This window comes from Mus caroli, unplaced genomic scaffold, assembly GCF_978045245.1.
Source record: "Mus caroli unplaced genomic scaffold, Mus_caroli_1 scaffold_2, whole genome shotgun sequence".
Classification (NCBI taxonomy): domain Eukaryota; kingdom Metazoa; phylum Chordata; class Mammalia; order Rodentia; family Muridae; genus Mus; species Mus caroli.
In genome coordinates this window covers 45332-167227 of record NW_028227257.1, presented here as the reverse complement: position 1 = coordinate 167227, position 121896 = coordinate 45332, and the positions used below count along the sequence as shown (strand labels likewise).

Here is a 121896-nt window from a genome sequence, read left to right as displayed (position 1 = left end):
CATGTACAGGGGAGATTCACTTTGCCCCCTTGCTCCTTGCCATCTGATGCAGACAGGAGAGCTGCCCCCTCCCCCCAACTCCTGGGTCATGAGAGCAGATGAGTTGACCCAGCTAGTGGGTGGGTGCCACCACACCCAGTTTTATGAGATGTTGGGAATGAAATCTAAGTGTGTATGGTTGTCAGGCCAGTACTTTACCAATTGAGCTCCACACAGTAGAGCTGGCCCTGATGGAGGAGGCAAGGGTGAGACAGCCCAAGGGCACGAGAGCAGGTTAGCTCAGGACTTTGAATTGGTCCACCCCCAAATCTACATTCTCTGTGAACTGTTGGGGCACGTGAAAGGGTTGGTCCTGCTGATCCAAAGCTGTAGGACCTCCATGACACAGGGCAACAACAAGACAACTGGGAGGAGACCTGGTGAGGATCCAATATTGATAGTGTCACAGAAGCCAGAGACTGGAAACCAGACTAGTGACTCATTGTGATGAGCATGCACAAGTGAAGATGTATGAACAGAGAGGTATACTGTGGGACACACTGTGACACATTATAGCTTCCACAATGAGATGCTTCCTAGGCTTGTTTTGTATATCTTTTGTTTGTTTCTGTGTTTTTTATTTTGTGGAGAAGAGAAGGTTGTAAGGGCAGAGGGTGGATATGAAGGGATGGAGAGATGATGGGACTGGGGTGAATGATGTAAAATTCACAAAGAATCAATAAAAAATTGGGGGGGGGGAAGAATCACCCCCATAGGCTCATATATTTGAATGCTTAGTCATCAGGAGTGGCCTCAAATGCACTATGTAGTTGAGTATAAACTTGAACTTCTGATTCTTTGGCTTCTACATCCCTAGTTCTTTGATTACAAGTGTGTGCCACCACACCCAGTTTTATGAGATGTTGGGAATGAAATCTAAGTGTGTGTGGTTGTCAGGCCAGTACTTTACCAACTGAGCTCCATTTCAGCCTATCTCCTGACATGGAGTTGATTGCTGTTTCCCTTGTACCTTAGCCCTGCCAAGGTATCAGACTTCAGGGGTTGTTCAGGTACTTCCCTGCTCCATGCATTCATTTGTCTTGACTTCTATTGGATTCGCTCTTTGCTAACAAGCAGACTTAGCCAGCCCAGCTTGCCATGGCAACCGCCCACAGCTTGCTCTCTGTCCGGCTGCCTGGCTGCTTTATCTCTGAGGCCATCTGTTCTGGCAACACAATTCCAAAGCCACTTAAACAGAGCCTAGAGCAGGGCATCCCTAAGCTCACATGAGTGTGCACGCACAAGCACATGCACATAGAAGCAGCATGACCCCTGCAGGGTGGAAGGTAATGTCAGTGGGGATCCCAGCAGCTGCTCACTTTTCTTGCTGTTCTTGAGAGATTTCTGACAAGTCCTTATGAACGGTGTACGTTTACATATCAGTCTGCTTCAAAGCTTCACCCCACTTTTCTCTGTCCATGAGTCTACTGAGTTTTGACCTTTGTCCTGGGTCTTTTTCCACCCTTCCTTTCTTGGTCCATGTTATCTGTTTATCCATCACCCTTGCAGCAGTGGCTATGAATATGGTCTTTGTCTCTGTTCACCTCCCGACTTTCCAGTGTTGTCAGTTGCTCTTTGCTTTTTATTCTCTTTATGTCCTGATAAAGACGGCCTTAAAGGGCAGCTTCTGGAACAAGGGATCAAGGGGCTGTCCCTTATGTTCCATAGTTTGATTTTGAGCATATCTGTCTCATCCTCCCCAGGCTCAGTATGGCTAGTAGTTGGGGACTTAAGGGCACTGTGTCTGGCTTCCTTGGATCTGCTCATACCCTGGGTGGAGTCTCCTTAGCTTATGCCTAGACTTTGCTATGAGCCCAAGTGAACTGTTCACTGAATGTGTTTTCCCTTCTAGCCACACAGCCTTCTCTCTCTCTCTCTCTCTCTCTCTCTCTCTCTCTCTCTCTCTCTCTCTCTCTCTCTCTCCTGTGGGTTTAGTTAATACTCATCCCTTCTCCTAGGAGAATTTGGATAAGCACAGTATCCTAGGCTAGCAGGCTCCTCATTCACTTGGGTGCTTGAAATAAGTGAGCTGAACTGGGCATCTTGTTGAATTGCCTTTCCCTGCAAGTCACTCTGAGGTCAATTATACCCTATTCTAGCTTGGTGCATAGGAGATAGACAGGAACGCGGTCTCTCTCTGGAACTGATTCCAATCCTACCTGAGGTCTGATTTAGATAGATTCATGCTACAAGGAAATGCTTCATCCCTGATGTGGCATCAAGGATAGCTCTCTTTCCATCCCTCCCAATAGTGCTTCCTTAGGCCTAGGCTGCTATAAAATCTGCTGTTAGGACCCTGAGTTTGGGTTTCTTGGGAGCTTGAGTCTCTACTGAGTGACTTCTGCTCTGCAGACCAATTTGCTTAGAGGCCTGGCTGGCAGCTTGACCTTCCTTGCCTCTGCCAATCCTGTAGGGTGGGTAGGGGTATGGGGAACAGGGAGGGAGTGGGGAGCAAAGGTAAAATGGGGGAACAGTGGGGAACAGGAGCAGTTGATGGTTAGAGGAAACTGGAGCAGAAGTGAGTGTAAGAGAAGTGGGGAAAGGCAGCTACAGGTGCCGTGGTGGACAGTCAGGTCTCCCCTTTCTGTCTGTTCCTAGCCATGGTTGTAGATCTCCTTAGATGAAGTGACCTTGGACAGGTTATCAATGCATAGGGGGCTGCTAAGTTATGGAATCTTGAAGTGTGAGGGGGGAGAGACAGTGGCTGTTTTCAGTGAAGCAGTGCTAACATGTTCTGGGTGGGTAGGTTTCCCCAGGTTCTATTCTGCCCGTGTCAGAGCAGCAGGCTAGCTGACTTGTGGATGGAGTCCTGGCTCTGGAATCCTGAGATCTTAGGCAGATCAAGCCAAGACTTAGACATGACAGACATCTTGGCTCCTATGCTCTGGTTTTGTAGAGGATCTGGGAGCCCTAAAGTTCTGGATCATGTCAAAGGGTCAGGGCAGAGAGACTCTGGAATGTGTGCTAGGGGTACCTTTTAAGAGATTCTTAGAATACTTTTAGAACTTAGGATAGGCTAGCAGAGACATTGTGTGGTACTGCATGCTGGTAATGTCATTACAGGTAATGTCAGAGATCTCCCTTTTGGCCACAGTTGCAGTTCCAACTTATGGTTGAGAATCCAGGGAAGGCAGATGTTGTAGCTAGCCAGACCCCAGAATAAAGCTGGGTTAACAGCTGCTGTCAACAACCAGAACTGTGCTTTAAACATAGGGCTGTGACCTGGGTAAATAAACACTCCTAAACTCTCTTGGGTACACACCCTGTCCAGTGGTCTCTGACATGGTGTTGGCAAGTACTGCTTGCCTTCAGTACCTAGCTGCTGGGGGCTCCTAAGTCAGCCAACTTGCAGCGTTGGGATTGATCTGTCTTGATAATTCAAAACATGCCCAAGTTTTAAGTCTAGGATCTATTCAAAGGAAGCAGCACTCCAGAAGTGTCTCCTTGATTTCTACTAATGTCCTTCAGGGTGGGTAGGTGTTCCAGTCAGATGGAACAAGTGAGACTTGATAATGCAGGCATGGGGGGTCATGATGCAGAAGGGGCTGCTAGGTTATGGAATCTTGAAGTGGGAAGGGGGGAAGAAACAGTGGCTGTTTTCAGTGAAGCAGTGCTAACATGTTCTGGCCCTGTGTAGTGTTCCTGGATCTTCATTTGACTTACAAGGAAACTGAGTTACATAGACATTGACAACCTGTCCAAGGTCACATCATCTAAGGAGATCTACAACCATTTTCTTCCTTCCTTCCTTCCTTCCTTCCTTCCTTCCTTCCTTCCTTCCTTTCTTTCTTTCTTTCTTTCTTCTTTCTTTTAATATTTGTGCTAGACCCACTGTTCTTGATTCCGAGAAAACCTTTTTATTTCAAAGAGATTTGTTTACTTTCTCTAAACAAATTTGCCCATATAATTTAGATATAATTAACTGCTGATTACTTAGGCTTATACATAACTCTCCTTGACTATCTAACAACCCATGAAAACAATTTTTATTACAAGTGTTTTTAATAAGAAATGACCAAAGCCAGGTTTTTTTTTCCAGAATCACAATGAAGAACAAATGGAAAATTTTTGGGTATTTAACCTACACTAGTTTGAGCCTCCACATATAATGCACCCAAGTTTACATTTTTAAACAGCTCTTCCACATACACTCCATATTCTCAATCTTGGTTCCAAATTTTATCTTCCTTCCCAATTATGTCAATTCCATTGTTAAACAGAAAAAAGTAGCTTTCCCATTGTGTTATTTATTTATTTATTTATTTTTCTTTTTTTAAAATTAGGTATTTTCCTCATTTACATTTCCAATGCTATCCCAAAAGTCCTCCATACCCCCCCCCCACTCCCCTACCCACTCACTCCCACTTCTTGGCCCTGGCGTTCCCCTGTACTGAGGCATATAAAGTTTGCACGACCAATGGGCCTCTCTTGCCACTGATGGCTGACTAGGCCATCTTCTGATACATATGCAGCTAGAGACACGAGCTCGGGGGGTACTGGTTCTTTTCCCACTTCTTATTGCTACCCATTTTATCTCAGTTCTCAATTTTCTCTCTCTCGCTTGCCCTACTCCCTTGTATCCCAATTTCTCACATGCCCACATGGCTCCCAATGCTTATGTCTCCTCTTGCCTCACATACCCATTCCCTCAGATTCCTTCCTTCTCCCTCTACTCACCATGTCCCCCATTTCTTCCCAGGTTCTGATTTTCTCCCTGCCCTCTCTTTGTATTCTCTCCTGATCCCACCTCTCTTTTTCTCCTTCCGGTCACTTCAACCAGTTTCAGAACTTGTCACTCACTCTGTTCTCTGAGTGACACAACTTGCCTTTGTTTACAGTCCTACCTCTACTCTAGACTCATATGTGTAGCCTTTGCCTAGGTTGTCATCATCTCTCTGTGACTAATAGGTACCCAGACATTCATAAAGAGCCATAGATTTCTGTCCTGTTCAATTCATGACACCACCCAGAAACCCTATGATCCCAGGTGACTTTCTCTTAACTTTAGTGCCCTAGATCCCTTGATAGCCTGGTCCATCCCCTAGAGCATATGCCAACTTGAGTGGGATCATTGCCTCCTGCCTCCCTGGGCCACTCCTGATTGTCCACTGCTTGCTCGTTTTTCTACATTTTGGATGTGGGCATTGCTAGAGGTCCCAGGTATGAGGAGCATGCTCGCTCTGCATATGCCTCTTACAGAGCTCTGAACAGTCCTCTTGCCTCACCCTTATTATAGACACTACTTCTGAATGGAAGTGACCAGATTGGGTTTAGTCATAAGCTGGGAGAGAAGAGCTTAGGGCTATCATCCTGGTGTCTACCTGGATAGTTGCTTTCTCAGTACTGGGGAGCCTGTTGTGTCCAAGTTGATTATTCAAAAGGGCCTCAGTGGGCTATCCTGTACATAGGGTAATGTAGAGGACTCATCCCTGAAAAAGCCTGTTCTCCCTCCCACTTGCTGACTTGTTCCCACCAGGCTGCAGGCTTGATCTAGTGTGACAACCCAGTTCTAGCCACATCTCCTCCTTCACTGTTCAACTATAGTATAGGGAGGGGCTATCGCTGCCTCTCCTACTCCCCTGCTTTGGCCTGCAGGCGGGGCCCATTGTTTGGGCCTGAGGCCCATTGTGTGGGGAAGGGAGCCTCATTGGCAGGCAGCCGGCATCAATTTGTGATTATGTGCTCTCTGTTTTGATTGGCTGGTTGTGGTCTGTGCTCCCAGGGTCCTGGGACACAGAAGTTTGTGCAGCAACTTTTTCCAGCATGAAGTGACTTGCATCCAGGCTCCAGAGAAGAGGTTCATCCATCTTGCCAGGATGACGCTCTGCGGGAGCTTCCTGGGTGCGTACCATCCCCAGTCCCTTGCACCCCTCCCCAGGCTGTTCATAGTTCTCCCTGTCAGTGCTCAGTGTTCTTTTCTGGGCTGAAAAAGTGATAGACATATACTCCTCTTTGAATGCCAGCCAGAGACCCTGGGGACATCTTGGGTCCCTTTCGGCAGAGGTGCTGACAGCCCAGAACCCTGTGAAAGCCTCACAGCTTACCCATGGTTGGAAGTTGGGTGGATGGTGGGTAGTGAGCCTGCTTGTATCTTTGTTTCTGTTTAGGACTGCTGGCTGGCCATCTGAGGGAGCAGCCCCTGATTCAGGAGGCTGGGAAAGTGGAGGTAGACTGTGGCTTCTCATGCCTTCTTTGTGAGAATGGGAACATCTATACTGGTCTTCTTGTGTCTTCTTCTGCTAGGTACATCCTAATCACACTCACAGTTGCAGGGCATGAGTGTGCATGTGTGTGAGGGAGTCTCATAAACTCGTTGCCAAATGTTTGCGAGTGTGAGACAAGCACACAAAGTCAGCCTGGAGTGTGGGTAAAGTGGCTCCTGGTTTTGTTTGCTCCATCTGCCAGGGCCTGCCTGGGGCAGCGCCCCCCAGCCCTCAGCTGTTCTATACAATATTAATGCTGACCATCTCGGCTGCGCACACAACGCCCTAATTGTCGCCGGCAGCATTAAGGCAGGCGCCCATCTGCGGGAAGCTTTCAGAAGGAAACAAGAAAACCTCACCCCCAGCTGGTCACTGGAGAAGGTGGTGCCAATTACAGATGCAGAAAGTTTAGAACAAAATTACTTGAAAGAGTTTTTATGAAGCAAATGAACTGACACTTGGAATGTCTGTGTGCGGATTTGCACAAGTAATTACACCTTATTTGAAATGATCCTACCAGTTAAGCAACAATTAAGTCTGCTCTCCCAGCGCACACAAAGCACTTTCCGAGTGAGCCGACAGCAGTCATAGTTTAGCTTTTCAAATCCCTCCATTTCCTCCCCTGAAAAGTCTGTGGACCCACCAACCCAACAGAAATTGTTTACCTGTAGATCTTCTCAAACTTAAAAAGGCACGTGCAACCTGCCTTCATATTTTATGAAATAAAGCTTAAAGGAACAGCGTGCTATTGAAAAAAATGTTTTATGAGTCTTAAAAATTCTGACAAAATTTTATCTTATATAAGGAAAAAAAGTTTTAGATTATACCTTGCTGTTGTCACAAGCAGGAGCTGTTTGAGTTGGTAGTACACTTTTGGAATTGCTTTGCCTTGCTAGGCGAACTGGCAACTGAGGACCTGGTGCATACGACAGGCTTTGGCGAGTAGAGAACAAAGGCCAGCTCCGTGGGGGTGGGGGTGTGGGGGTGTGGAGTGAAGGGAGCGCTGTCCAGAGTGCTGATCAGTCTGCGGCACGCCTCCACTCTCAGCTCCTTTCAGGGTCGAAGGGAGGTGATCAAACCCCAGAGTTGGCTGGAAATTCTCCACTCTGCTTCTTTTCTGGCACCCCCCGCTTTGTTCTCCAATACCGTCAGACAAAGATCTTGAATCTTTACTCCTCAAACCAGCTTGAAAACTCTCTACATCTTTAACTTACCAGATAGGTTGCCAGTCCTGGGCTCTCCCTGGCTACTGATTTGAGATTTCCTTGCATATTCAAAGTACAGCCCCAGGCAGAATTTGGAGCATATTCTAGTCCACTGAGCTAAAACTCTCAAAGAAGCTTGTGGCTGCTTGAAGGGATAGGAAATGCTGACAGACTGAGGTTTGTGCAAAAACACTTTCCATTCCCTCAGAAAATAATGATGCCCCACAACGATTTTTTTTTTTTTTTGTAGCACATATTGGCTTCTCCCTTTTGTCTTCTCTGTTTTGTGTTATTTCTTAAGTTTGATTATCACGAATCTGAATTAAATGGCTTTCCTGGAGTCTTCAATACTGCTGGGTAGTAAGGTTAATTCAACACAGGCTCTCCCTTCTATCCCACCTTCTCCTTATAACAATGGCACACAGTGCCACCCCGAGCCTGCATTCTGCCGATAAGGCTTTAATAGAATTTCTGAATGCTAAAGGTTTGGGATGTAAAATATCCAGCTCTGACAGCTTGTTCAGAGGAGATAGAGGTGGATTTTCAGGAGTGCTCTCAGCCGAATGTGTCCTTTTATGCTAATGGATAGGAGTTCATGAAAGAATAGGAAAATGGTGGGCAATCATTGTAGGACTCTCAAATGTTCTCCCTGGGCTAATTAATATTTCATCTTGTTTGACCACTGCAGGCTTACATTTGTTTCATTTTTGCTTGATCTAAATAAATGCCCCGTATGAATTTTGTATTTTACTTGTATGTGTAAGAAATATCATACTTAACTTCTGTTTCAGAACAAAGCTCCTTGTTTTATGTATAGTATATAGAGGATGAAGTACGTGTTAGAAATAATTGTTCATGAAGGAGAGGCTTCTGCTTACATTCCACAAGGTCCTTACAACCTGTTCTCCTTGCAAAAGCTAGCATACTTGCTCTATCTTATCCAGACTTCTGGCGGCCCAAGCCTGTCTATGAAAATCAAGCAGGACATGGTATTTCTGCACAACTTGCCAGGAAACAGTATTTGTTTTCTATTAAAACCTGAAAGGACCTCTGTGTTGTGCTGTGCATGCTTTGTTTTCTAGATGTGGCAGTAGTGTCTTCTCAGGATCATAATTTGGCTTTCATTTTTGTGTTTTCTGGTGCAATTTCCAGTTCTGATTTGTCAGTGTGAGGATGAGTTTGGGGTGACAAACGAATCCGGGGTTCTCCTGAGGTTGTTCCTGTTCTCTATAAACTGAGAGGAACTGAGAATTGGCAGATTAGGAGGTTGGCAGGCAGGCTATATCTCCAGGGCATGTGTCCCACAGACTTTCCTTCTTGGTGTTTTGGTGGTCGCTCCTTGCAGACAGTGAATTTATGTTTCTAGGGTTAGGATAGCAGTGCTTAGAGATTTTTAAAGTGTTTTTGTTTGTTTGTTTGTTTGTTTGTTTGTTTTGGGGAGAACTTTAGTATCAAAACATTAAAACAAAAAGGGAAAGTGTGACATTAAAAAACATCTTTTCTGCTCTGTTCCTTGTGAATATACTCTACTGTTTCAATCTTTGACCTTAGGTATCATTTCTGAAAAAAAAAAAAATCCACCCTAATTCCTGGTACTTCCATATGAAGATGAACCCATATAACACTTTTAGTTCATTTGAGAAATAAATTCTGAAATCCATTTTTTATGATGGGAGGTTGTATTCCTAACCACCAATAAATATTGTAAAGCACTTTCGCCAGAGCCATGCTAACCCAGGGCATCTGTCATTCCGGTCGCTGCTATTAGGAATTATTGGACTGAACCACTTGCAGAAAAAGAAGAGGGGAGTGAGCATGGTTGACATAATGCTTCTTGCTCTTTTGTGTGTTTTACATTTGATAAAACCCAATCATGCTGTATATTGATTATAGATATATTTAGGCAGATTTGGGCACATTTGTTGGTGAGGCTCAGAATAGTAAACAGGAAAGCTATTGGTTTGGAGCACCTCTCACCTTCAACTTGGCAGATCCATCTTTCTGATGTTATACTGTAAATTTATTTCACCTCAGAGAGTAAACAGATATATTGGAGCCCCAAGGGTTCATGGGTAGCGTATTTACAAAGGAGCCTCCTCCGCCAGCCCGTGCCACCGCTGCTAATGAGAGCGGTCATTAAGTAAATGAGACATCGCCTTTAGCTGGCTTAGGAGTTCGCACACTGAGGGGAGAAGATATTTAATTGAAACCCACACACAGGCTTCCCCACACGTGACTGCGGTGAGGGAGGCAGCTGCCTTCCCCTCCCCCGTCCTCCCCCCACCCCCCCCATGTAAATTTCATGATTGCTTTCCGTGATGTCATTTTGAAAGAGGACAGACAATAGCTGTGGGGAAAGGTAAGTCAATGTTATGTTCTTTTGCTGACAAAGGCAGATACCCAGGGCTTAGCTTTTCCCCTTGGACAGAGGGGAGGGCTAGAGCAGAGAGGATTTCTAAGAAAGCTCTCTTTGCAGAAAAAGCAGGTTGAGGGATGTCTTTTTAAATTGTTCTGAAGGACAAGGCTTTCTTCTCCCTGTCTGCCTGGGCTGTGTGTTCCTCCTCTTTCTCTGCCCTTCCTGCATTTCTGAGATTCTCATGGGCATGTTGTGTGTCTAATAGAAAAGGCATAAGGGGAGGAGGACACTGTGGATCAAGACAAGAAACTTTATCTGTATTTCTGGAAAAGCAGCACAGATGTGCCTGGCGATGGGACACAGAAGATCTGTGTCCAGGAAGGATGCTGACCCCATATGCAGGTCTATCTGAAGCAGAGACTTGGAGCTTGGCTGTTTCTTGTGGGACACACACTCCAGGTACCCAGAAGAGATGATCCTGGGAGCATTTTGTCTTCTTGTCACATACTTTCAAACTTCAGGTGCAACACCCAGGGAGCATGTGTCTGTGGGATCCAGAGGTAGCATTTGCTGTTACTGTTCTCAGTTCCTCCTGTGTGTGTTTGTGTAGTTGGGATGTGCAGTTGTTTGTAGTGACAGTGTAACTGGGTTTTCACGTTTAAAACTAGGAAGTCAGTTTGAGCTTTGAACACAGAGATGCCATTGCATACACATGTGCTCTGGAGGACTTGGCTCTGTTCATGAGATTTATATTCTTTATGAATCAGGATAATAATCAAGTATAGGGAAGTTTGTGTGTGAGTGCTGTAGCTACTCATTGCCTGCTCCTTTCAGACGTGGATGCTTTCTTGTTTCAATATAATCTTTGAATCAGTGGACATCATTGGCTGGTAAAGTTGGTTGTTTAATTTCTTAAATAAAGCTTCTGAGAAATGGCTTGAAGATTATATGTGTCTGGTCAGACTGTGTAGCTGTAAAATAGTAAACAACAACAACAACAACAATAATAATAAACAATGACTATGACTATTAAATTGTTCTCTTTTTTTTTGAGGGGGAGAGAATGCATTTGGTTCCACTGGCTTTAAAAAGAATCTTAGTCCTGAGGGTATCTTTGAGGCTAGTGGCCAAGTGAACAAAAATAGGAATGTGTTAAGGCAAACTTAGGAGGGGAGCATCTAATTGGCACTGAAGGGCTGTGCTAGTTTCTCTGAGGTGGCAACAGTGTGGGGTGTTGGGTCCTTACCTGACAAGCTGTGTGTGTGTGTGTGGCTCCCTTCAGCCTCAGGCTCTTTGCCACTACAGCCTCTTCCCATTGGCTCTTGGCTGTAATTTTTACCTCAGTCCATATGGCTATGTTAACTAACAAATAAAGAGTGGAAAACAAAGATTATGTACCTAGTAGTATGCTGTTGTCAACTGAGGCATGGCCTTACCCCTCCCAAATTGTGTTCCTTGTGCAGAAGAGGGCATTTGAGTCAGTTTACTTTCATAAAGAAAGAAGCAGGGCTGGAGAGATGGCTCCGCCGTTAAAGGCTAGGCTCACAACCAAAAATATAAGAAAAAAGCAGCTTCATGGAATCTTTTGTAGAAAGGCTATCTGATTCCCAGGTACTTTGGTGGTGCTAGACTTCAAGGAATTTGTTGATCCACAGTGCTGAGCAAAATTAGTGTTCAAGAGTTCAAGGATCTGTAAGTGTTTTTATCCCAAATCAACCTGCTCTCCATGCTCTTTAGAGTACAGAGCCCAGGACTAATCCTGAGAATTCTTCTAGCTTCTGTCCGAACAGCAACTGAGGGTATTGCCTGAAGACCTCTGGGTAACCCCCAGATGTGTAGATTCTGTATTCTTGTCTTAAACTCTCAGGGGCTGTATGACGAAAGCCCGCTCTGAGAAGACCTTCCTCGCTTTTGGAATTCTGTTCTGTACTAATATTGCGGCAGTTTCTGCTTACATTCTTGTGAGTGTTCAGAGATGGCAGGGTGTACTGGTATGAAGGTGCAGGCTTGACTGCAGTGGGCTACCATGTTGGTCATAGGGCTGACAAGGTGCTGCCTGGACCTCTCACTTCCCTTGATTAGTCCTCCTTTAGTCCTGGTTATCAAATGTGCAGATGATGATAATGGGTGATATTGTATGCGAGCATGTAACATGGAGTAAAGGCCAAAGCCAGGCCCATAGAAAGACTGGCTCAGAACTCAGCAGGCCACCTTCTGGCATAGCCAGACTTAGCAGTGGCTGGATTATTTGGAATGCTGGTGTGCATGACCCAGCCCTGGATGAACACAATCGAAAGGAGCCTACAGACTGACAAAGTGCCAGGAACCTATTAGGCCTCCAATAGCTGCTAACTGAAGCAAGCAGATTGTTAGGGATTGAACCCTTCTTAGATAAACTAATGTAAAAGGCACCTCTGCTTTGGAAAAATAGGTTCTTTAGGATGAAGCAATCCTACTACCCGGGATGGAGGTAAAAGTAGGTTCAGGAGCAGTCAGAATACCTTCGTCAGCATTGGACCCAGAGTGGCATGGGAGAGGGAGTTGAGAAGTGTCAGAGATGGCTGCTTCTGGTGGCCCTGGCTCATAGGTACTCTGAACAGTGGTAATAACTTGAATATTTTGTGCTCCACTATCCTAACCCTAGAAAACCAGGGCAAAGCCACTGTTTGTTGGCCTTTCTCTGTGGATTCCTGAGCAAATCCTTTTTTCTTCCCTTCTTGTCTTAGGACTGCCTGTCTGCGTTTCCTGTACACTTAAAATTGAGTAATCAAAAGTTCATTGGTTATAGATGTAATTTTAATTGAATTTTGTGGTCTGAGTTTATAGGGAAGTTTGAGGGGGAAGACTGAGCTCAGTGGAAGAGCAAGTGCCTAGCAAACACAATGTCCTGAGTTAGGTGCCCAGCTATGAGATTGAAGGGATAGGGGTGTGGCTCAATTGTCAGGATGCTTGCCTAGCATGTATGTGTGAAGGACTGGGTTTGATCCTTAGTACTGCATAAACTGGAGATGATGGCATACACCTGTAATCCCAGCAGTTGGGAACCAAAGACAGGAAGGTCAGAAGTTCATGGCCATCCTTGGCTATGTAGTAAACTTGAGCATAGAATATATGAAACACTGTTTCAGAAGAGGAAAAAGAAAAAAGAAAGATGCTGACTTTATTTGAAAGGAATAGAGTAGCTGCTATTGCTGTGCCCCATGGACTTTCTGCTTTTTGAAGACACTACAGACTGTCCACTGCTCAGATGAGAGCAGGTTCTAGGGTTCCAAGGAGAAGGTACTGTCACTTCAAGTTCTTGCATATTTTGTTTTCTCCACATATATTAAGATTTCCTAAATGCCACTTAAAAACAAAAATGAAACCATGTAAGAGGTGTTTTCATTTGAATTAAATTAAACTGTCTGATTTCAGGCTTCTGCCAAGCTAGTGTTTTTAGAAGCTACACAATACAGTTTTAACTCACCTCTCCTCTTGGCAAATGCCTTTAGGAGTAAGTGTGCTTTTCTTGTAAGGCCAACTTCATTTATTGCTTCATCCTTTTTTTTCATTTTTAAAAATTCAGTGCTACTTTAAAAAGAAATAATGACTATAACTCAGAAAATGTTTTATTATTCTTTCTTTCTCTTTCTTTCTTTCTTTCTTTCTTTCTTTCTTTCTTTCTTTCTTTCTTTCTTTCTTTCTTTCGTTTTTTTGTTTTTTGTTTTTTTCGAGACAGGGTTTCTCTGTAATGCCCTGGCTGTCCTGGAACTCACTCTGTAGACCAGACTGGCCTTGAACTTGGAAATCTGCCTGTCTCTGCCTCCCAAGTGCTGGGATTAAAGGCATGCGCCACCACTGCCCGGCTTATTATTTTTTAAATGCTGTTTTATGTATATGGATTTTTGCCTACTTGTATGTTTTTGTACCACATGCATGTCTAGCCTGTAGAGGCCAGAAGAGGCATTAGATCATTTAGTTCTGGACTACAGACAGTTGTGAGCTGCATATGGGTCCTGGGAATAGAACCCTGGTCCTCTGGAAGATCAGCAAGTACTCAACTGCTTGGACTTTCTCTCCAGCTCCTTATTTTTGGCTTTGTAAGACATGGTCTCTCTTTGTGGCCTGCTATAGCTGTCCTGGGAATTGCTATGTAGAACAGGCTAGTCTTGAATTCACAGAGATATGTCTACCTTTGCCTCCTGAGTGCTGGGATTAAAAGCAAGCACCACTATGCCTGGCTCCAAAAGACATTTTAGTCTGCTCAATGAGAATATCTGCTTGGCTCTAAATTAGTCCCACTTTTAGAAAGAGAATAGTTTGTCAGATACAGCATTGGGCTCTTGTGGCATCCCTGATCTTCTGAGAGTCTCTGCCCAATATCTTGCTTCATCTTCAGGAGTATGGTTTTGTGTATAGGCAATGGTGATCTGGGTTTCAGTTTGTATAGATATTTCCAGGTAGAATTTTTGAGAGCTGTGACTTAGTACAGGGGCTATGATTTTAGGACCTGTAGACACATTGTTAACCCATCACACTGGATATCCTTCTCTTTTGTCAGTCAATCACTCAAGAAACAAGGCTTCTGGACATTAGGACATATTTGTATTTTCTCCAAAACTTTCTGTTCACTTTTGTAATGAGCACTGTGTATCAAGTCTGGAAAATTAATGCCTACTTTTCCACAGTGCTAAGCCTTACAATCTACACTGGGCTGTTGGTGAGTAGAAAGGTCACTTTAGAGCATGGTGGTGAGTTTGCAAGCAGCTGCCTAGGCTTGTGCTTCCTTAGCCAAATTTAGATTTGAGCAAGGGTCTTAGAATTACAGGAATTTTGATGGAAGGAGGAAAATGGGGCTATTTTAAAAACTATCACCTCTTGGTTCTTCAAGGCAAGAGAGAGAAGAGGCCTGCTCTTTTCTGAGCTAGATTGCTTGACCCAGAGAGTTTCTGGTATTGGTGGATAAGAGTACCAGTCTTGATATAGCTGCCTATTTAGTCTTAGTGCTAGGCTGTCAGAATAATTCCCAGACTACCATGTGTAGTTCTGAACTCAACCTGCCTCTTCTGTTCTGAAGAGAATGGGGCCTGTGCTTGGCCTCAGGGTTCACATAGCAAATCATTTTGGTGCCTAGTCTCAAAAGGTGTTTTGGTGATGACTCAGTGAAGCCAGATATCAGCCTTGTTATCTTGTCACCTGCTTTCCTAACCTAACCTTCAGGGAAAGCTGCAAGGGGATGGTAGGCATTATTTCCCTGGGGCTGTCCGTAGCCTGTGGCTTGGCCTGATCAAAGTGTCAATCAGGAATGGGTTCTACAGTGCCTCTGAACAGGTTGATGATGCTTGTTTCTTCCTCTTAGCTTCTTCTTTGGCCCTTCCTAAGTGGTTTTTGGGAGTCACTTCTTTCTAGAATCTCTACCTTCACTCTTCTGAGTGGGTTTTTCATGGTGACTACTGAAGCTCCAAGAGCATCTTGAGTTCTATTCAGCCCAGTGCAGGCCAGGGATGAGTGTAGAGCACTACTTGTGACTGAATTGGGTCAGAGTGGTCCTACTAGTGTGTAGGCACTTTATTGGGGCTGAGACCTGGCCACATGGCAGTGCCACTATCACAGCCACTGCTGGGTAGAAGCAGTGTGACACTGACTACTGGGGACACTGCTGCCTGGGTTGGACATCTTTCTCTGTTGGCAGCCTCCAATGACAGGCCGCCTGAAGAGCCAGTCCTGTGATTTGGTTTGAAAAGTCATTATTACTGCAGAGCAGTTTAGCTGTTGTTTTTGCAGCATTGGTAAGGTTAAAAGAAATAATGATAATAATATAAGAAAGACTCAGTCATAGTAACTGCCTGCAACATGCTATTTGCATTTTTAAGGAAACATTTCTTTGAGACAGCCTGGGTGAAAGGTCACTATTTGCATATAAATGAAAAAGAAAGTGTGTGATGTTGGAAGTTACATCTGTATTATTTTCTCAGCAGTGAGCTGCTGTTGGAGAGATTAGGGGACATGGCTTGCATTTGGCTTTTATTGAATAGAGAAAGTACTAGCAGAGGCTGATTTAGAAGCAAAATAATGAGAAATGTGCAAAGCTATAGAATTCCCGACTCCCCTACCCCCACCTCCCTTCTCTTCTCTCATTTTCACCTAAACTCAGCAAAAGCAGGTCCGTCTGCTCCACTCAGCAAGTATTCTACTCTTTGGATTTCAGCTTTATTAAACCAGGAAAGAAGAAGAACAAAATTTGCCCCTGGTCTCCCTTGTAGTCCTGTTTGTTTCCTGCTAAAAGCTATTTTGTCCCTGGACCTGTCCACTCCTATCCACCAAGGGTAGGGACAAAAATGTCTACTGCAACTGTACTCTTCCGGGGTTGGAAGGGTTTGGGAGGAAGGTGGTGCAGTTTTAGAGCTTCAAGGACTCCAAGCAAGGAGAGCAAAAAGGCAAGGGTTCAAACCAAAGAGTTCTGTGTGGGTGGAGGCAGCCATGCAACTTCCATGAAAGCTTCAGTTTCTATCTTCCTCTTATACTTTTAGGCTTCCAGACTTTCTGGTCTGGGGGTGATTTCTGGCTTTTTTGTAGGCCAGAAGCAGAGTTCCAAGCAGCAATTAAACAAAAAACAAACAAACAAACAAAAAAACCAGAGGAGTTGGGACAGTGCGGAAGATTAGTGATCTGGAGGCCAATGTATTGGGGGCAAAGAGGGGCCTTAAGAGGTTGTGCCTGAGACTCCCTTCCTATCCCACTTTAATCTTGTCTCTTCCCAGAGAACTCTACTGATAAATTATTTTTCTTATCCATGTAAATTAAACTTTTGTTTGTTTTTGAAATAATTTAAAACCTGACGAAGTGTTTCAAGTATAGAACAAAACCACTTCTTCTGAACCTCTTTAAAATATGCTGCTAGTGATCTTGGCAGACATACCTTGCGGTCAAGAGCCTTCTTTCCTTTGCTAGCTTAATTTTCAGATCCTCGGGGGGTGTGCTGGATCCTGGTGTCTAACGTTGGTCAGTTTGAAATAGGAATGATTTCCATGTTACATCTGACTTTCATAATGGCGAGCCATTTGAAGAGAGAGCACTGGAAGAATGCCCTTCAATTTGTGTTTGTTTGTGGTTGAACTTGAGTTACATAGGAACATCCCTCTCTTTGCCTGACTCCAGTGTTCCTTGTCTAACATGCCAACTTTACACTCATTCAGGTGGGCCATTCCAGTGTGTCCCCAATGTTACTCTTTTCCTTCTGCAATTAATTAGTACTTAGAAGACACTGTGGAGGAATCCTTTCCCCTTAGACTCTCAGTTTGTTAATTTTTTTTTGTTGTTTTTAAAGATTTATTTATATATTTTATGCATATGTGTTTTATCTGCATGTATATCTGCATCAGATCCTCTGGGACTACAGTTATAGACATTTGTGAACCACCATGTGAGTGTTGGAAATTGAACTCAAGACCTCTGGAATTGCAGATAGTGCTCTTAACCACTAGTCCACCTCATCAGCCCCCTCTCCAGATCCCATGTTTATTCATTTTAAGGATATCTGTAAAGTCTCATGGTGTAGTATTTTGACTAATGAGTTATTAGCCTTCCTCTGATGTACAGATCATTCCTGATTGGCCAGAGCACGCTCCTTACTTCCCCACCATTTCTCCTCTTCTTGCTTCTTGCTCTATACCCAGAGAATTGTGCTGGAGAATAGAGGCCAGCCTGTGGCCCCATTACTGGGTTCATCTTAGTAACCCATGGTAAAATGTTAGAGTAAGGTTATTGTCCTTAAGGTCTTGTCCTCCTAGGACCCCCAGTAGTGGTTCCCACAGTCTAAAATGAGCCGTGGCTAGCTTTGTGGCCTTTACACTATTATTTTACTTAATTTTTCCTTCTTGCCTTTCTCAGCTTTGTCTTAAATCTGAACAGTAACAAGGAAAGAAGAAGAAGGATTGAGATAAAACATAGGAAGTATTTATCCTTTAGAATAGATTAGGATATTTTTAGACTAGACTAGGTATAAACTTATACTTAACTCCAGGGCTCAGCTGCACATCCATGTTCTACAGAGCAATTTAAGAATGGCTTGGGAGGCTAACTCTCCAAGCAGGGGACTGCATAAGCAGGTGCAGGGATGCTGTTGTGTGGCTGGTTGATCACCAGGCATGATTGTGCAACCTTCTGCTCAGATGCAGATTAACTACTGATGTGCCCTGACACTGCTCTGGCATAAGTAGAAGAGCATCTGTAACTATCTAGGTCATAGGACTTCCTGGCTCGCAGAAGCAGCTGTCTCCCTTGGCTCATGTTGACTGCATGGAGTTACAAAGGTCCCTGGGCAAGGAACAGGATAGACAGGCTTCACCTGCTCTCTGTGGCCTATCCCACAGCACTTCTATGGAATCATCTTTTCTTTTTAACCCTAGTTCAGCATTCCCTGGGTTATTATTGTCTAAGTTGAATCTGGACCCAGTGTTCCCAACCTGGGATAAAAAAAACAAAGGTGGCATGTTAAGAATTTGGCACTGCACAACCTAGAGGTAACCCACAAATTGTTGGCATGCCTTCAAGACCTGGAACTCAAACACCTATGGGAGGAAGTTTATCTCTTCTGGGTAGTCCCTATTGTCAAAATGTTATTTTTAAAAAATATTTATTTATTTTTATTTTATGTGTATACTTGTGTGCATGTGCCCCATGCATATGCCTGGTGCTTGTAGAGGCCAGAGGAGGATTTTGGATCCACCTGGACCAAGAGTTATGAATGACATAAGCTGCCATGTGGGCACTGGGAAGTAAACCTGGGTCCTTTGCAAGAGCAGCAGGTAATCTTAACCATTGAACTATCTCTCTAGCACCCAGAATATTATTTTTTTGACGTAAACATCCACTTGATAATTCTCTTGAAGTAAATCTAGAATCTTTTCATTAAGTAGCCTCATACTGAAAATTGAATCCTTACCTTATCTTTCAGTTCACTGTGTGAGATGCTGGCATGGGTTCCTTTAAAATCTTTTATTCTTAAGGTTCTGGAGCACATAAGACCCTGCAAAGTGTGTCTTCTTCTCTAACCAGGTAAAAAGCCAGTATTTATGTGCCTGTCTCCTGTTGATATAAGAGATATAGTGTCTCCTTCAACAAGACTAAAACTCTTAATCCTAATCCTTTCAAACAGTGCCACACCTTTGATACTAAGCATTCAAGTATGAGTCTATGGTAGCTATTCTTATTCAAACCACCACAAATATCTAGGAATCAAATTGTTAGGTTAGATGGTAACTATATTTTACATCTTGAGAATTGGGGTTGGAGAGATGGCTCAGTGATGGCACTATTACTTTTGCAAAGGACTTGGGTTAGGTTTCCAGAACCCATACAGTACCTCACAACCATCCGTAACTCAGGTTCTAGGGGATCTGATGCTGTACTCTGAAATCTGCGGGCACCAGGCATGCACACAGTGCACAGACACACAAGCAGGCAAAGCACTCATACACATAAAACAAAACCTAGATCTAAAAAAGAAAACCGAAAACTTGAGAATTCCAAGAATAGTTTTCTAAGTGACTGCTATTTTACATTTCCATCAACAGTAATGAAGAAGATTCTGGTTCCTACGGATTGGAACTCATACTTGTTTGGTTTTGAATTTGTTATAACCATCTTAGTGAGAGTTTAAGTGATATCCTTGCAGTTGATTTGCATTTAACTCATGACTAGATGTTGAGGTCTTTTCATATGTATATTATCCATTTATACATTGTCTTTAGAGAAATATCTTTTCAAGTTCGTTGATTTTTTTAAGTGGTTCATTATCTTATTAAAGAGTTATCAGAGTTTTTTATTCTCAGCACAAATCCTTTATCAAATATGTGATTTGCAAGCATGTAGGAGAATTTTATTGATGGTATTATTTGAAGACAAATGTTTTCAACTCTGATGAAAGCTGTCTTAGGGTTTTTATTGTGATAAAACACCATGGCCTAAAGGAGCTTGGGAAGAAAAGAGTTTGTTTTATCTTTCAATTCTCAGGTTCATACCACCACTGAGAGAAGTCAGGGCAGAAACACAAAGTAGGAACCTGGAGGCAAGAAATGAAACAGAGGTCATGAAAGAGTGCTGCTTACTGGCTTGTTCCCCATGGCTTGCTTCGTCTGTTTTCTTATATACCCCAGGACCACGTGCCCAGAGGGTAGCACCATCCACAATGGATTTGGCCCTCTCATATCAATGACTAATTAAGAAAATGCTCCATAAGCTTGCCATAAGCTTCTTTCTGTTTGTTTTTGTTTTTGTTTTTGTTTTTGTTTTTTTGAGACAGAGTTTCTCTGGGTAGCCCTGACTGTCCTGGAACTCTTGATGTAGACCAGGCTGGCTTTAAACTCAGAGATCCACCTGCCTCTGCCTCCTGGGTGCTAGGATCAAAGGTGTGCACCAATACTACCTGGTACTTACAGGCCAATCTTAGGGAGGCATCTTCTTAATTGTGGTTCCCTCCTCTCAGATAACTCTAGCTTATGTCAAGTTGACAAAAACTAACCAGGAAAAAGTCATATATGTATATATACATATGTATATGTATATATATATATATTTAAAAACATTGATTTAATTTTATATGTATGGATGTTTTATTTGCATGTGTTTGTCCAGCTGATGCATGTAGTGCTTGCAGAAACCAGAAGAAGACATTGGATTCTCAGGAACTGAAGTTACAGATGATTGTTAGCTGCCATGTGGATACTGGGAGTGGAAGCCTTTGTAAGAACAGCAAGTGATCTTAACCAATGAGTCCATGAGTCCTCTCTCCAGACCTATATTATTTTGTTATTGTTGTTTTAAGACTTGGTTTTTCTATATAGCCCAGGATGGTCTTGAACATGTAATCCTCCTGCCTCAGCCTTCATAGTGTTGGAATAAGCATGTGTCACCATGCATAGTTTAGTTTTATGTCTAGTACTTTTGGTGTTCTATACAAGAAATAAACCATTGCTTGATCCAAAGTCAAGAGCATTTTCTTTTAGGGTTTCTAAAAATTTTAGTTTTATAGGTACGTCTGTGATGTATTGTGAGTTGCATTTTTTTTAACTGTTTGAGGTCTATCTTCTTTCTATTAGATTCTAGTTGTTTCAGTACATTTATTAAAATGATTATTCTTCCCACTAAGTCATTCGAGCATCATTGTTGAATGTCAGTCTCATTTATCTACTTGGTCATCCTGTGAGGATACTATATTATCTTGGTAACTCTAGTGCTATGGTAAGTTTTGAAACAGGGAAGCATGAGTCCTTCAACTTTGTCTTTAAATTTTTTGTTTTAAATAAAAAAAAACTTTTCCCCACAGAATCTTGTAACTGTGGATCTGGGATCGCTGTGGAACAAACACAGAGAAGGGCTCTAGGTCTCTAACAGAGATTACAATGAACACTCTATCCTAGCTATAGGTGATGTTTCTGCGCAGCATGTTCTCCAGTATGGAGGCTGTTCACATAGAGAAATAGGATTCAGATGAACTTATTAGACACTTGAGAATCTGCAAATAGTCTTGTTTGACCAAAACCTCTTTGTTAGTCAACTTCTGGTGGTAAAGGTGGTGATAGTGACACAATCAACACTGTTTTCAAGCATCACTAAGGGCTCTTTCAAATGTTTCTTAATCTCCAAGTAGTTATTCTCACTTTGTGTACAAAGGTGTTAAGAATTAGAGGGAAAGGTGATCATAGAGTCAGGTCATCATGAACTATGGACCACTTGGTGATACCACTGTGAATCTGTGGAAAGCATAGCTTCTGGTCTCCACACTCCTGGGTAGGGCTCTCCTCAGATTAGTTAGTCCTTTATGCTGTTGGACTTAGTATGTGATCAGGACTATGGATTTTATAGAGTCTAGACAGTAGACTAAAGGTATAGCATGTAGAGTCCATAGGGCAGGACCTGGCCATATGTACGTCCCAGTGTAAAATAAAGGGATCATATGAGAACCCCATACTGCTGACTCCTTTTAGTGATTCTTATTGTTGCAAGAAACTTGTGGACAAAGGAAGAAAAATTGTGTCATGCTGCTTTCAGGATCTTTTATACAAAGTTTTGACACAGGTGTCAGCACTTTGCTGAACTCTGATCTGTGTCGACAGGTTGTGAGGAAAAGTCCGTGTTTTGCTTTTGTTCTGAAGTGCTTCATTGGCTTTGTTACTAATGTTAGATAAGAGCCCCACTTTAGGGAGTAGATGAGTTTAAGGTCTTGGTATTTTGCTGTGCAGATGTGGTATCTCAGGTTGACTTAAAACATTAGTTCTTGGGCTAAAGGTGGTGGAGAATCCCAAAGGGCTGATTTCCAAAATCTTAGGAATGGTGAGGCAGTAGAAGTGCCATATATTGCTTATCTCTCATCCCACATAACACTAGAGGTTCCTTTTCAGATACATATGCATGACAAGCTAAGGAGCAGAAGAGACCTACAGGAGATGCCTTAGGGCAGGTAGCTTCTGGGACACCTTTCATAATTTAGACTAAGTCCTTCAGTTGTCATTGAGCTATGCTCCAGTCACCTCACATGTTTGTGTATGACCCTATAACAAATAATTCTGATTGAGCCTCATGAACCAGTCAGTGCACAGGCTTCTATAGCATGTTCTCTGGAACAGACATTCAGAATCAGAACCCTGAGCCTTTCAGGGTCCAGTTTTCTCCCAGTTCCTTAATGGTACAGTGGAGACACATGATAACCCTTATATGCCTGTTCCCATAAAGAGCACCTAATGGCTGGCACAATTCTTGACTGTTCACTTATGACACCTTCCAAGTATGTATTCTTCCCAATGGTTTCTTCTGCATGGATCCCATTCTTAGACATCTTGTTGGTGGTGGCAGTTGCCTAGTGGTTCTTTTGGTACATAAGCTCTAGGTTACAGTTCCTGCTATAAGACTCAAGGATGGAGATAGATAGATAGATAGATAGATAGATAGATAGATAGATAGAGACAGACAGACAGACATAGAGATGATATATATATTATATATAGAGAGATATAGATTATATAGATATATCTGTGGGAAAGCATACTTGATACCTGCTCAATAATGATGACCATTAACTTCCCTCTATAGATGAGACCCAGAGACCTTGAATTGTGAGAAAAGTCCTACACCTCACCCCTTTATGGTCAAATGAAGCTGATCCTCAGCATTTCCATATAGGGAACTCACAGTTCAAAGAGAAGCAAGCTTCCTCTTTTAGGAATTTTCTGTGGTTTAGGATGTGCCCCAGTCTTACAGGACCCCGTTCCTTTGGAGACTTTGTAGCTTTGGCAGCTATGTTTAATTTATTCTTTGTCTTGGCTCATGAAGGGACTATGAGCCCTTTAAGGGGATGGAGATATTTTCAAGGAACAAGAGGATGGTCATGATATAGGGTGACTGGGGCCAGGAGTGGTAGAATTCTGGATAAAAACAGTTTTGGGAATGCATCCCACTAAAAATATAGGGTAATGGTGGGGAAGATAATATTTATGATAATGTGTACTCAATCTACCTTCTCCTAGGAGAAGAAAGCAGAATGTAGAAATATTCATTTCCTGTTTTTATTGTTGGTAACTAATGACCTTCCTTTGAAACTGCAGCATAGAAAGCAGGTTGTCATGGAGACAGGGAATGACGTTCAGGGAATAGGTACACAATGAATTTCTTTGTCGTGTCCAGCTGATATATTCAGCCTCTGCTTAGATGTGTGAATTTATGTGAATTATGAGAATTAAATATTAACTGTAGGCATTGCCCTGGAGAGAAGTAAAAACCAGGAGGAGAAAATATACTGAAAACAAGTAATGAGTGCTAGTGGGGTGAAGGGCTCCTTGTGAGAGGCCATGTTATCAGAGATGATCAGGCCCACTGGATGGGCTTCACTTTCCTCAGTCAGTGGGTGCTTGAGAAGTTGAAAACATAACATACATTTAACAAAAGCAAATGGACCTGAGTTGCACATTCTTTTGGGATAATAAAAAATGTAGTTATGATTGAGTTACTCATTCATTGGCCAGTTAGTTTTCAAAATCCCTCAGTACCATCTTTGCTTCCAAGGTGGGCCTCATATGATCCATACTAGTGCCCTGAATGGAACAGGGTGTCTACCCAGTGACACATGTGCAAAATAGCCACCAGAGGTGAGGCCATGGTGTAGGCCCTCTGCTTCTAAAGAGTAAGGGTCTCTCCTCTCCCTCTCCCTCTCCCTCCCCCTCTCCCCCTCCCCCTTTCCCTCTCCCTCCCCCTCCCCTTCCTCCTCCTCCTCCTCCTCTTCCTCCTCCTCCTCCTTCTTCTTCTTCCTCTCTCTCTCTCTCTCTCTCTCTCTCTCTCTCTCTCTCTCTCTCCTGGAACACCCATGAGCAGTGAATTTGTCTTTCAGATAGATTCCAGAGATTGTGCTGTGCTACATTTAAAAGTGTCCTGCATTTTTTTTTCCTTTCTCTTCATGGGTCTGCCTAGCTGATATTTGTCAGAGTTCCCTTTTCTGAACTTCTATTCTTTTAAATCCTCAGAAAATGAGTTCCGGGGCAAACTTCTGACCCAGAGGTGGACACAGGAAGACAAGACTAGTAGCTGCAGAACTGAGAGACATTTCCTGTGTAGATACAACAAGGTAAGGGCTTGGCCATGGGTCCTTCACAGATGAGATGGGGACCAAGATCACCTAGCCATTTTTTTAGTTAGAGAAAGAAGGATGAATAGATAAAACTCCATGTGATAGAGGTGACACAGGATCCTTACTTCCCACGGATACTCTTGGGGATGATCTTGGGGATAGTGCCTATCTATGATCCTGGTTTTGGTCACTAACCCTTTAATTCTACAACTTCCTACTGACTTACTCTGTCTGAGACCCACTCTCCAGAGCAGATAACATTAGAGCTGGGAGTCAAAATAGAAAGAAGCATGGGGCATCATACTTGGAGGCCAGATGCCAACCTCTTTAAAAATGTTTTAGATTCACTTATTTTATGTCTATGAATATTTTGCCTGCATGTATGCTTGTGCATGATGTGAGGGGTCAGAAGAGGGCATTAGGTTCCCTGGAACTGGAATTACAGATGGTTGTGAGCCACTGAGTGCTAGAAACTGAACCTGGGTTCTCTGAAAGAGCAATAAGTTCTGTTAACCACTGAACCATCTCTCTGGTGTCCAGATGTCAACTTATTATCTGAGATGCTGAAGCTTTGTATTCAGTGTCTCAGTCAACACCTAGGCATGGCATCCAGGATAAGGGACAGCCTAAATATAGATAGAAAAGACCATGAGTTTAAGGCAGAATGACACCTCAGGGTACTTGCATTTTACTATTAGAATATACTATTTCTCCTTCATGTCTGGTGATAGAAATGTATAATTAACAGGTCTATTATGGTCACTTTGCTAAGTACTCAGACTCATTTTGATTCTTTATCAGTGTGCTGAGTATGATTAGCACAGTGTCCTATGATAAAATATTATTTATTTCTATTACTGAATTTTTGACCTCTCTCACTTCACTGTACCCAAGCCCAGAGGATTCCCCAAGAGACATGGGTGTTAGATCATATGACCATGAAATTGGCTCTAAGCAAAATAGTTTCTGTAGTTGCTTGGTACCCTGTCAAAGTGAAGTAGGAAGACTCTGGTTTCTCCACAGCCCAGGCACAACATGCTCAGAAGGTTTGAGCTTGCCATGAGCTACATGTGACTGTTCAGAATGCAGGTGCTGGTAATGAGCCTGTGGCTGACACTTGGGCCCTATTAGCAGCACTAAGGCTTTATAACTGTGTCATCTGTAAGCCAATCTGTTTTACTTTGGACAGATCTCTGTGAGCTCAAGGCCAGCCAGGTGGAACTACATAGTGAGTTCCAAGATAGCTATTACATGGTGGCATTTAAAAAGAAAGAAAGAAACAAAGAACTAAGATAAAGAATAGGCCAGCAGAGGAGGGAAGACGTGAATGGACTGATGGGTCAGAACTGAGGGGTAGCATAGGTGATCTCCTTTGACAGAGACTAAGAGAAATAGCATAGGTTAGTGACCTAAGATGGCATGTGGGTAAGAGGAGCCAACAGGAAGGACCATGGAAGTGGCCCACATAATAAGATCAGTGATGTGCTTGCCTTCTGAACTCACCACAGCTCAGGTAGCTGGATAGCTTAGGACCATGTGGGGTGGTTAGAGAAGGCCTATGTTGGTATGTTAGGGGAAACCATGTGCTAGTATGTTAGGCACAGATGGTGAACCTTGAATGCCTTCTGAATAAAACCTTTGGTCCCAAGGCATACACTACTCAGTGGACAATTAGTTATGGAACAAGGATCTCTGGTAAGGACAATTAAACAGAAGTAACTTCAGGGATGGAGGTGACTCTCTTTTTTAGCTGTCTGACTTGATGTTGTTGGATCAACAACCTGGAGAGATACAAACCAGTGACCCTTGAGAGATACAAACTAGGTACCTATTTATAACTAGGTACACTTGTAATCCCAGAACTTGGAAGGATAAAGTAGGAGGGACAATATAAGTCCTTGGGCTATATAGCAAGACCATGTCTCAAAGAAGAAACAAAGAAAGAAATTCCCTTTATGAAGTTTGAAACAGATATAACTGCTTTACCAGGTAGCCTAATTGGTTATAATTTTTATTTAGGGGTTGGAGTGAGCCAAGATCTCATGTTTAGAATTGTCAAAGACACCCCCATCCTGAGTCATTTTCTGAATAATGTCTCATGGGTAGTGACATTTCTATATCACAGGAAGTGGCAGGTCTACTTACTTGTAAGTAGATTGCATAATTGGTGGAAGAACAGTGAGGGTAATGTCAGACATGTATTAGGATATACCCCAAAGGGGAACAGAACTACCATTGCAAAGACCCAGGAAGTACTATGATGACTCCTAGCGGGATATAGGGGCACGGGCACATGGTTTATAGGAAGTAGAATGTACTTCTAGGAGAACTTTTGCATCCTTCTGTGCCTATGAGCTTACATACAAAAGGAAGGGAAAGCATTAATGGTAATCAGAAAATGGAATAGAGACTCTGATAGTCCTGATTGTAGTTTTTATGGAGGAGAAAGTAAGTCTGGTGCTTGAAAGTTGCTCATGAATCCTAAGTGGAGTGCTCCTTTCCCCAACACAGTGGTAGATTTAGACTTGGGTCTGCACAGGTTAATACTACTGTCAGAACACAAGACAGTTTGTAACCCTTTTGGCTGCCACAAGGAGAGCCCCCCCAAAAGATAAACCATTGTATTTATTTTTTTCTCTCAATGGAGTGAATAAGATACTGCCAAGTGAAGCAGGGCAACGGATGACCAATTTCTGCTACATTTTTACCCCATAGCTACTTCAGCTTTTTCCTGTGGGCAGGGAAGACATCCTCCCCCAGGTCTCCAGAGAAAGTGTGTACAAAAACCTTAGTCTTCTGTTAGAACATGGTAATCTACATGATCCTATGGCTTTAAAAACTGTCCTAAATCTATTCTAATATTTTAGCTTTTCTGGTTATTAGAGCACATTTTTCCACCATGAGATACTGTCTCACTAGGTAGCCTTGGATGGCCTGGAACTTGCTATGTAGACTAGACTAGCTTTGAATTCACAAAGATCAGTCTGCTTCTGCCTGTTTTTAATCCTGCTGAGATTAAAGGCATGTGTCATCACTCCTAGCTAGAGTACATTTTAAGTAAAATAAAACACCAAAGTATCTCCTTCCAATCCAGGGCTAGAATGAATGGCCCATGGTATCAAGAGGCCCAGAATTTCCAACCAAGACTCTGCAGCTATCTGCTCAGCTCCCTCTGATTTATCCCTCCTCCACCAGCACCAGCTTCTAAGATAGTTTTGACTGCCCCACATACTCACTCATTCTTTTCTCCATCTGCTGTGTTTTGCTTGATGTGTCCTGAATAGCTCTCTGCAAGAGGCAGCAGTGAATGACCTCACATTTGTGAAGGTGGGAGCTCTCCTCAGCACAAGATGGGGACCTTTCAGGAAATGAACTGGTTAGGAACAAATAAAGAGATGTGGTCAGAGGAATGGCAGAGGTCTGACCATTGAGTTTGATTTGTCTATCCAAAGGTACTCTTGGCTCCTGGGGATAACTCACCTCAATGCTGAGGTGTCTCTTGTGGATACTCTTAGGTATTCACTTGTCAGATCACTGTTCCTATCCCTAGTCAGGGTCTCAGGGTCTCAGGGATCTGAGGTTCTTTATCTTTGTGTTCACTCCTGAACAGCTTCATTGCCTTTCTAGAATGATGTGAAAAACTCCCAAGGCCATGTCACCTCCATTTGGGGTCAAGTTTCAGCACAGATTCTGCCCTTGGATAATCCTTGGATATCAGGCAAGAAGTGGGTAGGAAGCCTGTCCATCCTGGAGGGTGTGGGCAATTGGCTTCAGATGTCAAAGTAAAGCTCAACAAGAACCAACTGACTTAGGGAATGCCTGGGCCTCTAAAAAACAAAACTCATGATTATTATTTCCTCTCCCTGCCCCTTCTTCTTTTTTAAGCCTGTGTGGCTTAGAAATTGCTATATAGACCAGGTTGACCTTGAACTCACAGAGTTCTGCTTGCCTCTCCCTTGCCAGTGCTGGGATTAAAGGTGTGTGCCACCATGCCTGCATCGTTTCTTTTTAAAGACCAGCTATTTGTTGTTTTGGCTGTGTTGAGTTTCTGAGTTTATTTCTCAGACAACCAAAACAGAGCCAAAGTAATCTTCAGGTTTTGAGGCTTCTTGCTGCATTTGATATTTTGGTTCTTGACTTTGTAAAGGTTCGACACAGGGAGCTCAGTTTGGCAAATGAGTATGAAAAGGGGCTATACTAATTGTGTTTAAAAAGCCTGAATGACAGGTCTTGCTTTTTCTAAAGCAATGCAGAACAGTTCGAGGCAAAAAACAAAACAAAATGAAATGAAAACAAAAACAAAAATAAACAAACACCCTCCAGTGAGACTGCTTTTAAGATAGTACCAAGGAATCAAGTTTAGTGACTGGATGGAGACACAGTTCTCTCAGGCTAATGTAATAGCTATGGCTGAATACAGTGTTTGTATTTGGAAATTATTTTCTCCAATTTTCCTATACAAGGTAAAACTTGATAAAATGTCAGAACTAAAGTTGTGCTCTATCAGCAGTATGACATTGATGTTAGAGAAACAGCAGATGTTCCTGGGAAAGATCCCCGACCTCACAGTGGAGCAAGATTATTTGTTTGAACAAAGAGACCCTTTCACCCTCAAGGCAAGAGGCGATTGAGTTATTGTGCAAAAACAGTTCCTGTTTGTGCTTGGAAGAAATAAAAGGGTTGTTTAAAAAACAAAAACAAAACAAAAAACAAACAAACAAAACAAATTAACGGAAAATTGAGAAGCACCTCGTTGCCTTTGCAGTTGTACCATAGGCAGGGACCATTGATGTATGGAGCAGGCAGAAAGTCTTAGGATCTGCTGCCAGGCCAATTAGTCAGTGAGTCTGGGCAGTGTTAGGCACAGTGCTTCCCTGAGCATGATGGCCTAATGGTTATACTACTTATAGGTAAGAGGTCTATAGATGCCTTCTGCAGTACTTTGTAAAAGAAAGCATGTGAATTTCTCACACATTTTTTGCCAGATGCCTCTACAGCAGCTACCACTGTCAATTTCAAAAGTGAGAGGAGAATCACCCCTTGGCATTGACTTCACAAGTCATCCAGATCCTATGAACACATTCTCATCATACTAAAGAGCCTGGCTTCTCTCCCACAAGTTCAGGAGTTTCCTTCTTAAATCAAAGCTATGCAAACTGAAGAGAACTTCTTGTACATTGAACACTTGATGCAAGTAAATCGGAAAGAGAAGGTGCTCAGGACAATGAATGCCACAGCTGTTAGCTTCATCAATGGGAGCTCACAGTTTGCAAGCAATGCCCATTACACATCCCTGTAACCCTCTCTATTCTCTGCCCTTTGAATAATTTATCCACAGGAAATCCAAATTGCCAAGGCATACTTTAATCTAGCAGAATGCCTGCCAATTTCCTTGGGAAAACTGACACAAAAAGCTATAGATTACATTTCAGCTGAACACAGGCATGGGGCAATCAGATGTATTGTGTGCCCTGCCTCAGAAGGCGTTGTGCACTGGCTCAGTGCAATCGACGTTTGAAGGCTCATAGATGTAATGACGTCCCTTTGACACCTGCTCCTCTCTTTACTTTAAATGTGAGCCATTGGTCCACGGGGAGCCTCTGCCTTAAAAATAGAAATTATAGTAATTGTCTCTGTTCTATGAGAGGGCTATAATAAACACATGACTTATGGCATTATGCTCCATACCCTGGAGCTGACAGGTTGCATAAATTACCCCATTTTTTATTTTTCCTCTTTAACAAATTATATAGATCACTGTATGCTATACTGCTTCATGGGACAGTTCATGTGTGAATTTCATCTGCCAACTGAGGAATTAATTCTGTTTTCTTTTTTCCTACTTGGTGAGGTAGAGGGTTGAATCTTGCCAGTCTCTTCCTTCTGCAGCATATCCCATTCTCTTACTTCCTCCTTTCCAAACCACTCACAGAGCTCTGTTGTCCTGGTAGAATCCATGGTCTGGGAGAGATGTTGGTTTGCCTCCTATCTCTTCTGACTGTGGGGGCAGGTAGTAAGTCTTAACTAGCCAGTCTTCTGCTTGGGTGTACACCTGCCCCTCTCAGTCCTGTTATCTGTGAGAAGATTGTTTCCCACATCACAGAGTTTGCCAACATTTTATCTGTTCCTTCAGATTTGCCATGGTGACACAAGATGAGGATTCACCTGGGGACCCTCATCCTCAGATGTGCCCTATCTGTGGCTGTCACCTTCATAGTAGCTCTTCTGTGGTTTTCTCAAAGTACCATGTTGTGGGCAGCAGCCCTATGGAGGCTTCTCTAGGTGAGTCAAGATTCTAATACACTTGACAGGCCAGAGGCCAGAGGACACCTCAGTGTTACTCAAGCAACCAATTTTTACCCACATGACACTAGTATATTAGGAACATTAAAACATGTGTAGAGTAGGAAGACAATGTTCATGGGAGATAGGCCCTGGACTATGTTAAGTGGACCCAGTTTCATCTCCACCAGTTGAATCAATAGTCAGCAATATGCCCTGTACCTCAGTACCTGCCTGATAAGGTAAGCAGTGGGTGTCACTCTTTGTGCCAGGAGCCCCTTTTATTATGGAATATCTATGCTCGTGAGGCTTTGTGGGCAGATAGGAAACTGGAACAGTATGGGTGGAGCACTGTGAGACACTAGGAGGTGTGAATAAGATATCATTAAGCCTGGTGGTCTCTCCCCAGCAGAACCCCAACATTCTCCCAACTTGCTTCTTTTGGTCCCATTCTTGTTGTTCACAGATAATCTTCCTGCCATAGCAAAACTTCAGTCAGAAAATGACCCAGTGCTTCCGATGGTTTATGACACAGCAGGTGCTTGCCTTGGGTGGTTCTTAACATTGTGCTTGTTTTACTTTGCAGATGAGCTCAGAAAGTGATGACAAGCGAACCCGCACACGGTCCAAGACCCTCCGAGGTCAGTGCCAATGCAGTCTGGCCTGGTCCCCATCCTTGGCAGCTGCCCTCTCTAAACTGTTGGTGTAATTAAATGCTCAGCTTCCTGGTAGCCTTTGGCCTATACTAGGCATCTGGGACTTTAGGGCTCCTCGACTGTTCCTTGATGCAGTATTTAAGGGTTTCCTGAAGCCCTTTTCAGCTCATACAGATTTGCTTCAGGCTGTATGAGTGTGGGGACAAGTACAGTTCCACAGAGTGGGAGAGCAGAGTTCAGTCAGGAACCTGCTTAATTTAGAAAGGAAGGGTCCCTGGCCTTTGGCCACCACTAACCTTTGGCCAGTGGCCCCTTTCTTTCCAGAGATTATTGTTGTTGCTCTTGGACATTTGAAGGCTGTTAGGTAGACTTGATAATGGGTGGAAGGGAGAGGATAGGCCCTTTTCACTTTATTAATACTGAAGCTTACCTACTTGGTCATCCCCTCACCCAACCCCAACTCTCTCACTTGGAGCTTCCAGTTGGATATCACAGAGTATTCAAAAGTTTTGAATATGTAAGCGCTGCCTATTCTGGTTGGACTCCTGCATATCTTGTAGTTAGTGCCCATCATTGTGACCAGGCACATCTTTGCTGGTTCTAGTTTTTGTGCAACTTAATCTGGTAGGTAATATATCCTGCCAAAAGCTGACATCTATCTGCAATTACAGAGAGATAACACCCCGAGCCTGAGGGTAGAGAGATTATCAGGTTTTCTCTGAAAATCTGGGGTGTGTGTGTATGTCTGGTGTAGGGATCCCAGACCAAGCACCTTGTTAAGAGGGCAGCTTTCTCTACTGACCTCGGGGGAAGTTCTTATAGGTCAGCAAAGGGTGGGCATCTTGTCCTTGTGAAAGTGTCAGTTATTTTATTAGGTTTATACTTTTAGGGAAATATTCTTCTGAAAGTCTAAGTCCTATGTATGTGTATTTCTATTTTTCCCTATATCTTACCCAGGACCCCCAGAGACCACAGGTGCAGATCTCAGGTAAGAAAGTATGCCTATTTGCATGAGCACGGTTCTCCACCTTCTTGCCCATAATGTAATTTTTATAAAATTTCCCACAAACTCTTGTTGTCTCTGAGGAAACAGCTTTTCTCTGTGACATATCTTGCTGTCTATATCCAACTATGCTCTTTCTCAGCTCAAAATTGGCCCTACCATAGATCACCCTCGAACTGTTCTTCACTAGCATTTGCACTGTCACCATGGTCCCCCAAACCACAACAAGTTGCTTTTGGTGATTTTTGCATACAATGGTGTCTACGTGTTTGCCGTCCACCGTGCCATGTGGGGATGATCTATAGTATGCATGGCTCACACTGGTTGACTACACATAGGCTGTGGTGGGAGCATTTTTATTTTTTGAAACAGAGTCTCATTGTGTTTTCCTGAATGGCCTAGAGCTTGTTATGTAGACCACGATGGCCCAAAACTCCCAGCAATCTTCCTGTCTCTGCTTCCCAAGTGCTGTGACTAAATGTGTGTGACAACATCTCTCTCTCTCTCTCTTTCTCTCTCTCTCTCTCTCTCTCTCTCTCTCTCTCTTTTGGTTTTTCGAGACAGGGTTTCTCTGTATAGCTCTGGCTGTCTTGGAACTCACTTTGTAGACCAGGCTGGCCTCGAACTCAGAAATCCACCTGCCTCTGCCTCCCGAGTGCTGGGATTAAAGGCGTGCGCCACCACGCCCGGCTGACACCATCTCTTGATATGGGATCATTTATATGTCACCAGCACATGTTCTTTACCTCTTCAAGGGTCTGTTTACCAGGACAGCATAGCTCTGATCTGAGAAGCAGATAAGACCTCTATCTGGGTGGGGCTCACACTGTGGTGTGCCAGAATAGAGACTGTGACTTTTATTTATTTTTTTTTTTGGTGATAGGGTTTCTCTGTGTAGCCCTGGCTATCCTGAGACTCACTCTGTAGACCAGGCTCTGCCTTCCAAGGGCTGGGATTAAAGACGTGCGCCACCATGCCCGGCCTAAGACTGTTACTTACAAAGGGCTTGCTGTTATGGTTTGGGAGAAGAATATTATGTATGTGTAAATCATGATATTAGATAAACTCATTTGAATGCAGCCCTGTTTGTGGGACTCTTCATGGATGATGGATTCAGAATTCCTCACCTTGCAGTACCCTTGGCTCTGGGCTACCCCATAACTTAGGCAAAGCTCTTAAAATGACATTTGTTATCCGGGAGGCTGAAGATTGGTTGTTACAAGATTATCTGAGGAGCTTGGATTGGAATAAGCAAGACTCAGTGAGGCCTCTTTGACATCTTTAAAATTTCCTGTGTCCTGAATTTAACCCTAGCTCTTAGGAGAAATAGATTTCATAGTTTTCCTTCAGCATCCTTGAAGGAACTGATATACACTACAGTTTGTATTTTTATGAAGTTCAACATCCATTACAGGACCCCAGAGAGGTTTTGCTGAGGCAGGAGTTGGAGGAGGGCTGGGATCAATATCTTAGAGACACATCAGTGGGCTTGTTAGGGTTGCCCTAAATGTACCCTTTTCTTAAATGTATTCCTTTCTTCATCTGGGGTCCTTCCTCTGTGAGTCATAGCCAGCTCCTGTCAGAGGACAGGTGAGTAAAAGATTCCTATCACCCACATTGGGGAAGGGAGTCAGTCCCTTTAAAGGGGGAGTGGTTAGGTCATGATGCTCTAGCCTGGGATTTGGACTCTTCCCAAAATTAGGTTCTTAGATGAGGGTCCTGTGACTTGTCTTTGGACCCTCAGAGCCGCCAAAGTACCTATTGAGAGGTGCCCATCAGTCAGTCCTCAGCTCTTTACCTGTTCCATTTGCTTGTGTCTCTGATCCTGGCTTCAGTTACATGAGATCCAAGACCAGATCAAGGGATTCAAAGACTTTGCTTTTGATTGCTGATAAGCATACCCAAACACCTATGTCTGCCTATGAACTCCTATAATTGCCTAAGAGCATACATGAACACCTATGACTTTATGAGCATACATGGGCACCAAGTGTTAGAGGAAGGGTCACTTTGGCTTTGCTTTTCTCCTATTTTTAGAGAAGACTCAGGAGGCTTGAAGGCCTTGCCAATCATTCACTTATGCCCAACTGTAGGGCATTAGCAGATGATAGTGCACATGAATTTCCAGCGTGCTCTAAGTACTCATATATGCTCATGAGATTCTCACTTGTTCTTTTTGTTTTTGTTTTGTTTCTTGAGACAGGGTTTCTTTTTGTAGCTCTTACTGTCCTGGGACTCACTCTGTAGACCAGGCTGGCTTGGAACTTGTAGAGATCCACCTGCCTCTGCTTCTCGAGTGCTAAGACTACAGGTATGCACCACCATGCTCTGCTTCTCATGTGTTCTTATAAGTGGGCACTGATGTCAGTTATACTCCTAAATGCTTGGTGTGCTCACAGATTACCCTGGAGGCTCAAGACTGATGTCTGATCTCATTACAGTATCTGAAGCTCTGGCTGGATCTCATGTCACTCTGCTTGATGTTTCCTGTTTCTGTGTCTAAGGAGTTTCAGTTTCTGTCCAGATGGCCTTGGCAGCTTTATTTACTCAGGCTCAGAGCTGGGTGGGAAGGTACAGGCCCACCTGGCTGGGGACATTTTCTGTACTTTTCTGAGTTGGGTATCACACTTACTTGGAACAAATGACATGGGGACAGCGCCAGTGCCCCACAGGCCTCCACAGCAGCTGTTGTCTAATTGCCTGATTAAGTGATTAGTTGACTAACTGGGACCTCAGCTTCAAATTCCAGTAACAATGAACTGTTTGTAAAAAGTCTCAAAGCTAGTTCTTGAGAGAGTGAAAGCAAATTTGAGTACAGATTTTACAATAGGCTGTCCGTGGTTAGAAATAATTCTCCATCTGAAAAAGAAATCTGATAAAATACCTTTCTGCTTTTTCCTCCTGGAAACTATCAGGGGTATCTGAACAAAGGTGGAGTGGTCCTTTCTTAGGTCCCAAAGAGCCGCTCCCTACCTGCCTCCCTTTGCAGACTTTGAGAAGATGTGCCAAATTTTAGGAGAAAAATAGGAACTCTGGTCCACATCAGCAATTCTGTTAGGAGTGGGTTCTTTGTCTCTACTTTCAGACAGGTTTGGTTCCCCCACAAGGGGCTGAAATCTAATAGGCTCTCTCACGCGGCCTCACAGATCATCTTGCTTGTCTACAGTACCATAAATTAGTAGCAGCTTCTTGCATCCACAGAACTCTGAACCGTGATGGACCCTTCACTCTCATACTGCATAGGTGCCCCTATAGCTGTTCTAATCTGAGTAATCCTATGAGCCTCTTGGCTGGGCCGAGTGGTCAGTGTTAGTGCTTGTGTTTGGAAGTTTTTACCGGTTTGGTAATGTGGATGGCTGAAGGTGAGGAACTTCGGAGGGTCTCACTTTCATCTTCTTGTACTTTCCATCTTGGAATGGGGCAGGGGTTGACCTTCTCAGTGCATCCAACCAGTTTTGTACCAGGCAGGATGGGAATCTCTCAGCACATTGCCTCCGCTGGCTTTCTTTTCTCTGTGGAAGCAGAGAACAACACCAGGCTCTGGGTACTAGAACAGGGTCTCTCCTACAAGCTGTGGTTTTGGCTTGGTCTGCACAGACTCCTTCCATACTTGGTAGAAAGGTAGGACATACTATAGCCCTGGAGGCTGAAGCATCACAGTACGAGTGATGAACATGAAGAAATTCAAACTCTGTGCTCTGGACTTGGGTCAGACAGGCCATGAGACCCCCTTAGAGACAGTACTTGCATCTCAAGCCCCCTGAAATCTGGTGGAATGTCTGCTGTGGAAAAATGAACCTACCCAGTAAATGCCTTAACCTTGTACAGATCTCCAATTAAACACATTCATAAAGTTGTAACTAGCTATTCATTTGTTTAAATGGGCTGGATTATTTCATGACTTTTTAGCAAACTGACAGAGTCCATCTTAAGATGAACCATTTGGAGACCCTCTTTTGCTCTTTAGGGTGTGACCCAGGTTCTGATGCCTAAGGTGTTCTCTCCTGCTTTTTCCTCCAGTTGTCCTACCCCAGGATGTACTGGTTCAGGACATGTGCGGGGCAAGTACTCCAGACATCGAAGGTATGAGGCCTGCCAATACTCTTAAAGACTCCCAGGAAGGAGGTTTGGGGTTCTCTTCTCAGATATGTTTTCTTTTATGGATTAAAACCTTTCTGTTTGACTATGACTGCTGAGGCCAAGCCGACCTAACCCTTCTAAGGCCTAGTGTCTTCCCACTGGTCTGTGTTCCTGTGGTGCCTGGTGCCTTCACTAAGGTGAGCCTGGCCATGAATGTGCCACAAGAGGTGGTAGATTACATGTTCTTGGCACCTTTGCTTTTCCAGAAGGACTATTTTGGGTCTTAGGTATATTTGTATGGCATAGCTTTTTAAAACAATTTTTAAATTTAATTAATTAATTTATTTATTTTGGTATGGTATAGCTTTAAGTAGACCTCGTACATATGAGAGCTACAACTATCAGCATAGTCATTCCCTGTGGTCAGTTAGGTTTTCCAGGGGATTGTAGTGTCCCATTCTTGGGTGGGTATAGGTGTGGAGATCTGAGGGAGGAGAAGAAAAGGGCCAGTAAGGGAGGAAGTAGGCTGAGATAAGCTTGGGGTAATATGGGATGGTGGTTTGGTCTAAGGAGCCACTTAGAGAGTAGCAATCTAGGCCAGTGGGGCCTGAATCCTCATTCTATATGTAGACTTGGCTCACTGTAATGCAATTTAAAATACAATCAGAAATTTTTAGATGTATGTAATTAGATGTTAGCACTTGAAGCTTACATCTGAGAATGGCTACAGAAGGAGAGACTCTTAGAATGGCCTCCTGGGTTTCTCAGGGAACTGGCCTGGCTCTTGGCACCATCTATCTTCCCTTTCAGCTTACAGAGTTGCCCTCTGGCCAAGAAGAGAAAACTGGAGGATGCTGAGACTGAGCACCTGGTATCCAAGAGGAAGTCACACCCTCTGAGGCTGGCTCTGGATGAGGGTTACCGCATGGACAGTGATGGCAGTGAGGATGCTGAAGTGAAGGACGCCTCTGTTTCAGATGAATCAGAAGGACCCCTGGAGGAGGCTGAGGCTGAGATGTCAGGACAGGAGGAGATTCATCACCCACAGACAGCTGAAGGTACTATTTTGCTCTTTCTCCTTTGAATAAAGGCTGCTTAGTGTAGCCCTGGAGAATTGCAGCCTGTGAGGGGGATGGGGGAGCTCGGTTCAGTGCAGAAAGCTGTCTTGAGAACAAGGAATGTCTTGTCCTGACATGTGCAGCTTCCTGGAAAAGGGGTCTGCCCAGGATTGGGGGGGGGGTTACTATAGTGTGTGTGAATGGATCTGGACATGCATCTTGCACTCACTCCCATGCACTCTCAAAAGTTTGATTCTGAGTCAAGGCTCCATGTGTGTGAGAAATAAAGACAAATAATGCCTGTTGTGCCTCTGTCCGTGGGACGCTCTTAGACAGAGCCCATGAGAGTTGACTGGGCTGGATCTACTTTGTTCTCAGACACCAAGGGCAGGTACTGATGAAATACCTCACTTCAGGATGAATCAGGACTCTGAAGGTGGGCTGCTCATAGAAGCCAAGAGAGGAAAGAAGGCATTTGAGAGTCTGCTGACTTCCCAACTTTCTGGGATCAGCTGACTTTAAATGGTTGAGGTAGAGTTTTACCATATTTTTGAAGCAATCTATGTTGAGCCCTCACTGATTTCTTTCTTGGGACTAAAGGGAATACATGGTCCATGGAATAAAGCAAGTTTGTGTTCTATGTAGAAAAAAATCTACGACTTACCTGCCTCTTGGGATATTATATGGTAGGGCTAGCTCCTACTGTTGCTAAGAACACTAGTTCATGAGTTCTACAGGATGAGCATGTAGTAAGATCTGTTACTATGTTTAGAAGTTTTAAATTTGTGTTCTGTCAAAATATAAGTGATTTTCAATTATAAAATGACTTTTCATCTGATTTTTTTCTTTAAGTTCCATTGTATAAAATGCAGATCTATCTGCTTTGAGAAAATAAATGATGGAATAGGAATAAGAACTGGAAAATATCAAAGTAATCTAGCTAAAATTGATTCCTTCTTGGTTTTTTAATCTAGGCAGAAGGCTGATGGGATGGCTTACACTTCATTTCCATGTTTTCTAGGCTACAGTGCTGAGAGTGGGCAGGTGGGGATAGATGGAGGGTTGGCTACTGTTGGGAGCAGAGACCTGGAAACATTCCTCCATGCTCTCTTCAAGGCCCCATGGTGTTTCTTGTTTTATGCAGGAAAAAGCCTCATCAAGCCCCATTTTGGCTCCAACCCCACAAGCAGCCCTTCTGGCTTCTCCAAGAGCAGCTACAGTAGCTACCAGGGGATCATTGCAACTTCCCTCCTAAATCTGGGCCAAATTGCTGAAGAGACCCTTGTGAAGGAGGATTCAGTCTCAGTAGCTAAGTTGGGCCCCACTGTTGTTCATCAGCTTCAGGATGAGGCTGCAATGGGGGTCAACAGTGACGAAGGTGAAAAGGACCTCTTTATACAGCCAGAAGATGTGGAGGAGGTCATTGAAGTCACAAGTGAACGTTCCCAGGAGCCATGCCCCCAGTCTCTGAAGGATATGGTTAGTGAAGAGTCAAGTAAGCAGAAAGGAGTCCTAGGTCATGAGGAGGAGGGCGAGGAGGAGGAAGAAGAGGAAGAAGAGGAAGAGGAGGAGGGAGAGGAAGGAGAAGAGGAAGAGGAAGAAGAGGAGGAGGAAGAGGAAGAGGAGGAAGATGAAGATGAAGAGGAGGAGGAGGAGGAGGAAGCAGCTCCAAATGTTATCTTTGGGGAAGACACCTCCCATACCTCTGTCCAGAAGGTGTCTCCTGAGTTCCGAGGCCCAGAGCTATCCAGTCCTAAACCTGAGTACTCAGTCATCGTGGAGGTTCGCTCTGATGATGACAAGGATGAGGATTCACACTCCCAGAAGTCAGCAGTCACAGATGAATCAGAAATGTATGACATGATGACCCGTGGGAATTTAGGCCTTCTGGAACAGGCCATTGCCCTGAAGGCTGAGCAGGTGCGAGCGGTCTGTGAGTCTGGCTGTCCACCTGCTGAGCAGGGCCATCTGGGCCCAGGAGAGCCAGGGAAAATGGCAAAGCCCCTGGACGTGGTGAGGAAGAGCTGCTACAGCAAAGGTAGGCTAAAGTGGCCTGCTCTGATCACCCATTAGTAGGGACATCAGCTCTACTGAGAGTGCAGATAAAGGCTGGGGAGAAACATAGCTCATAGCTTATAACCCCTTATAGACTGGAATGGGAAGAAAACTGAAAAGCACTTGAGGATAATAATCTCAGAACTTGGGTCAAAAATTGAGGACATGGACTCATACTGTTTTATGTATTGTGATCTGTAGAGACACATGGAGCTGAGATATGTGAGAGGAGGCTAGGTAGGGGAGAGGAAGGAAAGCAGGAGGGCAGATAACTCAGTTACTATGCCACTTGGTCATAATCCTGTCACCCTGGCCTAAACCTGTAGCAGAGATTGTCCAGTGACAGAGCCTGACATTTGATGACTTCAACCCTTGAAAACTGTTTTTAAGGCCATATTTAATCATCCTCAGCACTTTTCCATAGAGTTGTGACCTCCAAGCTGACTTGAGTCATCTCTCTCTTGCTCCTCTGGATTTAAGGGCAGAATCAGCTAGCTTCACTGAGTAGCTTATGTCTAGAAGAGGACAAGAAGGCTGGGCTAGTGTAAGGGATTTGGTCTGGATTGATATACGAGAGAGGCTGGACACTGAAGTCAGATCTTTTTTTTTTTTTTTTTTTTATACTCAATGAGAGCTTTAATGAACAAACAACTAAAACTCAACAAATGCCTGGAGAAATCAGTTAAGGAGGAAACAAAAGCAAGAGAGAAAGAGAGAGAGAGAGAGAGAACACATCAAGAACATGGATTATATAAGCAGATGAAAGCTTTAAATATATAGCCTTTAGTTATTCTCAGAGCAAATGTGATATGAGACACAATGCAAGTTACAAGGTCTCTTCAAAATTAAAAATTCAGTTAGTTTGAATGAAAATAACCCCAGAGACTCATAGATTTAAATGTTTGGTGACCAGGGAGTGTTACTGTTAGTAGGTGTGAACTTTTTTTTTATTATTAGATATTTTCTTTATATACATTTCAAATGCTATCCCAAAAGTTCCCTATACCCTTCCCCCACCCTGCTCCCCTACACACTCACTCCCACTTCTTGGCCTTCGCATTCCCCTGTACTGGGGCATATAAAGTTTGCAAGACCAAGGGGCCTCTCTTCCCAGTGATGGCCGACTAGGTCATCCTCTGCTACATATGCAGCTAGAGACACGAGCTCTGGGGGTACTGGTTAGTTCATATTGTTGTTCCACCTATCGGATTGCAGACCACTTCAGCTCCTTGGGTACTTTCTCTAGCTTCTCCATTGGGGGGGGGCCCTGTGTTCCATCCAATAGATGACTGTGAGCATCCACTTCTGTACTGAAATCAGATCTAAGGATGGACTTTGAGCAAATGTTATGGCCATAGCTATAGCACGGACACCAAATTTGTAGAGCAGGCTGGCCATGTGATGCTTGCAATTTGCTCTTCTCAAGTGTCTCCTTGCCTCAGAGCAGGTGCACAGAGCGTCTTCCCAGGAGAGTCATCCCCACAATGCAAGAAGGCCAGTCCTTAGATAGGCCAGCTTTGAATTGCCCTGGGTTTCCCTAGGCCTGATACCTCTACTCTAAGATCAGGGAGCTATCCTGACTTCAGTCTTCTCTTTCCCTGTCCCAGGCAAAACTTTCTTCTCTGGGTTGAACTCTGGGCCCTTTTTCAGCCTGTTTCCAGAAAGGGTTGGATGGTGCTAGGGAGGAAAAAGTAAAGATGTGTGTGTGTGTGTGTGTGTGTGTGTGTGTGTGTGTGAGAGAGAGAGAGAGAGAGAGAGAGAGAGAGAGAGAGAGAGAGAGAGAGAGAGAGCTTGGACACTGGAGTCAGGAACTAAGAAGGTAGGGAATATGTATGTGGGGAGTCCTGGGAGGTACATGTGGGTCATGGGAAGACATAAGAAAATTATAGGAGTAAGAATTCAGCAGAAGTTTGGTGAGACATGAGGACACACTTTTTGAGAATACTCATGACTATGAAGTAAGATCAGAGGACAGATTGATTGGGAACATGTTTTCTGGGTGAAGACATGGAGGGTGGCTCTTGAGGTGATACCCTTAAGGTTAAGTCAGACTAGGGTAACCATTTGAGGGTACACACCCTCATTGAAGGTGAGACAGATTTAGAATAGGTACAGGAGCTTGAGTTTGTCAGACTTTGGGTTTGAAGATTTTGATGGGACACTGAATGCTTGATATCAACAAGCCTAGGTATTTGAAGAACTTTCACCTTTGGATAAATGTTAGGGGCCAGGTACAATTCAGGGTTAGAAGTACAGGATACTAGACAGTATCTTAAGGCTATAAGAACACACATTTTGACATGTGGAGGGACAAACAGTAAGACTTTGGGGGCTCAAGCAGGTATTTGGTACAGATTTGAGTCCCTTAGAATATCACCACTTGCCTGGATTGGTAGAAATCTGACTCCCTATACATTTGAACTTGGAGAGACTGAGCAGGCCTTCTTCCCTCTGCTGAATTTCTGAGCTTGGCTCTTGCATGGCCTATCAAAAAGAAGTTTCTCTGAGACATCATGAGGACCCCCATTTTCTTCTGATCGCCACACTTAGTAGTCAACATGTACTTATAGAGGTGAGGGTGGCAACTGAAATTTGGAGTTTAATTTTCTGCTCAGGTATTTATTAAGGATATAGATTTAGATAAGTCATATAATCTGTGTCTCCCTCATTTTATCAAGTCTCAAGGACACCTTTTCTCAAGGGTATTGATAGATTCTTTACCTGCAAGGCTTACACAGTGCCTACACTCCAGCTACTGTCCATCCTGCTATATGGGGTGGAAAGGACATTCCCTGGGCTTTGGAGCAGCTTTTCTGGAGTTGCTTTACTTTCAGCTTCTGCCTTTCTTGGATCAGTAAAAGTGGAGACAGGAACTGTTCTTCCTACCTTTCTCTTCCCAGTCTCCTAGCTTTGCATAATATGTCCTATGTGTTTTATTTAGATCCTTCCAGGGTGGAGAAGCGTGAAATCAAGTGTCCGACACCTGGCTGTGATGGCACTGGCCATGTTACTGGATTGTACCCTCATCACCGCAGCCTGTCTGGCTGTCCCCACAAGGATAGAATCCCTCCAGAGAGTGAGTAGCTTCATGAAGGGTTATCCCAAAGATTAAAGTTCAGAGTTTTGTGGTATAAGGTGGGGGACAGTCTTTTTTTTTTTTTTTTTTGGTTTGGTTTTTGGTTTTTGGTTTTTTGAGACAGGGTTTCTCTGTATAGCCCTGGCTGTCCTGGAACTCACTTTGTAGACCAGACAGAGGACAGTCTTTTGAAGTGTCCACCTATACATACCAGCCTAAGTCAAATACAAACTGTGGGAATGGAAGTCTGTATTCACTGAGCTGGACAGGTGGAGGCCGTGACAGAGTTGCCTCTTTGTTTGAAAAGCTTAGGATTGGATGTCTGTTATCATTCTTAGACTAGAGGCAGAAATTATGAAAATGAAGCTCAGAGACAGTCTAGTTTCTTCTGTGGGAGGCAGGGTCCAAGTGGACGTGCTTGACTGAGTTCATTAGGCTCTGAGTGCCATGCACTCTGCTTACACAGCTGCAGCCTTTGTATAGGACTCCCGACCTTCCTTGGGCCGTTCTCCATTGTAGCCATGCCTGCTCTCATTACTTGTTCTCTCTGCTTCTCTTACAGTCTTGGCCATGCATGAAAATGTACTGAAGTGCCCTACTCCTGGCTGCACGGGCCAAGGCCATGTGAACAGCAACCGAAATACTCACAGAAGGTAGTGAATTAAGCTGGGGCATGGTAGGAAATTAGGGCTGGGCCTGTAGTATATGTCCCTGCCTGGGCCTTGAGCCTTTATCTGGAATAGGTTCTGGACAGACATATAGCTCCCTGCTTTGGCAGGTGTCAGCTGAAGGGTTGGCCATTCTCTGGTGTTTCTGCAAGTACTCTGTGAACTGAGGTGATCGTGTGAGAAATCTGATACTGCTGTGATGAGAGAAAGTAGAGAGTTTGTGTTTTCAGAAAACCTCTGCATAGTAGCTCTTGCTCACAGGTGGAAGGAAAAACCTGGATGTGGATAGGAATGTCTAGAGTTACTCTGAGTGGGTGATGAGATCAAATGGACATGGGGATTCCAGGCTACTGGACAGATTTATTTGTTGGCTCATCTTATCCAAGAAGGGACCATACCCCACCAAGAGAGTTATAAGCTTGACAGGGTCTGTCTGGGCCGTGGTAGTTATGTGCTTTGGAAAGAATACCTAGGCTTTAGAGGTCAGTTTGTTAGAAAAGAGGTTGGATTCCCTATTGATTGCTGTGATGGCACTGGCCATGTTACTGGATTGTACCCTCATCACCGCAGCCTGTCTGGCTGTCCCCACAAGGATAGAATCCCTCCAGAGAGTGAGTAGCTTCATGAAGGGTTATCCCAAAGATTAAAGTTTAGAGTTTTGTGGTATAAGGTGGAGGACAGTCTTTTTTTTTTTTTTTTTTTTTGGTTTGGTTTTTGGTTTTTGGTTTTTTGAGACAGGGTTTCTCTGTATAGCCCTGGCTGTCCTGGAACTCACTTTGTAGACCAGGCAGAGGTCTTTGCTGCCCCAGGAGCTGGTAGCTGAGCTCATAGTAGATCCTGAGGAGGGCTAGTATACTCCAAAGGCAGTACCCAAGTTGTGGTCTGAACATAGCCTTTGGTTTGCCTGAGTTATCCAGCCTGGGCATTTGAAAGGGGAGAGATGGGAGAAGAGGGAGAAGAAGGCTGATTCTGACAGCTATCCTTGTAGAAGAATCCTTTGTTCACAGTTTATAGAGCTTTAGAGTATATTTCATTTTCTGTGAATTATCCCAAACAGAATTGGCCTAAGAAGTTTGTTCTCTGTGGTTGAGGACAGAGATGGAGGAACAATCTGTCTTGTGGGGATGACAGGTGTGTTACTGACCCTGGGCTTTCTACACCTAGAACTCTTGTATCTGAAATGGTGTTTCTCCCAGGACCACATATTTGGCAACCTGGGACAAACATACCTTGGAGAAAAGGCTCAGATGTCTCTCCTTTTCTTTCCTCTAGTTTATCTGGATGTCCCATTGCTGCTGCTGAAAAATTAGCCAAATCTCATGAGAAGCAGCAATTGCAGACAGGAGATCCTCCCAAAAATAACTCCAATTCAGATCGGATCCTCAGGTAGGTGAGATTAGAAGTACTTTCCAAATATCTTCAGGAACTTCAGTGTTATGGCTGTGTGGTATGCATATGCTTCTTGGCACACAAGACACTTACACTCAAAGTGCCTCATCCAAGGTGCAAACAGCTGCCTATCCTTAGCCACAGTGTGTTCTGCCCTTCTTTCTCCTAAGACATCTGATACATTCAGGAAAATTATTCAGTCTTAGTGTGTAGAGATAGCAGACTATACTAGTTGAGGACCTCACTATACAGGGAGCACCTAGTTGTCCTTATGTCTCCCACATCAGGATGGATGTGGGGCAGAGGAAAGGAAGCAGAGGAAAGAAGGGCAGAGGACTTGCTCCTCTGAGTGCTGCCTCCTGTGGGTACTAAGCATTAGAGACAACAGCAGGCATAGGTACCTGTAGGGATATGCATGTCTGCATGCTCTTTATATATGTACACCCATATAGATAAGCTTACAAATGTGTTCTAATGCATGTGCGTGCATGCTATCATTGAGGGTCCTTCTGACAGAACAACCAGGACAAATTTGCCTAGTGCCTCTCCATACAGGTAACCTTGGAAAGTGAGTGTTATAAATAAGGCCAGAAGTTTGGGCTCATGTTCCTAGATGGCCTGCCTTAAAAGATTTATTTGAAGTGAACTATAGTCCCCTTCTGGGTTGGAGGTTCATTCAAGTCACTGACTGAGAATATAATGTCACTTTTGATCTTCACTCATTATACACAGTTCTTCATTTTCCTGAGAATATAGAACTCACAACTCCTTCTCCCTGGTTCTTAGACTCCTGTTCCATGTTTCTCTTCTCATATGCAGTGTGGGAGACAAGACCATGTACTCAGCAAAGCCAACCACTGGCTGACATGGCACTATTGCCTCTTTATAGGACCCCTGATAACCATCTTCCTTCTTGGCTACTTTCCTTGGAAGTGCTTTACCCTGGTCATTTCCTGGCCAACTCCAAAGGGACTCTCAATAGGTGTGTTACCACAAAACACAGCTTAGGGGTATAGGAACTTATTTTCCTGTTCTGTGGAGTACTTGTGTTCCATTCATGGACACCTTTGACTTTGTGGGTCCCAGGTAGCATAGTTGTCCATCTTATTTGTTCTTCCTTCCAGCTTCTTGTCAGTTGCTTGTTGATCCTTTCACCAATAAGTGACACCAATGTAGAGGTCAAGTTAAATGTCTCCTTGAGGGTATCAGATGGTCTTGCTCTTGTAGCTTCCCCAGGAGTTGCTGAGCATAGTGCCCAGCCTAGGACTTCATTCCACCATAGAGCCCATCTTATCACTGCTGTTATGTGATCTTCACAGGACCTTAAGGATGGTCTTACAGTACCAGCCTTCTGGTTCTCTCCTCAGCCACATTCAAGTTTCTCAGGTATCCTCACCATCATTTCCAAGAACCGCTGATCACTGGAGCCATTGCTCATTACAGATCAAAATAAGGAGAGCTGGGGCATTTGCTGGAGCTCCTTCTTTCTTCCATTTCCCCTCCACTTCTGAGCTTCCTGTTCAGAAACTCATTGTTGTGTAGCTGAGCTCGTGGAACTTGCTCTCTTACATTTTGGAGGAAGTTCAGGCTTGCTACTTGAGCATAATACTGGCATAAGAACACATTATTATTTCTTTCAAGTTCTATTGTTTCCTCCTTATAGGCAACTGATAATGGGTCTATCCGAGGGTCCCTTAATTCTAGGAGGCAGAATTTTGAGCAAACATTAGGGGCAGGGTTGTGTGTATCTCCCTGGGTTTTCCTTATCACCTAGATGCATGAAGACCTGGCTTGGGCCATTGGAGGGTTGGGGAAGAGGTAGCATGGGGTCTTTGAGTCCCAACCTTACAGACTCTGCATCTCTGTCTCATACCCCAGGCCCATGTGTTTTGTGAAGCAGCTTGAGGTTCCGCCTTATGGGAGCTACCGACCCAATGTGGCTCCCGCCACGCCCAGGGCCAACTTGGCCAAGGAGCTGGAAAAGTTCTCCAAAGTCACCTTTGACTACGCAAGTTTTGATGCTCAGGTTTTTGGCAAACGTATGCTTGCCCCAAAGATTCAGACCAGCGAAACCTCACCCAAAGCCTTCCAATGTAAGTTGGGGAGAATTGTTTAATGTCTCTCCTCTCACATTGCTCCTGAGAGGGACAGTGGGGGAGGGATTCTCTTGGGAGCTAGGAGGGACAGGGTGTCAGCCTGAATCCTCTCTCTCTCTTCAGCTGCTCCAGTGGACCAGTTGTGGTATCATTAGGGCCTGCATTTTACCCATGTTCACTTTGAGCCTTTATGTGTTTCTTAAGAAAGTCATGGGTCTGTTATGGGTGTGTATGTCCAGAGGTTTAAGAATCGATTCACTGATGTGGTCTGCCCTGGGGTGTCCACTTCCAGAATCACCTTTAAGGAGAGTCCAACAGGATAGGGTGGTACCATGGCAGGAAGCTTCTTGGTTTCCTGGGGACCATCTTACTGGAAATGGTATTTTCTTGACATTACCAGCACATTTTAAGGGCAATTATACTGACAAAAGTAACTCCTGGAAATGTTCTAGAATAATCATCCATGCCTTTTCTTGTCATTCACTGCACTTCTTTGTGGTTAGCCTCAGAAATGAATGCAAGATGGAAATGTACCCAGTGCACTGGGAGACCCAGAGATCTCCCAGCTGATCTTGTCTGCTCCACAGATAGCAAAGACAAGTTTCTAACTTGTTAGGGTTACAGTTCTTAGGGTTAGTAGCCTCTGGGATGAGTTTTTTCTGAACACTAGCAGACTCTGCTGGCCATTCTCAAGCATCTTCAAGCACATGCACTTGCTTGGAAGCTGTGCTGGCATTGCTGGGAAGGGGCCAAAAATCAGTTTTCCACTCGTCTGAATCTTTCTGGAAATAACGGTGGTTCCTTACTTACTCACAATATCACTTCTGAGGGCGATTTTAAAATTGCAGCATAATTACCAGAAAAAAATAAAACTATACACTTACAGTAGTATTGCTTTGTTAAGGAAGCAGTAATTATTGGGGACATAAAGTCAGCAAAAGCATAATAACATCTTTTGCTAGTACAAACTTTTCCAGGTGTGTTTATCCCAAATATGTATCCTATTTACAAGAACTATAGAATCAAAAGTATTTGTTGGTGGACATGGGTTTTTTTCCCCTGTTGTTTGTTTGAAGTTATTAAGTCTGTTAGAGTATATTTCTAGAGTATTCTTATTTCTGACCAAATTTCTGACCAAAAGGTCAGAAATGAGATGTATTTTCAGTGCTGGAGGCAAGAGCAGTAGAAGAAGTGAGTGATAATGTGGGAGTACTATGCCTTGACCCCTTGCTCTCTTCCCATTTGTCTGCTGCTTCTGTCTTTGTCTATGTTAGTCTAGGATGTTCCCTTTTAGCATCCAGCCTTTACCAAAGTCACTTCCTCCAGGTGCAGTCTAATCTTTCAGTGGTTTTATAAGAATACTTTATCTTCTTCTGTAGGCTTCGATTACTCTCATGATGCTGAGGCTGCACACATGGCTGCCACAGCCATCCTGAACCTCTCCACTCGATGTTGGGAGATGCCAGAGAACCTCAGCACAAAGCCACAGGACCTCCCCAGCAAGGTAAACATACAATCCTGAAACCCTTTGGGGAGAGAAGAATGGGTAGAGTTTATATTGAGAAAATTACAGTAAGGCTATGGCTGGTGCCAAGAGCAACTGGAAACTAGTTGATGTTTATTTAAAAATATTTATGTTTTATTTATGTGCACATGACTGTGTCTGCATTGTCTATGTGCATCATATGTGTGCAGGTGCCCAGAGCCAGACGGCATCAGATACCCTGGAACTGGAGTTATAGGCTATAGTGAGATGCTTGATATAGGTGCTGGAAACTGAGCTAAGCATGGTCCTCTAAAAGACTAATACATGCTTTTAACAGCTGAGACATCTCTCTAGCCCTTAGCTGACATTTTTTTTTATTACATTTGACCATCTGGTAATGGCTCATATAACCCAAAAGGGTAGGTGAGCAGCCATGAAAAGAGTTTTTGTGCTGTGAAACTCAAGGTCAGGCTCATACTGTGTTCCTATATGCTTTTCTGGAAGTTAGTAGTGACTGACATGTCTTAGGGTCAAAGTCCTGTTTTCACTAAAACGTGCAGTGGTCTCAAGGGTCTGGCTTCCTAATCTGTAGGAGAAAGGGGCTGGGCTGCAGGGTTTCTTCACATGAGGTTAGGATATGGCGCTAATTCTTTCCTCTAAACAGGCCATTGATTGCTTCTTTCTACAAGAGTCAGTATTGTGACAAAAAAACACTTTCAGGAAGTGACTCAGTTTGCTAACCCTATTCTTAACCTTCATATTTGCAGGCTGTGGACATTGAGGTAGATGAAAATGGAACTCTGGACTTGAGCATGCATAAACATCGCAAGCGGGAAAACACTTTCCCCAGCAGTAGCAGCTGCAGTAGCAGCCCTGGTGTCAAGTCTCCTGATGTCTCTCAGCGTCAGAGCAGCACCAGTGCCCCCAGCAGCTCTATGACCTCACCCCAGTCCAGCCAGGCCTCTCGCCAGGATGAGTGGGACCGTCCTCTAGACTACACCAAACCTAGTCGGCTTCGAGAGGAAGAGCCTGAGGAGGTGGGTGCCAGGGGTCATATATGTGACCTTAGTGTGTAGGCTCTCAGCTGCTTTCAGGACTGCTGTGAACACTGCTTGCTTCTTAGATATCTTTTCCTTAAGAGGTTTATGTAGAGCCTTCAAGGTCTATCTCTTTTCATACAGGATTCTTCATCTTCAGGCCATTCAAAACTCAGGTCACAGCCTGCAGCAAAGGTTTCTCCTGCATTGTTACACTCAGAATTTAGTGGGTAGCAACAATGTAGACTTTCCAAAGAGGAGAGGGGTGTTTTGTATCTCCTGTGGATGATTTGGGAAAAGCTTGTTTCTTGAGCCTTTTATCAATAGCTCCCCAGGCTTCCTTGCTCCACTTCCCTAATGTAGTCCATCAAAAGCAGTTGCTGTCCAGACAGTGGTTTGATGCCTCGTTCCTTGGACCAAGAGCAGTGAGGAACTTCTGGCACAGGGGTCTTGGCATGGGATCCTTGTGGTGGGCAAAGACCTGAGTCCCCAAGATGACTACTGAATGGGGAGAGAACAATAACTTGGCATCAGAGTCTGAGCTGGAGCGTTCCCTTTCCTATTGTTCTACACACCTGAATGTAAAATGTGTGAGTTTCTCCACCCTATTAAGATGTTTCCTAAGAAACAGTTTGGACAGCCAGTGTGAGACTAGCAGTCTCCACCTTCTGGAAGGAATATCTGGAGGGAGTTGGGCCATATACCTCTAGGAGGTGGATGAGGTAGGCCAGCCCCACCCAAATCTACTTGTCTGTAAGTTAGTCCCTCTTTCAAACACTTATTCCATCCTTGGGTAAGACTGAGGATTACCCAATTTTTAGAGGGTTAGACTGGGCTCCTGTTCTAGGTAACACAGCATAGTTAACAGCCCTTTCGGTTAACTTGGGTTAGACTGGGCTTCTGTTCTAGGTAACACAGCGTAGTTAACAGCCCTTTGGGATAACTTGGGTTAGAAGAGTATGGGGAATTAGCCCTCACAGAAAGGAAGTGCACACAGAGCCATATCTATCCAAATCTGTAGTAGTTGGTTCCTTCTTGCACTAGGCAGGAGCCCTAGTAGAAGTTTGGGTGCCCTCTGTGTAATGTCTTCACTATTTTCTCTCATTCTTGGGCCTAGAAACCTACATGATTCATGCTTTAATCCCAGGGTTAAGTTCTTCACTGCTCTCCTAACTGTGGCTTCTCAGCTTATTTATTGGGCTTGGGTTGGTGGATGTCTTGGGACCTTTCCTTGCCTTTTTATTTGTTCAGCTTTTTTTTTTTAAGATTTATTTATTTTATTTATATGAGTACACTGTAGCTGTCTTCAGACACACCAGAAGAGGGCATCAGATAACATTACAGATGGTTGTGAGCCATCATGTGGTTGCTGGGAATTGAATTCAGGACCTCTGGAAGAGCAGTCAGTGCTCCTACTTGCTGAGTCATCTCTCTAGCCCAGTTCTGGTCTTTTTATTCCATTTCCTCAGCATATCCTCTTGCAACATCATTGTCTCCCTAGAAATGATGTACCATTTGCAGTGGGATCTCTCTTAGAGGTCCTGAGGTCCTCCTGCTGAGGCCTTCCCCCACGCTCTACCTGCAGACTTCGCCAAGTTTTCCTAAACCTTCCTTCTCCTCACACTTCCTAGTCATAATTTGCCCCCCAGAAAGCTCTTAGATCAGGCATCTTCCATTCCTCTCCCTCTGCTCTGTGTTTCTTACTCAGTCCCTCTCATCAGTTCTTCCCAATGGCTCACCAATTTTGGCAGTAATTGTCCTGATATTATGGGTACACTCAGCCCCTATTATGGCGCCTCTACTTCCTAGCTTCACTCACCCTAAAGACTTCTCCTAAATGTGTCTTTCTTGGGACCTTTGTCCAAATGTTTAGGCAAACAAATCACTATCCTAGAGCTTTGTTTAATGACACAAATCGTAACAGTTACTACAGTCTGGCTCCCCAGAGCTGCTCTGGGTGTTGCTGCAGCTTCATGGGTTTCTCTTATTTAAGGGTTGCAACTTTTCAGATGCAGTGCCTACATAGCCTATTGAAACCCACATAGCAAGTTGGTACATTTCTGGAACCTAAAATCTTGTGTACCTGTTTTGCTAGAAGCTGTTATTCTAAGGCTGTAGGACCCCTGGCTTTCAATGGAAGGGCTGTTGTTCCTCACTCCAGGTGCCACACCCCTGGGGCTATGGGTAGTAAGAAAATACTCCCAGGCCTAGAGATCAGTTAGTGGTGTTGGTTAAGTGTCTGATCTAATCAAGGCATCCTGTTGTGCACCAGGGGTCTCAGGCTTACTATGATTATCATTAGGCTACTAGTATGTTATCCACCTCAGCTTAGAAATACCTCAGCAACCTTATTTAGTTCTTCCTGATAGTTGAGCCCTAAATAACTGCACCTGGGTGTCCATTCTGTGGTAACGTGATGGAGGTGGGCCAAGGCTGAGTGCCCTGGCTTTCCTAGTGTGGTCTTCTGTCTTGGGGTTGCTAGGTCTTTCTCCCTCTTTCATAAGGTAAAATATCTTGTGAGTACTACTGAAGGGTCCCTTCCTTCTCCTCACACTTCCTAGTCATAATTTGCCCCCCAGAAAGCTCTTAGATCAGGCATCTTCCATTCCTCTCCCTCTGTTTGTTTCCCACTTTCCATTACTCTCCCTCTCCCTTTGTTTCCCACTAAGTTGGACATCTGACTTCTTTGCCAGTTGTTAAAACATTCCCTGTTTTTTGTTTTCTTCAGTCAGAGCCAGCAGCACACTCCTTTGCTTCTTCTGAAGCAGATGATCAGGAGGTGTCAGAAGAGAACTTTGAGGAGCGGAAGTATCCAGGGGAAGTCACCCTAACCAACTTTAAGCTGAAGTTTCTTTCCAAGGACATAAAGAAGGAGCTTCTCACGTAAGTGACCCCTTGGCAGACGGGCTTCCCAGGGAAAGCAGACCTGGTCCCAGAACCCAGCAACTACCGAGATCCAGGTAGCTTACAGTGATGAGTTTCCTTTCAGCTTTGCACTGAGATGGATATGAACATGATCCAGCCCACAATCTAGAACAGATCAGGGCAAGATGGGTATTGTATCGTGGGCAGAGAGGTTCAGACAGCAGCTCTCAGCTCTGGGAGCTGCTGGACCTCAAGGTGGAACAGGCAAGTGTCTTTCATTAACCTCTACTGCTACATGTCCTCTATAAGACTTAGAAGGGCTATGCATAGCACCTTTTCCACTGTTGATCTAAACTCTCACCTGTACGCAGAGCTAATTTTATGGAGGGTAGAGGGATCCTCCTGTCCTTTTACTGTACACCGCTAGCTATTTTCTTTCTACCTGGGCACCAGGCCTTCCCAGGCTGGCTGGGTCTGTGTTCTCATTCTCAGAGAAAATTGGGCTGCTTTAGGAACTGGAGAAGGGAGGAGTACTCCATCTACATGTCCACAAGCACAAATGTCTACACATAGCATGCATATGCACACACAACACTCATGTGTCAGAGGCATCCTAACTTCAAATTCTTTTTCCTTCTTGAGTTAAGTTGTATAGGAGAAATTTCCAGTCCCAAAGGTGAGAGCTGTGATCTGAGGATGGCCACCTGCTTTTAATTGACTTGTTCTGGGGGAAGGCCTACAGGTGTGCATGGTTCTCTGTTCTGATGCTCTTTTTCCTTTGTCCAGCTGTCCCACCCCCGGCTGTGACGGCAGTGGCCATATCACCGGGAACTATGCCTCCCATCGCAGGTTCGTGCCCTGCTCCTCTGGTCTGGCTCCGGTGCTTTGTGTATGTGTGTGTAGGGGGGAAGGGTTCTTCCTCATCTCCTCTGCTCCCCTCTATGGCTCACCCCATATCCCATCTCTTCTCTTTCAGCCTCTCTGGTTGCCCTCTTGCTGACAAGAGCCTCAGAAACCTCATGGCTGCCCACTCTGCTGACCTCAAGTATGTTTGCGCTCACTGACTGCCTATCTCTTGGGCAGCTCTAGCTTTGCTCTCTCCTTTGTGAGGCTCCTATCAAGTCAGCCTTCTCTAAGATACCATCCCAGGCTGGCTCTGCCTTCCTGGGATGGGGAAGAGGAGCAGGGCTTGAAAGGGCTGATTCTGCTTGGCTGGGCTGTCCTTGCACCTGTGACTCCAGCTTTGAGCAATCTGAACCTCTGAGCACTGTCTGTCTCACTTGTTGGAGCAGAGTTCCTGTACTGCTCCAGCTCTTTCCCCAGCTACTCCCAAGGACTCTGACAGGGCTGCCGGGCCTGCTTTTCCTATTTCCACTCTAGATACTGAGAAAAGCTGGAACTTGGCTGTGACTTAGTGGCTATAGGCTACGGGGCTCTTGTCAAATGAACTGTCACTAATACCAGAGAATGTTCCTTGCTTCCCACCCCAACCCTGCCTGCCTTGGCTGTTCTGTTTCTCCCTTGTGCCCTCCCAGTCCTACGCAGTGCTTTTTGCCTTCTCTCTGCTGGATCTCTCCCTGCTTCTGTGCCTCTCTGCCTTAACACATGTGCAGACCAGGTTCTATGGGCACCCACAACTGTCAGTTTGCCTGACAGTCCTCAGAAGAGAGGAGCAAGCACCCAGAGGTTTCCAGGCATCTGTTCTCTTGGAGCTGGAGCTAGTGCCTCCATTGTTTCTGGCTTTCATTTTCTCTATTGATCTGTGACATTATAGCCTCCATGACCCCGAGCTGTGGTTACCTTATTCAGGTGACCAGAGCTGAGTAGAGACATTGGAAGAAGGAGATACTATCCTGTTGTTCAGTTCCTCACAACAGGGCCGGGGCCCTCCCTCTCACAGTCCTTTGTTATAGGGTCTGTGAACCCAGGCCAAGACTCCCTGGATCTGATTTAGGACTAGATAGGTGCTGTGTACTAGTGTCTTTTGGACAAGGAGCTAGAATGCTAATAGCAGAAGGGACTTGAGCTGATTTACACTAGGACAGAAATCCATGGTTTTCCAGTGTCCACTCTGTTCTTCTCTAATCAGCTCCATTCCTTCTGGTAGTGAATGTCAGTTGCATACCCTGTAGGCTCAAATTACTCATTCACTCACTAACACTGTAGTTTAGTCATGAAACTCAAAGTTGGAGAACTCAGTCCTGTAGCCTCAGGGAACTTCTCCCTCCCCCTCCCCCTACATGCCATCCCTCCAACCCCCCGCCCCCATGCCATCCCTCCACACTTCATTATCTTTGTTGTATTCTCTCCCTACCCTCATAGTCATTTTTATATCTGCTTCCTTTTTGAACTCAGGCCCTAGAGAACTCCCTATATCAGGATATAACTGTATATTCTGTGGCCCTGAAACTGACATTCAGGGCCAACAAGAGGAAGCTTGGCTGATCGATTGGAAGGTAGACCCTGGGAGGGTCTGCACCCCAAGCCTGTTTAAAAAAAAACTTTAACATAAAGCTTCTGTGGGAACAGTGGAGGAAAGCCTCCTTATATGGATATACGTCTCAGGCGTCTGTACTGACTCCTGAGCACTTCTTGTTCCAGAGCTTTTTCTGGGTCCATTGCCTTGTTGCTGTAGACTCCAGTGTGGTCTTGGGGGAAGGTGAATATGACCTCTTTTCTACATTTCCTGACACCCCAGTGCTCCTTGGATTCTTGTTTTGTCTGTGTAGATATCAGACTGTCCAAAGTAGTGCAAGTGAGCTCTTTTTGTGGTCTCCCTAAAAATGCTAAAATACAGACATGATCTGGCATGTTCCGTTTTTAAGCAAGTTTCAGGAGCGTTTACTCTCCTCCTGTGTGTGATAAGGGGCTGCCTAGAGCTGCTCAGTTCATCATGGTGTAAATGTACATACTACTCCATACAGTTGAGGCATGTCAGGCTGTCAAGAGGGTTGGCAGCTTTTCTGCACTACAGGAATGAGACACACAGAGAGATCTGAGGTACCACCAAGGCAGAATCATATTTAGGTATAAATTCTTCCTTCTTTTCCACTTAGAAGCAGATGATAGTCAGGATAGAGGCTCTAATTTTTGTGGCTGCTTCCATAAGGAGTATATCAAGGAAACTCAGTCCTCTTACTATATGGACACTATCCTCTTTAAGTGTAACTTTCAGGAAAGCCATCAAGTAATGGCTTTACAAGGAACACAGAACATTCTCCTGCATTCTAGGCACTGGCTTGTTCTCGGGAAGCCACAGACCCTCCCAAGACTCACAGGTGCTGTTGAGTATATCTGCACCTCACCCCTGGTGCAACTCATGGCTCAGAGGCCTAGGTTGCTGTGTGGCTGCTGAGTGACCACCGCTTTCTGTACTAAACCTCTGCTGGATGCTTCCTTGACATGAAGACAAGGAGTAGAATTCCTGAGTCTCAGACTGAGCTTCTTTCTACTGAAAGCATGGAGGAATTATTCTCAGTTCCCTGTACTTGGACTTCTGGACAGTAGGGCTACCATGGTGGTAACATAGCCCTACTACTGTAGTGTACACCCACTACATGGTCTCATGAAGACTAGAGAAAGATTTGGTGGGTCAACGGCTTGAGAGCCAAAGAAGTATCCAGTATCTTACACTGTGAGGGACCTGAGGAGTCTGGGAAGATACCCTCAAAGTTTGGGGGGCAGGGAGAGACACGCAGAAATAAAGTCAGAAGAAATGATGCCAGCTATGCCATCCTCTGGGATGCCAGACTTCTAGCTTCTGTCCTTCATATAAGAAGTACTATATTTCAAAGGTCAGATACTGCTTGTATAGATGAAGTCAGAGGCTTCCTAGGGACTGGGTGCCATGGAGCAGCACTTTGGATAACCAATACCAAATGCTCACTGATTCCCATAGGATGACACTGTAATTACTGGCAAGATGCAAAGCAGCAGATCTGATGAGATGGGTCTACCTCCAAGTCAGCCTCATCAATCAACGCCTGCATGATTTTCCATTTGGGAGAAAATAACTCAAGAAAAGTCCATGTTCATAATATTATAGTATACTTTCTACCACTGTGTGGGATATATTCCCGAGACAGTTTTGGATGTATAAACCTTGATTTTTTTTCTTTATTTTGTGTTTCTTATTTTATCTTTTCTGGGTCCATGTGCCCATAAAAGCCACTGGCTAAGTTCTATACTCACCAAGCAGGGATCAGGCTGCAGGGGCTGCATAGCAGGTACTCATGGGCACATCTCTGAGTTCTCATGATTGAACATAAGGCTTAAATATGTTCTAGATAATCATATAAGACTGCAACTTAATAAAAGGCTAAGCCAGAAACACACACTCTCCTTTGGATGCAGTGAACACAGTGGGCTGAATCCAGTCCTCTATTTTTTTTGTCCCATGTAAAGCTAGGCTCATTCACCTACTCTTTTATTGGCTTTCTGGGTTTCCCTGGAAGGGCAGGGGTTCAGTCCTGAGTCCCTGATATAATCCTATTAAATACCTGTTGCTGGCAATGACAGACTAAAGTAGTGATGCTCCTTTGTAAAGAGGCGCTTAAAGGGGGGTGGGATGTTTGAGGGACCTAGAGCTTAAGATTTTGATGGACTCAGTTGAGAGCTGAGCCCAAAGGGGCATATGTCTTTATCAGCTCTTGTTTCATACTATGTTCCTCTGCAGGTGCCCCACACCTGGCTGTGATGGCTCTGGCCACATAACAGGGAACTATGCTTCACACCGGAGGTAAGTGGGGATAAGGATAGTGGTGAAAGTTCTGACTTAGACAAAGTTCTAATGCTCTGAATAAGGTATTAAAGTTACCAACACCTAGAGCCCATTTATATCTCTTTTGAATTGTTGGTGCTTCCAGCATGCTCAGTTATCCCTTTGCAGTAAATCAAAAGACAAAGTGTCAGCTTAGAGGCTCCTGAAGAGGTTTCCCACTTTTGATTGTTCTGTTGCCCTGCTTGATTGTAAGAATCAAGTCTATTCCACACGAAAACATACCTAATGAGTCACCTGACTGATTGATCCTTTCTTCCCTCCTTCCCACCCCCACAGGGGGCCACAGAACTTGAGGGAGTAGCGTGAGGCAGACAGTGAGGGAGCTGCTGTTCTGGGACTGAGGTGGCATGTTTTCCTCTTTCAAAACCAGTTTGTCAGGCTGCCCACGTGCCAAGAAGAGTGGACTCAAGGTGGCGCCTACCAAGGATGACAAGGAGGACCCCGAGTTGATGAAGTATGTTGGGTCATGATGGCTCCTTCATTATTTTGAAAAGTTGAGATTTTTTTTTAATGTTTTAACTAAACAACAAAAACTGAAACAAATCCTTTTGAATACAAATCTGGAACCCCAGAAGTTGAGAGGTTGGAAGCAGGAGGATCGTTGAGTTTAACCTGCATGAGCTACATATTGAGAGCCTGTCTCAAAACCAAAACAAAATGAAACAACTTACTTTAGGCTTTTCCTCACACCTGGCCACTAAAGTGATTGATGACAATCTTCATTTTTACAGAAATACTGGAACTTGACACATTGATTCCTGGATATTGATCCCAGAGTGTATTCTCTGGGTTCAAGTTAGAGGTGCTTTGGGAAGCTAAGTATCCTACTGCTCCAAAGTGGTTCTGGGGTCCCCATGGGTCTTTTGTCTGACAAGAGGGTTCAGGTATAAAGTTTTAGAGGGCAGTTCATTAGGATGATAATGAATCTTTGAATATTACCTGTCTGACCATCAGCACATCTGTCTAGAACTAATGAAGGAGGGGAGTCTGGGGACTAAAAAGGATATCCTTGGTCTTTATTTTCTCTCTCTTATAAGTTTCTTTTTTTCTAATTACCAGTTAGATACAGAGTAAAAATTCTCTAGCTTAAAAATGAAGGGTCATTCAGTGAAGTAAGAACACATAGCTAGCATTTTGGTCTTAACTTGGTCATGTACACAACTGAATCAATTCCAAAGTATGGCCTATTAGATGCTAGGGTAATTTTTTAAAAAGTAGTTTTTACAACCTGGCATGGTAGGACATACCTTTAATCCCAGCACTCTAGAAGCAGAGACAGGCAAATCTTTGTGATTTCAAGGACAGCCTGGCCTGGTCTACATAGTAGATTTTAGGAGAGCAAGGGCTACATGGAGAGACTTATATAACTTCATCTTGACACTGAAATCAGCATACATTTGTGTTTACTCTTCACCTAACTTTTAAAACACTACATAGTTGGCTATTTATAAAAACAACAGTAGCCAGTAGCTTATCAAGCTTATATACGTCTCTATTATAATGGCACCGTCTTCCCTGACTTAGATAAAAACCCACCAATTTTACCTGATGCATTTGATCAATTTCTTCCATTTGCTTCCTCTCAGGAAGGGATTTTTCTGCAAAGAGAGTTTATCAAGGGAGAGAAGGATATTTTCTGGAACTTGAAGATTAGTCATCCCTTTTCTTATGGTTGACAATAAATTGGCATGTCTTCATCTAGAACATATTTGATATCACTATACTTGGTAATTTGACCAGGATGAGAGGTGATAAATATAATTTGGTTGTTAGGAGTAGATACTGACTTTTGGAAGGCATACAGTGTTTCAAGCAGCTGTATGTTCATATACATGAAAAAAATCATATTGAGTAAAAACAATGTGGACTTTCTGACCTAAGACGATGATGACACCTCTCGCCTGTGTCCTGGTTCTTAGTTTCCTTCACAATGGAATGTTATTTTCTGACCATCTTTCCTGCCTTCATCAATATAATCTCTAAAATAGTCTCTCAAGCCACCTTCTTCTCATTGTCCCAGTCTTATTTTTCTCACCATTGTATAAATCCAATAAAGTTACTGAGAGTCAACGAGTAACATTTGTTACTCTCCTTTCTCTCTGTATCTTTTCCCTTCTTTCTTAAAACACATTGAAGATGTCTATTTTTTCTGCTAAGTGAATATTTGGGTGTTGTTGGCCCAGTTCAGGTGAACTAAAATTACCATCTGCTTTACCATCTTTGATTGCTTCTTCTATTCATTTTTTTAAAAAATATAAGTCTCCTAGTTAGGAACCAAAGACAGCTTTTTAAGCTTGGAGATTTTGTTACTTCTCACTGTTAGGAATCAGGGTGCTACTTCAAGGCTAGTTTCTTCTAATCCCTTTTCATTTTTTTCTTGGGGAAATTGGGTTTGACCACCAAAATATCATAGTAAGAGTCTTTTTTTTTTATCACTTGCTATTGTCAGTGCATGGGCTAGAACTTTGGGAGGTGGGGGGACAGAAAAGAGCTCAAAGCAATGCATCATTGTCTCACCAGAAGTTCTAGAAAGTTGCCACATCTTATGTGGATCTTAAGTGACACATGTCTCTGAAGCAAAAATACAGTTGACTATTTCCATTCTCCTGGGGTAAAGTGGGGGTAGGGTGGGTGATATTTCCTCTGGGGGCTTATGGGCAAACCTTGACCTTATGTGGTGAAGTCAGTAGGTACTTGTACTGCTGTAAGATAGAGAGCTAGTTTCCTGCAGCACTCACTCTTTTGCAGGTATGCCCTGTCACAGGCTCAAATAGGAATTACCCACTGACCAATTAGTAAAATGGACAGAAGGTTCCCCACCAGGCAAACAGAACAGGTGTCTTTGTTTTTGTTGGTTATCAGGATTTAGGCTGCTTGTTGGGGCTGGGCCCAGTGGGCTTTCAAGAAGCAGGCCTTCCCTGACTGTGTTGTTTACTGGGCCAATAACACCCAGTCACTCACTTAGGCAAAAAACAACTTGGCCTGGGATTACACTTCTCCCAGTTTGTTCCAGCTGTAGTCAAAATTGAGTTAGCCACACAATAAAGGCCTAACCAGCCTCACATCATTCAGAGGGGGTTGCCACCACCAACCGTTTAGTCTAATGGGTATACCAAGTCCTATGGAAGGGTGGGGTTTTGTTAGCACATGTGAGTTGTAGTTTTGCAAGGATTGTGCTAGAATTCTCATTCTTAATATTTCATATAAGAATTGTTTGAAACTAAGTCATGTCAACACTTTGAGGTCATAGAAGTCAACAGAGCTTCCAGTGTAGAGGTCAGGTGTTGATACTTTCCCTGCTCTATTGAACTCTCCTGGAGGTCCATGTTGTACAAGCCACTCCGGATCTGAGAGCTACTCCTTTGTTCTCTACTGTCCTGGACCCATGTCTCATATCACTGCATACATGGCTTCTATGCCCCACTGTTCATTCTGGAAAAGACAAACTTATCCAAGGAGCATGGAAGCCTGTTGGCTCATGCCATATTCATGTCTCAACATAATGTCAAGCATGATTTTGAAGATTTGACACCATTGTTAGGAGAAAAAAAAATCACTCCTGAATACTGCTTATATATGAGATTCCTCTTTGCAAGGAGGTTAGATAACCCTCTTCAAGTAGTTAGAAGAATTCAGCTGTCTGAAGTGACTAAAGAGCCTGTATCAGCTGGTCTTTTGAGTTTGTGATACTGGAGACTCAGTAGGGGTCTCATCTCAACATTCAGGTTAGCTATCTTTGGCCTAGGTATTCCATACCTCACAGATTTGAGAAGCTAGACATTGAATGTGAATTATCCAAAGCCTCTGTGAGGTGTTCTTGTTATGGGCTTCAGACTGAGATTACCTTGTGTTGACCTTGTAGACATTCTATGTTGTCTGAGGCCTATGTAGGCTGGAGGAGCAAGAAGGGGAGAAGAGGAGAAAAATGGGGTTGTTCAGATAGAAGAAGAAGCAGGGCCTTAGCAAAGGCAGTTAGGAGACCATCTCTAAGGGTTTCCTGGAGTTGAGATGGGGTACTAACTTGCTGCTGCCACCTTGCTACTCTCCAACTGGGCATTATGCCCTGTGCCCTAGGAGCAGTAGACAGCAAGAGATTACCTGACAGTAGGAGACTGATTCTGGCCCTCTGTCTGAAGATGTCCTGTCCTGACTTCTTTGCAGCCACAGAGAATTCTGTAAAATATGGCAGCAATATCCTTGGATCCTATGTATTTGCCTGGTTCTTAGCATATAGTGGACATATGACAAATGGTAGCTTGATTGAGTTGCATTTGTTGGAAAGGGCTGGAAGTTTTTAGATTGAAGCTTTTAGGTAGATTCTTGGAGACCCTGCTCTCCTTATCTCATTGGTCCTAGCCAATCCTTCATACACCATGCCTAGGACATTTGTCATCTGCATCTATATTATCACCATAGTATTTCTATCTCTGTATTCAAGTACCTGGAACAAAGGAATGGCTCCTGGACAGTCTCCAGCAGGGTGATTATGGGTAGTCAAAGTCTACCTGTCTGAGTACTGTGTTCTCCAAATACCCATGGGCACCATGCCATGGTAGGTCACAGCTCTGAAGCTGTATGTTAACAGGCTTAGGGTGCCCTCACCATTCTCCTGATTTGCAGCCCCTGCTAGGCAAAAGCCAAGGGCAAAAAGGGAGAGGGATAACATCCCCATCTGGAAAGCCAGCGATGGGATTCAGCTGACTTCGTGCCTCACTCAAAAGTATAAAGTACATGATGCTGGATATCTAGAGCCTGGCTGTGCAGGATTCCCAGATCCTTTTACCGAGGGCCCCTGTGGTCACCTCAGTCTTTCTGTGTCTAGGTGCCCAGTTCCAGGCTGTGTGGGGCTCGGCCACATCAGCGGCAAATATGCCTCTCACAGGAGTGCTTCTGGCTGCCCACTGGCTGCTCGGAGGCAGAAAGAGGGAGCTCTCAATGGTTCATCTTTCTCGTGGAAGTCGCTGAAGAATGAGGGCCCTACTTGCCCCACCCCAGGTTGCGACGGCTCTGGCCATGCCAACGGCAGTTTCCTCACCCACCGAAGGTACCTGACACACATGTCAACAACAATCAGGGGCCTTTGGTCTGGAACATTACTCCTGTTGGTGGGAGCATGCTGGTACTTAGTGGGAACAGCAGTTCTGCAAGGGAAAGCAAGACCCCAGTAGGTAGCTAAATAAGAGAAATTATGGAGACTGTTGGTACAAGATAGTGTTTGCTTTGTTTTCAGCATGTGTTTGTTCCCGTAAGTGTCCTCTGTACCCTGGTGTTTATTGTCCCCATGAGCATTGTTAGGCTAAATACAGAGGCCGTGCATGAACAGACTCCGTCTTTACTCATTTGATTTCTCAGGAAGTTTGTTTCCTATACCTTGTTCCCTACCTCTTACATTGGGCCCGTGTTTTGAAATTTGGGCAAAGGCCCTTGCTTGCTTTGCAAGGGACCTGGTAACTAGACCTCTTCTTGTCTAGGCAGTGCTCATTCTATCACCTGCCCACAGTGCCTGCCACGGGGCTGAGTTGACTTTGCTTCACCAGGTCCCTTTCCATTTTGTTCTAAGAAGCCATTGATCTTGTCTAGTAACTTTTGTTTGGAGTGAAAATCAATTCCTAGTTCCTTCTTTCTTCCTTTCCTTTCTTCTTTCTTCTCACCCTTATTTCTTCTTCCACCTACAAAGTTAATGCATCCATTAAACAAAAACATTTACAGAGAGAAAACCTAGCATCCAGGAGTAGAGACAGAGCAGAGAACAAAAGAACAACCTGCCATTGCCATTTTGAGTGTGTGTTGAGCAGGGTGGGTAGGAACATATAGTTTAAATAAGTTAAGAATCACTGAATCTGGTGAATAGTGATCAGGGATTGGGGAAAACAGCAGAGCTGTAGGCAAAATGTACTCTGGAGAAAAAGCCAGAAGCTTACTCAGAGATGTATGGAGGACAAGTTCTCATATAGCTGGAGCTGGGGAGGGCCTGGCATACCTACTAAATGGGGTAACAAAGGAAAGGAGACAGAACTTTGTATCTAGCCAGTTGCCTCAGAGAGTGAGGGGCCTAGTTAGGAGCACAGAAAAAATGTGGTCTCATTTGGGCAGCTGGGATCACTGCAGGATACAGACCATAAAGGAAATGCCAAGAAGACCACAGAAGAGACCGCCAGAGCTTCGGCCAAGTGGGCGGGGCAGTTGAACACTGTGCTTCCGCAGTACATTTCACTCACCACCTTGAGTTATGATGTGGATGAAATCACACAATCATGAAGTAGTGTGTGATAATCCACATGTTTTTATATGTTTTCTTTTTCTGCTTGAATAGCTATATTAAAGGAATCACCTGTGAATGCTGGTACATCCATATCCTGAAGGATCTCTCAGGTGGGGTTAGCTCTGAGGACCCCCTCGCAGAGTTCAGTGCTCCAGAATGCCAGCAGGTGGGGCGTGCAAGCCTCAGTCCCTGCCCAGAGGAATAACACTTTGAGGCATCAGTGCTCTGGTTCTTTAGGACCTGTGGGCAGTCATGACTGCCTAATAGGGAAGGCTCTGAGAGGGCACCTGCCTGGGCCCCTTTCATATAGTGCAGCCTTGCTCACCAGGCAGGAAAGCTGAGGTGAAGCAATGTCACCATAGGGAAGCATGCAGGGTCATCTGGGTGAGATGGAATAGAATGGTGTAGTCCTGATGTGAGATCCTGGACCTGCCTATGCACTATGTCCTGAACTGGTCAGTGATGTATAACTTCTGCTTCTAGTTTGTCTGGCTGTCCCAGAGCAACCTTTGCTGGAAAGAAAGGAAAACTCTCAGGGGATGAGATTCTCAGCCCAAAATTCAAGACAAGTGATGGTGAGGATGCTCTTTTGGGATATCCCTTCTTATTGTCCTCTCTGTACTGTGGGAAGGGGTTGGGGGAAGCTGAGCTCCCTTGAAAATTATCCATGGTGGTTCTTGCCTTGAGCTACTGTCCTACTAACATTAGCCCCAAAGTTCTCCATATTCGAAATGGGACCACTGACTCTGACTTTGTGTTTGGTGACTATGTAGATCAGAGTCTGATGTTGAAGGCACCAAAAGCCATGCCCATGGGTTTGTGGACAGTGTGATCACTCCCATCTAGGAAAGGAGATTCTCTTTGAACACATCTCCCTTTGGTTGTAACAGTTAATATCTCTGAAGAGACCTGTACTTCCTGCCAAGGTCAAGGCAAGAGGAAAATAATACTGTTCTCAGTTTCCAGGATTTACCAATATCCATGCCCAAGAGAGGAGCTTAGGACTTGGCAAGAGGTTCACCTCTAAACAAAAATCTCCCTTTCTGTCTCCAAAGCAGTTGGACAGAACCACAGTTGCTTTCTTTCTTTCTTTCTTTCTTTCTTTCTTTCTTTCTTTCTGTCTGTCTGTCTGTCTGTCTGTCTTCCTGTCTTCCTTCCTCCCTCCCTCCCTCCCTTCCTTCCTTCCTTCCTTCCTTCCTTCCTTCCTTATTTTCTTACTTTCTTCCTTTTTTATTTTCTGGTAGTGCTGGAGAATGATGAGGAGATCAAGCAGCTAAATCAGGAGATACGAGACTTAAATGAGTCCAATTCGGAAATGGAGGCTGCCATGGTGCAGCTGCAGTCTCAGGTGGGTGACACTACTCTACTTGACTCTTTCCTGCCAGCCAGCCTGTGGATTGCTGATTCCATCAGTATCACTGGTGCTGAACTAATAGAAGCAAAGCACACAGCACATAGCACCCAGTACCCTGGTTAGCTGCTCACTCACTGCATTGCCTGGGAGTTTTCTCTGCCCCTGGTCTAGCTAGTGTTAGTCATCGTCTTAGATAGCTCCATTGGTAAGACCAGTTTGCTAGTGTTCTGGTTCTGCTAGTACTGGTTGTCCAATTCATGTTTCCAGTCTCATTAGCAATGGAAACTCATCTGCTCTATTCCTGCCTGAACCAGCACAGCTACACACAAGTATCAGGACTTGCCCATCCTCCTCTAAAGATTTTGCTTATCTCAATAGAATGTGGGTTAGAACAGAACTTTTCCACTATCTTGTTCAGGACTTTCTCTTGGAGGAAAACCTTCAGTGTTAAATGCTGGTAAGTAGGGTTGTTGCTCGGCAACAGGGCTACTGCCCTACCTTCTGACTGCTCAGTGTATCTAGAAAAGAGCTGGTGTTATGTGAGTGTCCCCTAATGGTTTGGACAGACCAAAAGGATAGAAAATGTACACAGAATCAATCAAGGGTAAAGAGGTCAAATAGGAAAACAGTCCCTTCCTGTAGGCAGCAGCCCCAGCAGGTTTCATTCCACATGTCTTGATAATCTAGCTTCTTTGTGGGCTAATGCCATTTCAAGAGCTTGTGTATATGTAGCACCAGTCATAGAGTCAGGAAGAGTTTGTACCATGAGTTCTATACATGTTGATGTGTTGTTGTCTTCCAGGACCACTGGAAGTGACAACAGAAGGCACAGAGTCTTTTAGCTGGGATCATCACTGTTCTTTACCTGTGTCTCTAAATGAGACACTGTACAGTATAGGTCCTCTCTCAGAGTCCCCAGAGCCTTCATCCTTGTGGTAGCATCTCTTATTTCTCTATTTGCCAGATGTCATATTTTAAAGACAGTTTTGTTTGTTTGTTTGTTTTGTTGTTGTTGTTGTTGTTGTTGTTTTTGAGACATGGTTTCTCTGTATAGCCCTGGCTGTCCTGGAACTCACTTTGTGGACCAGGCTGGCCTCGAACTCAGAAATCCACCTGCCTCTGCCTCCCAAGTGCTGGGATTAAAGGCATGCGCCACCACCGCCTGGCTAAGACAGTTATTTTTGTTAGAGATTTCATTTTTGCTTTTTAATTACATACATACAAACATGTGTGTGTGTGTACATGTTTGCATTGCTCATGAATGCTAGAAGAGAGCTTTGAATCCCTTGGAGCTGATATTACAAGAGATTGTGAACTGCCTGATATGGGTGCTGGGAACTGAACCTGGATTCTCTCTAAGAGCAGTACATGCTCTTAACTTCTGAGTTCTCTCTCTCTCTCTCTCTCTCTCCCCCTCTCCCCCTCCCTCTCTCTCTCCCTCCCCACCCCTCTCCACCCCTCCCCTCCCTCCTCTCTCTGAGTGTGTGTGTGTGTGTGTATGTGTGTGTGTGTGTATGTGTGTGCCTATGGAGGCTAGAGATGTCAGATATCACTGGAGCCAGTTACAGGCAGTAGTGAGTCCCCTAATATAGGCTCTGGGACTCAGACTTGGGTCCCCTGAAAGAGCAATAGTATTTTTTAACTACATAGCCATCCCTTTAACTTCAAAAGTCAGTTTTTACAAAGCTTAGTATGGTGGTACTCAGCCACTCAGGAGGCTGAGGCAGGAAGAGTGTGTGAGCTCATAGGTTTAAGAGTAGTCTAGTCAGTAGAAAGAGATGACTCTATCTTTAAACCACAAAACAAAGATTATCTGTAAAAACCTGATTGCTTTCCTTTGCCAGTCCTAGCCATCACTCTGAGGGCATTCCATGCTTGCTGTAGAAAGGCCAAAGAAGAAGGAATGCAGGTCTCTAGAACTACTTTAGTCACCACAGAGCACTCAGCCTCACCTGGGAGCTCACTGTCCTTGTTTCATGTCACACATTGTCTTCTCATGCGTTCAGTCTTTCACTCCTTGGAAACAAATAGTTAAGGTAGGGACTGACCTTTAACACCAGAAATCCCAGAAACAACACAATCCTATGTTGGTTCATTGTCAGTGTAGAAGATGGAGAAATTTGTCTGTATTTGGTCTGGAGGTGTGTCTGGAGTCTAGGCAGTCAGCTTGCTGGTCTTTTGTGGGAAGGAAGGGGCAACCTAATACCCACAAATTGCATGAGATTCTTCCCATTCTACACTATTCTACAAAAAGGAACAGGAGGCCTGGCAATATCAGAGCACAACTAGAGTGGGCAGAGATTGAGCCCAGGGTGTAATTTCTCTCTACCCCTAGGAGGGACAAGGCAGAGAAAGCCACATGTACCCTTAAGTGCTTGGCATACCAGCTCCTACTTCCTTTGGGCAGAGGCTCTCCAATCAGGGACCAGAGCTCTACCATCTCTTTCCTTGGATGGGCTACCCCATGGGGGAACAGAACCAAGTCTCCTTCCCACTAATGAGCTTTGTCTTTTCCTAGAACACAGTGAGGTATGGCCAGTACTTTCATACTAAGCCAGGGCCAAGGGAAGGCAGCATTTTCTATGTCTCTGCCACAGATCTCGTCCATGGAGAAGAACCTGAAGAACATCGAGGAGGAGAACAAGCTCATTGAGGAGCAGAATGAGGCCCTGTTTCTGGAATTGTCTGGGCTTAGCCAAGCCCTCATCCAAAGTCTTGCCAATATTCGCCTTCCACACATGGTAGGCAGCAAATCACCTCTGGGTATTACTGCTGAACTAGCAGCTGCTCTAGGAACGGTTCCAGGGTTGGAACAGTGGGTGTACCCCACTGCTTTGTTAATGAGTCCTTAGGGAAGGATCCTGTGAGAAGGGTTCAGTGTTCTCAGTGGTCTGTGGGGCTAGCTGTTGGCTACTGATCTAGTCCTGAGTAGCTCATGAATTGTGGCTAATAGGGTTTCAGTGAGTCTTGTTGCTATGACTTTTAGTTTTACCAGGGGTGACTGCTACTATTGTCCTGTTGCCTGGGGTTAAGGCTTTCTCACTAGTTTCTACTACATGGGGTCCAGTGTAGTAGGGCCTGCTAACCTGGTTCTATTCTCTAGGAACCAATATGTGAACAGAATTTTGACGCCTATGTGAACACCCTCACTGACATGTACTCCAATCAGGACTGCTACCAGAATCCGGAGAACAAAGGCCTTCTGGAAACGATCAAGCAAGCTGTGAGGGGCATTCAGGTCTAGGCTGCACTGCACACAGGAGTCTGCTCTGCTCCTCACAGCAAGGACCCTGACTTCTAGCCACTTCTAATTGGAAGCCTGGGTGCAGCCTTGTGCAGCTTACCCAAAGGGGAGCCTGGGAATCAGTGTCTCCTATGATGTCCTCATTAGGCCCAGGCATGAAGACCTCTCTGTGTGAGTGCCTGGGGACACTGAAGTATTGCAAAGTGACTTATTTTTGTTTTTGTTTTTGTTTTTTGTTTTTTTAAAAGAAGTCTGAAGAGCAGCTCAAAGTCTCCGGTGGAAGCTCATGGACAAGGTTCTCACTCAGGGAAGTTTTGGAGTTTGCAGCCACAGTATTCCATTGTTTGTCAAGGTTGGGAGGGTGGCCATGGCCCTGCTGGGTGCTAGTCTCAGCAGGAGGGCATGCCTAGGTTTCTGACTATGCTCACTGAGGCCCACGTGACAAGTATGTTTTGTGTTTTCATTTAATTCAACTTTGTGTTAAAGGTGCACAATACTCTGCTTCAGAGGTGAATCTAGGAACAGGCTTCCCAGATGGCAGTCTACACAGTTGATGAGCATCATAGAAAGTCAGCTGGAGTTTTTTTTTTCTGTTTTCAGTTGGAGGCCCTGAAAAATCGGCCACTTACTTGGGCAGCAGATGCCTTTAAGCTGTGCAGACCTGCTTTCTCCTGGCTCCAGTCTTTAACCCCTGGCTTGGGCTCTAAGTCCAAGATCACTGGGCCAAACCTCTGGTTTCCGTACCTCCATCCAGGTGCTGGACCCATCATTGTATCTTTTCCTGCATAGGTTTGCTCCTTGTATCCAAGGTGACTGCAGTGGGGACAGGAGACCAGTGGTAAATTGTTACAGGGAGACCACCAAGATTTCACTTCTTTATAGGTTCATTTAAGATGTGAAGAGGATAAATTTTAATTTAATGTGTTAAAAACACAATGTTCTTACTGTGTAAATAGAGTCCAAGTCAATTGTGACTGCAATTCCAAATTAGTATTTAAAAGTAGAGAAATTGCACTTCCTGGAAGACACTGAAAGTAGTTAGTTTATTCTGTAAATTATTTAATTTTGTCATAAGTATTTATATTCTTACCCTCTTATGTTAATGTTTGCTATTTATTATTTTTATTTATTTATTTTATACTATTTCAACTAGATGACACACTAGGGCACCATAAGAGTTAAATAAGTTAAATTGAAACAAAAACATTTATTTGACTATAAGATAGGCCACAAAGAATCTTGATATAACTTCTAGTTATAATTTTGATGCAACCAAGTTATTTTTTATATATTTTGTTATTTATTCTTTTAATAATGGAATTTTTTAAAAAAAGTATTTTGTAACTGAAGAATTTTGATAATTTGGGTTTTTCTCCCCATTGGTCCACCAGAGAGAAAGGTGTTTGGTTTTCTTTTTCCCTTTGGGTTCCTTTTGTCAGGCCAATAACAGCAAATGGAATTCTGTATTTATTATTATTTAAGTGTAGTGCAGATGTGTGTGCTCTGGTGTTTCTTGTGTTGCATTTGTGGAGGTTCTCATGGATGATTCATGTTGCTGTGAGGGAGTTCTGGCCATGGTCAGTTCTAGGCAATGGACTCGCTGGCCAAGCTGCCCAGGATCTTGATACCCCAATACTGTGACCCTCCTTCCTCAGGAAACACGTTGGACTCACAGTACCTCGTGGTGTGTTTGGAGGGTGATTTCTAATAAAAGTCTCACTGTGCATAGGTGCTATGGTCTGTGAGGAGGCTGCTACTCTGATCCTTATGTTTCTGGGAGTGCTATGAGGGTGGTCATGGTAAGAGGGCCTTTCTATTTAAGTCTTTCTCTGGTACCAGTGTGGCTCAGCCACCACTTCTGTTGGACCTGCCTTCCCTCAAGTGTGGTTCTCCAAGATCTAATTCACTGCACCCCACCTTTTCCCATGAGCCAGCCATATCCACATCATGTGCCCCCCACCACCACCCCCCACCCCCCCGCCTCCAAGTTTTCTCTTAGAGTCAGGAAGAAACAGTTGTCCAGCTTGGGTTGCTAGATTAGAGGTATGCAGTATACCTGTGCTTCTATACCATTGGTTTTTTTTTTTTTTCATACCATCTTTCTTATCTATAAATAAATAAGAATTCAGATATTCTGGTACAAGGCAGAACTGAGTACTGAGTTAGGGGTGAGGAAGAGAGAGCTCTCTGATGACCTCACAGTTATTAGATCTGGCTATGTCTGTAGGCAGTCTACTCTTGAACTTCCCGTATGTAAGGCAACGGATTCCTTTTATTTGTTTTAGCTCATGTACTTTGGCTTTTTTTTTTTTTTCCTTTCAGAAGTACCTTTCTACTGTTACACTTTCATGACAGGTGGATTTCTAGTTTTCCCAAGTTCAGATTTTCATCACATTCAACTTGACTTCTTTAGGAATGTTGCCGGGAAACAGATGTGGAGTTCTTCTTATATATAGACAGAAGCCATTTTACCTGAGAAATTCTTAAGAGACTCTGGGGCTTTGTTTCCAGTTTCTGTTCTACACAGACAAGACCATAAGGGCTAGGGTCATACATGAGAGAGCCATGTAGAATTTGAGAAAGAGTCCCTGGAGATTTCCTTTAACAAGGTTACACCATAGATAGTAGTTAGTAGTCTGGGGTTGCAACTGTTAACATTGGCATAGTTGCTATGACAAGAGCCAGGGTATGGACAAGCAGAGGGTCTCTGTTACAAACTGAGCTCATCCTAGGTCCTAAGAACCGGGTATGTGATGGTCCTTGATGGAGAAAAAAAGGAGAGGGTGTTTCCAGGGCCCCAATATGGCTGCCTACAGAGGTAAGTCTAGGACTGTAGAAGAATAAGATGCAATGGTGGAGAGGCCCACATCTGCTCTCAGGTGAGAGCAGCAGCCTTATGTTTGGTTCATTAGCCCTATTCTGTCACTGCCCACTGTCTTCTTCCTTTTGGTTTCGAAGGGTCTAGCCTGTCATATACCCTTTAAATACTGCATGTCAGGGGAACTGTCGATCCCAGTCTCCAACCTAGGGCCTCTTCATAATCATACAGAGCATGAATAAATGGCCCAGGAAACACAAAGAGCTTAATTTATCAAAGGACTTCCAAATAATTCCAAAAAGCTACAATACCAAAGCTCACCAAAGTTTTTGAAAGTGTTTGTGAAGAGCAGGAGGTCATCCGTAGTGAGGTTTGTTTGCTCTGATGACTCATCTCTCTGCTTTTGGTCTCTGCAGAGCTGTCAAGTAGTACACAGAACTACGAACACTATGTAGGTAGGAAAAAAACGCCAGAGCTCACTGTCACAGATGTAGTGGGTATGTGGGGTGGGTCACAGAAGATTTTAGAAGTAGGAAATTTATAGGCAACTGAGGAAAGAATGGTACCTAGTCTCAGATAGGCTCTAAATGGAGTCCTTATCTGTCTGAAACACATTTACAGCAGTGGCCCCAGATCAGGGCTGGCCAGGAACTGAGCAGTTGGTGGCCATGACAGTATGATCAAATCTTCGTTTGGTCTTCCATAAGATGAATGGTTGCTAAGACTTCTAATGGAGGCCATGTTTGAGATCTAGCTGGTGGTCATGTAGGGAGTTCTTAGAAAGGGAAATCCTGGGGAAGAGAAAGAACCCTTGTTTTTTTTAAAAGAGGTTCAAATGTTTGGAGATTGTTTTGATCCTATATGACCTTTTGGAGTTTTCCATACCTGCTTTTCTAGTTCCAGAATACTGGGAGAAACATGGAGCCTCCCAATTCTTAGTGTCTTTCAGATTAAAGTGCTCAGCTTTTGGACACCACAATACCCTTGGCTCCTGAGTATTGATTCTACTGGAATAAACAGGCCTGGGCCTGGACATGGCTCTAGAGAGCAAGCAGCTCTTCCAGCTTTAGGAAGGTGGGAACATAACTATTTCTGGTGTGTTAGAAAGATGAACAACCCTACTGTTGGCATGAGAGGCTCAACGCTGTGAAGATGCTGACTCTTGCTTTGAGGACAGTCTACTAGTCTACTGGGTGCTGGGAATGAAGGTGCCTTGAAATCTCAGCAGATATATTCTAGAATTAATTTTGGTGAATTTATTCTTTCCATAGTGAAGCAATTCCTCACAGTTTGTAAATACTCTCTTACTCTTTCAAGAGAATAAAGTTCTAGTTTCTCTGTGGAGGAGATCATTCTCCAATCATGGCTGGGACCTGGGGTCTGCAGCTTCTAAAAGCATTTGACAACATCATCTTAGTTTGAATACTTGAAAATCTCCAGCAGAACTTAGGGCTACCTGTTCTTGGGATGAGGTGGGGGAGGATTTTAAAGGCTAGACTGTTGTTGGTTCTGAGCTTCCTATGTTCTGACTAGAACTCAGCATTTTTGTGTTTCCTGGGCCATTTGTCTCCCACTTAAGAATACTTTTAAATTTTTCTGGCCTCTGAATACATTATTGCCTTCTCTTCCTCCTCCCCATGCCTTAAAAGCTGTCATTTAGCTGAATTTTGAGAGTGAAAAACAGGTATACACAAACATTTGTACACTCCCAGCCCCTCTCAACTGGATTCTGTGCCCAGAAGTAGACCACTTCCCGTACAGCATGGGCTTAGTCCCTCCATGATGGAGTGAAGCCTCAGGGTTAGGAGGGACCTACCCACTAACTAGTTATAGTGGCTTACTGGGAGCTGATATAGCACTCACTGAAGGGGTTCCTAAGTATTAGCTGATTGTGGGCCTTATGATGAAAATGAAGTATATTTCCCAGGGGCTACAATCTCTATGCTGTTCCATTTGCTATGCCTAGGACTGTGGACCTTGTCCTGTGTCCTTGACACTAAGGATTGGAGGACTCCAAGTTCCTCCCAATATTCTGGAACTAGAAGAGCAGGGTATGGAAAACTCCAAAAGGTCATATAGGATCAAAACAATAATCTTCAGAATAAGCTAGTTTAAAATAGTAGAACCCACAGGACCCCTTATACACGATTGTAGGTGTCTCAGCTAGCCCTAGGCTGCTGACTTGATAGAGCAGTGCTCCAAGCTATCCCTCCTGGATGCTTCTGTAATCTCTTCTTAAGTTTTTTTTCTCTAAGTATCTGCCAGAGTGCTAATTTATCTGAAGCCTGTTTTTTTTCCCCCACACACCCACACCCTAGTTGGCCTTTAGTGCTGTTCCTTGGGGCTTTTCCCACATTGGGGTCTTCTCCTTATCCAAGAGGATGATGTCTGCAGTGAGTAGAGAGACACACACATCCCCCAAGGTACCCATCTCAGCTCTGATACCTTCTGGAACTCCACTTGTATATTTTACATCCCCAGTGACTACAGCAGCCCATTGGCTGCTCCAAGTATGGACCTCCCTGGACTCAACAAGTCACCAATCCTCATCAGCTTCTACCCTAAGTAAGATCTCACGGCCACACCAGAGCTGCCAAAGTGGATCACCACTGTGTCTCCTTGAAACACCTACCCAGTAATATTGCTATCTGGATTGCCAACCATCCAATGGTCCCAAACTGAGCAAGTGTGCTGAGGAGAGGAAGAATGAATGATTATTTGGGGCCTTTGGAAGGCAACATGTGAACATGAATACTAGGGAACGTGCAGCACCCTCCCCACATGTGAACAGAGTCTCCTGAACTCCAAGGTAACCCATCCCCATAACAGATTTGATAGTCGGTCAAGGTGCTTATTTGTGCTGGTTTGAACTTCTGGAGGCTGGCTATACCTTGTAGCCTCACAAGCCAATGCTGATCTCAAAGGAAACACCCAGAACCCACAAATTTGGAGCAGGTGGTAGTTTCACTCCCTATGGGGTCACTCCAGAACACCCACTAACACCAAGATGAGAGGCCTTGTAGTGGCAGTGGAATGGGGCACAGGAAGCTTTGCTTTCCTACAGGAGTCCAGAGAAGAAAGACCAAGCAGGACAGTGACCCCACATCCCCAGCACCTGCAAGTGACTGTCCCTCACTGGACCAACCCATCTCTGCTCCAGGAATACCTTCTGCTAATCACTCACACTATTATTTGTTTCTCTCCTAGCCTGTCAAATATGTTTTTCTTATCTTTATATCTGCTGTAGCTCTTTATAGAAGTTTAAACAGAAAAAGATAATATGATAATGTTTAGGACAGAAATAAAGACCAAGTAGAAGTGCTGGAAAGTTCCATGTGAGACCTTCAGCCCCACTCTTTGGTATCCGTAATCCCCTTTAGGCATCAAACTTCTTCAGTCCTGAGTAGGATGGAGTAATATAGAAAGACAGTCTGAACAGAGCCCTTTTACCTGCACAGGCTCCATCCACTTCTCAACTAGTTGTGACATAGATAGTGAGGTTGTCCCATTTATAGATGGGGAAACTGAGGCCTAGGAAACTTCTCTGAGTTGTATAGAGACTGGTTGTGTTGACAAGATTGCCTACAGTCCTTTCACTGTAGGCCTGCTGCTTTAGATGACACATAGTAATAGACTCTAGAGACCATTTCTTGAAGAAGAGGGGGTGCTACCCAATCAACTGGATCTTCACAGAATAATCAGACATACTGGGTGTCCAAGAGGCAAGAGGTAAAGGGGCTACCATGGTTCCCATGTCAGTTGAGGGAGAAATAGAGATTACAGGTGCCTTTCTCCAGCTTCAGGAAAGCTGTGCACCATCTAGATACCCTCGGGTACTAAAGAAGCAGACAGTCTGATGCCATTGTTTCCTGGGTTCAGATTACCACTGTAGACAAATAGCACACAGTGCTAAGTGAATGGAGGGAGGGAGAGCTTAGAGAGCTTTAGTACCAGCCTTGAGTCACTGGAGATATCTAGGTGGGTGCTGGGACAGTTTAGGGAATATGTACATGGTGACTCATCACACCCTGGACTGCCTGTAGGGAGCCAATTTGGAGCTGGCCTCTTGAGACCTGGCAGCCAGCTATCTCTCCCTGTGCTTTTCACAGTCAGTGGCCTCAGGTCACTCATCACGTCTGACACTGAAAGAACATTCCTAGACTTGTTTCACCTTCTCATCACTTCCCATCTATGCTAGCTACCATGAACAATTGGAGTCTATCTGTTGTTTGTGGCCACCAGATATATGTGACCACAGCTGCCACAAGTTCATATGTGTGGGCTTAAAACCACCACACAAGATTCTCCTATTTATACATAAAGACCTGGTTGGTACCCATAGTCCACTGTGTGAAGTCATCTATTGCGGCCACCTCCCCTTAACTAAGCTGGGACTAATATCTGCTGCAGTTTTCTGAACAGCTTTTACTTACAGGGTACCACCCCTTGAGTTTCCATCTCATAGTTCATAAGAGACAAGGAGGAGTACTGGCAGCGACTGGCTCAGACGAAGCAGGTCATGAGCTTCTGACAGTGAGATCTTGGGTCCCATCTCTTAAAAGTGTCCTAACCCAGGAGTCTTTGTATATGGCCTTTATAAGGCTTTATGTCAGCAGCATCTCAGATATGAACACATATAGTCCTTATATAGACCCAGCCAAGGTGACACAAAATTGATACTTGTAAACATTTCCCAGGGCCCATGTAAAACTAATTCTTTTTTTTTTTAAATAGTGTTAAGACTCTTTTCCCAACTATTCTACACATGTATTTCTATATCTTCATATTCTTGTGGTAGCTATGTAGTAAACAGCAGAGAGACTTTGGTACCTGTCTGAAGACTACTAATTCTATTCTAAAAAACCTAAAATGAGGAAGAAAATTCCTTCCTTATTCCCTTCAAGATGATCTATTCTAGTCAGGTGGTGGTGGTGGTGGTGGCAGTGGCGGTGGTGGCAGTGGCGGTGGCGGTGGCGCACACCTTTAATCCTAGCATTTGGGAGGCAGAGGTAGGTGGTTCTCTGAGTTCGAGGCCAGCCTGGTCTACAGAGTGAGTTCCAGAACAGCCAAGGCTACATAGAGAAACCCTGTAAACAAACAAACAAACAGAAAGATGACTTATTTTGACTGCTTCTTTCAGCTCAGCTGCACAATGGTGATGCCTTGTGGCAGATTTTGTATCTTGTCATTTCTCCAATCACAGCTGCCCAACATTAACCTTTCCTAGTAAGGTTCTTTCTTAGGATTCTTCTACCCACCTCCAGGTTGGCACTGATAAAACCAAATACCATTCGATGTATGTGGGCAAGTACCCAGAGGCCAGAACACTGAGCCTAAGGCAAAAGTACTCAGAAAAGACATCAGAAGGGTGTGGTAGGGAAGGGGCTGAGGACAGGGTGGTTGCCACGTGGGGGAAACTTTGCACAGTATGAGGCATGTCACCTATTGAGTTTTCTGTAGTCAGCATTGAAACAGCTTCCCTGCTACCAAGTTCCAAGCATCAAAACAAAACAAAACAAAACCATACAGCTATTGTTTGGTGTACAGACACAGAATACCTCAAGAGCCAGGTTTTGGCTATGAAGTGGATTTTTTAAACCAATATTGTAATTGCTAAGGCACTGCTTGACCATTATAAACAACAACCACAACAAGGATAAATGAGGCAAGAAGTGGTATCCTTAGTGATGAGATCAAGAAAGGAACTGTCTTTCACACTTAACCCTGAGGACCTTGTGCCTGTCATTCTTTTGTGTATATCTATAGTTCCATCTGGATCACTGGGTTTCATGCCTGAAAAAAAAAAAATCAAAAAACCCAAAACCCAAACTCTGTTGTTTCCCAGTGTATAGGTCGGCTCCTGAGTTCTTTTAGTTTTTAGATGTCTGGAAATTTTCCAATTAAAAATGCGATGTATTTTAAATTGGGGAGTTTTATGTTTATAGATAATTTCAGCCACAAATAGTTTCATGGATTCCTCACTTCTGCACAGATTCTTTTGTTCTTAATAGCTTACATTAATATACAGTTAAAACGGATATCAATATATATTACTATGAACTAAAGTCTATAGTTTTCATTAAGGTTTATTCTTGAGATTGAATATTATGTGTTTTTGTGGCACTGGGACTTTGCTCAAGTTAGGTAAGCACTTGCTCTATCATTGAGCTACATCCATAACTTCCTGGTTTGGGCAAATGATGATCACATGTTTCTACTATTACAGTATCATACGGCATCATTCACTGTCTTAATAGTCTTTCATGATCTACCCTTCTCTTGCCATCACCGAGTTTTGAGAGTTTCTACGATTGTTTACTTTTCCATAGTTCATATCATTGGGATCACACAATATGTCATAGCTTTTCCATATAAGAGTGTCTTTCATTTAGCAGCAAGCACTTGGAAGCTGAAGAGATAGCTCAGCTGGTAAAGTGCCTGCCACGTAAGCATGAGGACCTCAGGTTAAATTCCCTAGTATTCATATAGAAAGTTGTTTAGTGAGAATTCTCCAATTTTGGTTTCTTTAAGAAACACAGAAAAATTATTAGAATGTGTTTTCATCTTAATCCCAGGTGTGGGGATGTGGGGCTGCTTTGGACGGACCACAGCAGCTGACTGTGATTTGCCTCAGGCTCTAGCAGAGGCCTTGTTTGCCAGTTCCTGATTGTCTAGGTCCCTGAGAGGCAAGGTGGGTGGAGACTGGTCATTTGGGGGCTGTTTGCAGTTTGTTAATAGTTGTGCTCAAAAAAGAAACAAGAAGAAAGAAATTTGATTCACAGATATCTCTCTCTTCCCTCTGTCCTTCTTTCTCTCTTATCTAGTGATACAGGATGATGCAGGGGGGAGGGGCAGTGGGTAAAGGGTGAGAAAAAGAACCCACAAAGTAGCTAAGTCCAGCTACAAAGTTGGGCATGGTTCAGAGCTGGGGAAGCAGAGACAGGAGGATCCCTGGGGCTTTCTGGGTTAAACTCCAGGTTTAGTGAGAGATAGTTGTCTCAAAAAATAAGGTAGAGAGAAATAAAGGAAGTGACTAGACATTGATCTCTGGCCTCCACATGTACATACACACATGTTCATGTATACATATTTACATATGCATGCAAACACCACAGACACACCAAATTTTAAAAAAAAGCAGTTAAGTGTGTAAGGTTGCTACATGTCCTTTCATAGCTCAGTAGCTCGCTTTTCAAAAAATCCCTGATTAAAACAGTTATGTGGCTATACCTCCCATCTATTTAATATTTTTGTTGCTTCTAATGTTTGATTATTACAAATGAAGCTGTTATACTACCTACATGTGCTGGTTTTGTGTATAGTGGTAAATATCTAGGAACTCAAATGGTGATTTTTAAAAAGTTTTATGTATGTTGGAATAGTTTTGTACATCCCTGGCTAGTCTTGAACCTATTACACTGCCAAAGTATGACCTTGATCTCCTGGTCCTTCTTCCTCCACCACTAAGTGCTGGGATTACACTTGTTTGCTGTCACATCTTCTAAGACTTTGCTTAGTTCAGTATCAAACTGACAAACTATTTTCCAGAGTAGCTTTATTATTGCTCATTCCCACCAGCAATGAAAGTGATAAACAAACAGTGTGCTGCTGTTGGTCTACATCCTCACCAGTATTTGGTGAATTATAGATTTTATACATTTTGGCTATTCTAATAGGTGTGTATTGATATCTCATTGTTTTATAAATCTGCAATTATCTAATGACAAATTATGTTGATATGTTCATATGCTCATTTGCCATCTGTATATTTCCTTTGCTGAGTCATATGTTCATAGCTTTTACCCGTTTCTATTTGTGCTGTTTATTTTCTTATGGTTGAGTTTTAAGGATTTTTAGAAATCCTTTATCAGATATGTGTTTTGGGAACATTGTTTTTCAGTCTATGTCTTACCTTTTTATTCTTCTAACAGTATATTTTACAGAGAAATGATGCCAGTGTTAAAAAGATATATTTTATCTTTAAGTGTGTGTGTGTGTGTGTGTGTGTGTACACATGCCTGAGTGCCTGCAAAGGCCAAGTGTCTTGGGTACTGGAAATCAAATTTGGAAGAGCTATGTCTCTATTATTTTTACATGTGGATGTCTAATTATTCCAGCATCTTTTGTTGAAAAGACCATCATTCCTCCATTGAATTGTATTTGTTCTCTTATCAAAGGTGAGTTTACTATATTTGTATAGCTCTAACCTAGGTTTTTGTATTTGATAACATCAATTTATTTCCCCCATATGACTCTTGATTACTGTAATTTTAATAGTAAGTCATGAAATCAGATGTTGTTAGGCCTATACTTTTGTTTTGTTTTGTTTTTTGATCAATATTGTGTTATCTATTTCGGGTCTTTAGCCTTCCCACACAAGCTTTAAAAAATAGTAGAATCATTTTCTTGTCATTCGTACCACAATCCACTGCAGGTTGAGTGACTTTCTTACAGCTATTGACTCAGGCATCCAGACTCCTTCCATCTTGACACTACTTCCTTCAACATGTACCCTCCAAGCAGTATAGAGGAGATGTGCAATCACAATGATACAGAACAGGTTTCTACTTCTCAATTCAAAACTGGAAGACTAAAACTCAGAACAATCTTGACAGGTAACCCTAAAGATCACTTAGACTTTGGTTTATTTTGTAGGTTTCTTAGAAGTGGCCAGAACTGCTGGTTCAAGGTTCAAGTGTGCAGATGGCCATCCCCTGGGCCAGGTAGCCTGGCAGGGGCAGGGCCGGCAGTCATTTGTGTTGTAACTCCTGCAGGCGAGTGGACCCAATCTATCACTCTTGTTTCTTCACTCCTGCCTTTTCTACTGTGGGGGCTTTGTCCATGAGTGGACATAAGCAGGCAAAATGCCCTTCTCCCGCCGACACGCCAGCATCTTCTCATATCACTAGGCCGATATGCTCGCAGACCACGTAGTGACTGACCATTCAGGCAGGGACACACTCAAACCAGTGGGTGGAAAGGGGCAGGCTCGTGGGCTGTGCCGTTGCCCCTTTAAGAGTGTTCTTCAACCGCACATGCTCAGTTCAGGTAGAGCCCGCGCACGCGCAGAGGTAGCAGCGGATGTTTACTGCGGCTGAGGTCCGTCCGAAGCGACAGAAGCGTCTGAAGAACTGCTCTCCGAGACTCAATCCGAGGGCTGCTGAGCGCCGAGGTAGAGCCGTCTCTGCCCCTCGGCCCTTCCCTCCATATCCCTTCTCCAGCTCTGGTTACCCGTCCCCCAGCGTCCGTGTCTCTCACCATCTCCGAGAGTTTCGAACCCCAGCGCCTGTCACCCTCGCCCCCCCATCTCCCTGCCCAGCACCCTCCACGTTGCATCCTCCTCCAGCACCTCCCTCCCCTCCAGCGTGCCCCCTCCCCCGCCCCCCGCCTGTTGCTAATTCTGGGATCTGTTTGCTCTAGTTCTACAACCTATTTCTGATTAAGTAGGAAATGTTTGCAATTAGCTCAAGGGCAAGTCGGGCATTGACCGTGATTGAAACAAATTATATCTAGGGTGGATATTGGGAAGAAGGCAGAGTATCCTACAGAGGAGAAAAGAAAGACCCCTTTGGGGAAAGGTCTAAAGTAGCTGGAGAGAACCCCTGGGGCCTGGACCCTTTGTTTCTTTATTAGGCCTGTGCCTCTGCCATCAACTCCGTCATCTTGAGTATCTGCCCCCTGCTCTCTTGGGCCCTGCACTGTTGTTCTCTGTTCTTATTGAAGACATTGCTAACATTACGTCTGGTAGGCTGTCTCTAGAACGAGGTATTTAAGAGGCTCAGCACTGATTATATATAAAGGGAATTGAAGTGGGCCCTCTTGAGGTGGTGGCATTTGGTATCTCCTTTGGCCCTAGCTTTTCTCCATCCTCCTCTGAGACCTTGCTGGGAGACTTGTGAGAAGAAACTCTTTTTTTTTTTTTTCTTTAGTTTCGGTTAGTCCCAAAGCTTTTCCACCCATGAAACAGTAGGAATTGTCCCTAGTCCCTAGTCAGTATACTATTGGTCAGCTTTCATTCAGATGCAGACCACAAGTGGTATGCATTTGAGGCACACCCTCCAAGAGTTCTGGTTTTCAAGACAAGAAGTCTTGGTTATTTACCTCGTTCTGCTGGCAGGATGATGGTTTAGAATACATGTTCTAGCAAGGTATCTCCTAAGAAAGTGACATCCACTTGACTGTGGGCCAGCTGTCGCAGTTTTTTCAAACGCAGTATAGATATGAAACAGGGTTCTTTAGTCCAGTGTTGTTGCTGTCCACTTGGGGTCCTGTGCTGCTCAGTTTTTTCCTATGCCCTTTTCTTCTGTTGGCCTGTGCTAATCAGTTCTGAATGGGAACTGTAATAAGCATTATAGCAAGTAACAAAGTGTGTAGCGTAGGGTAGTAAAGGAAGGACAATCTCCTAAAAAATAGTTCTTTGCCTTCAGTTGGAATCTACTGCACTGCATTCTTGTGCAGTGATACTATTTGGTTTGGAGAGAGTATTTTCAAGTGTGTTTAGGGCTTGCTTTCTTTTCTTTCTTTCTTTCTTTCTTTCTTTCTTTCTTTCTTTTTGACATGGTGACTGATCACATCTATCTCAGCAGCAAGTAGTGATGCTTCTATGCAAGGCAACACTAGATTGTCAGACAAAGCTAATATTGAGTACCACACTCTATCATTATTCACCCACTCTCCACCAGAAGCAATTGATAGCGCTACCTTGGTGTTCTGTGTAGTCTAGAGAGTGATCTACAATAGTCACACTTTCTGTTTTAAATGAGTGAATTTATTAAGTATATATAGCAAGCAAAAGTAAAAGAACTAGTTAGTAACAGAAGTAGTTGATAGAAAACATCAAGTTGAGTATTCACTTTAGTAGGGATGACTGGGATAGCCCAGTTGAGAGACCAACCAAAAGGTAACAGCAGAAATCATCTGTGAAAATCCCATTTGAAGCAGCCATTTGGAATTCCTGATAGAGAACCCAAGTGAAGCTTCCAAGTTAAAAAAAAAAATGGATAGGTAGATAGATAGATAGTAGTTATGTGAGACCCCGACTTAGAGCGTTTCTCCCTGGAAGGTAAAGCCCCTGGATGTTCCCCAAGCTTGTTTTCCCTGATCTCTAAAAATACAGCCAGAAAGCAGCTCTTTGTTCTTTACAGTCATCTAGTAGAAATCAACTGGAGAAGTTGAGGCTGTCAGTTGGAGTTATCAATTGAACTTTCTTTTCTCTCCATGTTCGAGATTGCCATGGCTGAACTTCTGGTTTCTTGTTTCTACCAAGGCATTTTTATACCATGCAATAAACAGTAGTCTTGTAAATGGCTAATCTTTTAGCTATTCTCAAGGACAAATTGTTTTACTCTTGCGATGTTTTGTTCTTCCTTTCCCCCATCATAGAATTAGGTACCCACCAAGCTCCAGGAAGAGGTACTTTGGAGAACATTTGGAGATTGTTAGAAACAAACATACTGGCATTGGTACAGGAGAGTCCTCACTCTCATCATCCACTTTCAACAAATTTAAACAGCATATTACAGTTTACCAACATAATGCACATTATACTTGATTATCAAAGTATTAACAAGAAGTTAACAAAGAATGGTGTTCTTTTGTGAGTCTTTAACACCTGTATCCATGCTGTGTACAAAACAAAAGCCTTTGGCTAAACAGTGCTGGTTTTACCACAGCTCCTCTGGCAGTCTGTGACTGTGAGCAGTTTAGTAACTCAGACCAGCTTGCCTTACCTTCTGATGTTGAATGTAGTGCTGTCTGGTAGGTAGTAGCTGTAAAAACAGGTGGCTGATTTTTATTATTATTATTATTTTTTTTACTGGAATTCTTTTAATGTGGAATTAGCTTTTACTTCAGGAAAAAGATTCAGTAACATAAATGTCTAGTACAAATGAAATATATCTAATGTGGTACCTGCTGAAGATTGTTAATTTGTAGAACTGGGATAGGGTGAAGAGGATGGCTTTCTTGATTATGTAGGACATGTGTTAAAGGTTTTTTCCTAAACTGACCTGTAAGCATATAAATATATTTTCAACTGGTGTCCCAAATTTTAATATGACTATTTTAGATCAGTAGTGTAGCAATAGAACTAAGTGGCTTATCTAAGATTAAGCCCAAGCTTATTAGCACTAGGAACTAGTTACAACTTAGGGCAAGGGCTCTGAATTCACTTGAAAAGTAGATTAAATTTTAATAATTGAATTGTGATTTGAAAATCTAATATTTTTCTTGATTATGAAGATGGATTATTTCATCATAAAATGGAAAATAATTTATATCGAGAAAGTTTGTTTTAAGATGCTAGAGTGGTAGTTGATTTTCATTCCTAGGCTTAATTCTCTAGCACTGCTGTTACCAGTTGTGCACATGGGTGTGTCTAGGGATGGGTGTGTCTAGGGCCTGTCTCCAGTGTTCCAGAGAGAAGACTGAGGGAACAGGGACCATAGCATAATTGTTGTTATTGTTTGAGACAGGTTCTTATATAATCCATGCTGGCCTGGAACTCACGGAAGATGACCTTGAACTCCTGAGCAGGAGCTGTTGTGATTCAGAAAGTCTACTAATCTTTTGTGGTTTGGTAGTCTTTCCTTCAACCGTTTATATCAGCATCACCAGCTTTTAAGAAATAAAGCCATTAGTTTGGAAAAGTAACCTGAGGTCAGTATAAAACTGGGGAGGATTATTTTCTTTTTCTAGAAAGAAAAAGACCTTTCTGGGGTAAAAAATATTCCCTGTTCACTGGATCAGGGAATATTGTTTTAGTAGTTGTACCTAAAGGGGACGCTATCTTCACCAAGATGGGATAGAAGATAAGAAATGTACTTCTTAGATAGCAAGGAAAAGGAAGCTATATAGGAAGTAGGCCTCTGAGTGCCCAGGCAGTGACCCTTTCTACTGCTAAACTTTAGCCTTGAAACTGATTTTATGTTTGTTACAATAAAGTGTCACAGTGTGTTCTATTTGGGAAGAAAGTTTTGTGAATGTTTTTACCTAAAATGTAAACACCAGAGAAACCTAATCAGTAGGTTGGATGGATTACTTCCTGTGTGTGGGTTTGTGTATATGTTGAGATGTAGTGATCCAGTTAATGTTAATTCCATTCAATTCCATTTAAATTTGAATTTCTGTATGGCTCAGGGGCTGAAGGTATCTGCCACCCAGTCTAAAAATCTTAGTTTGATCCCAAGGGACCATTCCTGCAAATTGTGGCATCTGTAGGCCAGCAAATATACTTTCCAAGTTAATAAATGTAAAAATTTTTAAAAATTGAATTTCAGTTAAACACCATATAGTTTGTTATTTATTATTAGCTTAACTCTTTAGTGGAACTAGTGTTGTGTTTTGTTTTTTTCTAATTAAATTATGGTGTGTGGGCTCACACATGCCATTGTGTACATGAGGAGATCATGACCCTGTGGCCCTCGTTTCTCTCCTCTCAACATTATGTAGGTTCTGGGGAGTGGACTTGGGTCATGAGCTTTGTACGGCAAGTGCTTTACCCCTTGGAATATCCCTCTGACCCTAGAATTTCCACCCCCAATACCGGCATCTTTGGAGGGTGAAGTAGTTATTGACAAAACATACTCCCGTCTTTATTACATTCAGAACTGAGAATTTGGAAATAGCATATATTTAGAGATTTGGTTTTTTGCTCTTGCCCTTAATGTAAATAGTTATTGAAATTTTAATTGTAGCCTTGCTTGGCTGTGACCTTGAACATGGGCGGTGCTGTGAGTGCTGGGGAGGACAACGATGAGCTCATCGATAACTTGAAGGAAGCCCAGTACATCCGGACGGACTTAGTAGAGCAGGCTTTCCGCGCTATTGATCGAGCAGATTATTATCTTGAAGAATTTAAAGAAAATGCATACAAAGACTTGGCATGGAAACATGGAAATATTCATCTCTCAGCCCCGTGCATTTACTCGGAGGTGATGGAGGCTCTGGATCTGCAGCCTGGGCTCTCATTTCTGAATTTGGGCAGTGGTACTGGCTACCTCAGCTCCATGGTGGGGCTCATTCTAGGTGAGTGTGGATACAGAGCTTTAGTCCCCTCTGCCTTAGGACAACGTGGTTATCACTTTAGGTAGAAGGCTTTGAGGGCTGGTTGCATACCCTGTTGGAGATCACGGTCCTCCTATTAGTTGGCTGAAAGGAGGTGGTGGGTGACTGATGATATCCACTTGTGGGCTCTGAGTTGGGGGCCTGGGGTGCCTTTTCTATGTCTCCTCCTACCTATACTGCTGCGTTCTGCTGTGAATGATGGAAAACAGCAAAGGCCTGTAAATTTTGACCTTACATGATGATTTAATCTAATCACTCTTTTCCTCATCTCCTTTGAGTGTCGTTAAAATTTTTTGGTAGTTGAAGTTCTTTGTAACAGTTTCTCTTTTGTTGTTTGCTACTAAAAGAGTAGTAAGTTTATATATTTTAAAGGAATTTTCAGAGATGGAAGGGATTTATTAGGTTATGGTATTTGGAGCCATTTAGGCTATTTTCCTTACAGGTGTATGAATATAGCCATTTCTGATGATATTATCAGAATTATCAGCTGAAGAGCTATTGAATTTTTGCATTGTGTAAAACATTGTAGTGAGGCAAAGACTTCAGATGTTGCTTGCGTTTCTTCTTAATTGATATGATTTTTAATCTTAATTTGTTTTTGATTGACTAAGGCAGTGGTTTTGACTGGGGGAAAATAGATAATAAAACTGCCTATATTAGAAATGCTATTGAAAAGAGCCTAAGGGTGAAGCCTTGTGGTGGTAATGGTAGTGGTAGTGGCACATGCCTTTAATCCCAGCACTCTGGAGGCAGAGGCAGGCGTTTGAGGCTGGCCTGTTCTACAGAGCTAGTTCCAGGACAGCCAGAGAAATGCTGTCTTGAAAAACCAAAACCAAAAAAAAAAAAAAAAAAAAAAGAACAAAAAGAACCGCCACCTAAGGAGCTGAGGAGATGGCTCACTGTAAATACATAAAGACCTGAGTTCAAATCATGTAAAGGTGAACACAAGTTTAAAAAAAAAAAGCCAGATACAGCAGTGTGTGTCTGTATTCTCAGAGCTGGAAAACAGATAGGATTCTAGGGGCTTGTTTGGCCAGCCATTTTATCTCAGTTGCTGACCCCTGGGTTTATTTAGTGCTACCCTCTTTCCAAAAGTAACATTGAGTAACCTGATGCTGACTTCTGCCATGAACATTCATGGATGTGTGCATCTATCTATACACACATATACATGTGCGCGCGTGTACACACACACACACACACACCCCTTAATACCTAGTAAAAGAGTAAGCCTGGAGACACTGTGGCACTTGATACTGGCGGCAATAATAATGAAAGTGCTGTGAAATATAGATAAATCCTAATACAAATTTCATTTGTAAATACAGGTTTTTAAGATTTGTTGTAAAAGCTTCTACTCTTGCCCTTTTTTTTTTTTTTCAATTTGCAAATGATACTTTTAATGTTTGAGAGCTTTTTGAGAAGCCAAGGCATCAAAACAAATACTATGTTAGTGAATGTGTACTACACATTGAAAGACTCCCTTGGGTGGTTTAGAGCCACGGATATGCTAAGACCTCAAACCCTTGTGAGTTTCTGTAATTATACACTACAGAATTATCTGTGTTGTAATTAAGAAAGTACAGAAAACAAATGAGCAAGGGTTCTTTTCCTCGTTCTAAGAGCTTTGTTTTCTCAAACCTCAGGTCCTTTCGGTGTGAACCACGGGGTGGAGCTTCATTCAGATGTCACTGAGTACGCGAAGCAGAAACTGGATGTCTTCATCAGAACCAGTGACAGCTTTGACAAGTACGGCCAGATCTATTTATTAGTTCAAACAAAGGTTGTTAATTATATATAGAAAAAGCCAGTTTATTAGTATCCATATGCCAGAAAACATAGTTAAAGTATGGTTGGACCATCCTAGGTTATATGTGTGCCTACCCTTGTTACTGTGTTAATATTCTCTGGTTTAATTGCTTTATAGTTTTTATTTTTTCTTTCTTTTTCTTTTTTCTGGTTTTTTGGGGGGGAGGGGTAGGGGTGGGGTGGGGGGCAAGGTCTCTTTTAATAGCCCTGGCTGTCCTGAAACTCACTGTGTAGACCTGGTTGGCCTCAAATTTATAGAGCTCCCTCCATCTGTCTCTGTCTTCTGAGTGATAGGATTAAAGGCACATGTCACCACACCTTACCAGCTTTGTGTTTTATAACTTATTGATACTAAACATCAAATTTTCATTATTACAGTAAGAGAAAAAGACAATTTATTTTGCTCAGTTTTTATGTTCCAGTGTAGAAAATTTATAATCACCTAATTGTTTTCTGAAAGAGTGGACATTCCAGAGAATAAAAAGTGTTTTTTGCCAGTAGTGGTGGGCAGAGGCAGGCAGATCTTTGTGAGTTTGAGCAGCTTGGTCTACCTATCAAGTTCTAGGCTAGCTAATGAGGAAAGCCTGTCTCAAAAACAGAAAGTGTTTTTTTAAAGAAAAACCTCCTGTTGGGACTGGTGAGATGGCTCAAGAGGTAAAGGCACTTGTTGCCCAGAGTGATGACCTGAATTTGATCCTTGGGACCCACCTGATGAAAGGAGAACTGACCCCCACAAGTTGTCCTCTGAAGTCTTCACAAATACTGTGGCACACCCATATGTATACACAAGTGAATTCACACAGTGAATAAATAAATCAAAATCTAATAAAATCCCCAGTTGCTTGTCAGGCAACTGAATGTAGTACTGAGCATTGTGAAAACAGCGAAAAGTGGTGGCTGGTGTTGCTTTATATTTGGATGTTGGGACATTCACGTTTTTCTATTTTGTTTGTAAAGTATAAAGTTCTATTTCTATAGTATGATTCTATTTGGAAATGTAGCTTCTAACTCCTGGGTCTGCAAAGTGTTACAGTGTTCTGTGATTTTGTAAGTAAAACATACCCTGTGGTGGTTGGGTTTGGGGTGGAAGCCAAGAAAACTCACTTCAGATACAGAAGCTTTAAAAGGAAAGCTTTATTTTTTGAGCACCTAGGCAAGCAGCTAGTTCAGGATCCGAACCATGTCCCGGAAGGGAGACGGTACAACATTCTTACAGGATGGGAACACAAAGTGAGGGGGGACCTGAGGGACGCTGCAGTGTTATCCAACTGAATGTTGACATTATGGGTTAGACAATGGAGTGCCCATGGAGACTGGGCCTCATCCAGGGCAGCTGGCTTCAAGGTCTTTAATTCATTCTGTTGGACTTTAGGTCCAGAGCTCAGAATGATAAGGGGACAAAGGAGCTGGTCAGCTGCATGTAGCTAATTAGGGCATAACAGACAATTGATTATATAATTTTACAGCTTATGTACCTTGGTTTAGATAACAGCAATTTCTATATGCTTTGCCTATTAACAGACATTTAAGAAAACATTTGGAGAAGTGAGGTAGGTGTTTGTTCCTAGGCTTGGGGACATGAACTTGTTTGACCCTGCCAGCAAGATGAAGTGTCCTTGAGATAGCTGGACTCATACAACTGTCCCTAAGATGTCTAGACTCAGACAGCTGTTTACAATAGAAGCTGTCCAGCTATAGGGAAGTCCTCAGATCCCATGGGGCCTGGGACCCTGAATTTAGTTTCTCCCATATTGTTAAATGGAGTTTGAGAGCAAAATCGTAGTACTTAGAATAAGTTTCTTTTGCTTGTTCCCAACATGTCAGGCATAACTTTGTTTTTATGTACTTATTACAACAACATATGTAGTTACAGAAAACTTTTTTTCTTTCAGATTTGACTTCTGTGAACCTTCCTTTGTAACTGGAAATTGCCTGGAGATTGCTCCAGATTGTTGTCAGTATGATCGTGTTTATTGTGGGGCTGGTGTGCAGAAAGAACATGAAGAGTACATGAAAAATCTTCTCAAAGTTGGAGGCATCCTTGTCATGCCCTTGGAAGAGAAGGTCAGGTTCTCTACACAGCTGACATTGTGTATAGTCTCCTTCACAGACAGTTCATGTATACAATTCTTGCGGTAGCTTCTGCCAAGTTATTAACAGAGTAACACAAAGCTATATAGAGGTCTTCCATAAACTGCACTATGTTGAATCTTCTACCTCCTGTCTCTCTTACACTTATTTTTCTATTTTCTTCTTTCCTCCTCTCTACTTTTTCTTCTTTCTCTTCTCTTCTTCCTTCTCTTCACCCCAGCTCCTTTTATTTTGTGCCAGTGACCAGCCTGACATTCAGGATAGACTACAGCAAGCAGCCATGGGTGGCATAGACAATTGCTGGGGCACGAGTAGCTTACTTTTGCTAAATTTTCTCTTTTAATTTTAACTCTTTGCTGTTCTGTGACCAAAAGCTGCTGCTTCTGGCAATAAACTGCTGCTGTTAGCAGCAGGAGATTAAGAAAAGAAGTTAGTTACTCAGGTTCTTTGACTAGAGGCCCCTTGCTGATCAGGTGAGAGGCTCAGAGTTTGTTAACTCTTTGTGAGCCAGAGAGAGGAAAAGAAAAACACCCACTCTGGATGAAGCAGTGAAAAGAAGCTCCATTGATCTTTATTTCTGTTCTTTGTATATTTTCTCTGAAAACTTGCCTCATATAACTATCAGGTAGAACTGTTACAACAAGTTAATTACATGATTCTCTAAATACTTTTACATGCCAGTAAGTTGATAGTAAGTTTAAGGCAATAATTCATGTCATAGATTGATAAGGTTTAAGGAGTTACAACAGAATTATTTACATGCCCTAAATTAAGACTAATATCTGACTAAGCATTATCTGTTACAAGCCCCCCCACCATAAGTTAATTATAAGTTTAAAGCAATAATTTTTATGTCACAAGTAAGCATGGTTTTGTCAAGAGACAAATCATCTGCTTTATGTCTTATTTTGAAGCTTTGTATAGATAAACCAGTCGATAATTCTATTTTTTACCTACAGTAAATTCTGTCCTTGTACCTACAGTAAATTGTCCATTCCCTAGTGTTCTTAACCTAGACGGAATGTTTTCCTTGATTGTACATTTGTTCCAAGCCTTTCTTTTTCTAGTTCAATTGACCTATGACACATGAAAGTTTACAGAGCTCTATTTGCAGCTTTTATTCTATAGAGGGCTTGAAATTACTTGTGTAAATTTAGGAATTCTATAAAATCATTATCAGGAATTATGAAATCATCAATTTGTCTACACAGACGTAATACATGAGAGAACATCTTCATGTTGATCTGCAGAAAATCTGCTTAATAGCGTGGGCTGATGCCCAGGAATCATTAGGTTGCGTAATAGTGACAGGAAAGGCATATCAACAGCAACAGCAATCTTGGGGTGAAGTCTCTAAGGACCCTGCATTCTCAGAGCTCACCCAGTACAGTCTCACAGAATAGTGAACCACTGTCAGAAAACTCATTTGCTTGCCTTAGCCTTTGCTAAGAAGCCATGGCTTCTGTCAATTTTGATCTTACTAGTGTGCTTGCTTAATACATTGATAGAAAGTATTTTACACATTCCTTTTCAAAAATTTTCTTGTGTAGACTAGCTTGTAACTTGTAGTGCTTAAGAGAGTTCATGAAAGTAATTTTAAGTCATTTAATTTTAAATCTATATCATTTAGATGTTTACAAGGTGCATTTAGTTGATAAATCTCTTTGTGTGTATGTGCATGTATGTATGTATGTATGTATGTATGTTATGATATGCCACCACATGTAGGTGGGTGCCAGTTTGTTTGTATGCATGTGCACATGCAGAGAATTGACATATGGTGTCTTCTTTGGATGTTTTCCACCTTATGTATTGAGGCAGGGTCTCTCACTTGAACCCAGAGCTCACCAATTCAGCTAATCTAGCTAGCTACCTTCCTCTGGGGATCCCCTGTCTCCATCTTCTGAGTGTTAGGGTTACAGGTGGACCACACCACCTGCCTAGTGTTTGAGTGCTGGGAATTCGAACTCTGGTTCTCGTGTTTGCACAGCAAGTACTTTACCAACTGGGCCATCATCCTAATTCTTATTTTTTAATCTCTTGGGTTATTTTCTTTTCCTCATATTTTCTTTGCACCTGATTTGTTCAGGGGACTAGGTTTTTGGTCTTAAAGTGTACACTTTGGAATTTCCAGCCCATAGATCTCTGTGGTGGAGGATTGCATATTCTTCTGTTCTTTGTATTTTCTACCTATTGGCAATCAGATCTAGAAGCTTGGTATATTTTGGCATATTTTGATGGAGAAGAACACAAGAATATAAGTCATGTATTATGATAGACATTTATCTTCAGTATAGAAAGAACTGATTTTAAGACCACTTTCCTCCACTCATGACAAAATGTGCAGTTGCCTCAGATCCTTTATAGAATCATGTAGAATGGCAGTGGCATACAACTTACACATGCCCTCCTTTGCACTTTATAATGCCTCTAAAGTACTTGTAATACCTGATAGAGTGTCACTGCTATATAAATAGCTGTTTACTGTGTTGCTTAGGGAATAATGACAAACAAAATCTGCACATGTCCAGTGATACATGATTTACTTTCTGAATGTTTTTAGTATACAGTTGTTTGAATGTAAAAACCTTAGATCTAGAAGACAAGCTCCATTTAAGTTTATGGCATAAGCAGCCTTTCTGTTTACCTTATAGAATGACTGGAATGACTCAGCTTGATTCATTGTTTTATTAAGAACTTTAGAATAATACATTTAAACTCTTTCTTCCTTTCTTTCTCTCTCTCTCTTTCTCTCTCTCTCTCTCTCTCTCTTGGTATTTAGGTGCTGGTTAACGTTGATAAAGAGAAAACTACTATTAGTTATTTGGTCCCCCTATACTTCAGGGATAAATTTTGTTTGCTTGTTAATTTTCTTAATATGGCTTTTTGACAAAGGGAGGTAACCAATAAGGTTTTGTTAATTTTTTTATTATCACTGCAATTTTTTTTTTTGGTTTTTCGAGACAGGGTTTCTCTGTATAGCCCTGGCTGTCCTGGAACTCACTCTGTAGACCAGGCTGGCCTCGAACTCAGAAATCCACCTGCCTCTGCCTCCCGAGTGCTGGGATTAAAGGCGTGCGCCACCACGCCCGGCTTATCACTGCAAATTTTTGATTGAGATCATTTTAGCTCTAGATTAACTTGAAGAGGATAGGCATCCTCATACTATTTCTATGTGTTCATCTAGATTATAAAATACAGATTTATAGTTTTAAGGAATCATGTATAATTTATGTATTATAGTTAAATATTTGGTGATCATTATAACTAGAACTCTTCTTTTTTTTTTTTTCCAAGACAGGGTTTCTCTGTGTAGCCCTGGCTGTCCTGGAACTCACTCTGTAGACTAGGCTGGCCTTGAACTCAGAAATCTGCCTGCCTCTGCCTCCCAAGTGCTGGGATCAAAGGCGTGCGCCACCATCACCTGGCAGAACTCTTCTTTTTGTAAAAAAAGAGTTTCTGGGCTGGAGAGATGGCTCAGTGGTTAAGAGCACTGACTGCTCCTCTGAAGGTCCTGAGTTCAAATCCCAGCAACCACATTGTGGCTCACAGCCATCCATAATGAGATCTGACTCCCTCTTATGGAGTCTCTGAAGACAGCTACTTATACTTACTTTATTATACTTACATATAATATATAAATCAAATATAAATATAAATAACATATAAATATAATATACTTTATTATACTTCCATATAATAAATAAATAAATTTTTAAAAAAGTTTCTGAAGGGGCTGGAGAAATGATTCAGTGGTTAATTAAGGTCCTGGATTCAATTCCCAGCACCCACATGGTGGCTCACAACCATCTGTAACCCCAGTTCTACATAATCTGAAACCCTTTTCTGTCCTTGCCAGGTACTAGGTACACACCAGGTACACAGGTTAACACAGAAACAAAACACCCATACATGCAAATAATAAAAAAAAGGTTTTAAGTTTCTGGGTGATAAAGAGATGACTCAGGAGTTAGGTGCATACTGATCTTACAGAGGATCTGAGTTCAGAAAACTCCTGAAGGTCTGCAAACTACAGACTTAGGGAATCTGATGGCCTCTACTGAACTCTTAAAGAGTACTGGCTCTCACATGTGCATATAAGTTAAAAAATAAATCTTCAGCCGGGCAGTGGTGGCGCACGCCTTTAATCCCAGGACTTAGGGAGGCAGAGACAGGAGGATTTCTGAATTCGAGGCCAGCCTGGTCTACAAAGTGAGTTCCAGGACAGCCAAGGCTACACAGAGAAACCCTGTCTTGGGAAAAAAAAAAAAACAAAAAAAAAACAAACCCCAAAAAACCAAAAATAGAATAAAAAAATAAATCTTCAAAATTTTCTGAAAAGAATGTGTTTGCTCCCAATATAATTAATCTTTAGTAATTGTACTGCTTAATCCTTTTAGAGAATCTTATTTTTGGATGAGTTTCTGAGTTAGATGTTTTTAGAAAAGATAATCATATAATCTTCTCAGTCTTATGACCTGTTAAGGGCGTATGCAGACTGTCCTAGTCACAGTGAACACACAGAGGCTGTGTAGTTTAATTGGATTCTTTGGTACTAATCCTATAATATAAAGTGCTTTGATGACCCACACTGCTGTCTGTCAGCTAGCATATTGCACCGCACCCCTGAAGTGCTGTCAGTGAGAGTAAGGACAGTTGCCTTAGGTATCTAGTATAACACATTGATGTTGATGAAAGTCACAGCAACAAGGTTTTAGCTCTGGCATTTGGACCTCTCTTGTCCTCTAGGTATTGCAGGTGCAGATGGCTTAAAGCTCAGATGTTTTTGTGCCTTGGATGCCATTGCAGCTGTACTCCTGATAGCAGCACATAGAATTCAGGGTAAATGGTTGAAGTATTTTAGCCGTTGTACATCTTTGGTTAGTTTTACTGAGGACAGGCCCTCCCCAACTTACCTTCAGCCACTGTTTTGAAGAATCCTAAAAAGTTATTTTTATAAATCTTATCTTCACTACCTTTTTATGTTTTCTTGTAGTCCTTTGACTGACTTATCATTTGTGTTTCTTATAAACAGAAGTTAGGTCAAGGAGTTTGAGTATGTTCATGCTTAGCATTTTCATAAGAATATTTATGTTGTTAGTTGTCTCACATTAGGTGTATATAAACAGGCTGTTTCATATTTAGATTTGCTATATAGAAATGATTACACTTAAATATAAGTTGTCCAGTGACCAAATCCTTTGGATATTTTTGTTTTGTTTTTGAGATAGTTGACCAAGATAACACGCACAGGCCCTTCTGCTTGGGAGACAAAAAAGATTCTGGCTGTTTCCTTTGCCCCTCTGGTCCAGCCTTGCCGTTCGGAATCAGGACAGCCCAGACTTGTCCAGCTACGTGAGTATGAACATCCTGTCTTTTATCTTTGATTAAAGTTAGAATAGAAACAAAATGTACAAAAAACGTTTTGATATTAAAGAGTGCTAATCTCCCCTGTTGAATTCTCAAATTATACAGGATGTTTTAGATATTTTTAAAGTATCTCTTTTTAGTTCATCTTGATGATCTTAATCTTCTTTTAAATCTATAAAATGTTGTTGCTAGTCATGCTTTTCAGAGTAGCAGATTCACACACGAATAAAGGAGATTATTTTGGGAATCGTAGGCAGTTTGCCTTGCTTGCTGGGAATTGTTACCCGAATATAGCCCTCTTTCTCACAGTACCTGTCTCATGCCACTTTAAGCAAATATAGGTGAGGAACCTGTTCTGCTGTGTGATTGAGAAATTTTGTGTAGCCTCACATGTTTTGAACCTTTGTGTTTACTCTCTAAGATGCAGGCTGTACATGGAGCTAATGTAGGCTGACCTTCATCCTGATGTTTGTTTCATATTTAAAATATCTTTTACAAAAATAGGATTTCAAAGTGATGAAGATTTAGGATTTCCAAATGAAAACTATCCATCGTACTTTTCTGATCACTTAAAACATTTTGTAAACCTCTGAGTGTGTGTGTGTATATGTGTGTGTGTGTGTGTGTGTGTGTGTGTGTGTGTGTAAGAGAGAGAGAGAGACTATGAATGTGAATTATGAATAGTTCTAACACATACATTTTGGTTAATTTCTTCCAAAAACACTTCAATTAGTCCTACTTTGTGTGTCAGGTAACATAGACAAAGCCTTGACATTTGGTAACCAGCCACAATGAAACATACAAAGCGCTTGGAAGGATGAGGGAAGTTATGTAGAGGATGATGTTATGTTGTGCTTGGTTATGTTCAGGGTGAAAGAAAACTTTCTTAAGAGAGGTATAGAGAATCTCTCTTACTACGTATCACCTGTCAATATAAAAGCTTATGGCCAATAAGCTGAGGCAGGAAATAGGAGGTCAGACATCCAGTAGGGAAAGAGAGAATTCTGAGAAATAATGAGAGGCATGGAAGATTTAAACTGAAATGCTGAGGAGTCAGACATAAACTAGCAAATAGCTGAACTCAGGATAGAATAAAGAGAAAATTCGCTCTAGGAACTCTTGAGATGGATATACAAAAGACAAGGAGAAGAAACCAGCCATGCAGCTGAACCCAGGTTAAAATAACAGAGATAATGAGTTAAGAAAAAGTCAGAAAACAAGCCAAAACTTACAGCCTAGTCATCTATCAATGAATAATTAGTCTAAGAGAATAATTATTTACTCTGGGAGCAGAGGCTGAGAGGAAAAACTTGATTAATTTTTATAGCTGTTGCTCATTAGCATTTAATCCAATCCTTTAATTTTCATATTCAGTTATTATTATGGCGAACTTATTAAAATGGTAGAAAAACCTAAAGTTACAGAGAGGAGTAGAAAGCTAGAACTGGGCAAACTTTGGGACACACATTTCATGGTGTAGTCACTGTGGGATATGTTGGAGAAACTGACTGGAATGTAATTCCCTATGTGGCTGTGGACAGCTTCAGATATTATTCAAGATGCCATACATTTGTATAGGTATAATCCTATCAATCATTTGTAGGGTGAATTTGTCAGACTGGTTTTCTGAAATTTTGTTATCTAAACAAATGTGCCCCTACTAAGAAAATGCACCATCCTTTGGCACAGTTTCTGGGTTTGGAAGACAAGAATTCATGAAAACATTTGGGAGACTTTAAAAATCTAGTTAAATGTGAGTGTTTCTGTATGAGGACTTGTCAAGCCTGACTAGGAACCTTAGGCATGTATTGCCTCCTGAAATGCGAATGTTGAGTAATAAACATTTGTGTGATTTGGTTAGAATTTCTAAAGTGATCAGTTGGGTAGGGTGTTTGCAGTTTCTATCTTTTCTAGATCACTGAAGTTGATGAGACCAAGGGAATAAGAGAAACCATATAGCAAAGCCAGCATACAAAGAGACCACGCAGCTTGGACATGCACTGCCTGGAGCATCCTCCTAAGTGGCATGCATGCAGGCTGGAGGCAGAAGTCAGGCAGGAAGTTGATGGGGTTTTCCCTATCATGCAAGAGAAAAAGATTGAGACACCACCAGCCTCTCAACAGGAAGGGTTCCGGGACACATGACCTTTCTGAGGAAGAACAGGAGAGCCTAAGGTATTGTGCTGAGTCTGGGGTAGGTTTGACTTGATTGGGACTGAGTTTCAACTTGGGGAACTGGTCTATATTATTTAAGTTTACAGAATAGATATTAAACCAAGGATTAGTAGTCATACTGAGAGAGGAGTAGAGTGGACACTGAGCCTTTGGGCATGTCACAAGGCCTAAGAGAAGTCAAGTCATAGAGAAGGGCTGTGAACTTGGCCATAGTGAACTGCATCAGTTTTCCTGGTGGCCCTCAGAGAAAGCTGGACAGGTCAGAGCCGATACTTGGGAACCCAGTGGCCAGTGGTGAGACTGTTTTAGCATCTTGGGGAAACAGCTGGATTGCAAATGTTCCGGAACTAATCTTTTCTTAATTGGGTTGGTGAGAGCAGGATATAGTACAGGTCATTTGTTGTCGAGAGACAAGGCCTTAACTGCTCAGTAGAATGACAGGATGCAGGCAGGGTACCATAGCTTCATCTTGCAGAGAGAACACATGCCTATGTTCTCAGAGACAAAAGAAAAGAGAGAAGGGTTGGTGCTTCAAAAAGATGGGGGAGACGCTGTTTGTTGTTAGAACCTTGTCTAACGACAGTTCTTCCATTTCTGCAGGGCAGAAGATATTGGTGGGCTCTAGACAGGGGTTATGATTTTGGTTACAAATGTTGCTGATAGCATGAGAGTCCCTTCTGTTTTAACGTATTTAAACTCATGTAAAAGGATGTTAGAAATGTAGATTGCTGTATTACTGAGTGGATGTTGTGATGTCATTGAGCAGAATAGAGTTATAAACTAGGTTGTAAGAACAAATCCTAAGTTTCAGATTTTACCACTGATCATCTAGACAGCATTTCTTTCCTTTGCAGAGTTGAGAACTAGTATATTTGCAAAGCTTTTGAGAAACACGTGTGGTGCAAAGTAGACCATTGGTTCCTATTTGCTTAGAATACTCCCCTTTTTGAAGTCCTTTCAGCAAGTTAGGTGTGGGTTGGCCCCACCCATGCCCACAGGCTCTGCCCCTGTCCACAGCACCACCAGCCGTGCGCAGCCTACAGGACCTGGCCCGGCTTGCTATCCGTGGCAGCATCAAGAGGGCTATGCGACAGGAAGCCACAAGAGGAGGTGGCCTGAAGAACACACCTATGTTTAAAAGAAGGCGAGTCCGTCGCCGCAGAATGGAGACCATTGTCTTTTTGGACAAAGAGGTTTTTGCCAGTCGAATTTCCAACCCCTCTGATGACACCAGCTGTGAGGATGCAGAGGAGGATCGGCGGGAAGTGGCAGAGAGGACCTTACAAGAGACCAAGCCTGAGCCACCAGTGAACTTCCTTCGTCAGAGGGTATTGCGCCTCCCATTGCCTGATCCCCTGAAGTACTACCTGCTGTATTACAGGGAAAAGTGAGCTGTGGGAGAGTGGGACCAGGATACCCAGAGGAAACTGCTGGCCAGGTACATGTCTTTTCCCTTTCTTGGTTCCTGTCTGTGCTCTAAAACTTCCCATGTAATGGTGTGATTTATTTAAGTACAGTCTAACAAGAAACTGCATAGAATTATTTTCTTTGGGGGTGGGGAGGGGTGTGCATCTTTTTGGCTCTACTGTAACTTGAACTCATTGGGAACTGCATGATGTCTGCTCCTTATAGAGGCAAGCTTTCACATTGAGACTTGAATTAAATTTGATTGGATCCTGTGTGAGGCAAGGGGCAAGTCTGTAAAGGTGTGACACACCACCACGCAAATTTCATGTGATGGTTCTATTGCTGGCCTCTGACTTTTGCCTTTTTCTATGCTCAGAAATGTTGAAAATCCTCCCTTATTTAAATCAAACTAATCAAATATTATGTGAAATGTCATCCATAATTTTTTAAAGAAAAAGAAAATGAGATGCAGAAGGAGGAATAATGTATAGAAATGCCAGATATCTTTCAGGAATTTCCAAAGACTTGCAAGCAGTCGATCCTCCCCTGATTCCTTCTGATGCTTTATAGGAACCACCATCAAGTGATCTCTTTTTCTGAGAGGAAAAGTTTTTCCTGAACCATCGCAGTGATTCATGAGTCAGTTCTAAGGTATCTACATGAGAATTTTCTGTGCAGGTGGAGAGACTGCAGTGTCACAGAACGCCCGTGCTTCTTGACTTCTTTGGTCATATTAGAGTACTGGGTCATAGATTTTTATCTTTTATAATTCTGGAGAAAAAAATTGTTAGTTTTGTAAGTTTTCTTAAGAACAGATATATGTATTTTAATAGCTCCATTGCATTAGAGCAGTTTAACTTAGTGACATGTGAAATCTGTTATCTCCAGGCCATAGGTGTTGAGAACTATCAAGTTTAAAAAAAGGGGGTGGGGGGGGAGAGTGGCAACCTTTCTGCTGTCAGAGGGAAGGACTTGAAGTTGCATTGCTGATTCCAAAAGCTGGCTCTTAAAAATTTTTTTTTCTAGCCCAAAGAAAAGAATAGTGTTAATTGTTAGTAATAAGCCCAAGTTAGAGTACTAATTTAGGATTAAGTACTGAGATCTTATGATTGACTTTTAGTTTAGCCTCACATGACTTGCAGGGAGAAATTTGATAGTTTTGCGATTTCTCCAGCTTAAATGTGTATTTTGGTTCTTCTTTTTCTTTTTTCTTTTTTTAAAGTTAGTTGAATTATTTTTACCACACATTATAGTCTGCATGTATAGCTGGGAAAACGTATAATACCCTACATTATAAATATAATGTACACTTACATGACTTTAAATATAAGCTATTTAAAGAAATTCATAGTTGGTTTTACTTGCCTTTTAACTCCACTTTGGGCTTCTTTTCTCTCAGAGGGAAGCGCATGCTCTAACTTGACTTGCAAACGTTTGTCGTTTGCAGGTTGCTCTTGATGTTAACTCTGATTGTTAGCTAGACTTTTGTTACCTGGAAAATTTTGGACATAAAATTAAATAAATGATACCTGTGAAGTTTGTATATTAGGTGGATTGATTGAATTTTTTCCTGTAATTGAGTATGGGCTACATTTTGAAAAGCCACATTTGCCTTTATGCTGGACTTTTAAAAAATGACAATGTGTAAGACGTTTTCCCTTTATATGTTAAACTTTTCTTAGCATTTTGTATTTATATTTTATCACTTTGTGATTTTAAACTACAATTCAGTGAAATATAGTGAACAAGTGAGAAATAGATTGGCCTTTATCTTATACTACCAGGGAAAATTTAAATTTTCTCATAAACACTTTGCTGCCAGAATTCAGTATATACCAATGGTATATACAATAATATTCCACATTCTGTTTTCAGGCTAATAAATGTTAATGTAGTCTAATGTTTGTCTTCAGGATCTGTATTGTAAACAAAATATTGACAGTGGCTATGTTTCAAGGAGTGAGTATTTTTAAACACATGACTTCTGTTGTAATAATCAAAGGTGTACATAAAAATAGATTTGTCAACATGGAACTTAAAGTTGAAAATCCAAGAAATTAGAAACACTGATTTTTTTTTAATTAGGTGAAACATATGGGTAAACACAAATGAATCAATAAAACCGTGTTACGACATTCTATTCTCAGTATTGCTTCTGTGTTGAGTATGGGATTCTTGATTACATTCTCTTAAGACTTCATAATGAGATTGCAAAGATGGCTCATGCAGAAGATCCAGGTTCAGTTCTTAGCAGCCACATAGCAGCTCACAACTGACTATAACTCCAGTTCCCTGGGATCTGATTATCTCTTCTGAATTCCTATGAGCCTCAGGCACACATGTGGTGACTTGTATACATGCCGGCAAAACACACATGCATATCAAAAAAATCTTTAAAAACATTTTTACTAATACACGTCGTTTTCCTTACTAAATTTTCCTTCACCAGATACTTGTATTGTTTAATTTATAATTCTTATATATGATAGAAGGACCGTTACCTACTGTTCATAATTAAAAATGTGAATTGGAGCCGGGCGTGGTGGCGAATGCCTTTAATCCTAGCACTCGGGAGGCAGAGGCAGGTGGATTTCTGAGTTCGAGGCCAGACTGGTCTACAGAATGAGTTCCAGGATCAGCCAGGACTATACAGAGAAACCCTGTCTCAAAAAAACCAAAAAAAAAAAAAAAAAAAAAAATTGAATTGGAATAGACAAATTGAAAAGAACTTTAAAGAATATATTTATTTGCTATTTTAATCCTTTGCTCATATTTTGAGAATGTTAAAGGGAAAGCAATACATTCAGTATTTGCTTTAATTAGTGTGGTTCTTATGTAGATTCATACTCATGTATAAATGTTTAATATAGAACCTGTATGCTAGTGATAAATATGAATTCTGAGTTTTGAGACTTAACTGAAAACTGAACATAAGGAATTGGTGAGCCAAATGGATTGAAGGGTCTGAACTAGTCATAGAAACAGGAAGGTGATGATGTCATGGAGACAGAACAGATATGGAGCAGCAAGAATCATTAGACCATCTGGGTAGGTGGCACACACCTATAGTCCCAGCACTTTGGTGGTAAAGACATTTGGATTGTGAGCTCCTAGCTAGCCTCTGCTACATAGTAGGAGACTGTTTCAAAAAATAAGAAAAGGAATTACAGGAAGACAACTTATTTTTCTGAAAAAAAAAATTTTTTTTTCTCACTTATGATAGGTCAAGGGTCTATGGTAAAGGTGAGGATCAAGGAAGGGCTGAGGCCTGGAGGTGGTGGGTGAAGGATTTTATCCATTCCAGGGTGAAGGATTTTATCCATTCCAGGGTGTTTTAAGTGCCCCGTGTTAGAAACATAGATTAATACATTTGTGTTTCAACAATGTTAGGGTTTACTAATAATACATTCACAAGGTGTATTAGTCAGGGTTCTCTAGAGTCACCCAGTTTATGGAATGTCTCTATATATTAAGGGAATTTATTGTAATGTCTTACAGTCTATAGTCCAACTGACTCAACAATGAGAAGTCCAAGAATCTAGTAGTTGCTCAGTCCCACAGGGGTAGTTGTTTCAGCTGGTTATCTGTAGAAGTGGGTTTCAACAGATGTGCTGGCAAGTAAGTGCAAACAGTTGAATCAGAGTGAATCCTCCTTTTTCTAATGTCCTTATGTAGGCCTCCAGTAAAAGGTGTGTCTTAGATTTAAGGTGTGTACCACCATGCCAGGATCTGGGACTTGCTTTGTCCCAAAATGATCTTGAACTCAAATCTGTTTGCCTCAGTCTCCTGGGATTAAAGGTGTGTGCTACCTTGCCTGGGCCTAAGCTTTTCATGGCTACTATGCCTCAAGATCTCCAGCCTCAAGATCTGGATCACAGGTGTGCCCTCACATTTCTGGATTGTAGTTCATTCCAGATGTGGTCAAGTTGACAACCAGGAATAGTCATCACACAGGGTTTGATGATTTCAGTGGTGGGTTGAGGTATATCCATTTACCATAGCTGGTTTTGCAGACAAAAATTAAATTTGAGGCTTTCCAAAAAGCTGTTCCCTTTGTAACAATGTGATGAGAAGGTATTAACTGTCTCTGGCTGCCTGAGGGTACATCACCTCTGACTTTCAACTTTATTTTCTGGATCATCCGGTGGGGGATCTTGTTGAAATCCCATTCTGGCAGGTGGGATTGTAGTTTGCATACTTTTCACACTTCTGTCAAGAATCCTTGCACAAGATAATGATGGATCTCCCACCTGAACTGAGCAGCTTCTCAGTTCCTAGGAAAATATAGAACAGGAAGTGATGTGACTGGAGGGAGGGCTCCAGCTGGCACTATAGCTTTGTTCTGGACCCCGACCTCACTGTCAAGTTGATGAACAACAGACATAGTATTTGACTTCCAGGCTGTTACCAGGCCCAGGCCAGGTATCCCATTATAAACTCACAGCACAGCCTATAGTTTTCCAGGTGTAGACTTGATCAGCCCCTAAATTATTCTCTCTCCAAGAATCCCTCAAAGAAACAGGCACAGCCTCTCTTAGAGTTAACCAGCAGAGACCTGAGCTGGGAGCTCCATGCTTTAGCCTCCTCAGCTGCAAATATTTGGGGGAAAAAAGACACATAAGTGACCAGGAAAATTGAGCATGTGCTGAGCACTGGCCTCCAATATCTACAAGGTAGACTTGCCTGATGTTCCTCAGGCTGTTACTGTGTTGGAATCTCCACCATCCAGCTGTTTTTAGGTCAGCTCTTCAGGACTAAGGTTGGAAGCTGGATGGTGGAACTTCAGGTTCATTGTTGTGGGCTTTTTGTTGTTGTTTGTTACCTGGAAAAAACTGTTTCTAGTAGTGGTGTGGCTCAGCCCTTAGCACACAACCTTTAATCCAACTGGCTGGAGTATAGACACACCCTTAGTACACACCTTCAATGCCAAACAATGAAGGTAAAGTTAGTTTGTAGAAGGTGCCACCCATGTTTTAAAGTGATGTCTAATTGAGTGGCAGACAAAGTGACTAATTGGAGGAAGATTTTTACAGACTATGATATACCTAACTCTCATGAGAAGAGAGAGAAGGAAGGAGGCAGTTTTCCTGGGACAGTTTTTACAGAGACAGGTTGTGAAGAGAAAAACACAGGTAAAGACAGAATGTACCAGAAGATTAGCACATATTGTCAAAGTTAGTAGGAGGCCAAGCAGAGCAATTGAGGAGAGACTGAGAAAGAAAAGCCAGATTGAATCAGTCAGCTTGGAGAGCAGTGTGAGCCAAAACAGCTGAGTTGAACCAGAGCTCAGAATTAGAAAGGTGAGCTTATTCAGCAGTAAGTCTCAGAAGCTGAAAACCTTCTAGGCCTGAATTAGGTTGTACAGAGGGTAGAAGCTTCCAGGACTAGACCTAGATTAGCAGATGGGCAGTAAGCCTCTGAGATGACAATACAGGAGAATAAAAGTTACATTCACAGTTCATGACAGCTCCCCACTCCATGTTCATGGAAAGCCATTATGCCCATGTCAGGTTCCAACCTGTCAATCTGAGGGACACTTTTTTGTGTGTCCTAGAGAGTGTGACTTGGAGCTTACCTTTGGGCTGATGAGAGAACATATGCAGCCATGTCTAGTGATATTTTGTTTCCCAGCTCCAACATGCATGCCAATAGAATGTAGTCTAGATAGTGTTAGGAATAGGCAGAGACACTTAACTATCCAAGGTTTTTTTGCATTCAGATTTATCTTTATTAAAATAAATTAGGGGACTGGAGGAATGGCTCAGTAATTAAAAATACTGTCTGCTTTTCCTGAGGACCTGGGTTCTATTTCCAGCAATTTCAGGGTAGTTCATAACTGTCTATAACTCCAGTCACAGGGTATCTGATGTCCTTGGCTGACCACTGCTGGCACTACATGCATGTGGTGCAGACATACATGCAGGCAAAATAAAACCTCAAAAAATTAATAAATTAGTTGTAAATTTTAATCTTTTTATGATATGTATTTAAGACTGACAATATATTTCATATACATCTAGTAAAATGTCTTATTGCATTGAGTGTGCTATGTCAGAAATGGACAAATATATTTGTGTCTTTACAATGTCAGGGCTTAATTAATAACATGAAAGTTACAAGATATAGCAGTAAGTACACTGTAGCTGTTTTCAGACAGACACTCTAGAAGAGGGCATCAGATCTCATTACAGGTGGTTGTGAGCCACCATATGGTTGCTGGAATTTCAACTTGGGACCTTCGGAAGAGCAGTCGGTGCTCTTAACCGCTGAGCCATGTCGCCAGCTCCCGATATAGCAGTTTCAATGAAAGCAACTGTAAACTATTCCTGCTTTACTCTGTAATATTGGCTGGAATGAAGTTTTTTCTTTTATGAGCTTATTATCAACTCTCAAATCTCACACTACACAACACACAGTAAATATACCTGTCTTAATTAGGTTTCTATTGCTATGATAAAACACTTCTTTAGTCAGGGTTTCTATTCCTGCACAAACATCATGACCAAGAAGCAAATTGGGAAGGAAAGGGTTTATTTGGCTTACACTTCCATACTGCTGTTCATCACCAAGGAAGTCAGGACTGGAACTCAAGCAGGTCAGGAAGCAGGAGCTGATGCAGAGGACATGGAGGGATGTTTCTTACTGGCTTGCTTCCCCTGGCTTGCTCAGCCTGCTCTCTTATAGAACCAAGACTACCAGCCCAGAGATGGTCCCACCCACAAGGGGCCTTTCCCCCTTGATCACTAATTGAGAAAATGCCTTACAGTTGGATCTCATGGAGGCATTTCCTCAAATGAAGCTTTTTCTGTGATAACTCCAGCTGTGTCAAGTTGACACAAAACTAGCCAGTACAATTCACCCCTTGTCAACTTGACACACAAACACATCACTAGTAAGCCTCAACCCTTAGTTTCTTATTTATCCCCAAGATCTAAACAACTTTAAAAGTCCCAAAGTCTTTACATACTAAAAGTCAATCCCTTTAAAATGTCCAATATCTTTTAAAGTCCAAAGCCTTTTTACAATTAAAAGTCTCTTAACTATGGGATCCACTAAAATATTTCCTTCCTTCAAGAGGGAAAATATCAGGGCACAGTCACAATCAAAAAGCAAAAGTCAATCTCTAACCATCCAATGTCTGGGATTCAACTCACGATCTTCTGGGCTCCTCCAAGGGCTTGGGCCACTTCTCCAGCTATGCCCTTTGTAGCACACACGTCATCCTCTAGGCTCCAGATGCCTGTACCCCACTGCTGCTGCTCTTGGTGGTCATCTCATGGTACTGGCATCTTCAAAACACTGCATGACCCCTTCAGTCCTGGGCTGTCAATTGCAACTGAGGCTGCACCTTCACCAATGGCCTTCCATGGCCTCTCACAGTGCCGAGCCTCAGCTGCTCTGCGTGACCCCTTCATGCCTTCAAAACCAGTACCACCTGGGTGACCCTTACACATTACCAAGTCCCACTGCAGCAGGAGTACAACCTTGGCTATTTCTGGAACACAGCCTCTTTGTGCTTTCAGAAAACACTTCCCAGAAGATGTCACCTCAACGATGCTGGTCTCTTCTTAATCACCACTAATTTCTTAGCTCCAGCTAACCAGCATCAATAGTGCCAGTAATACAAAGATTTTGCTTTAGTAGTTCTGGTATCTTGTTAATCACAGCTGATTCTTCAACCCCAGCTAACCAGGACCACAGAATAATCAAACTCCAAAATAGCAATGGCCCTGAAAAGAGTCTTTAATTTTCCCCCTGAAATTTCACAAGCCAGGCCTCCATCTTCTACACTGTTCTCAACATTATCTTCCAAGCTCCTACACAACATCTGACAGAGCTCTTAACAACGAGTGGATCTTCAAGCCCAAAGTTCCAAAGTCCTTCCACAGTCCTCCCCAAAACATGGTCAGGTTGTCACAGGAATACCCCACTCTGCTGGTACCAATTTGCCTTAGTCAGGGTTTCTATTCCTGCACAAACATCATGACCAAGAAGCAAATTGGGAAGGAAAGGGTTTATTTGGCTTACATTTCCACACTGCTGTTCATCACCAAGGAAGTCAGGACTGGAACTCAAGCAGGTCAGGAAGCAGGAGCTGATGCAGAAGGCATGGAGGGATGTTCTTTACTTGCTTGCTTCCCCTGGCTTGCTCAGCCTGCTCTCTTATAGAACCAAGACTACCAGCCCAGAGATGGTCCCACCCACAAGGGGCCTTTCCCCCTTGATCACTAATTGAGAAAATGCCTTACTGTTGGATTTCATGGAGGCATTTCCCCAACTGAAGCTCCTTTCTCTGTGATAACTCCAGCTGTGTCAGGTTGACACAAAACTAGCCATAAATATTTGGCTTACATGTCAAGAGTCCATTGTTTAGGGGAGTCAATGTAGGAACTTGCTGCAGAAACAGAAGCCATTACCATGGTGGGATGCTACTTACTGGCTTGCTCCTCATGATTTACTCAGATTCTCAGATTGCTTTTTTCTCTCTCTCCATTTTGTTCTTAGACTTACTTAAGTGTATGAGGGTTTTTGTTTTGTTTTGTTTTGTTCGAATGCTTGTTCGTGCACCAAAGATGTGCTTGGTGCCTACGGAGGTCAGAAGAGGGCATTGGATTCTCAGGAACTGGAGGTTATGGATGTTTGTGAGCTACCATATTGGTGATGGGAATCAAACCTGTGTTCACTGTAAGAACAAGCAACAGCTGAACTATCTCTTCAGCCCCATCATTCTGCTTTCTTATATCACCCAGGACCACTGGCTTGGTGGTGACACCGCCCCCAATGGGCTAGACCCTCTCCTACCAATTTTTTTTTTTTTTTTTTTTTTAGGTTTTTCGAGACAGGGTTTCTCTGTATAGCCCTGGCTGTCCTGGAACTCATTTTGTAGACCAGGCTGGCCTCGAACTCAGAAATCCGCCTGCCTCTGCCTCCCGAGTGCTGGGATTAAAGGCGTGCGCCACCACGCCCGGCCTCTCCTACCAATTTTAACTCAAGAAAATGCCCCCAGAGACTTATTTACTGGTTAATTTATGGTGACATTTTCACAATTGGGGTTCCTCTCCCTGGATATTTAGTTTGTGTATAGTTAAAGCACACAGAAAACAACACACACACACACACACACGTGCATGTTGCAGAATGACTGCAGAGGATTAAAGAGGCAAGGAGTTTCAAAGAAATCTGAGAAGCCAGAGCTGGGAAATATAAATGTCTATAGGAAATGAGATAAAAGAGTCAGCTGGACGTTTGTCAAAAGGAGCTGCTGGTATTTGTTACCTGCAGGGTTGAGTCTGTGTAAGTGAAAGGGCAAAATGAAACTAGGTGAAGAAATGGCCAGATGGGGGAATGGCAGGTCCAGATAGGAGATTGTATGTCAGACAGCAGTTGAGACATAGTATTAACACTGGGGACAGTGTTCCTGGGACATTTGGTTATTTTCTGTCCGTCCCGGATGAGAATATTGAGGAGCAGCATGATCCTCCTGTAACACGTCCACGGCTCGGAGTGCGGCAAGTGTCTCCTCATCACCCAGAACCTCTCACCGACCATCAGTCCCTGGGTACTCTGGTGCTGCCAGCATTATCGGTCCTCTTGGCGTTTCAGCGAGGGAGACGTGTGCACACGCGCAGAAACGACAGGGCTGGGCGTGTAGGCAGCATGCTATTGGCTGGATGGGAAAGGATTATCTGCGGTGACCAATGGCGTGTGCGAGGATGCCCGCCGCAGTGCCTACTGGGAACGTCTTGCGGATCCCGGGTTGCCAGTTACGGAGCAAGTGAGACGGCTTTTGATTGGGTGCCTGCACCACGGAAGCGCTAGACAGAAGCGAGGTGTGGAAGCTGGCAGTATGCTGCTGTTCTGCCCGGGCTGTGGGAATGGACTCATTGTGGAGGAGGGGCAGCGTTGCCATCGCTTCGCCTGCAACACTTGCCCCTACGTCCATAATATCACCCGTAAGGTAAGTTCCACAGACCGGTGCCTTCTCTGCATTCTGGGAGGCACAGCAAGTATCAGAGCGCTCAGACCTTCCTGCAGGCTTTTGTGCTCTCGCTGTGGTGGTACCCCAAGTCCAGCAGTCGCTGCTCCAGTGGCGTCTCTCCAGCCACGTCGAAGCGGGCCCCCCCCCACCCGCCTCTAGCTCTCCGTTGCCCACTTCGTGATACTCCGAAAATTGTGAGAATTTTAGTTCATACCTTTTAAACCTACACTCCTCTCGTGTTGTCCCTGGCGTACCAGTCCGCGCCTCGCCTCTGATTTGAAATCCTTGGGTTCTTCTTGTGGCTCTTTTGCTCCCAGCCCCTGTCGTTATTCTAGAGAATCTTCACCATGTACGCAGTACTGTTAGGTCCTTCCTTATGCCCGAGTCATTCTTACACAGGCACATATCACACTTATTCGTTCTCTGCCTCACCCCCTACCCCCGTGTATGTGTGCATGTATGCGTCTCTGTTTCCCTCTTCCTTTCTCTCTCCCTCTCCTCTTTTAAAATAAGGGCTACCTTATTTAGATTCCTGCCCTTCTGGCTGTTTGTGCATGTCTATAATTTTAGCACTTGGAGAGGCTGCGGCAGAATAGGTTCAAAGCTCACCTGGGCTGCATAGCACATAGACACACACACACACACCTGGGCTGCATAGCACATAGACACACACACGCACAGGCACAGGAAACAAACCAAACCCCAGCACTTTCAGTTTATCCACATTCCTTTTATTTTTCACAGAATGCATTGCCTTCTAATATTTTATATCCTTGTTGCTATTTTGTGTGTGTGGTGCTTGTGTTGGAGCCCAGAAAGCTGTATTTCTAGCCCTTGGTGTTTTGTGTACCCTTCAACTCTTGTTCCTCCTTACCTCAGTGACTGCAGGTGTGCACCACTGGGCCTTGGTGACATCTCATTCTTAATGTTTGCTCATTAGAGCTGTATGGTAGGAGTTTAGAGTCTGGATTTGTGGTAAGATGAGTTGTGACATAATTTCGAAATTAGAAGGATGCCTGATAAACTTAGGAAAGCAGCCAAATGTGATCTGGGGAGTGCTGGTATACCCAGTTAAATGACTTCATTTGTCTGTCACTCCTGTTGGATTATTAGGTGTCTTAGGGGTATGAGAGAAGAGTAAGATTTTACTAGGCTGATTTTTCTTTCTGCTCTGTCTGGTGTTTCCTTCTGTTTCTAGAGACCTTTGACATTGAACCTCTGTGCTGTTTTGGGGGACATCCCAGTCACAAGACCCCTACATTTCAGTGACTCACACTGCTCTTTGAAGAAGATAAATTTTGTAGAGGGAATGCTGGAGGGAGGTTGTAGTTTGGTGGCCCACTTGTAAAACTGTACAGTTACTTCAAATCTGATGGCTTGTTTCTACTAGGTAACAAACCGAAAGTATCCAAAGCTAAAAGAAGTGGACGATGTGCTTGGTGGAGCAGCTGCATGGGAGAATGTGGACTCTACTGCAGGTGAGGATATTCCCATAACAGAGCCAGGGACTCAACCCTGCTTATTATTACTCGTTATTATATTTAATAATAATAAATTTATTATTATAATGCAACCCTGTCTGTTATTAGGGCCAGTGAGATGGCTCAGCAGGTAAAAGCACTTGTTGCCAAACCTGTTAGATTCTTGGAGCCCAGAGAGTAGAAGAGAGCTGACTGATGGAAACTTTTCTTTGCGACCCCATACCATCCACCACACACACATACACACACACACACACACACACACACACACATACGTGTAAGTGTAAAAGAATTTAAGAAGATGTAAATAACAAAGTAATGAAAAATAGCTAGTGTTTGTCACTAACTCTAAACAAGGTTTTACATTTTTGTTGCTGTTTGATTTTGTTTTTTGAGACATGGTTTCTCTGTGTAGCTCTGGGTGTCCTGGAACTTGCTCTGTAGATTGTGCTGGCCTCAAACTCAGAGATCTACCTGTCTGCCTCCCGTATGTTGGTATTAAAAGCATATGCCACCACCACCTGGCTGTATTAAATGTTTTTTAAAGTAGATTCTTTCAAGAATTCTTTAAAGGAAAGTTACCATACTGATACCTGAACTGTTGTTTCATTTAGACTCTCAAGTCAGATATGGAAAAGTATAATTAAAAATAAATCTGGTGCATATTCTCTTTTTGAAGCAAAATTGGAGTTCAGTACAAAAAAAGTTTCAACATTGATGTAAACATAGCTGTTGAGAGGGAAAGAGAGATCCATGCTCTAGCAGGTGTAGGCTTCTCGAGAGTTATGTTGTATGTATTTTCAAATACCAACACTGAAAAAATAATCAGCCCTGCTCTTTTATTTTCGTTTTATTTTTTATTATATGAATTTTAAAAAATTATAACTGGGGCGAAGCATGGTTGCTCAAGCTTATAATTCTGGTGCTGTCTGGGTATAGGCAGAAGGCTCAGTGCTTATCTGGACTTCATGAGACCCTGTCTCCAGGCATGGTGGTACACGCCTTTAATCCCAGCACTTGGGAGGCAGAGGCAGGCAGATTTCTGAGTTCAAGGCCAGCCTGGTCTACAGAGTGAGTTCCAGGACAGCCAGGGTGATACAGAGAAACCCTGTCTCGGAAAAACCAAAAAAAAAAAAAAAAGAAAGAGACTCTGTCTCAGTCAGTATGTCAACAAAAAATAGTTGGGTAGGATTTCAGTGGTTAAATTGGGTTTCCTTCCCAACTTCCATGGCAACTCAGACCTTCTGTACTTGTAGTTTCAGGTGATCTCATGCCCTCTACTGGCATCCAAGGGTACTGCATGAACATGGTTCACGAAATACCTGAAGGCAAAACATGCACATAAAATAATGTTAAAAAAATTAAAAGGGGGATTGTAACTGGGGGTATTTGGGGTGGGGTGGGTGTTCGAGACAGAATTTCTCTGTACGACTCTGGTTGTCCTGGAACTCACTCTGTAGACCAGGCTAGCCTCGAACTCAGAAATCCGCTTGCCTCTGCCTCCTGAGTGCTGGTATTAAAGGCGTGCGCCACCACGCCCGGTGCAACTGGGGGTATTAAAAAGTAATGTTTACATCTTGATTTATGTCTGATAGACTTAAATGTGATAATGGAATGAAAGAAGATGACCTTAAATAGTACCTGTTTTAGAAGGAGTAGCAGTGCGTGATTAGCATCTTTTCCTCTATAGAGGAATATACAGATCTTCTATGTTAACAGTTATCATTAGCTAGGTGTGGTAGTACAACTGAGAGATGGACACAGGAAAATCAGGAGTTCAATTTTATCTTAGCTACATAGTGACTTTGAGGTCTTCCTCAAGAACCTATTTTATAAAAGCAACAAAAGCCCTGGAAGTTGAGAATGAGTAGAGGCTTAACATTTTTGTTTGTTTATTTTTAATCTGTTTGTTTATCTTTAAGGTGGAATTCCCTATGTATTCCATGCTGGCTTTATAGCAAGCCTCTTACTTCAGTTTCCCACATGCTAGATTATAGCTGTGTGCTACCTCAGTGAGTGTGTATTTCTGTTACATTCCCACAAACAGACTATAATAGACCCTTCCCATGCTTTTTCAGCCATTCTTCAACCAGATTTGAGAAGGAAAGTGAAACCCGGGGATAGAAGGGGAGGGGGTTTCAAAAAAAACTTTAAACATCTACTCATTTTCAAATTTCAAGGCTTTTGTTGCTTTTATAAAACAAGGTCTCTCTAGTCTCCTTATTATTGATGTGCTGAGGGAAGGATGTTGCTATTGGCAAACTCACCATTGGCAAGGGAGTCTAGCTGAGCGTGGAGATGAGATGTTTACCCATACTTAACAACGTTTTTGTAATGTGGATAACTTGTTTTCTGTTTGTCAGAGCCATGTCCAAAATGTGAACATCCCCGTGCCTACTTCATGCAGCTTCAGACGCGTTCTGCAGATGAGCCAATGACCACCTTCTATAAGTGCTGCAATGCTCAGTGTGGACATCGCTGGAGGGATTAAGGGCAGGACTTGCCCAGCTGCAAGCATGAATTTTGTGTACTGAAGGTCTTTGCTATATGATAGTAAGCTGACTCTTCTGTGGTGAAGGATCAGGGTGAAATATAACTCATCTGCAAGTTAGCAGATAAAGTCCTTAATGTATAGGGGCCATCAGGTCCTTGGGAGATACACATAAGGATGCTCACTTGGGTTCAGGTCCTGTTCTTACCATTCAAACTAGGAACTTGGTTTATAGTCAGTAAAAAAAAAAAATTATTATTATTTTTTTTTTTTTTTTTAGTTTTTCAAGACAGGTTTTCTCTGTGTAGTCCTTGCTGTCCTTGTTATGTTCCTCTACCAAACAAGAGTAACAGAAAAGTTACATATTTGTTGAAACCACTAATGGTATTGCTCTGTAAGGTGGACATATTTGTATGTGGGAAGTGCTGGTCTATTCTGTGTAACTGGACAGTTATACACATGATAAGAAATGTAGCTAGTAAGGAAATCTAAAATAACAGATTCCTCCCTTGAGTATCTGATGTCTTCAAAATCTTTAAATAGTGATATAGATGAATAATTCATAAACCAAGCTGACTTTGAAATTTTTGATCTCTGGTTACTTTCAAGCCTTTCGAACTTTGTTGCTTATCTCCTTTAAATAACTCTGTTAAGTCGTCTTTGAATGAGGGTGTAGTGAGTATTAAAGCACTTGTATATGCCAAGCTCTGGCCTCAGTTCTTGGTACTGGATGGCAGAGGTGTGTGGAAGAATGAGGATGTTTACTGTTGGTGAGGGTTAGGACATTCTCGCCTTGCTGGTGAGAGTAGAAGTTAGTGCAATAGTTTCTCGGGGAAATAGGGCAATATCTATCAGTATTTTAAACTACTACCCAAGGGTGGCACAAACATGCAGTGTTATCACTTGAGAGGTATAACCTTGGGGTTTTCCACCCAGCCTCTTTGTTCCCCAAAATGACTCTGAGACTTATAGTTATAAATAAATGTTTAGGCTATAGGCTTGGGCCTGTTCCCTGACTAGCTCATAACTTGTGTCCTGTTTATTCTAGTCTAAGTCCCACCACATGGCTGGTTACCTGGTCCTCAGTTTAATGAAACTCTTTTCTTCTGTGTCTAGGTGAATTTCTCGAGTCTATTTTTCCAGGAATTCCTCTCACTCTCTCTGCTAGATGTCTTACCTTCTATTACCTGGCTCACTCATTGGCCATAGGCTTTCTTATTGGCTGGTGAATGCTTCTCCACTGTGCATAAGAGATTCTTTCTACAGAGAGATGAAGCAGGAGCATGTGGAGGTCCAGCTCAGCCTGTCAGTGGCAGCAGGAGTTGGAAGGGAAGATAAAGCCCCATGCTTCTGCCTGCGTCATCCTCAGTTCGTTCAGTAAACTTTTCTCAGCAAAGCTGGTATTTTGATTATGTAGCAGGATTTTCCCTGTCCAATTAATTTAATTATTAATACAATAAGAAGCCTGTGATTGGACAGAGTTGTAGAGACAGGGAGCCACAGAGGAGAAGAGGAGGAGGAAAATGGAGGACGAACAGGACAATTCAGATTCCGTGTGGCTTTAAATAGCCACAGGTAGCTATAGTATCATAGGGATAGAATAATTGGGATAACTTGTCTAATCTAGGTGGTCAGCTTGTATCATCGATTGACTCTGAAATTATTGTGTGGGCATCTTGTGAATTGAGAATTTATTGATATATAAATCTGACTGATTAATTATAAGCTTCTAGAGTTTTGATTTTACTGTGTTACTAGGAATTGTGACAGCTAACTGGAGGTAGGTGGTCATTGCATGGGGCTGGTGTGGCAACAACCCCCCAAGAGAACTTGGCGAGTCAGGTGGAGTCTGCTGAGATAAGAACACCCCTTGCGGGAACTTGCTGTTCTTTTTAATATTTCCCACAACAGGATTAGGCCTCAGAAAAGAATTTCACAATAATTGGGTCAAGTATCCTAATAATAGCCATGTTTATGATCTGGGTGGCCTTTTAAGAGGATTGTTCAGTAATACTCCACCCCCACCCCTATTTTCAGATCACAGAGTGATTCTGTAGATAACAAGGATTCAAACAGTTCTTAATATACCATGTTACAAGGGAGTTAAGGAGTTTTGACTGTCAACAAAGAAACTATCTTTGTGAGTTATAGACTTACAGCTGGGAAAAGTCAAACTCAAAGGTCATGTGTTAAAATTTATTATTGGACTGGAGAGATGGCTCAGTGGTATAAGAGCACTGGCTGCTCTTCTAGAGTTAGGGTTAGTTCAATTCACAGCAGCCACACAATTGCTCACAACCATCTGTAATGGGATCTGATGCCCTCTTCTGGTGTGTCTGAAGACAGCAACGGTGTACTCATACACATTAAATTAATCTTTTAAAAAATTATTAGTGCATATAAGTGTGGTAGTGGGTAGTGATGAGTACATGTCACGACATTCATGCATAGATCAGAGGACAACTTTGTGGAGTTGGTTATCTGTATTTCTTTTTGTGGGTTCTGGGTATCAAACAGGTTTGCGATACCGAGCCTTTTACCCACATATTTCATCTTCCCAACCCTACCCTGAGTTCTTTTCCTATCTTAAGGGTTAAAATTAAGGATTAGGGTTAGAGTTAGGGGGGTTAGGGAGTTAGGGTTAGGGTCTTAGGGTTTAGGGTTGGGGGTTACGGTTCAGGTTTAGGGTTAGGGTTTTAGGGTTGGGGGGTTAGGGTAAGCATTAGGGTTGTTAGGGGTTAGGGCTATGGGCTAGGGTTAGGGGGTTAGGGTTAGGTTAGGGTTTGAGGTTAGGGTTAGGGGGTTAGGGTAGGGCTAGGGGGTTAAGGTTAGGGTTGTTAGGGTTTGGGGTTAGGGTTAGGTTTTGGGGTTAGGGTGTTAGGGGTTTGGGGCTAGGGTGTTAGGGTTTGGGGTTTAGGGTTAGGGTTTTAGGGTTTGGAGTTAGGGTTAGGGTGTTAGGTTTTCCTCTTAGATCCCTGAGCCCTGAGTGTTGGTGTTGTTCTATATAAACTGGTGGCATGGAGATAGTCCTGAAGACAAACCTTACTTATGTCATCAAATATGAAAAAGTTCAGCTGGTCCTCAACTACAATCTTTACTTCTAATGACTAGAATGCAAGTTGCTAGAAAGTACGCTACAAGCTGCCAGAGAAAAAGATAAAGGAAATAAAGACCAAGTGAATCCCACTTCACAAAGATTCCCTATCTTCAAAATGTACATTTAGCCTGGCAGTGGCTGTACATGCCTTTAATCCCAGCACAGAGGCAGGCAAATTTCTGAGTTCGAGGCCAGCCTGGACTACAGAGTGCGTTCCAGGACAGCCAGGGCTATACAGAGAAACCCTATCTCAAAAAAAAAAAAAAAAAGGAAGAAAAGAAAAAAGAAAAAAAGTACATTTAAATGTTGGGAACTATAGGGGAGTATAGGGGGAGGGAAAGATCCCACGTCTGGCCAGAGTTCCTCCTATGCTCTGGGCAGGCAGACATGGGAGGGCTGCCAGACACTTTCCACTTGGCCCCAGGTGGGCATCTAAGCCAGTGACCCCACTCGATGGGGGCTGGAAGGGGTGGAGGACAAGGGGCAGTCCCTGATACCAGGGGCCCTGAGGGCAGGGATACAGGAGAGAGGGCAGAGGAAGAGAGGTCCCCATGCAGGTGAGAGTCCTTAATCTGGGCCTTGACTGGAGCACAGGAAGGCTTTCCATTGGGAGATTAGAAACAGCTCCTTAGAAGAAAGCTTATCAAATGGATGTATCTGGAGGAAATCATTCTGAGTGAGGTAACCAAATCACAAAAGAAGTCACTTGATATGCTCTCACTGATAAGTGGATATTAGCCCAGAAACTTAGATTACCCAAGATACAACTTCCAAAACACAAGAAAATCAAGAAGGAAGACCAACTCATGGATACTTCATTCCTCCCTAGAATAGGGAATAAAATATCCATGGAAGGAGTTGCAGAGACAAAGTTTATAGCTAAGATGAAAGGATGGACCATCCAGAGACTGCCCCACCTGGGGGTCCATCCCATAATCAGCCACCAAACACAGACACTATTGCATAAGCCAGCAAGATTTTGCTGAAAGGATCCTGATATAGCTGTCTCCTGTGAGGCTTTGCCAGTGCCTGGCAAATACAGAAATGGATGCTCACAGTCATCTATTGGATGGAACACAGGGTCCCCAATGGAGGAGCTAGAGAAATTACCCAAGAGCTGAAGGGGTCTGCAATCCTATAGGTGGAGCAAAAATATGAATTAATCAGTACCCCCAGAACTCATGTCTCTAGCTGCATATGTAGCACAAGATGGCCTAGTAGGCCATCATTGGTAAGAGAGGCCCCTTGGTCTTGCAAACTTTATATGCCCCAGTGCAGAGGAAAGCCAGGGCCAAGAAGTGGGAGTGAGTGGGTAGGGAAGCAGAGCGGGGTGGGGGGGATAGGGGACTTTTGGGATAGCATTTGAAATATAAATGAAGAAAATATCCTATAAAAATTATGTTAAAAAAAAAAAAGCCTATCCCATCATCCAAGCGCAGCGGGCCTTGATGAACAGAGACGGTCTATGGTTTTAGAGATTCACTGTAAAAAGGCAGGGGAAAGAGAGAAGGAGGGAGGGAGAGAGAGAGAGGAGAGAGAGAGAGAGAGAAGAAAGGCTAGAATAAGAGGTTAGAGTGAGAGCGAGGAGAGAGTAAGAGAGTGAGAGGAGAGGATGAGAGGAGAGAAGAGAGAATGAGGAGAGAGTGAGGTGGGGCCAAGCAGCCCCTCTTATGGCAGCCCCTCTTATGGTGGACTATTATCTTACTGTTGCAAGGTAACTGGGAGGAGTCTAGCCTGAAGGTCAGAAGCTGGGGACATTGTCTATGTGACTACTAGCCACACACTTCTCCTGTGGGGGCTGTGGAGGTGGCAACTTCGACAGGAGCCTTGAGTCCAGGAGGCATGAATGAACGCCTACCGTGCCATGTACTGTGAATGTGTGCATCTGAAAGCTGCTCTCTTAATTTGCTGATACTAAATTAATTGGTGAGCACACTTTTTTTTTTCAAGACAAGGTTTCTCTGTATAGTCCTGGCTATACTGGAACTCACTCTGTAGACCAGGCTGGCCTCGAATTCAGAAATCCACCTGTCTCTGCCTCTCAAGTGCTGGAATTAAAGGTGTGTGCCACTATTGCCCCATGAAATAACACTTTTTGATTTAATGTTTGCTTGTGCAAATTTCAGGAAATACACATTGAATGGAGAGTTTCACTGTATAATGTGCTTCCTGGGAGATAAATTGTCAATAAGTAATAGTGAGCAGCCACAACAATGAAGTAGAGTTAAACTATACTCAATGCATGTAAAACTGCATACTACCAGCACAAAACACAAATTCTTCCTTACACTGTAAATCAGTTTAGGTGTTTTACATATTCAATACAATGTTGATTCTAAGAAAATACATTTGCATTATTAGGAAATCATGATCTCTGCATACACAGTGAAGACCAGGCAGCACTACCAAGGAGAAACAGTAACAGACTTCACAGACCAATCATAATTCAGACTTTGAATGATGTAGAAGAACACACACACACAAAAAAAAACCCCACAAGGAAAACCCAGAAGACTTTTCTTTCCCTACCCGTCAATAACATAGCCAAAGGGACTCTGGTCATTATGTGTTCTTAATATGAACCTTCCAAATTCTGAAGAAGCTTGGAATTAAACATTCTAAAAACTAATAGTCACATAACAGTGATCTTTCTGGAATTGCTTCAGTGCATCAGCAGCAGATACCATGTTCTGATGCTCGTTAGACATGGATGATGGCCTTGAAAGCCTGCAATGTGAATTTGTTTTTAGTCATTTCTATCAGATATTTACTTTACTTACATTTCAAATTTTATCCCCTTTCCCCTCTGAAAATCTCCCTATTCGGTCCCCCTTCCCTTTGCTCACTAGCCACCCATTCTTGTTTCTTCTGGGATTCCCCTACACTGGGACATCAAGCCTTCACAAGACCAATGGCATCTCCTCTAATTGATGTCCCAAAAGGCCATTGTCTGATACATATGTGGCTGTAGCCATGAGTCCCTTCTTGTGTAATGTTTGGTTGGACCATGTAAATCCATAAATATACTCATCTCTACTCTATCCAATATATGTCTGGATTTAAATAAAATAAACACTATCTGAAGCACCTTGGAACCCACGCATACACTTCCTAACACAATGGGGTTGGTCTTCATCTGGCCAAAGATGCTCTTAAGAGCATCTCCTGGAGTCCTTGTCTGGCATGAGAAGGCCTTTACAGGGCTTTAAGCTCTAGTCCCTCTTGGTCATTTTGGTGCCTCTTGTCTCAAGTGGAACAGGTCACTTTATGACTAATGCCTAAGCTCACTCCATATCGCTATAGTAATGGGCTTGCAGGAGCTAACAGAAGTGGAGGTATGACTGTACTATCTGAGTCTACTCCTCAATATTGTCATCACCTTAGCAATTTCCCAAATATTAGAGTTAATTTGTAGTTCAGAGTTCTACATCCGTGGATTCAGCTTGAAAAACCTGGGCATGACATACAAACCTACAATATCATCCTTCAAGAGATAGAGAGGTAGTATGATTTTCAACTCAAGACTACCCTGGGCTGCATGTGAAATTCTATCTTAATACATCACTGTCCTCATTGGGAAAAAAAAAAAGAAATGGAAAGGAAAAGAACATATAGAAGAATATAGATGAGACAAAAATGGAAGAAGAGAAGGAAGAAGAGACTACTTAAAACATGTTATCAAACATGCAGAGAACTATCAGCTTGTCAGTTTCTCTCCAGTGTGGTATCTTTTATGCTGTTTGTCTTAATTTGGGTTTTATTGCTGGGAAAAAATACCATGATCAAGGCAACTCTCATAAAGAACATTTAATTGGGAGTAGTGTATATATGCAGAGGTACAGTCTGTTATCAAGGCTAAAAAAATGTCCGTGTCTCATAGGATCTCAGAGTCCAAGCCCACAGTGAAACTTTATTAAATGCCACATCTACTCCAGAAAGGCCATACTTGATAAACTGGCACTTGCCATGGGCCAAGTATATTCAAATCACCACACCTTTCAATATCACTGTAAAGGCTTTACCACATTGGTTATATTATATGAAGAAATAAGCTGCAGTAGCCATTCTAATATCGAATAAAATTGACTTCCAACCCAAAGTTTTGAGAAAAAAAAAAAAAAAAAAAAACGACAAGGAGGGGCACTTCATACTCATCAAAGGTAAAATCTACCAAGATGAACTCTCAATTCTAAATGTCCATGCTCCAAATACAAGGGCAGCCACATTCATTAAAGAAACTTTAGTAAAGCTCAAAGCACACATTGCACCTCACACAATAATAGTGGGATTTCAACACCCTACTCTCACAAATGGACAGATCCTGGAAACAGAAACTAAACAGAGACATGTGGACACTAACAGAAGTTATGAAACAAATGGATTTAATTGATATCTACAGAACATTTTATCCTAAAACAAAAGGATATACCTTCTTCTCAGTGCCACATGGTACCTCATCCAAAATTGACCATATAATTGGTCACAAAACAGGCCTCCACAGATACAAAAATAATGAAATTATCCCATGCATCCTATCTGATCACCACAGACTAAGGTTGATCTTCAATAACAACATAAATAATGGAAAGCCAACATTCACGTGGAAAATGAACAACACTCTTCTCAATGATACCTTGGTCAAGGAAGGAATAAAGAAAGAGATTAAAGACTATTTAGAGTTTAATGAAAATGAAGCCACAACATACCCAAACTTATGGGACACAATGAAAGCATTTCTAAGAGGGAAACTCATAGCTCTGAGTGCCTCCAAAAAGAAACTAGAAAGAGCACACACTAGCAGCCTGACAGCACACCTAGAAGCTCTAGAACTAAAGGAAGCAAATTCACCAAAGAGGAGTAGACAGCAGGAAATAATCAAACTGGGGGCTGAAATCAACCAAGTGGAAACAAAAAGAACTATTCAAAGAATCAACCAAACCAGGAGCTGGTTCTTTGAGAAAAATCACCAAGATAGATAAACCCTTAGCCAGACTCACTAAAGGGCACAGGGACAGCATCATAATTAACAAAATCAGAAATGAAAAAGGAGACCTAACAACAGATCCTGAGGAAATCTAAAACACCATCAGATCCTTCTACAAAAGGTTATACTCAACAAAACTAGAAAACCTGGATGAAATGGACAATTTCCTAGACAAATACCAGGTAACAAAGTTAAATCAGGATCAGATTAATGATCTAAATAGTCTCATTTCCCCTAAAGAAATAGAACCAGTCATCAATAGTCTCCTAACCAAAAGAAGCCCAGGAGCAGATGGCTTTAGTGCAGAGTTCTATTAGACCTTCAAAGACCTAATTCCAACTATCCTCAAACTATTCCACAAAATAGAAACAGAAGGTACTCTACCCAATTCATTCTATGGAGCCACCATTACTCTGATACCTAAACCACACAAAGATCCAACAAAGAAAGAAAACTTCAGACCAATTTCCCTTATGAATATCTATGCAAAAATATTCAATAAAATCCTCGCAAACCGAATCCAAGAAGACATCAAAACGATCATCCATTATGACCAAGTAGGCTTCATCCCAGGGATGCAAGGATGGTTTAATATAAGGAAATCCATCAATGAAATCCACTATATAAACACACTCAAAGACAAAAACCACATGATCATCTCGTTAGATGCTGAGAAAGCATTTGACAAAATCCAACACCCCTTCATGATAAAAGTCTTGGAAAGATCAGGAATTGAAGGCTCATACCTAAACATAATAAAAGCAATATACAGCAAACCAGTAGCCAAAATCAAACTAAATGGAGAGAAACTCGAAGCAATTCCACTAAAATCAGGGACTAGACAAGGCTGCCCACTTTCTCCCTACCCATTCGATATAGTACTTGAAATCCTAGCCAGAGCAATTCGACAACAAAAGAAAATCAAGGGGATACAAATTGGAAAAGGAGAAGTCAAAATATCACTATTTGCAGATGATATGATAGTATATATGTGACCCCAAAAATTTTACCAGAGAACCCCTAAACCTGATAAACAGCTTCAGCACAGTAGCTGGATATAAAATTAACCCAAACAAATCAGTGGCCTTTCTCTACACAAAAAATAAACGGAGTGACAAAGAGGGAAACAACACCCTTCACAATAGTCATAAATAATAATAAAATACCTTGGGGTGACTCTAACTAAGTGAAAGATCTGTATGATAAGTCTCTGAAGAAAGAAATTGAAGACCTCAGAAGAAGGAAAGATCTCCCATGCTCATGGATTGGCAGCATTAATATAGTAAAAATGACTATTCTGCCGAAAGCAAATTACAGATTCAATGCAATCCCCATCAAAATTCCAACTCAATTCTTCACTGAGTTAGAAAGGCCAATTTGCAAATTCATCTGGAATAATAAAAAACCTAGGATAGCAAAAACTATTCTTAACAATAAAAGAACCTCTGGTGGAATCACCATGCCTCACCTAAACTGTACTACAGAGCAATTGTGATGAAAACTGCATGGTAGTGGTACAGAGACTGACAGGTAGATCAATGGAATAGAATTGAAGACCCAGAAATGAACCCACACACCTATGGTCACTTGATCTTTGACAAGGGAGCCAAAACCATCCAGTGGAAAAAAGGACAGCATTTTCAACATATGGTGCTGGCACAACTGGCGGTTATCATGTAGAAGAATGCAAATTGATCCATTCTTATCTCCTTGTACAAAGCTCAAGACTAAGTGGATCAAAGACCTCCACATAAAACCAGAGACCCTGAAATTAATAGAGGAGAAAAGTGGAGAAAAGCCTCGAAGATATGGGCACAGGAGAAAAAGTCCTAAACAGAACAGCAATGGCTTGTGCTGCAAGATCAAGAATTGACAAATGGGACCTAATAATATTGCAAAGCTTCTGTAAGGCAAAAGACACCATCAATAAGACAAAAAGGCCACCAACAGATTGGGAATGTATTTTTACCAATCCTAAATCTGATAGGGGACTAATATCCAATATATACAAAGAGCTCAATAAGCTGGACTCCAGAAATTCAAATAACCCCATTAAAAATGGGGTACAGAGCTAAACAAAGAATTCTCAACTGAGGAATACTGAATGGCTAAAAAGCACCTGAAAAAATCTTCAGCATCCTTAGGGAAATGCATATCAAAACAACCTTGGAGATTCCACCTCACACCAGTCAGAATATGGCTAAGATCAAAAATTCAGGTGACAGCAGATGCTGGTGAGGATTTTGAGAAAGAGGAACATTCCTCCATTGCTGGTGGGATTGAAAGCTTGTACAACCACTCTGGAAGTCAGTCTGGAAAATTGGACATAGTACTACCGGA

General features: G+C 42.8%; 3 protein-coding genes and 1 pseudogene across 8 annotated transcripts; 3 read left to right on the top strand and 1 right to left on the bottom strand.

Annotated features, from left to right (window-relative positions):
- Positions 1–9721: 9721 nt before the first annotated feature.
- Myt1 (myelin transcription factor 1) lies at positions 9722–69687 on the top strand. 3 transcript variants are annotated; one of them, XM_021186542.3, is made up of 23 exons: positions 9722–9806; positions 24296–24396; positions 31268–31322; positions 32295–32325; positions 36361–36423; positions 37231–37478; positions 38623–39516; positions 42475–42609; positions 43172–43262; positions 44550–44663; positions 46545–46759; positions 48142–48266; positions 49016–49285; positions 52014–52168; positions 52937–52999; positions 53127–53195; positions 56826–56888; positions 57301–57384; positions 61753–61974; positions 63676–63767; positions 64437–64540; positions 67144–67287; positions 67650–69687. In XM_021186542.3, the coding sequence occupies exons 3-23, from the start codon at positions 31268–31270 to the stop codon at positions 67788–67790; spliced, it is 3378 nt and encodes a 1125-aa protein (XP_021042201.1). In that variant the 5' UTR covers positions 9722–9806; positions 24296–24396; the 3' UTR covers positions 67791–69687. The 3 variants fall into 3 exon arrangements, with proteins under 3 accessions (XP_021042201.1, XP_029330589.1, XP_085687465.1); XM_085831339.1 differs by lacking the exon at positions 9722–9806 and adding an exon at positions 9854–10262; XM_029474729.2 differs by lacking the exon at positions 53127–53195.
- LOC110289420 (dnaJ homolog subfamily A member 1 pseudogene) lies at positions 58117–60256 on the bottom strand (annotated as a pseudogene).
- Positions 69688–79675: 9988 nt separating the features above from the next.
- On the top strand, positions 79676–99659 carry Pcmtd2 (protein-L-isoaspartate (D-aspartate) O-methyltransferase domain containing 2). 4 transcript variants are annotated; one of them, XM_085831336.1, is made up of 8 exons: positions 79676–79780; positions 83082–83265; positions 84303–84633; positions 86319–86421; positions 88374–88545; positions 93804–93927; positions 97135–97555; positions 98095–99659. In XM_085831336.1, the coding sequence occupies exons 3-7, from the start codon at positions 84327–84329 to the stop codon at positions 97506–97508; spliced, it is 1080 nt and encodes a 359-aa protein (XP_085687462.1). In that variant the 5' UTR covers positions 79676–79780; positions 83082–83265; positions 84303–84326; the 3' UTR covers positions 97509–97555; positions 98095–99659. The 4 variants fall into 4 exon arrangements, with proteins under 4 accessions (XP_085687462.1, XP_085687460.1, XP_085687463.1 ...); XM_085831334.1 differs by having other exon boundaries at positions 97135–99659; XM_085831337.1 differs by lacking the exon at positions 98095–99659 and having other exon boundaries at positions 93800–93927; positions 97135–97524.
- A 7616-nt stretch (positions 99660–107275) lies between these two features.
- On the top strand, positions 107276–113200 carry Polr3k (RNA polymerase III subunit K). Its single transcript, XM_021155575.3, has 3 exons — positions 107276–107482; positions 108894–108981; positions 111348–113200. The coding sequence occupies exons 1-3, from the start codon at positions 107372–107374 to the stop codon at positions 111473–111475; spliced, it is 327 nt and encodes a 108-aa protein (XP_021011234.1). The 5' UTR covers positions 107276–107371; the 3' UTR covers positions 111476–113200.
- The last annotated feature ends 8696 nt before the right edge of the window (positions 113201–121896 follow it).

Excerpts from the sequence above, each read along its gene's own strand:
- Myt1 (XM_085831339.1), top strand. The coding sequence starts at position 10,187 with ATGCTGACCCCATATGCAGGTCTATCTGAAGCAGAGACTTGGAGCTTG. Across the intron at positions 10,263-24,295 it reads TTGTGGGACACACACTCCAG|AAAATGAGTTCCGGGGCAAA; the intron begins GTACCCAGAAGA and ends TTAAATCCTCAG. Across the intron at positions 32,326-36,360 it reads ACCACAGGTGCAGATCTCAG|TTGTCCTACCCCAGGATGTA; the intron begins GTAAGAAAGTAT and ends TTTTTCCTCCAG.
- Pcmtd2 (XM_085831336.1), top strand. The coding sequence starts at position 84,327 with ATGGGCGGTGCTGTGAGTGCTGGGGAGGACAACGATGAGCTCATCGAT. Across the intron at positions 86,422-88,373 it reads ACCAGTGACAGCTTTGACAA|ATTTGACTTCTGTGAACCTT; the intron begins GTACGGCCAGAT and ends TTTTTCTTTCAG. Across the intron at positions 88,546-93,803 it reads TCATGCCCTTGGAAGAGAAG|TTGACCAAGATAACACGCAC; the intron begins GTCAGGTTCTCT and ends TTTTTGAGATAG.
- Polr3k (XM_021155575.3), top strand. The coding sequence starts at position 107,372 with ATGCTGCTGTTCTGCCCGGGCTGTGGGAATGGACTCATTGTGGAGGAG. Across the intron at positions 107,483-108,893 it reads TCCATAATATCACCCGTAAG|GTAACAAACCGAAAGTATCC; the intron begins GTAAGTTCCACA and ends TGTTTCTACTAG. Across the intron at positions 108,982-111,347 it reads GAATGTGGACTCTACTGCAG|AGCCATGTCCAAAATGTGAA; the intron begins GTGAGGATATTC and ends TCTGTTTGTCAG.